This window comes from Hypanus sabinus, chromosome 18 (assembly GCF_030144855.1).
Source record: "Hypanus sabinus isolate sHypSab1 chromosome 18, sHypSab1.hap1, whole genome shotgun sequence".
Classification (NCBI taxonomy): Eukaryota; Metazoa; Chordata; class Chondrichthyes; order Myliobatiformes; family Dasyatidae; genus Hypanus; species Hypanus sabinus.
In genome coordinates, this window is record NC_082723.1 from 2,060,488 (window position 1) to 2,204,666 (window position 144,179).

General features: G+C 44.5%; 1 protein-coding gene, 3 non-coding genes and 2 pseudogenes across 4 annotated transcripts; 3 read left to right on the plus strand and 3 right to left on the minus strand.

The window, feature by feature from the left end:
- Positions 1 to 11,622: 11,622 nt before the first annotated feature.
- LOC132407280 (zinc finger protein 850-like) lies at positions 11,623 to 29,792 on the minus strand (annotated as a pseudogene).
- An 8,665-nt stretch (positions 29,793 to 38,457) lies between these two features.
- Positions 38,458 to 114,082, plus strand: LOC132407284 (zinc finger protein 850-like; annotated as a pseudogene).
- On the minus strand, positions 72,883 to 72,998 carry trnal-uaa (transfer RNA leucine (anticodon UAA)). The gene is made up of 2 exons: positions 72,961 to 72,998; positions 72,883 to 72,917 (listed from the first exon to the last, which is right to left on the minus strand). It is a non-coding gene; the product is annotated as a tRNA-Leu (tRNA).
- trnal-caa (transfer RNA leucine (anticodon CAA)) lies at positions 74,340 to 74,449 on the minus strand. The gene is made up of 2 exons: positions 74,412 to 74,449; positions 74,340 to 74,374 (listed from the first exon to the last, which is right to left on the minus strand). It is a non-coding gene; the product is annotated as a tRNA-Leu (tRNA).
- On the plus strand, positions 78,726 to 78,797 carry trnac-gca (transfer RNA cysteine (anticodon GCA)). Its single transcript has one exon. It is a non-coding gene; the product is annotated as a tRNA-Cys (tRNA).
- Positions 99,166 to 110,490, plus strand: LOC132407283 (zinc finger protein 227-like). Its single transcript, XM_059993560.1, has 2 exons — positions 99,166 to 99,221; positions 110,041 to 110,490. Exons 1-2 carry the CDS (start codon positions 99,174 to 99,176, stop codon positions 110,467 to 110,469), a joined length of 477 nt encoding a protein of 158 aa, XP_059849543.1. The 5' UTR covers positions 99,166 to 99,173; the 3' UTR covers positions 110,470 to 110,490.
- Positions 114,083 to 144,179: the final 30,097 nt, after the last annotated feature.

The following is a 144,179-nucleotide window of genomic DNA, read 5'->3' on the forward strand; positions in this document are numbered from 1 at the left end:
GCAATTCATATATTTCTTTCATCTTGCTTTAGTGCTTAATATTATAAGAAGCTCTATTTATATATAAATATGTCACACCCAATTTGTGTAACTGCTCATCACATGAATGGGGCGAGGAAGTTGCCCAGTACATGAAATGAGCAGGTACACAATTGGTTGTGACATAGGAGGGGCGATTGATAGGTTCGTGGCCTAAGCTGGAAGGAGTCAATTTTAGAAAACCTAGCAATATTGAATTATCTGAAACAGAAATACCGCAAAAGTTATTAACTTCAAACTTTCTGCATGATCACTCAAAGAGTTGAACTGCACGTACATGTACTGAGAGATGTATAACTTTAGGCCAGGGGTGGGCAAACTTTTTGACTTGTGGGCCAGAAAGGGTTCTAAAATTTGACAGGGGTGCTGGACCAGGAGCAGATGGACGGAGTGTTTCGGTAATACACCTCATAAGAGAAAATAAAATATCATGAGATATGTAGAAAACATGCGCTTTAATTTCAATTGAAAATGAACAAATGCATTACAACAAAATTTGTGTCTTTGAAGTCCCATGGTATTTAGCGATTTATTGAAATGACTTTTAAAACACTGAAAATTAAATGAATAAAATACAGCTTTTTTTAATAGTAACAGTTATTATTTTAAAGCACTGAAAATTCTGTTATCCTTCAAGATATTATCATCATCACTCTCCTCCTGACTGTCTTTATTTCAAAAACGGTAGGAGATGCAGGTCTACTTATTCAATTGTCCACTGTGCCAAAACTCAACAACGACCAGCACAAGGACTGAACAGTGACAGCGTGCCAGTATGCGGAGCGCGTTATTTGATTTGGAGCGCATTTTTTATTTTGAGAATGTACGTGCACCTGTGCACTACTCATGTCCATTACTTAACAGAAATGACATGTAACATGTAAGGCTTATTGAAAAAAATATTTTCAAATGCATTTTTTACATAACACAATGAAGAAACTTATTTTTAATTTCAGTGGGAACAGTGTTGTTGGACTCCCTTTTTAGCCTGCGCATCAAAGTCTGGATTTAGTTTTGTTGTGGCGATTCTCAGGATGGATCTGAGGTGTTGATCAGTTAACTTGGATCTGTGGCTGACTTTGTTGATGTTCATGACGCTGAACGCCCGTTCACACAAATAGGTCGAGCAGAACAAAGAGTAAAGCGCAAATGTGGAGTAATATGTTGCACCTCAATGTATATAGAGGGCGTAATCTGTTGGGAAAACGACAGAATTGCGTTAACAAACGTTAACAAGATTTATTAATATAATTTCATCAAGTTCTGCGGGCCGGATTAAAAAGCTTGACGGGCCGCATATGACCCCCGGGCCGTAGTTTGCCCATGCCTGCTTTAGGCCTTCTAACTCAGACCACGAACTTATCAATCACCGCTCGTACAGCTCCGGCACGTAAAAATGTTTGCACTGCACCCCTGCTCCAGCCGTCTGGAAAAGTGCGGGCCTGGCCTTTTCCCAATACAACCGGTCCCTGTGTAACGTTCTCCTTCGCGTGTAACTGATAACGCCGAATTCAACGTCGAGATAAACCACAGCCAATGAGAACCAGATCGCAGTAAGATTAACCATTTACTGTTCACTCTTCACATTAACATATGGTGAAAACTGTTGATAAAACAATACAAGATTGATACATTATTTGTTCCTTGCTTAATATCACATTTCAAGTGTAAATACTTGCAAAGGTGACTATAACTACATTACACTAAGGTGCAGTATACAGGGAGAGTTTACCTGCTCCATTGACTACTTTAAATACACTTCCATGCAAACTATCCGCGACTCTTTAACTAACGAAAGCATAAACATTATCTACCGTCGTTACTTCTAACAGGATCGGCATTAACATCTTAGTTCAATATATCGATTATCTATTAACTTACAGCGTTGCTCTCACTGTGATTTCTCATGCCTGCAAAACAACTTCTGCTCAGGTGAGCCTCGTGGTAAGCCCCCACCCTCGCGCTAATTTCAAACCGGTATTTTCCCACAAGACGCGGCGAAACCGGATGTGACGTCATCGCATGCCGATATATTTTACATGCAATGAATATACTTTAAACACTTCTAATTCTAACTAGAAAATACTATTGAATGAATTACTAAGCGAAAATATTATAAACTAAATAACTGTCGTAAAGACAGCACACCCTGATTTACACAAACCTACCCTGGGATCAGTCCCCCACTCACCCCTGCCCGAACACCAGCAACAGATGCAAACACACGGCACCGCGCATGCGTTTAGCAGAAGGTTCTCGGCAGCGCCACCCGCGCCCGGAGGTCTGCACATCGCCGCAGTGGGCTGGAGGTCCATACAGCGCCACCTATGCCGGAGGTCCATATAGCGTCATCAGGTTGTTGGGAGGCGACCCCGACTGAATATAAGGAGCTGATCCTGATCCCCGAGGGTGGCCTCATCTTGCCACCAGGAGGCAATGGATTGACACGTCGGATCGGGAATGGGAATCGGAATGAAAATGTTTGGATACCGGGAAGTCCCGCTGGGAGCGGACAGTTCAAAGGTCAGTTTACTATCACATCAGGTATCCATAAACAACTCTTGCGTTTTTCTTCTTCTCCAGAGAACTACAAAACAAAGAAAGAGCGTGAAAGCCGTTCAGAGAGAAAAATCAAACTCCCACCCCACACCCCGCATCAAAAAGAACGGCATCCCGATCATCAACCACCAAAACCCACCCAAACCGCACAAAAGGGAACAATAACATCGATCCGCCCCCCCAAAAAACACTCCTACACCGCACAACTGCGGAGGAGCTGGTGTAACCAGTGTAGAGGCGGCCGCATCGGGAGCAGCGGACACAATAGGCGACCCCGGAAGATTCACAGGTAAAGTGTCGCCTCACCTGTAAGGATGTTTGGACAACGGAGAGATTTCGACCGACCGGCCCTTTCACTGTGATACCCCGAACTCCTCATCAAATCTGTCCAAACGAATCTGGGTGAACTTTAATGACCAATAAATATAATCCCTCTCAGCGATCAGCTGACTGAATGGATAACTGACTTTAAAGAGGAAGGGGTGTCTATGGTCCACATTGTCAGGGTGTTGAGTTTACGAGGAGACAAAGACTGCAGGGACGAGAGGTTTTCTGTTGACTAATACACTGTATGTGGACCCCGCTGGCAATTCTGGTGTTGTGACCCGAATCGAGACAAACACCACGCTGCCCACTCCACCAACAACACGGCACAGCCGGACACATAACAGGGGACTTTATATCTCACAACACTGGATTCAGTGATGAAACCCGTGATTAATGTTGTTGTCCCACTGAAATCATCAGAAACGTCCATTCAGGTATTTTTAAATGCCAGCGCTCCGCCACAGGTGAAGTCACACAGCTCCGCCCCCCACGAGACTGACGTCACATATGGGCTCCCCATACCGGGATCTGCCCTCACGTGCGCGGTGGCTACGTCACCCACGCGCTGGAGAGCTCGAGCTTTATAGGTTTAACGGCTGAGCTGCCCGTCACGTGACCAGCCGTCCCCCACCGCAGAAAAACAAAGCTTCAAGAGCTTCGCTTTTTCCATTGGTGGGCAGGAATGTCAGTCACTGGTTACACCCAATAGCGAAAGCGGACAAGCCGAGAGGGCGTTACCTCGGTGAGTTCGTCTCTCGCTGCGGAACCGGACTCCCGTCAGGGCGGAACAAATCCAAAAGTAAATGTCCGCTTTCTGATTTATTTCCATTTCCATCCGAGGGAAGTCGGGGCGTTTGTGATGTATCACTGAGAGGAAGGAGGAGACCGCTCGGCCCGTCGGTTTGATGCCGGTTCCCGGGGGCGAGGGAGGGAGAGGGGGATTTTACTGAAAGGATGAAGATGGTGTGAGAGGGGGCGGACAGGATGTTTGTCCCGGTGGGGACAGGAGGGGCTCATCTGTGGAAATGTCTGAGCCCACGGTGGTGGCGAGCAGAGGGATTCACCACATTGGGGGGCAAACACCGGCAGACTGTTGCCCTGCAAGCCGGGCCAATGGTCCGGGCAAAATAACAATTATTCGGGTTTTGTTGAGACTGTACCTGGAATATGGTGTAAAATCCCGCTCTCCATACTAACGCGGGTTATACAGACCAAAGAACAAACTGCCAGAGGAATTCAGTGGGTCGGGCAGCATCTGTGGAGGGAAATGGACCGTCAACATTTCGGGCCAAGACCCTCCCTCTGGACTGAGAGTGGACGGGAAATAGTCAGAGAAAAGAGGTGAGGGGTGGGGATGGGGCAAGAGCTGGGGAATGAGAGGTGGATCCAGGTGAGGGTGAGGTGGGAAGGTGGAAATAGTGACAGGGGTGGGAGGGGAGTGGTTGGGGCAACACCGGGCTGCAGAAGATGGAAATTAATTCCATAGAGGATGAACAAAGAAGTTAGAGAGTATTTGTTATAGGGAGTGCAATGAAGATTCACGAGACTGATCCCTGAAGTGGTGGGTCATCATATCAAGAAAGATCAAATGTGATAACCCTTTCATTTAGAGAGCAGAGGACTGAGAGATGAACACATTGAAATGCACAACATCATTACCGGTTGAACCAGGGATCTCAGTCTCTTAAAAATGGGGCGCACTGTCCGGGACTGAGATGAGGGGAAATGTCTCCACTCTGAGGGTGGCGAAAGTCACTAAATCATCATCCTCAGTGATCGTCCTCACAGAAAACCGAAGCCAGCAGATGTGTGGAGACCAACGGGATCGAGGAAATGAGGATCGGGCAGAAACATGTGTCTGAGATGGGAGAGCAGACAACATCGCATTGATGGTTAGAGGGGCTGAATGGCCTCTTCTAGCTGTTTCTCATTTGATGTCTCAGTGTTCCTGTCTAGTGAGGCTGGAGGAATGTGAATAGACTGATTTAAATGAAACCTGCGCACTTCATGTTTGGGTCTGAGTTGTGTGTTGTACCGGGATGTGAATCGAGCCCGTGACTTTGTCCATGGAGGTGAAGGGAAAGGGACGGGGAAGACATGGAGGGAAAAACTAAACACGTATCTGGTGTAAACATGAAATAATGTGGGAAATGCGGCGGATGGGTCGGACAGCGTGTGAGGGTGAGGAGTAGAGTCAGCGGTTCAGTTGGGAGACCCTCCACCCATCACCTGATCCCGCTTCCTGTTTACGTTTCTCTGCAGATCTGCAGCGTCTGCGGGTCACTGCTCTAAGTCTACGTGCAGCTTTACCATTCACTCGTTCAGACAAGGCAGTGAGATCCGGATCTGTCACGTCCTCTCGTTGTGGGTGGACAATGTTCGTTTTCTGCAATACATTCAGCATGTTTCATTCCACTGTTTTACTGGCTGAAGTGCAGCCGATGTTTCTGGATGTGTGACCCATTTATGTGAGAATTTAGCCTTTTGATTTATCTGAGCTTCTCATAAATGTGTACAGTTCAGCTAAACTTCACTCCAGAATTTCCAAAGCAACAACCCAGTCAGTCAAATCGTTCCACACAATTAAAAGAGTTTATTACATTTTTATACTACTTATATAATTTAACTATTTAATATGTATATTCTTATTTTAAATCAAAATTATTAAAATCTATTGTTATGAGTTAGGTTCTACTGCTGCCGCAGATACAAAAAAATTCATGACATATGCCAGTGTTATTAAAACTGATTCTGATACTGATATGGGAGACCCAACACCGATCACGATCCCAGTTACCGCAGATCGTAATGCGAGATTGAAGACTTTTCTATTTATTTGCATTCCTCAGAAAAGGCAACAGTTAAGTTTCCTTCTGTGATACCAAAGCAGAAGCTCAGTCTGTCTAATATTTCCCACACAATTAAAATGGGGATATTGTTTATTATCATCATGTACTGAACTACAGTGAAAAATTTGCCTGACGTACCAGCCACACAGATCAATACATAACAACAGTACATTGAGTTGATATACGACAAGACAATAACTGTAACAAAGCATTATGACTGCAGAGAAAGTGCTGTGCAGATAGACATCTGGTGCAGGGTCATAACGAGTTACACTGTGAGGTCGATTACATTTTATCATTCATTTGGCTTATAACCACAGACAGGAAGCTGACCTTGAGCCTTCTGGTACGCGCTTTAAGGCTTTTGTATAGCTTCCTTGAAGGGAGAGCAGGTTTGCAGCAAGAATGTCCAGATTGTGAGGAGCTTTGAGTTCTTATCCTGCTTTTCCGAGGCTGGGGAAGTGTAGGAAGAGTCCATGGAAGGGTGGTTTGTTTCTCTGATGGTCTCTGCTCTCCAAAGCTCTCTGTAGTTACTTGCAATCATAGGCAGAGCAGTAGCCATACCAAGGCGTGAACTATCGACAAGAAGCTCAGAGACCTCGGCCTTCACCCTGCCTTGTGCAGCTGGATCCTGGACTTCCTGTCAGATCGCCGGCAGATGCTAAGAGTGGACTCCCTCACTTCTGTCTCTCTGACCCTCAGCACACATACCCCACAGGGTTGTCTCCCTGGCCCCCTCCTTTAGTCTCTGTGCACCCACGACTTGCGTTGCCACTCACAGCTCCAATCTGCAAATTAAAATTGTTGACGACACTACATTGATTGGCCTAATCTCAAATAATAATTTTCAATCAATCTTCTGACAACGCTCGGTCCAAACAAACTTGCCACCCTTCTTCAGGAGATCAGTCAGCGGAAGAACGATAGCAGCAAAGTTCTTACAGAACTTACGATAATATCCAACCATTCCCAGAAACCTTCCAAAAGCCTTGTTACCAGTCAGAATAGAAACTTCAGAAAATTGCCTGGACTTTTGCCTGACCAGGAGCCAATTTGCCTTGACCTACAACATTGCCAAAATAGGTCACAATGACATGTCCAAATTTCACTCTTAGGTGAGTTAACTGTAAGGCTGGCCGGGGAAAGCCTGTCAAAGAGCTTTTCTACTGCAGAGATGTGCTCTTCCCAAGTGTCACTACCTGTGACTACGTCATTAGTACAGGTATCTGTGTGTTCCAACCCTCGAATTACAGAAACAATCATTCTCTGGAATGTTCCTCGAGCATTTTTCATTCCAAACGGCAAAACATTGTATTCGTACAACCCAGAACGTGTCCGAAGCACAGACATTTCTCTACCTTTGTCCTTCAATGGAACACACCGATACCCTTTCAACAGATCAATCTTTGTAAGAAATGTAGCTTTTCCAGCCTTATTGATGTAATCATCCAACCCAGGGATAGGATATGCATCTGTTTTTGTTACTGCATTTACCTTTCCATAATCAGTGCAAAATCTAGCAGTGTTATGCATATAGAGGTGTAAATATATATTTCCCAAATTTAGCTGGTAAATGATACAGTCTTACACTGGCATGGTAAGAATATTCAGTTCAGTTCACGGGATTGAAGTGAGTGAGAGATTTGGCATCCAAACAGGTGTCATTGACCGTCTTCCGATGTCCTCGAGATCTTCCAAGTTAGCCAAACATGACCAACTTAAGAGCACCGTCTTCAAGTGACAATCTACCAACCCTGGCAAGGGTTTCTAGCAGATATCACAGGGTCGCTCTTACACGCACTAATAGTCACAGAATGATTCCTCTTAACTGATCCTCAACCCCCCCCCCCCCCCCCGTGGGCATTTAAAACTTCAGTGACAACTCTTCCCACTAGCCTTTGTGTGTCTGCCTGTCCTATGAAACAAACAGCAACACTCCTTTAAATACCATTGTGCTGAACACCAGCTGTCCATCATGCAGGCCCTCCGCTCTATCTGTCGCTGTAACAAGCCGCTTGGGCTCGTCTCTCTCGCTCTGTTTTACAGACATGGTTCTTCGAGGCACAGTCCATAATCACAGGCCTAATAATACTATTGTTCAGCATATATTCAATTTCTTGCTCAGCCAATTTACACTTTCTACCTTCGTGCAATATGGGTGTTGTTTAACCAGTTTGGCTGGACCGAAATCTACGTCGTGTACTGCGACCGTGGTTTGCTTGGGACCATTGGGAAATAAACCTTTAAACTTCAGAATTAATTTCTTCAGCTGTTGTTGTTGCTTTGGCTGCAGATGAGCCAACTTGTTATCAATGTTTTCTTGAACAACTGAGTTCATTAGCCTAACTGGGACCATGTTTGGCTTGTGAAAAGTCTCAGACGAGACAATTGTTTCATTCTCAGGGTTGCCAGATTCATATGTTTTGATAACACCCACAGATGGTGCCTGCTTGTCAAAATAAGTCTGTATCATATTTATGTGTACTACCTGTGTTGGTTTGCATCGGTCGGGTGTCTTAATAACATAATTCACATCATTAACTTGAGAGACTATTTCATACGGTCCGTTGAGTTTCGCCTTAAGTGGATTCATCCACATTGGAAATAAGGCAAGCACCTTACCCCCCACGGTATTTTCTTTCACAAGCCTGTTTATCAAACCAAAACTTCATTTTGCTTTGAGAAATCTATAAGTTTTGTCTTTTTAGGCTACAGGACTGGTGTAGTTTGTTTCTGAACTTCAAAACATAGTCTAACAAGTTAATATGTACATCCCATCAATCCACTGTTCCTTTAACATGGTCAAAGGTCCCTCACTCTCTGACCAAATACAAGTTCAAATGGACTAAAGCCCATTGATTCCTCTTACTGTGAACAAAAGCAATTATATTCCTTCATCCCATTATTTTCCATTTTCAACAAAGTATGTATTATTCATTGTTTTGAGGGTGGAATGAAATCTATCTAAAGCCCCTTGTGATTCCGGATGGTTCACCGATGATGTAATCCCTTTAGCTCCCAGTTCATAAACCACCTGCTGGAATTACTTCCTTGATCAGACTGGGTTGCTTTAGGCAAACCAAACAGAATAAAAAAAACTTGGTAAGAGCCTTCGTCACAGTTTGAGCTTTAATATTCCTGAGAGGTATTGCCTCTGGGAATCTGGATGAGGTACTCATAATAGTTAGCAAATACTGATGGCCAGCTTTAGTCTTTGGCAATGGGCCAACACAATCCACTATAACTGGAAAAGGGTTCACCGAATGCAGGTATAGGCTGGAGTGGGGCCATTGGTGTGACCTGATTAGGCTTATCCACAACTTCACAAGTGTGACAGGTTCTGCAAAAGGTCATAACATGCTTCCTCAAATTAGGCCGTAAAATTCCTTCATAATCCTGTTTACAGTTTTATTCACTCCAAAATGGCCACCTGAGGGCATACTGTGGGCCAAAGTTAACATTTTTATCCTATGAACTTTAGGAACTACAACTTGGTGAACAATTGCCCGTTCCTCACTCACAGGTATAGCAGGTGGCACCATTTCCTGATTAACACTCCATCCTTGAGATAATGCCCTACTTGCATTTTCTTATTATCATCATCTGAGAGAGCTGTTTCTTTTAAAACTTCAATCTCAGGGTCTCAGTTCTGTTCTGCTATAAACTCCTTCCTAGACAGGGATAAATCTTTCTCATCAGACTTACTACCTGAATCCTGTTGAAACAATGATGGCAGAAAAGTCCCTGACAGGTCAGCATTACCTGAATCCCGATTTTGGCTATCATGGGTATCAGAATCATGCTGCACAGAACCGTCTGCGTCAGCAGACTTTTTAGCCATACTTGGGAGTTACTGCGCAGGAAGGATAAATGTTAAAACCCATCTGTCCGTCATCAGTGGGTGGCTTAGTTGTCAACTGCACTGCAGGAACTAATTTACCATATGCCAGGTCATCCCTAACAGCAAACATCAAACATCATTCCCTAACATCTTCCACCGGTAATCTGGAGCATAATCCAATCTTAACAAGTCTGGAAACCAACCGTGACTGTAAAGTTACCTTGTGCAATGGCACAGAAGCCCCAGTGCCTTTAATAAAATGCCGCTCCCAATGCCTTTAATAAGATTTACCTCACCAGTGTTAGTCTCATCACCAAACTTTAGAACGCTGTCTAATATAAGTGACTGAGAAGCCCCAGTATCTTAAAGAATTTTCACTGGTACAGGGGTTGACCGTTCCTTTACTTCAGATACAAACCCATCTGACATAAAATGATTGAATCCCTTCTTAACTCGGTCAGACCTCTCAGTTCTTAACTGACCTTCAACAGAATGTTCAGAACCCTGTGGGTTTATAGGTGCTTCAACATATTGAACACAGGCATTTGGGACTGCCTCCTTTTTCTTTTTCTTATTCAGGATAGAACAGTTAGCCATCATATGAGCAGCTTCTTACAATAGTAACAAGTAAGACCAGAATATTTCTCCTTCAGCTGCTTCCCTTCATCCTTACTCGTGTCACTCGTCCCAGCTTTAATTTCTGGTTTACCCTGGTGATCCCTGCTACTCTTTTGGAATCTCTTATTCTGGGTAAATTTAACAGTATAAGCTAAAGCAAACTCATCTGCTAATCTAGCAGACTCCTGCAATGTAGCAGCATCCTTTTCATCTAAATATGTCTTTATGTCATCAGGGACACACCTTTTGAATTCTTCAATTACAACCAACTCTTTCAAGCAGTTAAAATCATCATTTATATTTTAATATGTGCACCAGCCAAAACACAAACTTCTCACAAGAATATTCCACATAAGTCTGGTTCACAGATTTCCTTGAATTTCTAAACTTCTGCCGGTATGATTCTGGTGCCAACTCGGAAGCTTTGAGCACAGCCTGTTTCACTATGTCATAATCAGCTGCTTCATCAACTGTCAAGGCAGAATAGGCTTGCTGAGCCTTCCCCTTAATTACACATTGTAAGAGAATAGGCCAACCCTTTTCTGGCCACTTTAAACTCTGAGCAACCTTCTCAAAATGCTGAAAGTATTTATCAAGCTCTGCCTCGTCAAGTGGAGGTACCAATTTAACTTCCCGACTGTCCTCAAACTTATCACCAGAGTCTAACACTAGACCCCTTTGCTGCAATCTCTCTATCTTTTCCAGCTCGAACAGCCTCTATCCTTCTGCTTCCTCCCTGTTTTTCTGCCTCTCTAGCCTCAAACTGCCTCTGCCTCTCCGCACTCCATCTTTAACTTTTCTAAGTTGTATTGGAGCTCAAGCTCACTCGGTTTACTTTCAGGAAACACCTCCAACTCCTCCACTTTAAACACACCTCAGATACATAATGTTCAGCTATAATCCTCTGCATCTGTGCCTTCCTCATTGTCAATTTCACCTTAGCAAGTTTAAACCTTTTCGCAATACACAACAACACAATCCTTTTGGTGTCCTCTAATGCCTCAGAAGTTGGTGCTTCCAGACATTTATCAACATCCATTGCTGCTGATTTTGCACACACAAATAAATCAAAAGGGATTTCCACAATGAAATCAATAATTAATTAATCAACACACCATCAAATTTGTTCATATCCCAGATGCAGGTCCCAATTTTGTTATGAACAAAAATTTAGAAACTAAAGCTTTAGAAATGAACCAGCAGCAATAGACTACTCCTGGGGTCTAGTTTTGATGTTAAAACCACTATCTTTATCAGTATCTACTTATAATAAAGTAAATTAAGCAAGATAAACAAAAGTTAAGTGTTATGTGTATTTCTGTGTGTAAATTGTTACGTACCCCATAACTGGGTCACTTACCAGCAAAGATAGTGAGGTCCGTTGAAGTCTGATGGTACTATTTTTAACAGTATTTAATGATAAGAATACACAAAAATATCAATGCAAACATAGATAATATACGTCGTCGATACTAAATCTAAAAATGCGGGTATAATAACAATCAATAAGAAATAACTCTATCATTGTCTAGGGGATAATGTATTGCCCGATGGAAATATAAAAGTCACTCAAGTTCATGCAGGCTGCAGCCTTTTGTTGGAGTCAAGAGAGACAGATGGTTTAAACTTGCCGGCTTTCCTTTTTATGATGTTGATCCTTCGAGAGTTCCGTTTTTGTAGTCGGTCCTTTAGCTAAGCCGTTCCGTGGAAAACTCGTCATCCGGGCAAGGATGGACACACACACACACACACACACGAGTCACCACCGGCTGTCACTATTAACTGCTGTCACAGGATTTCTATCGTTTCTCCTGGTGCGTCTAAAGAGGATGTTCCCCAGGCCCTCTTTTATTCTTACTCACGGGGTCTCAGATGTCAATCAGGTTGGGATGATGCAATCCCTCAGCCAACCCCCTCGGCTCATTCCCTGAGGGCTTCAAATAAATAGTACGGAACTCAATACACTATTCCATCTCCAAGTGACAATGGCCGTTTCCCGTGGATTTGTATCGCTGAGGGGGCGGGACATCCCAAAACCCATGTGGATTCTGCATGTCTTTCCCTCATTTCCTGGGTCTCCTGACCTGAATTAATAGCGATCTTGTGATTCTCAAAATGGAGGGGGCAATTTTGTACCCTTCAGCCCCTCAGAGTTGGGACACAGGCGTAACAAAATATAACTCCCAAACTATTGAGCTTGGGGGAAACAAGGCTTAGAGTCTTGAGATGGTAAAGTATGGAAGTTCAGTTCATCCATGGAATAGGTGATGAGAGAGAGATATTTGTAATGTCGAGAGAAGGCAATTATGTTGAATTCCAAAGGTTCCATTGTGGTGAAATGAGAGAACAGTTGCTGTAGATTTTATGCTTCATCGTTCTAAATCCACATACGAATTCTCACCGAAAGTGACTTGTCACAAGGGGTATCGCCTTCACGTGAATTACCAAACCACACCCAGCCATGCGTTAACACAAAAGTAGTCTTCACAGGATACCCCAAATCCGATCCACACCTATGGATCAAACGAGGTGACAACCACACATTCGATGTATGGTGAATCGATACTTAACCCACCCTTGTGGGCGTAGGAAAGCTCTAAACAGTGACCCTTGGCCACTAGTTCCCTGGTTTCGATCCTTCCATTTTTCCTCCTTCATCTCCGTCTGACCCTGAGTGTCTGAGTCCTCGATTAAAACTAAGCAAGCTGTAAGCGATGTAAACAAGCTGCAAGCCAGACTGATTTGCCTTCTTAATCACTCTCTCTCTTAAAATGAATGTCCTCAGCAACCAAAAGCAAGGAATTAATAAGAATGTGAACTGACTGGTGTGCCAGTGGTTGGGATGACTGAATGAATCCTTTCCAACATTCTGAGCAGGGGAATAGCTCAGAATGTGTGAACTGACTGGTGTTTCTGGAGGGTGGAGGACTGAGTGAATCCTTTCCCACAGACTGAGCAGGTGAACGGCTTCTTCCCAGTGTGAACTTTCTGGTGTACCTTCAGTTTAGATGATTCAGTGAATCCCTTCCCACAGACTGAGCAGGTGAATGGCCTCTCCCCAGTGTGAACCACCTGATGTACCTTCAGTTTAGATGGGAAAGTGAATCCCTTCCCACAGACTGAGCAGGTGAATGGTTTCTCCCCAGTGTGAACTGACTGATGACTCTGCAGGTTGGATGACGAAGTGAATTTCTTCCCATAGACTGAGCAGATGAATGGCTTCTTCCCAGTGTGAACTCGCTGATGACTCAGCAGGTGAAATGACCAAGTGAATCTCTTCCCACAGACTGAGCAGGTGAAAGGCTTCTCCCCAGTGTGAACTTGCTGGTGTCTCTGTAGGGTGGATGAATCAGTGAATCTCTTCCCACATTCTGAGCAGGTGAATGGCTTCTCCCCAGTGTGAACTCGCTGGTGTATCTGTAGTTTGGAAGATTGAGTAAATCCCTTCCCGCAGACTGAGCAGGTGAATGGCTTCTCTCCAGTGTGAACACGCTGGTGCCTCTGTAGGGTGGAAGAGTTGATGAATCTCTTCTCACAGACTGAGCAGGTGAATGGCTTCTCCCCAGTGTGAACTTGCTGGTGTCTCACTAGAATCGATGCCAAAGTGAATCCCATCCCACAGTCTGAACAGGTAAATGGCCGCTCCCCGGTGTGAACTCGCTGGTGAGCCATTAGGTCACATGGCCGAGAGAATCCCTTCCCACAGTCTGAGCAGATGAATGGCTTCTCCCCAGTGTGAACTGACTGATGACTCTGCAGGTTGGATAACCGAGTGAATCCCTTCCCACAGTCTGAGCAGATGAATGGCTTCTCCCCAGTGTGAATTCGCTGATGACTGTTCAGTTTACATGACTGAGTGAATCCCATCCCACAGACTGAGCAGGTGAACGGCCTCTCTCCAGTGTGAACTTGCTGGTGTCTCTGCAGGGAGGATGAATCAGTGAATCTCTTCCCACATTCTGAGCAGGTGAACGGCTTCTCCCCAGTGTGCTCGCTGGTGAGCCATTAGGTCAGATGACCGAGTGAATCCCTTCCCACAGTCTGAGCAGGTGAAAGGCTTCTCCCCAGTGTGAACTTTCTGGTGTCTCTGTAGGGTGGATGAATCAGCGAATCTTTTCCCACATTCTGAGCAGATGAATGGCTTCTCCCTGTGAACTTGCTGGTGTCTCAGTAGTTGGGATGACAGAGTGAATCTCTTCCCACAGTCTGAGCAGGTGAATGGCTTCTCCCCAGTGTGAACTCGTTGATGTCTCTGCAGGCTGCCTGACTGAATGAATCTCCTCCCACAGACTGAGCAGGTGTACGGCTTCTCCCCAGTGTGACCTCGCTGGTGTGTCAGTAGGTGAGATGACCGAGTGAATCCCTTCCCACAGTACGAGCAGGTGAACGGCCGCTCCCTGGTGTGAACTCGCTGGTGTGTCAGTAGGTCAGATGAGCGAATGAATCTCTTCCCACAGTCTGAGCAGGTGAATGGCTTCTCCCCAGTGTGAATTCGCAGATGTGTCTGCAAGCTGGCTGACGAAGTGAATCCCTTCCCACAGTCCGAGCAGGTGAATGGGCGCTCCTTGGTGTGAACTCGCTGGTGAGTCATTAGGTCAGATGACCCAGTGAATCCCTTCCCACAGTCCGAGCAGGTGAATGGCTTCTCCCCAGTGTGAACTCGCTGGTGACTCTGTAGGGTGGATGAGCGAATGAATCCCTTCCCACAGTCCGAGCAGGTGAATGGGCGCTCCTTGGTGTGAACTCGCTGGTGAGTCATTAGGTCAGATGACCGAGTGAATCCCTTCCCACAGTCCGAGCAGGTGAATGGCTTCTCCCCAGTGTGAACTCGCTGGTGACTCTGTAGGGTGGATGAGCGAATGAATCCCTTCCCACAGTCCGAGCAGGTGAATGGGCGCTCCTTGGTGTGAACTCGCTGGTGAGTCATTAGGTCAGATGACCGAGTGAATCCTTTCCCAGAAATTCAGCAGATGACCAGCTTCTGACTGGTGTGTCCACAGGTGGGATGACAGACTAAATGCTTTCTTAAACACAGAACAGGTGAATGGCCTTGCCCAGTGTGAACTTGTTGACGTACCTTCAGTTGAGATGACTGACTGAATCCATTCCCTCTGTCTGAGCAGAAGAATAGGCTGTCCCCTGTGTAAAATGACGGACATGCCAGTTGGTCAAATGACTGAGTGAATCCTGCCCCGTAGTCTGATCAGGTAGGATGGTCGATTGAATCCCTTGCTTCACTTCTTAAATATCTAGACAGAGGCAGCAAAACTGGTGTGCCATGTTTGAGCTTCCGGGAGACAAATTCCTTCTCGTTTTTAACCTGTAAAAAGATTTACAAAATCCATCAATGGGTGTACAACAACACTTCGGATGAGATTACTTGAGTTGCCAAGGTCTGATCCAGCATCATACTGTTACAGTGAGGTTCCACCCAAGTTGGACAGAGAAATCATCTTCTAACTGGGCACAGTGCTGGTATCTGGAATAACCATCAATTCCCTTATGCTCTTCTTGTTTCTATAGGAATGGGGCATTTCTGCCATCTCCAATCTGTGCCTTGGCTCAGTTTGACTCCCTCCATTGGTATTATTCCCTGTTCCTGCTGAATGGGTGCCTGGCCACACAGTAACTGAAACATTCTCACACAAATAGTCTTTCTTGACGTGCAGCTGGGATTTTCTTATATGTATTATTAACTTAAAGTGCCACAGTTTTAATGCCTTATAAAAATCTCTTACTGAGATGAATGGTTGATCCGCACAGCTGTTAAATTAACTTACAGTGATTTTTTTCTGTTATTTCAGGCTCTTACAGAAAAGTACCAACAAAGAAACAAGCCCTTTGGGCTATCTAACTTGTGCTAAACTATTTAAACTCCCCACTCCCACACCCCTACCATTCAGGTACCTACACAAAACTCCTTAAATGTTGAAATCCAGCTCGCATTCACCATTTGTGTTGACTGCTCATTCCACACCCAGATGACCATCAGTGTGAAGAAGTTTCCCCTCATGTTCCCCTTAACATTTCACCTGTCACCCTTAACCCATGGCCTCTGGTTGTAGTTCCACACCATCTCCGTGGTAAAAGCCAGCTTGCATTTAGTCTATCTATGCCCCTCTATCACAATCAAATCTCCCCTCAATCTTTTACATTCCAAGGAATAAAGTCCTAACCTGTTCAATCTTTCCTCGTAACCCAAGTCCTCCAGACCTGGCAAAATCCTTGTGAATTTTCTCTGAACTCTCGGAACCTCTTTTACAACTTTCATCTATCTACTGCTGTCAGTGCTTTGGTTCACGAAGGCCAATGGGCTGAAATCTTTCTTTCCATCTCTATCTAACTGTGACACCACTTTCAGTGAATTACGGACTTGTATTCCCAGGTCCCTTCCTTCTACAACACTCCTCAGTGCCCAACCAGTCACTGTGTAAGACCTACACTGGTAGGACCTACCAAATACAACAGCTCACACTTGTCTACATTAAATTTCATTTTCCATTTCACAAACCATTTTTCCAGCTGGTCCAGATCGCACTGTAAGCCATGATAGTCCTCCCCGCTGTCCACTACACCCCAATCTTGGTGTCATCCACAAATTTACTGATCCAGTTAACCACACTATCATCCAGATTACTGATATAGATGACAAACAACAACAGATCCATCACTGATCCCTCTGGCACACAACTAGTCACAGGCCTCCAGTCAGAGAGGCAACCATCTGCTACCACACTCTGGCTTCTCCCAAAGCCAGTGTCTCGTCCAATTTACTATCTCATCTTGAATGTTGAGTGACTGAACCTTCTTGACCAACCTCCCATATGAGACTTTGTCAAGTGCCTTGCCAAAGTCCATGTAGACAACATCCACTGCCTTGCCTTCATCCACTTTCCTGAAAACTTCCTCGAGAGACTCTATAAGATTGGTGAGCCATGACCTACCATGCACAAAACCATGTTCTCTATCCTTAATCAACTCACATCTATCCAAATACTTATATATCTGGTTCCTGCACATAAGTTCCAATAACTTTCCCTCTACTGATGTCAAGCACACCAATGTACAATTTCTTAGTTTATTTTTAGAGCCTTTCTTGAACAACGTTACAACATTGGCTGTCCTCCAATCCTCCAGTACCTCACCTGTCACTAAGGATAATTTAAATATCTGTGCTTGGGCCCTGACAACTTCCGCACTTGTCTTCCAAACGGTCCGAGGGTACAATTTGTCAAGCCCTGGGGATTTATCCATGGCAATTTTCCTTCAGACGACAAACACCTTCACCTCTGTAATCTGTCCAGGGTCAATGAAGTTGATGCTGCTTTGCCTCACTTCTACAGACTCTGTGTCCACCTCCTGAGTAAATACGAATGCAGAAAAAATCTCCCCCATCTATTTCATCTCCTCATATGGATTACCATTCTGATCCTGCAAAGGATTAATTTTTTCCCTTCTTGCATCAGTGTTCACTTGAATTTCCTGTATCTCATAAGTAGCCCATTTGTTCCTATCTGCCTGTATGCACCTCCTTTTTATTGATCTGGGAGATGAAAACCAAAGGGGTGATAGAGCTGCATGGTGGGGGGTGGGGGTAACGGGGGGGTAAACTAAAGTCTCAAGGGGAATGGATGCCTGAATAACAGAACAGATTGTGGAGGTGTTGTGGAGACAGGTGTTGTTCAGACTTCAGACAAAGTCAGGAATGAAAAACGTTGAGCATGATGCAGTGAATATGCTGAGCCCTGTATATCTCAATGCAAGGAGCATGATAGGAAAGGTGGATGTGTTCAGGGAATGGATCAACACCTGGAATTAAGATACTAGGATCTGGCAACTGTGGACTGGGACAGGCTGCTTTATGGCAAAGGTTTCCTTGGTCAGTGGGAGGCCTTCAAAGCGAAATTTTGAAAGTACAAAGCGGGTATGTGCTTGTCAGAATAAAAGGTAAAGATAGAAACTGCCGGGAACCTTGGATTTCAAGAAATATTGAGACCCTGGTGAAGCACAAAATGGAGTTTCATAACAGGGATAGGCAGGCAGGTTCTTATGAAGTATAAAAAGTACAAGAGAACACATTAGAGATAAATCAGGATGGCTAAAAGAAGGCATGAGGTTGCCATTGCAGAAAAGATTAATCATCAGGGATTCCAGAGATAGAGTAAGAGCAAAACGATTGTAAGGCACAAAGTTGGTTCTCTGTCAGACCAGAATGGCAATCCACGTATGGAACCAAAGCAGATGGGGGATATCTTAAATATGTTTTCATCCCTATTTACTCAGGAGATGGACAAAGGTTCTATTGGAGTGTGAAAAAAGCCACATTAAAATCGTGGACCCTGTACAGTTTAAAGAAGAGATGTAATTTCACTGTTCAACATAGAACACTGAGCATAGAAATCTACATCATATTCCAGGCCATTCAGCCTACAACATTGTGCCAACCACGTAACTTACTCTAGAAACTGCCTAGAATTTCCCTAGCACATAGCCCTCCATTTCTCCAAGCTCCATGTGCCTATCTAAGAGGCCGTTAAGAATCCCTATTGTATCTGCCTCAACCACCACTGCTGGCAGTGGGTTACACGCACACACTATTTTCTAGGTAAAAAACTTACCCTTGCCATCCCCTCGGTAGCTATTTCCAAGCACCTTAAAACTATGCCCCCTAGTGTTAGCCATTTCAACCCTGGGGGAAAAAACTCTGGCTATCTACACGACCACTTTATAAACCTAAAAAAGGCACTGAGCATCAGAATGTAAGTTTGCTTTGAGGATCTGTTAGAATTATGAGGGTATAGATAGGGTAAATGCAAACAGCTTTTTCCACTGAGGTTGGGTAGGATGACAACCAGAGGTCATGGGTAAGTGGGGAAGGTGAAAATTAAACGTGATCATTTGGGAAAGCTCTTTAATGAAATGGTCGTGAGACTGTGGAATGAGACGCCAGCAAAAGTGGTGAATATCAGTCCGGTTTCAACAATAAGAGAAGTTTGATAGGTACTTGGATGGTAGGGGCATGAAGGGTGACTGTCCCAGTGCAGGTAGTTGAATTAGACAGCTTAAATGTGTTCTCAGCATTGACTAGGTGGGCTAAATAGCCTGTTTCCGTACTGAACTTCTCCATGTTTCTGTGACAGAGAAGCTGGCCAAACTTGTCTGGAAGGGAAAGGTAGGAGTGACAACACAGCAATGGCTGGAGCAATTCGGGAGCTGAGTGATCGATACATCCCAAAGAAGTGGAAGCATTGGAAAGGCAGGATGACACAACCATGGCTAAAATGAGAAGCCAAAACCAACATAAAAACCAAGAGAGAGCAAACAAAAGAACAAAAATTATTGGGAAGCTTTTAGAAACCAACAGAAGATGACTAAAAAAAAAGTCAGATGAGCTCGCATGGATTTATGATTTGTAGTCATTAATGAGTCTTGGTAGCACCCAACAGTCTGAGGCATTCAGAAGAATAAAATATCCCGGGCCTCAATATCTCTTGAAAACCAAGGTTCCCTGCACCAGTTACCTTTCAACTTTTATTTTGACAGGCACATACAAACTCAACATCCTCAAAATTTCACTTCTGAAGGTCTCACACTTACCAAGTACTCCTTGGCCAGAAAACAGCCCGTCGCAAACCACACTTATCAGATCCTTTCTGATAACATCAAAATTGACCTTTCTCCAATTCAGAACCTCAATCCATGGTCCAGACCTCTCTTTTTCCATATTTACTTTTGATTCTCATGGCATTATGATCACTAATTTCTGTCATCAGCCCTGGATCATTTCCTAACAGCTTATTGCACACTTCTACGTCGGGAATTCTATGCACTGATTAAGGGCACATTTGACAAACTTTACCCCATCTAGTCCTTTACATTATGGGAGTCTAGTCAATATCTGGAAAGTTAAAATCACTTACTGCATCAACCTTTGTTTCTTGGCATGGTCTGTAATCTCTTTAAAAATTTGTTCCTCTAAATCCCTCAGACTATTGGGTGCGACGAAGTCCCAATCATGGCTACAATATCGTAATTCCCTGCCCTGAGGTCATCTGGCTTTCCTACCATGCTTCTTGCTTTGTAATATACACAGCTCAGCACATTCATCGCACCATGCTCAGCCATTTGATTGCTGACTCCATCTGAGGACTGAACAACTTCTGATCAAGCCTGTAAAGATGGGAATCCATCCCCCCAGTTTAACTCCCTACTGCTCCAATACTTACCAACTAAACTAGCCAACATGATTAAAACAAATAACATGGATGGCCTGACAATGACCAAAATAGAATGTGACAAGCTTTGACATATTGTTGGGACCTGACTTTCAAATCCCAATCAACCCTGAAGGGAACTAATATTAAAGGTGAAGATGTTCAGTGGGAAGAAGGACGCAAGAGGGCGATATCTGGGGATAAGAAATGGGAACAAAAACCTACCAAGAGACAGGTGGGGACAACAACCCATTTTCAAATGAACAAGCAAGGATGCTTCCTGCCATGAGTACCACCCCTCAGGAAGAGCCCAACGGAACATTGCAAGTTGCTGGAATTCAAATTCCGTTTATGATTGATATGCCGGCAACCACAACCACTCTCAATCAGGAAGTAATATCGGAAAATGGATTCCAGCTATCAAACACGACAATCACTCTGTCTGGGTTCGAAGGCACGGAACGCACGTATTCACATACACAGCCACTACAGGTGGAATTCCAGGGGGATTGAGAAAAGCCAGTATTATGCACCCCTCTAGGGACAAAGTTCCCAGTCACATTAGAGCGGTTAAAGGAAGAGAGAACAGTGCATTACTGGCCGAAGTTCCGGATTTCCTTTGGTGACAGACAGGATAGGTGGTTCCCCATACCACCGTGACGGTTTGCCTTGGGTTCAAGCCAAAGAGCCTAGGGTTCCTTGCCTCCAGCACCAAGGGAGGCTGGCCAGACTTGGCCGCATGCCAACTCTGATACTGGAAGGACTCAGGTAAAGACAGGACATCTGGTAAGACACTCTTTTAATATTGACCGAATCCAAGAGGCTGTACCCCATCTCTGGGCAATTTCAGGCCATGAAATTGGCCTTGCTTGTTAATTTCTAAAACTGCCCCCCATCTGGATCACCATGAAAAGAGGACAGACATTCCCATCCATTCTGCTATATCCCCTCAAGCCCGAGGCACTGTTTTATGAGAATGGAAGCCCGTTTGTGGATCCAGCAGGGAAACAATATTCTGGATATTGACGGACAGTGAAGTAATTGAGCAGGACTCTTTTGAAGCAGCCGTCTCGTCCAGAAGGCTGAGCTGTTTGCTCTGACTTGTGCCTGTATCCTAGCAACAGACTAAAGTGCGAAAAATTACACGGACTCCCGTTATGCATTTGGAGTTGTACATGACTACGGGGCTCTCTGGGTACATGGGGATTCCTGACTTCCTCTGGCCACGTTTGTAAACAACTTACTCACTGCTCCACAGCTACCTTGAGTTCTGGCTATTATTAATGTGCGGCCCACACCCGCATGTCCAAACAGGTCACTGAACTCAATGCTTTAGTAGATTAGACAGTGAAAAGTGCTGCACAATCCTCGATAGTTGTAGTCTCCTCGGGTTCCCATCAAGCAATCCTCCATAACTCAAGCAGAACGAGTTTGCCAGACATGTGGGAGGTGCGTACTTTTCAGGGGACGCCTCTGAGGAGGAGTGCAAGCTGTGGTTCCAGATGGGGTGCCAGAAAGACCCCGACCCAGGTTTTTGGATCACCCCAGCGGGACAGGTTTGTGTTCCTACACAGTTTTTACCAATATTGGTCAATTATGGACACACCTGGAAAAGGAGGGAATGGTTGTTAACCTGCACCCTGCACACTGGGTACCATTTTCGTGTCCCTTGACCATTTTCGTGTCTACAAGTTGATGTTACTGAATTGCCTAGAGTACATTGCTATAGATACTGCTTAGTTATTATAGATACATTTAATAGATGGATTGAAGCTATTCCAACTACCAATAATACTGTTATGACTGTTGTGAAGGTATTATTACGGGATATAATTCCCAGGTATGGCCTGCCAGAGATGCTGAGCTCTGACAATGGCCCACACTTTGTGGTGAAAGCAAGCGAAGGGGTGTGTAACAAACCAGCTATCAAGTAACAATTCCACTGTGTACACCACCCACAGGCCGCTGGCTTAGTGTCAATGGCACTCTGAAGAGTAAGTTGGCCAAACTAACAGCGGAGACTGGACTCACTTGGTTGAAGGTTCTACTGTTAGACCTATTCCACATGAGGGTCACCCCACAGGGGAAATCAGAGTTGTCACCAGCTGAAATCATTTATGGACGGCCCATGAGGACACCCTGTGGACCAAGACCTTGTGCACCATTGTTCCCAGAAAGTCTACCAGGTAAATTGGATATGCATACCCTCGGGGAAGAGATGGGAAATACATATGCCAACTAAACAAAATTTTCCAAGCATTACATTCACAGGTATGACGGGCTTACAAGGAAGAGAACTACCGCGCAGAGAGGAGTGACTATCCCACCCAAGAACCTGGGAATTTTGTCCTGACCAAGAACTGGGATTGAGGGAAACTCAGACCTCGGTGGAGAGGACCATATTAGGTGTTACTGACCACTCCACGGCTCAGAGACTGAAGGGGCAATCTCGGTGGATACATCGAACAGACTACAAACGTGCTACTGAAGGAACTGAGTAGAAGGGCTCTCTCGGACTAAAGGAAAAAGTATTGGTTGATAGTGGTGTGACGATCCTCTAGGTTTCTTGCCGTGGACTGTCATTTTAAGAGAGTGCCGAGTGACTTCAGCCGCCGGCTTTATCGGCTCCTGTTTCTTACTGAGAGAGAGGGAGGGGTGGAACTATTTGACTCTGCAGCGTGTTTACACTTGCTCACAGCTTGTGTTTACATAGCTCGCAGTTTGCTTTATTTAAGCAAGGACAGTCAGAGACAGACAGTCAGACGGAGAGAAAGAAAGAAGATGGAAGGTTTGAAACAAAGGACCTAGAGGCTGAAGTTCGGTGTTTGAACTCTCCTGTGCCCACAAGGGTGGGTTGATTATTGATCCAGCAAATTCTGAATGTGTGATTGTCACTTTGTTTGATCCACTGGAGTGGATCTTTAGGTTTGGCAGTGTCCTGTGAAGATCACTTGTGCTAACCCTTGCCTGGGGGTGGTAATTCACTTGTACAGGGTACCCCGTGACAAATCACTGTTGGTGGTAATTCGTATAATCCATATGGGGATTTTGATGGAGTATCCTGTGGCTACCGCTTTTGTTAACCCTGAACTGGATTTGGGTGCGTTATGTGGTAACCACTTGTGAGAAAGGTATTCTGTGGAAATCACTGTTGGTAATACTTTGTGTGTTGGATCTGGATTGGGAGACCTTGTGGAATCTACTTGTGTGTTAACCCTTGCCTGGGTGGTAGTTCCCTTTGAAGACGGTACCCCTGTTATCAGCTAGTTTTGGTGATAATTCATATGTGGATTTGGAACGAAGACGGATAAGATCTTCGGCGACTGTTACTCTGTTTTACCACTGTGGAACTTGTGGAATTGGAAGCAATTGCCTACTCTCGACATTCACCTTGGATTACAAATATCTCTCTCGTCATTTATTCCGTGGATGAGCTGAACTTTCATACTTTACCATCTTCAGACTCTAAGCTTGGTATTCCCTGAGCTCAATGGTTTGGGAGTTATATTTACACATATGTATACACATAACCATAGAACACTACAGCACAGTACAGGCTCTTCAGCCCTCCATGTTGTGCCGACCCTTATAACCCTTAAAAAAAATGTACTAAATCCACACTACCACATAACCCTCTATTTTTCTTTCATCTATGTGCCTGTCCAAGAGGCTCTAAAACAGCCCTAATGTTATAGCCTCCACCACCATCCCTGGCAAGTCATTCCAGGCACCCTCAAAAAACTTAACACTGATGTCTCCCCGAAACTTCCCTCCCTTAATTTTGTACATATGCCCTCTGGTAATTGCTATTGCTGCCCTGGGAAACAGATACTGACTATCCACCCTGTCTATGCTTCTCATAATCTTGTGGACCTCTATCAAGTCCCCTCTCAATCTTCTACTCTCCAAAGAGAAAAGTCCCAGCTCTGCTAACCTTGATTCATATGACATGTTCTCCAAACCAGGCAACATCCTGGTAAATCTCCTCTGCACTCTCTCCATAGCGTCCACATCCTTCCTAAATGAGGTGACCAGAATTGAACATAATACTCTAAGTGCAGTCTCACCAGAGATTTGTAGAGTTGCAACATGACCTCTCTACTCTTGAACTCAATCCGCCTGTTAATGAAGCCTAGCATACCATAGGCCTTCTTAACCACCCTATCAACCTGTGCAGCAACCTTGAGGGATGTATGGATTTGAACCCCAAGGTCCCTTTTGATTGTTTTGCTTAAGTTGTTATAAGTAGATACAAATAAAGATAGTGGTGTTAACATCAAAACCAGGCTCCATGTGTGGTATATTGCTGCTGGTTCATTTAAATTGTTACAGGTATGTAACAGTGGTGTTTGTGTTTATGTCTTTGAGAGGGATCACGCCAGCATCCGGGGTCCCCATGTTAACAGATTTCTGTGTCTCTGTCACACCGATGCCAAACAGGTAGAACTAGGGGCCTGTATGACAGTAATCCAATGTCCAATGACAGTAATCCTGCTCAATCAGAGTGAGGAACTCTCTGCCTGGGCTTTCACAAATAATGCCAGGGGAAGAGAGATGAGGAATTAGGGTCCAGTCAGAGATGACTGTGGCTGTCAGTGTTTTGAGGGATGGTATCTCAGGCTCCCACCGAACACACCTTCCTAGACTGGGAAACATGCATCCTGGCCATACTTGCAGGTGCCCGGCAGCGGAGAGTAAAAACTGAGACTGAGCGATTTTGGATGATCACTTTTCTCTCCTACGGAGTAGCCAGGAATTTACGAGATATAATCAATTTGGCTACAGCGCTTGAGGAGCTGGCCACAATACTGCAGGGACCCTGACAGAAACGCAGGCCCAAGTAACAGAAATATCCACTGAAATGATTGTAATCTGGCAAACAGTCCTACAGAATCATATGGCTTTAGATTTTATCCTAGCTGAGAAAGGGGGAACCTGTGCTATTATTGACACAGGATGCTGCACATATATCTCTGATGAGTCTACCAACATTACTCCCTCTCTGAGCACACTGCCAAGGAGATTGACAGCATCAAGAAAGTAGGGCAGGATTTACACGGGTTCACCGAAGGTTCGAAATGGTGGTCTTTGACAGCCTGTTTGTTAATATGTGGGGCATGATATTGCATTATGTCCTAATAGTTGTGCATATCATTGTTATAATTACTGTTGAATGCTGTTTTTACTCACTGATAAGTCAATGTTGTACTCAGTTGCTTTCTCTCTGTAAAAAACTACTGCTTTGTTGATCATGTAATGATCAAAAGGAGGGAGTGATAAAGTATGCAAAAGGGTTAACACTTGGTTAAACAATAGCAGCCTGTTTTTCTGAAAGAAACTGCTGATGAGCACCAGATGTGTTAAGCCAAGCTGAGCCATATTTCTTCTTGAGAGAAGCTAGCTCGGGTTCCAGGATGCTCATCTCCTTGTTTACTCACGCGTAGAGATAGGGCAGCTTCAGTCTGTTCTAAGGCATTATGACTATTTTGTAATTTGTCTTTAGGGGCTGTCATGTAGTAAATAACGTTGGCTCCAGCCTGTCTTGTGTGGGGGGTATCTGGACAGATATATCTGTGGTATAACGCAAATTGTTAGTCAGTTAGTGGACTGGGCGGGAACAGTCATAGACTCTTCCTATTTGAGTGACTAACTGAGTAAGCCCCAGGTGCTTGGAATAAACAGTTTGTGCTTATACGGTCCCTGAGTGAATTTATCGGGATTAGACTTTGATAGAATGGGATAGCTTTTAAAGGGCTGGGCTACTGGAAGGACATTACCAGACCTGAAGTGATTCCAACTGGGTCTGTCAGAGGCATAACTGGTTCTTCTGGGCACATTCAGTCTCACTCCCAACTATTTCCTACCTTCCTTTGTACAGGTATGTAATGTCTAAAGGACCAGAGTTTGAGTAAATGAGACTCACCAAACTTTTTCCTGACTGAATCACTGGATTCTCTGAGTCAGATAGGTTCTCTCCAGTTGATGCTCTCAGTCCTCGGGCAGGTTCACTTGTTGCTGTTCCCTCGTCTACAGTCGTGGTTTCCTTCCAGTTGGGGTTTTTCTTCCAACAAATCTCTCACCGCAGGTCTAACTTTAACGTGAAAGATAATGAAGCACATTAACAATAAAAAGGAGAACCAAACATTTCTGCTATATGTTACTAAGAACAAAACTCACTGAAACTTAAATGTTGAAGGCAAATATAATGATCTCAGTGAACAAATCTGTAACACATCACAAAACCTGATGTGGGATAGGAAGGAGTCATCGTTCTGTCATGGTAAGATGTAAGACGCAGGAAGATAATTAGGTGATTCGATCCATCAAGTCTGCTCCACCACTCAACCGTGGCTGAGATTTATCCCAATACCATATCCCTGCCTTCCTGCTGTAACCCTGAAGCTACTTAGCAATCATGAGTATATTAATCTCTGCCATAAATATACCCAAATGGCAGCCTCAACCACCATCTGTGGCAACAAATTCCACAGATCAGACATCTTTTGGATGAAGAAATTTTTGTCAACTCAATTTTAAAGGTAAGCATCTTTATTCTGACACTGTGCTGTCGGATCACAGACTCTCCATCTTATGGAAACATCCTCTCCATGTCCACTGTATCCAGGCTTTTCAGCATTCAGTAGGTTTACTTTGCCATACATCTCCCCCACCAACCCCACAGTCCCTCTGAACTCCACTGAGCACAGGTCCAGAACCACCAAATGCTCCTCATACATAAAGCCAATCTTTCCTGTGATTATTCTTGTAAATCTTGTCAGCAACAACTGTACTGAACACAAACAGGTACCAGGATAATTTACAGAGAAAAGTTGTGCTTTCTTCACTGCTCTACGATCACAGAATGACCCATTTCCATTTCCAGGTTAAAACAGGTCCATTTCAGGAAATATAAACCATTCCAGGGTGAATGTAATAAACAGAAACTGGAATTACCAGAAACACTCAGCAGGTAAGGACCAGCTGTGTTGAGAGGAACAAACTTTTCAATTCAGGTTAATATATTTCATCAGAATGACTTCAAACATTTTCAGTTTTTAGTGCAGATCTCCAGAAACTTGAGATTGTGCATGATTTCTGCCGAGTAACAGACAGGTGACAGTCGGTGTGGGGGGGGGGGGGGGGGGGTGATTTCCAAACACAGTTCAACACCAAACTCAAGGGTCTATTTCTACTGTTGTAAACACGGAACTGCCCATTTACTCATAGCCTCTCCCTGTGAGGGATGGAATGGGAAATCATCCTCTCCTCAGATTAGCAGTCATTGCTTCCAAAGGAACTCCAGAAACAAACTGCTGATCCCAGACCAGAAATACTCACTCAACACCTTATAAGCCCAAGCAGCTCGATCCCCGGGTCCATTTTACCTGGATCAAGAACTGTGAATAGTTAAGTGAGTAGAAGATGAACTGAACTCCAAAAGTTAAAGTTAAAGATGAAACACCCGATTCAACATTTTAAGCAACATTTTTGTTTTGTGTAATTTTAGAGTGAAAAAAATAAAGGAACAGCATGCAAAAGTTTGGGGACCCTAAGAGATTTAAGCTCTCAGACGACTTTTACCAATGTCTCAGACCTTTATGAGATTGTTAGTGCTATGGCTTGTTCATAATCTTTGTCAGGAAAGTCCAGGTGATGCAAATTTCAAAGCTTTATAAATACCCTGACTCCTCAAACCTTCTCCCAGCAATCAGCAGCCATGGGCTCCTCTAAGGAGCTGCCTAGCACTCTGAAAATTAAAATAATTGATGGCTACAAAGCAAAGGGAGGCTATAAGAAGATTGCAAAGCATTTTCATGTAGCCGCTTCCTCAGTTCGTAACATCATTAAGAAATGGCAGTTAACAGGAATGGCGGAAGTCGTCCAAGAAATCTTTTGCACAGAACTGCTCATAGGATTGCTCGAAAGGCAAATCAAAACCCCCGCTTGACTGCAAAAGACCTGGAAATAAACATCACATCATCTGTACAAAAAGCTAAAGGTATAACGGGATGGCTTCTACAACAGGATAATGATCCTAAACACACCTCAAAGTTCACAATGGACTACCTCAAGGTACAAGCTGAAGGTTTTGCCATGGCCCTCACATTCCCCCGATCTAAACATCATCGAAAATCTATGGATAGACCTCAGAAGAGCAGTGCATGCAAGACGGCTCAAGAATCTCACAGAACCGGAAGCCTCTTGCAAGGAAGAATGGGCAACAATCCCCAAACAAGAATTGAAAGGTTCTTAGCTGGCTACAGAAAGCATTTACAAGCTGTGATACTTGCCAAAGGGTTGTTACTAAGTACTGACCATGCAAGGTGCCCAAACTTTTGCTTCAGACCCTTCTCCGTTTTTGTTATTTTGAAACTGTAAAAGATGGAAAAGAAAAAGTAATCGAGCTTAAAATATTAAAAAATGTGTCATCTTTAACTTTATGCCTTTTGGAACTCAGGTCATCTTTTATTCACTATATTGCTATTCACAGCAACAGAAATTTTGACCAGGGATGACCAAACTTTTGCATGTCACTGTATGTGATTTTCCTGCTAAATGATACTTTAAAAAGTCAGATTTCCAAATATCACTCCCCACTTGCAAATTATCGAGCAACTACTGCGTTGCCACAATACACACTGGTAACACCAGTTTCTGTATTGTACATAAATATTTCCCCTGAACACCCACCCCCCTCCAGGTGACTGACAGGGGTGAACTCGGTGATGGCAATGCCAAGGAATATGAAGGGAAGGGCAGTAGTCTGTCTCACTGGAGTCTGGCACATTTGTGATGTGAAAGCTACTTGTTGCCCAGGGCAAAGGTGTTTGATATCAGTAAGTACGCAGACAGAATGGGTCAAAGCATGTCCTCGCCGGTAGAAAACGCCAGAACAAGCAACAAACACAAAATGCCGGAGGAACTCAGCAGGCCTGGCAGCATCGATAGAAAAGAGTACTAAAGCTGAGTTCCTCCGGCATTTTGCGTGTGTTGCTTGGATTGCCGGCAGCTCCGGTTGGAGGCAGAACTAAGGTGATTGTCTCAACAGCTGATGGAAAGACTTTGTTCCCTTTCTCCGAGTTCCTGATCCCTGCATTTAGTTTTCTGGAGCTCGGCTCTGTCTGTGAGATCTATTTGCTCCCATTCCCTGATTAACCGGAAGCTCCCCGGGGCTCGTGTATGGATCGTGGGGCTGAGAGAGAGGAAAAAGACCTGTCCTGTGCCGAGTTTGCGAGCCACGGGTGTTTAGTGTTCACAACAATTGTCACTCAATTAAAGCCCACCCAGCACCCGCTCTTACCTCCACCGGTCCTCCCGACATTTTGTGTACTGCGCGCATGCGGAGTTATCCAAGACAGGGGCAAGCTTGACGCCTGCGCATTTGATCGGTGCTTCAAGCGACGGCGATATTTTAAACGCATGGCATTATGGGTACGCACGGTGCCATTAACGGTTTCTGCAAGCACCGGTTTCATGCCCATACTTCAGTTTGTTTTCTGTGTAGAAAAATCAGCAGTTTTGTTTTTTTTTTACCCAGAAAGCAGCTTCCATAAACGATACACTCCATATCAACAGGCATTTCGTTTATTTAATGCCAAAGTACAATCGTCTTACAAATACAGATATGAAACACAAGAGATTCTGCAGTTGCTGGAAAACAGCGACGCACACACACACAATGCTGAAGGAGCTCTGCAGTTCAGGCAGCAACTAAGCAGAGGAGTACACAGTCCAGACATGCTGAAAGGGCTCGGTCTAAATGCTGTCCATTTATTCCTCTCCACATTTACTGCCTGATCTGTTGATTACCTGCAATGTTTTGTAGACATTAACCATTTTGTTTTTCAATTGATCAGTTTCCAAATGTTACTCATCATTCATTCATAGCCACACCCTGCTGGTCTGGTATCTCTTCCTCCTCCTCCTTGTAACCTCCAGACCCCGTCTCTTTCTGGAGACCTAGAACCTTGATTGGTGCTGGCAACTCTTTGGATTCTGACTTTACTCCACCGAAGATTCACTCGCTAGTCTGCTGTCAGGCTTTAAAGGCGCATTGCAACAACCCAGCTGTCTGAGGCACAGTCCTTTGAAATTAGTGATTTGTGAGTGTGGTAGAGACAGGTGATTTGATACAGAACTGACTTATCGTTCACGGATCCACAGTAATAAACATCAGTCTAGTTTAAGGCTTACATCAGCAGAACAGACTCCTCCAATGCCCAATGACCAGGGTTCAGTCCTGGGTGCGATGAGCAGCCACAAAAGCTGTAGAATCTGACAGTAACAGTCCCTCGTGAACCTGCAGCGGCCTTCAGTCACCGTAGTGGTTGAACATTTAACACGGAGCTGATGTGAACTTACACACTGACGTGAAGTTGCTGTTGCTGCAGCAGCTGGGATGATCGAGTAAAACTCTTTGCTCACTCCGGACAGAATGTGGCCTCTGTTTATTATAAAGTCACCGGAGCATCACAAGGTGGGTTAAGTGAATGAGTCTCTTCACATACACGGAGCAGGTGAACGGCCGCTTCCGACTGCGAAGCTGTTGGTGTATCTGCGATGGCTGACTGAATCCCTTCCAAAACGAGAGCCAGTGAATGACGTCACACTGCTGTCAACTTCATGGCAATGTATCCAATCAGATCACAGACATGGACACGTGTTCGGTCTCTCCTGGCAGCGAGTGGGGCGTTGTCTTCTCCAGCATCTCGGCCTCTACATTCACGGATCAGTGGCATTCAAACGCTGGTGAACTGACAGAAACAGCGGAGCTATCGTTCTGTTGTGTTTGTGATTCCCACACAGAGATCTTTTGACATTTCTACACTGTTAAAAGTTTACAGATCACGTCAGTGGGTGAGGGACAACATTTCAACTCAGGTAATTTTAATCTCCATGGTGCCTTCAGAAAAAAACACTGTCACAGCTCAAAACAATTTGGAGGAACAAGACTTCATCTTCTAACTGGATACAGTTCCGGCATCAGACACAATATCAAACTCTCTGCATCCCTCTCTGTATCAAAATGGATAATTCCTCCCCTTCATCAGTCTGGAACTTTGCTCAGTTTGTCTGTCTCCTTCGCATTCTGAGCATGCGCCACACACCCACTGAGATCACATTTTATTTACACGGACGCGACGAGAGACTTTCTGATTATTATGTCCCTCATGGCATCTGTCGGTGGTAAACTCAGAGTCAGCAATGCAATTGATCCTCAGGAGTAGGTGATTAGGCTTTTTCGTTGGAGATCGATAAACTGCAGGTAGTGTGTGGCTGGATGAGTGGTTCATTTTCAGACTGGAAGGAGGAAGCGTTTCGAGTACCCCAGAGATCAGTTCCTGACCACAGTTGTTCACAGTTTAATGTCCTGGCGGAGGCAGCGAGATGTGAGATGTCCCAGACTGCCGGTGACGCAGAAAGAGTGGAGTTGGGGTAGGGGAGGCTATTCACATGAAATTTCGTAGCTTTGCAATCAGTACATAGTGCACTGTGGGGCTGCAGTGGCGGGTTCCATTGCTGGGATCAGTGCACAGTCACTGTGGGCGATGAGGATTTTGTGAATAAATCGCCATTCTCCAATTAAGAATCTCCAGCCGCGGAGCAAGCCTATGGTTTGTAGATTTAAGTTGTATGTATGGCATTGTGGTAACCGGATACTATAGCCCTCCACGAGCTCTTTATCCAGTCCTTTCAATATCCGACTTCATCCGTAAATTTGACCACAGGGCCATCAATACTGTTATCCGATGCATTGCCATAGAACACAAAAAGAAATGTTGCTAACCAGACCCCTGTAGACCTCTGGGGTAATAATCTCAGAATTGGTGCCTGTGCTCCTGCTCGCGATGAAAGAATATCATTGTCAGGCCTATTAATGTGTGGCTGAGAGACTTGTCTATGGGGCAGGGCTTCAGATTCCCGGATCATTGGGGCCTCTTCCGGGGGAGGTACGACCAGTACGAAAAGGACAGGTTGCACCTGAACCCAAAGGGGTCCAATATCCTCGCGGGCATAGATGAAAAGGAAAAGAGGAATTATGGGAGGAAGCTGGCAACTAATATCAAAGAAGGTATTAAAAGCTTTTTTGTTAAGAATATTAAGTGTAAATTAGAGACAAGTGTAGGTATAGAACCAATGCAAATTAATGCTGTAGATATTGTAATGAGAGATGCAGAGAGGGCAGTGGAACTGAATGAGTGGAAGACGTCTGCAGTATATCAGACATTCAAGAGTGTCACGGAAGTGAAGTTTGTGCAGTGAAAATTATGACTGAAAAGTTGCTCAGGAAGCTCAATGGTCTGAGGTTGGATAAATCTCATGGACCTTAAGGAATGCTTCCTTGTATTCTGAAGGGAGCAGTTGGAGAGATTGCAGAGGCATTAACGATGATCTTTCAAGAATTATTAGATTCTGGCATTGCACCAGATGACTGGAAAATTGGAAATGTTACCCCGCTATTTAAGAAGCAGCAGAAAGGAAACTATAGACGTGTTAGCCTGGCATCAGTGGTTTGGGAAGGTGTTGGAATCGATTGTTAGGTATGAGATCACGGAGCACCTGAGACACATGACAAGAGATGCCAAAGCCAGCATGGATTCCTGAAAGGAAAATCCTGCCTGAGAAACCCACTGCGAATCTTTGAGGAAATTATCAGCAGGGTACACAAAGGAGATGCAGTAGATATAGTGTACTTGGATCTTCAGAAGTCCTTTGACAAGATGCTGCACATGATGCTGCTTAGCAGGATAATAGGCCATGGAATTACAGGGAAGTTACTAGCATGGGTGGAGCATTGGCTGGTCAGCAGAAAGCAGAGTGGGAATAAAGCGGTCCTATTCTGGCTGGCTGCCGGTTATGAGTTCCACAGGGGTCAGTGTTGGGACCGCTGCTTTTTACGATGTATGTCAGTGATAAGGACAATAGTATTAATGGATTTGTGGCTAAGTTTGCCGATGATACAAAGATAGGTGGAGGAGCGGGTAGTGTTGAGGAAACAGAGACCCGACAGAGAGACTTAGATAGTTTATGGGAAAGGGCAAAGAGGTGGCAAATGAAGTACCAAGTTGGAAAGTGTATGATCATGCACTTCGGTGGAAGAAATATACGGGCAGACAATTATTTAGATGGGAAGAGAATTCAAAATGCAGAGATGCAAGTGGTCTTGGGAGTCCTTGTGCAGGATACCCGAAATATTAACTTCCAGGTTGAGTCGGTGATGAAGAAGGCAAATGCAAAGTTGGCATTCATTTTTAGAGGTACAGAATACAAGAGCAGGGACATGATGGTGAGGCTGTCGGGGGACCACACTTTGAGTATTGTGTGCAGTTTGGGCTTATTTTAGAAAGGATATACTGATGTAGGAGAGGGTGCAGAGAAGATTCATGAGAATGATTCCAGGAATGAAAGATTTACCGTATGAGGAACGTCCAGCAGCGCCTGGGCTGGATTCCCTGGAGTTCATAGAAACATTCAGAATTGAAGGACGTCTGTTTAGAACTGAGGTGAGGAGAAATTACTTCAGTCAGAGGGCATGAAAGGGTATGGTGTGAAACCAGGGGAGTGGGGATGACAGGAAGAATCGGATCAGCCCATGATTTACTGGTGGATCAAAATCAATGGGTTGAATGACCTATCTCTATTCCTGTATCTGATGGTCTTATAGATTTACTCGTCCGTGTGTCTTCATCCATTTCAGATTTTCAGAAAGTATGTACTTTTCAATATCTTAAACATATGGATTTCTGCAGATGCTGGAAATTCAAAGCACCACACACAAAATGCTGGAGGAACTCAGCAGGTCAGGCAGCATTTCTGACATGAATCAACAGTCTACGATTCAGGCCGAGACCTTCCTTCAGTTCTGGAAAGTTAGGAGGAAGACTCCAGGCTAAAATATCGTGGTTAAGGGAAAGTGACAGGTGAAGCCAGGTAAGTATGAAAGGTAAGGGGCTGGAGAGGAAGAAATCTGGTAAGAGGGGACAGTGGAGCACAGGGAGAAGGGAAGCAGGTCAAGACGCCATGTGAAGTGATAGGCGGGTGAACATAGGCATGGGGCCAGAGAGGTGAATAGAAGGAAAAGGGAGGGGTGAGGGATTATTTTTTACCGATATTCATGACATTAGGTTGGAGGCAAACTCGACGGAAAGTAAGTTGTTGCTCTTGCACCGTGACCGAAGAGGAAGCAACCGAGCCAAAATGGGAATGAAAATCAGAAAGAAGATGTTTGGACGCCGGAAAGCTGAGCTTGTGACCGATGGAGTGGTGGTGCTCAATGAAAACAACCCCAGTTCATCACGGATCTCCCCAATGTACAGAAGCCCGCATCGGGAGCAGGAAACACAACAGACTTCCACAACAGTTTGGCAGCTGAAGTGGTGCCTCACCTGGGAGAAATGACTGGGCCCCTGACGAGAGCTGAGTGGACAGGTGGAGTACTTTGTCCATTTGCAGGGAAAAGTGCCGGTGGAAGATCAGCAGTGAGGGAAAGATGAAAAGAGGAATCACGGAGGGAGTGTTCCCTGCGGAGTGATGGGTATGTGAGGCAGTGATATGTTTGTTTGTAGCGTCCATTTAAAATGGACACAGCCCAGCCACGCTCACCTGATCTTCTGGCTGCCCTGATAGTGATAGAGTTCCTCTTGCACTGCCTACCACACACTGCCCCTCTGCAATCAACATATTCTGCTCATGCAAGCAGGCAGTTCGCTCCACCTCGTCCATGGAGTTTCACAGCATCGATGTGTGTAGTGAGGTCTACAAAGTCCATGCTGGTGTTTCTGCCCACGCCAATCTCTTTAATTCTCTCATGTTGCAGTAATGAATTTTCCTGTGATGGGGAAATATCTCTGTCTATCTGTGCTTCTGTCCATCTATCTATTTTTCTATCTTCCATTTAAGTTTCTGTTCAGTACTCCCTCACAAAATACACACACACACACACACACACACACAGACACACAAACACACTCACAGAGACACACACACACACACAGACACACACACACACAGAGACACAGACACACAGAGACACACACACACACACACACACACAGACACACAAACACACACACAGAGACACACACACAGAGACACAGACACACAGAGACACACACACACACACAGACACACGCTCACACAGAGACACACACTCACACACATACATACACACACACACACACACACACACACACACACACACACACACACACGCACACACAACTAGAGTTTCAATTTCACGGAATTTCAATTTCTTTGCCCCAATGGAACTTCATTTTTTCGGTCTTTTTTATATATTCTGCGCTTATCTGTTCACTGTTCACTGAACTTAAGGTACTCGGGAGTATTTATTATATATTATATTAGCTCTTATAGATAGCGGGGTCAAGGGATATGGGGAGAGGGCAGGAACGGGGTACTGATTGTGTATGATCAACCATGATCACAGTGAATGGCTGTACCGGCTAGAAGGACCGAATGGCCTACTCCCGCACCTATTGTCTGCTGTCTATTGAAATTCATGCAGAAGCGCCAAATGGATTTTAGTGAGAATTTTGATAATGTTCCCCAGATTAGGCCGGGTCAGGGTGGCAGGAAGCAGAGGTCCAGGGGAACTTGGCTTTGTGGATACTGAGATGACCTGACCACAGAGGCAGAGGGTGCTGGTAGAGTGAGAAGTGTATTCTCTCTGGAAGCCGGTACCCAGGACTGTTCTGAACCGATTTGTTCCGACAACCGTGTTTGTTGTGATGTTTACTTCACTCGGAAGGTGACGCGAACGTGGATGCGGGTTCAATTGCAGCATTGAAGAGAAGTTTGTCTGGGTACATGGATGAGGGAGGTATTGACATCTAGAGTCTGGGTGCACGTGGATGGGTCCAGGCAGAGAATTGCACAGACTAGATGGGCCGAAAGCCCTGTTTCTGTGCTGCAAGAGAATGAATTACATTGTGCGTCCTGCACAAGCCAATTTCCCAGGAGACTTAAATCATTCTAACGAAATGTCCTAAAAATCTGCAAAAACAAGAAACACTCAATGGATGAAGAATATCTGTGGAGAGGAACAAAGACAGGCAGACAGACAGACATACTTTATCGATCCCGAGGGCAACTTGGTTTCGTTACAGCCGCGACGACCAAGAATATTGAAGAAATATAGCAATAGAAAACCATGAATAATTAAATAATAATAAGTTAATCATGCCAAGTGGAAATAAGTCCAAGACCAGCCTATTGACTCAGGGTGTCTGACACTCCGAGGGAGGAGTTGTAAAGTTTGATGGCCACAGGTAGGAATAACTTCCTATGACGCTCAGTGTTACATCTCGGTGGAATGAATCTCTGGCTGAATGTACTCCTGTGTCTAACCAGTACATTATGGAGAGGATGGGAGTCATTGTCCAAGATGGCATGCAACTTGGCAGCATCCTCTTTTCAGACACCATCGTCAGAGAGTCCAGTTCCACCCCCACAACCTCACTAGCCTTACGAACGATTTTGTTGATTCTGTTGGTGTCTGCTACCTCAGCCTGCTGCCCCGGCACACAACAGCAAACACAATAGCACTGGCCACCACAGACTTGTAGAAAAGTTAATGTTTCAGCTCAAACACCCTGTGTCGGAATGGCTTCAAACAATTTCTGATGTGATTTCAGGTCTCCAGCATCTTGAGTGTTTATTTAATTTCCAGCTGCTCAGACAGACGACAGTGAGTGGGAATTCCCAAACACGGTGAGGATACTGAACCCGAGGTAGGTAACCAACGATGCAAACACTGAACAGCTCATTCCAGGTACTCACTGCCTCTGAGTATTGAGATTACCTCGCAGGTCAATTCCATCTCTCCGATCTTTTCGATCTGTGGCCATTCAGCCCCTCTAACCATCAACAAGATGGCAGCTTCCATTTCATTGCAATCTCTATAACAAATACTCGCTAACCACTTTGTTATCCTTCTATTGAATTAATTTCCATCTTCTGCAGCCCGGTGTTACCCCAAACACTCACCTCCCACCCCCGTCACTATCTCCACCTTCCCATCTACCCCCTCACCTGGATGCACCTCTCACTCCCCAGCTCTTGCCCCATCCCCACCCCTCACCTCTTTTCTCTGACTATTTCCCGTCCACTCTCAATCCAGAGGGAGGATCTCGGCCCGAAATGTTGACGGTCCATTTCCCTCCACAGATGCTGCCCGACCCACTGAGTTCCTCTGGCAGTTTGTTATTTGGTCTGTCTAACCCGTGTTGGTATGGGGAGCGGGATTTTACACCATATTCCAGGTACAATCTCAACAAATCCCAAATAATTGTCACTTTGTCCGGACCATTGACCCCGTTTGCAGGTCAACAGTCTGGCGGTGTTTGCCCCCCCCCCCCCCCCCCAATGTGGTGAATGTCTCTGCTCGCCTCCACCGTGGGCTCAGACATTTCCACAGATGAGCCCCTCCTGTCCCCACCGGGACAAACATCCTGTCCGCCTCCTCTCTCACCATCTTCATCCTTTCAGTAAAATCCACTCTCCCTCACTCCCCGGGGAACCGGCATCAAACCGATGGGCCGAGCGGTCTCCTCCTACCTCTCAGCGATACATCAGACTCGGACCGCAGGAGACGCTTCACAAGCGCCTCAACTTCCCTCGGAGGGAAATGGAAATAAATCAGAAAGCGGACATTTACTTTGGGATTTGTTCCGCCCTGACGGCAGATCGACACTTGAGCGGGAAACGCCCACTCCGCGGGTCCGCTTCTACTACTGGCTGTAACCCGTGATGAACATTCCTGCGCACCAATGGGAATAGCGCAGCTCTTACTTTGGTTTTCAGCGGTGGGGGAGGGGTGGTCACGTGATTGGTAGCTCAGCCGTTAAACCGATAAAGCTCGAGCTCTCCAGCGCGTTGGTGACGTACACACCGCGCACGCGAGGGCAGGTCCCGGTGTGGGGAGCCCATGTGTGACGTCAGTCGCGTGGGGGGGCGGAGCTGTGTGACGACACCCGTGGCGGAGCGCTGGCATTTAAAAATGGACGTTTCTGATGATTTCAGTGGGACAACAACATTAATCGCGGGTTTCATCACTGAATCCAGTGTTGTGAGATGTAAAGTCCCCTGTTATGTGTCCGGCTGTGCCGTGTTGTTGGTGGAGTGGGCAGCGTGGTGTTTGTCTCGATTCCGGTCACAACACCAGAATGGCCAGCGGGGTCCACACACAGTGTATTAGTCAACAGAACACCTCTCGTCCCTGCAGTCTTTGTCTCCTCGTAAACTCAACACCCTGACACTGTGGACCATAGACACCCCTTCCTCTTTAAAGCCAGTTATTCATTCAGACAGCTGATCGCTGAGAGGAATTATATTTATTGGTCATTAAAGTTCGCCCAGATTCGTTTGGACAGATTTGATGTGGAGTTCGGAGTTCGGACGGCCGAACTCTCCCCGTTGTCCAAACATCCTTCCAGGTGAGGCGACACTTTACCTGTGCATCTTCCGGGGTCGCCCGTTGTATCCGCTGCTCCCGATGCGGCCGCCTCTGCACTGGTGACACCAGTTCCTCCGCAGTTGTGCGGGGCAGGGTTGTCTTTTGGGGGGCGGATCGATGTTAATGTTCCCTTTTGTACGGTGGGTTTTGGGGGTTGATGATCGGGATGCCGTTCTTTTTGATGCGGGGGGTGGGGTGGGAGTTAGATTTTTTTTGTCTGAACGACTTTCATGCTCTTTCTTTGGTTTGTGGTTCTCTGAAAGAAAAACGTAAGAGTAGTTTTTGGATACCTGCTTTGTTAATAAACTGACTTTTGAACTATCTGCTCCCAGCAGGACCTCCCGGTGTCCAAACATTTTCATTCCCATTCCCGTTCCGACGTGTCAACCCATCGCCTCCTCTTCTGCCGATTTAAGGCCAGGGTCCAGGATCTGCACCTTATATTCCTTCTGGGTTGCTCCTCCCCCCAACCTGATGGCATGAGTATCGATTTCTCCTTCCGGTGAACAGATCGCCCTCCCTCCCACTCCCCCACTTCCTCTCCGACTTTTCACGTCCTTTCACGTCTCTCTGGGTCCACTGCTCCGATTCTCCACTCCCTTCTCCTATTAGATTCTATTTTCTTTTCTTCTTGAGCTTTCCCACCAACCTGGCTTCAACCTGTCACCTTCTAGCCAACCAATTTCTCGGCCGCCCCGATTTTATTTAGCTAGTTCCCCCATTCCATCTCAATCTTGAAGGAAGGTTCAGCCGGAAACGTCGGCTGTCGACTCTTTTCGATAGATGCTGCCGGGCCTGCTGAGTTCCGCCAGCATTTTGTTTGCGTTGAGCTGGATTTCCTGCATTTGCAGATTTTGTGATTTACCTCCCTGTTGTTCCTCCCGCCTCCGGGCACTGGGGGCGCTGTATGGACCTCCGGCCACTGGTGGCCATGTGTACCTCCGACCGCTGGTGGTGCTGTGGAGAACATCCTGATAAACGCATGCGCACTGCCGAATGCAGCTCTCGTTGGCGGTTCACCGACTCGAGCGGGGTGAGTTGGGGGCAGATCCCGGCGGGTTTGTGTAAATCTGGGCCGGTTGCATTGGGAAAGGGCCGGGCCCGAGCTCTGTCGGACGGCTGCAGCGGGGTGCAGTGCCAATCTTTTAGCTGCCGGAGCTGTACGAGGGGTGATTGATAAGTTCGCGGCCTAATGTTTTACAGCTCTCGGTACTTGCACGTGCTGTTCAACTCTGAGTGATTATACAGAAAGTTTGAAGTTAATCAGTTTTGTGCTGTTTGTGTTATAGATAATTGAAAATTGCTAGGTTTTGTAAAATTAACTCCTTTCACCTTAGGCCGCGAATGTATCAATCACCCCTGGTATGTCACACCCAATTTGTGTATTTGTGTACATGCTCCTTTCACGTACCGGGCAACCTCCTTGTCCCTTTGATGTCATGAGCAGGTACACAAATTGGGGGGGGGGGGAGGGGGAGGGCGTGTGCGTGTGTGTGTAGAGTTTTTTATAATGCCAAGCACTAAACCAAGATGAAAGAAATATATATGATTTCCAGAGCTCCACAGAAATCCAGTGATGAATAAGGCATTAACAAGATTACAGGCAATCACTGCATTTCGGTATATAACTGGTACAATAAAACATATAATACTTAATTTAATAATATGACAGAGTATTGCATGGTTGCATTCACTAATTATCATAAAATATAATGATCAACCAAGTGAAATAACGTTGTTTGCTTAGAAGCCATAAGGTTGTTAGTGAGAAAAATTTATTTTTGTATTAGCGAGTAATCCACGGACCACCACAGTCACAGCTCCAGGATTTCACCAAAAAAACTATCGAATATCTTATCCTAATGTTATTGGTAGTATTTTCCTCACCAGCCACCATCTCCTCTCCCTAACCCCAGTTTCCTTAAAATTCCCTCTATTTAATATGCGGCCGCTGTTAAATTCCCTGCTTGTTTATTTTGACTTATTTTCTAACAGAAGTGCTGGAGTGGTGCTCCGGTGAACTCCGGCAGCACTGCACCACTGTTTAGATCCAAGTAAAATAGACCTGGGGATCAAGCTGCCCTGGTTTATGAGGTGTTGAGTGAGTATTTCTTGTCTGGGATCAACTGTTTGCTTCTGGAGTTCCTTTGGAAGCAATGACTGAGGAGAGAATGAGTTTGTATTCCATCCCTCACAAGGAGAGGCTGTGAGTAATTGGGCTGTTCTGTGTTTGAACCAGTAGAAATAGACCTGGGGGGTTCAGTGTTCGAACTGTGTTTGGAAATTCCTCCTCGCTGTCACCTGTCTGTCAGACAGTGGAAATCAAACAGAAACTCAAGTTGCTGGAAATCTGCACGAAAAATGAAAAGTTCTGAATCCATTCTGACAAAAGATTGTGAACCTGAATCGTTACATTTGTTGCTCTCCCCACAGCAGTTCCTTACCTTTTGAGCGATTCTGGTGAATGCAGTTTCTTTTTATTGCATTCACTCTGGAATGGTTTAAATTTCATGATTGTCTGTTATACTTGGGAATGTGTTCAGTGCAGTTGTTACTAACAAGTTTCACCTGAATAATCTCAGGGATGATGGGCTTTATGTACGAGGAGCATTTGATGGTTCTGGACCTGTGCTCAATGGAGTTCAGAGGGACGGTGGGGGTGGTGGAGGGATGTATGGTTAAGTAAACCTACCAAATGCTGAAAAGCCTGGATACAGTGGACATGGAGAGGATGTTTCCATAAGATGGAGAGTCTGTGATCTGACAGCATAGGCTCAGAATAAAGATGCTTACCTTTAAAATTGAGTTGACAAAAATTTCTTCATCCAAAAGATGTCTGATCTATGGAATTTGTTGACACAGAGGATGGTTGAGGCTGCCATTTGGGTATATTTATGGCAGAGATTAATATACTCATGATTGCTAAGTAGCTTCAGGGTTACAGGAGGAAGGCAGGGATATGGTATTGGGATAAATCTCAGCCACGGTTGAGTGGTGGAGCAGACTTGATGGATCGAATCGCCTAATTATCTTCCTGCATCTTACATCTTACCATGACAGAACAATGACTCCTTCCTATCCCACATCAAGTTTTGTGACGTGTCAGGGACAATTACAGATTTGTTCACTGAGATCATTATATTTGTCTTCAATATTTAGATTTCAGTGAGCAGAAATATTTTGTTCTCCTTTGTATTGTTAACGTGCTTCATTATCTTTCATGTTAAAGTTAGACCTGTGGTGAGAGATTTATTGGAAGAAAAACCCACAACTGGAAGCAAACCACCACTGAAGATGAGGGAACAGCAGCGAGTGAACCAGCCCGAGGACTGAGAGCACTGACTAGAGAGAAACCCATCTGACTCAGGGTTTCCATTGATTCAGTCAGGAGAAAGTTTGGTGAGTCTCATTTACTCAAACACTGGTCCTTTAGACATTACATACCTATAAAAGGAAGGTCGGGAATAGTTGGAGTGAGCTGAATGTGACCAGAAATACCAGTTATGCCTCTATCAGACCCAGTTGCAATCATTCCAGGTCTGGTAATGTGCTGTCAGTATCCCAGCTCTATAAAGTCTCTCACATTCCCTCAGTGTTTGCTCATTTGAAGAACTTTTATCTTCTGAAGTAGCTTTTGGTCGGTTCTGAGTGTGGAGAGGGAAAGAGGGGTGTTTGTATTTACTATCTTGCAAAAAGAAGTAATTGTTTGCAATTACTTGCTGCAGACTCACTACCCATACCCTGTACATTCTCAACCAGATTATTGACATTCATGACAAGTAGCAATGGGTGTTACCCTGGGGAGCTCCAGGAGGCACGGGCCTTGACTCCAATAAACAACCTGCCATCGTCACCATCTGCTTCCTACCATCGAGCTGTTCCCAGACTCTGGGCTCTGTGACAAACACAATGGTAGCAGCAAGATTAGACAGTGAGTAATATAAAGAGATATTTGTTGCTTCCTGAAAGCTGTCTGATGCAATGGACCTGATCCTCCCTTGCTCACAACATGATCTGCCCTAGTACTCTTCCTTCCGGGTCACACAGTGTCCGATAACCCACATCCCCAACCTCCCTCCACCCCGCCAGTAACCCCACAACTTTCCCACCATTTACCCCACACCCGTACACGTAAACAGATCCTGGTTACCGACATCCACTCTCACTGCTTGGGGAACCAGAACCAACTGATCCTACATTCCTGGCCCAGACTGTCCAGCCGTCTGGTTGGTTCCCGGCCCTTTCCCACTGCAATCGCCTTTCGATTTATACAAACTTGAGATCAGATCCTTCCTCATCGCTGCCCAACCAGGCTCAGAACTTGTTAAGGAGCCTCATTTGTAGCACCTTGTCAAAGGTCTGAAAATCCAAGTACACAACATCAACTAATTCTCCTTTGTCTACTCTGCTTATTATTTCTCAAAGCATTCCAACAAATTCATCAGGCAAGATTTTCCCTTGCAGAAACAATGCTGAGTCCAGCCTATTTTATCTTGTGCCTCCAAGTGTCCCGAACTCACATCCTTAACAATCAACTCCAACATCTTTCAAACCACTGTCAGACTAAGTAGCCTATAGTTTCCTTTCTTCTGCCTCTCTCCCTTCTTGAAGAGTGGAGTGACATTTCTGAAATCTTTATGGGTTGAGCTAAGAAATCACAGGGGTAAAAGGACCCTGATGGCAGTTATCTACAGGCCTCTAAACAGCTACAGTGATGTGGACTACAAATTACAACAGGAAATCGCTGTACCGGAATGGGTATTGTGTAATGAACCAGAGGTGATTCGAGAGATGGAAGTGAAGGAAGCCTTTGGAGGCAGTGATCACAACATGATTGAGTTCACTGTGAAATTTGAGAAAGAGAAGCCAAAATCCGATGTGTCGGTATTTCAGTGGAGTAAAGGAAATTACAGTGGTGTTAGACAGGAACTGGCCAAGGTTGACTGGAAAGAGACACTAGCAGGAATGACGGCAGAGCAGCAGTGGCTGGAGTTTATGCAAGTGAGGAAGGTGCAAGACAGATATTTTCCAAAGAAGAAGACATTTTTGAATGCGGCCGTGGCTGACAAGAGAAGTCAAAGCCAAAGTAAAAAGCAAAGCAGAGGGCATATGTTATGGGGTTCTGCTTCTACAACATTATACAAAACATGGCCAAGGGCACTGCAGGACACAGACAAAAATCAAAATTAATACAAACAGACTTCCGAAATGCAAAAACAACCTCCAGAAGTCCCCAAATACATTGAAGGGCCAGGGCCACCCCCCTACCTTACTGGTCCCAAAATTGTGTAGCTTACTGCCAACATCTTGAATTTTCTGAATCTCTTGGTTTATGCGTTTAGACAAGTCAGTAATATTGGAAGATTCGTCAGGGATTTAAGTACAGCATTCGTTACCTATGATAGCACAGGTTCCTCCTTTTTCTGCTAATATAAAGTCATGGACCACCCGATTCCATCGCACCGTTTGGCGAATTTGGGTGTGGTTCCATGCTGATTGGGTTTGGTTCCATGCTGATTGGGTGTGGTTCCATGCTGATTGGGTGTGGTTCCATGCTGATTGGGTGTGGTTCCATGCTGATTGGGTGTGGTTCCATGCTGATTGGGTGTGGTTCCATGCTGATTGGGTGTGGTTCCATGCTGATTGGGTGTGGTTCCATGCTGATTGGGTGTGGTTCCATGCTGATTGGGTGTGGTTCCATGCTGATTGGGTGTGGTTCCATGCTGATTGGGTGTGGTTCCATGCTGATTGGGTGTGGTTCCATGCTGATTGGGTGTGGTTCCATGCTGATTGGGTGTGGTTCCATGCTGATTGGGTTTGGTTCCATGCCGCTGCCCTGTTCTTTCTCCCGGCAGCCAGGGATCGGCCCTATTTCCACAAACCCAATGAGTTCCATTTAGTGGTTCAGGGGTATCATTAGTTTGACTCTTGGTACAGTTACTACTTCCCACTTGATAGGGTGCACTCTCGTTCTGGTTACACCAGCAAGTAGTCCTAGTGTTACGTATTCAGGCAACCATAAATATATGAGTTCGGCAAGGGTTTCTTATAACAAACAACACGTTTATTAAACACGGAAAACAAACCCCCCCAAAAGTAAACAAACACTAACTTAACCGGAAACAGCTGCTGTGTGGCAGCCCAAACAGTTCTTAAAGCGATATTGCAAAAACAGTTCTTTAAAGTGGTATTGCCAAAAGTTCGATATGCTCACAGTCCATTTAAAAGGAGAGACTTTATAAGACGATTTAAATTCTCTTTCATGTCGCTTGGCTTCGATCCCCGACGTCCAACTTCCCACGAAGAATTTACGAAACGCAACGGCTTAAAGGCACTGACCTTTCCTTCCTCAGTACCTTCAGTCCTTTCTGGTAAAACCCAGAGATTAACATGAAGATAGTCAATGAAATCCTTCCGTATAAGCATCAAACAAAGGTGGAAACCCGTTTCACCGTAGAAAGCGATTCTCCTTGACCTTTAACTCTCGAACTTCGATCTTCACTTTCCACTGTCTCGAACTAGCAGATTCGTAAAGAACCTGCTGGCAATGACCTTTTAAACTTTAGGCATTAGATAAAAACTTCATCCTTCAGCTAAGCTGCGTCATCACCTAAAACAGGCAGTGGCATGGAGTCAACTTGGCAAATCCAGCCACGAACTGCCCCTTCTCACAAGGTGGGATCTACCTTTTATAACCTGTAAAAAAAAACCTGTCACATGATCTCTACTGGCGGGAAAATGATGTCACTCCACCATCACAAGACCATACCTCAAGTCCAGTATAGCTTCAACCCCAGTCACGTGACAAGGGTACCACTGTCACGTGTCACAAGTACGTAACACTAGCCACTGCTGGAGATGTAACTCTTATCCCCGGCCATAGCTTGGAGGGGTCTTGTGGAGGAGATCTACGACTCCAACACTCAAAGCAACACCATCCCCAGTCTTATCTTCCAGACCTGGATATGGTGCAATTGACAATGCTACCATTACGGCTATCAGAAAACACCAGAACTGAATTTACTGCGCTAGTATTCAGGGGCACCACTGACATAGTCTTACCCTGTTGGAGAGTTTGGGCACATACCCAACATGCTCCCCGCTCAACTTGCTTAGCATAGGTGTGGCAGAGGGACAGGAAAGTGTTAAACTGGGGGCCTCCCGAGACAGGAGCATGTTCCCTTAGGGTCATTAAAATCAGCATTAACCAGTACATTTTCCAGTCCTTATCAGTTCTGCCAGTAACGTGTTTACAGTCCGTTCGATGTATCCGCCGGAGCTGCCCTTCCACCATCACTGCAGGAGGTGTTGTCAGTAGCACTTGGTACAGTCCTCTCCAGCTCGGTCCCAATTTCTTATCATCCCAATTCTTAAGCAGGACAATTCTCTAGGATGGATGGTGAAGTAGTCACCTCTAGTTTGGGTTTTGTCCTCACGATAGGCCTGTCGTACCTGTGAATGCAAGCTTTGGAGAGATTTAGTTAATTTGCATAAGTATTTTCCCACCTCCTCCCCGAAGGTATGCATATCCAATGTTGCAGGTAAGCTCTCAGGGTGGAGTGGCAGACAAGGTCGGGGTTCTCATTGGCTTCCTGTAGATAATTTCTGCAGGTGATAGCCCCGTCTAACTTGATGGCATGATTCTCATCTGGAATAGGACTAAGGGTAAAACCTTCAACCAGGTCAATCCAGTTTCTTGTGTAAGTTTTGCCAACTTATCTTTTAAAGTACCATTGGCTCGTTCCACTATGTCACTGCGTTCAGATGCTGGGTGCAGTGGAACTGCTGTTTTATAGCAAGTTCTTTACAGATTTCCTCATTTATTTTGGCCCATTGTCCCAGCTTATCATTTCTGGAAGTCCATAGTGTTACGTATTCAGGCAACAATAAATATGAGTTCGGCAAGGGGTTATATAACAAACAACACTTTTATTAAACACTGAAAACAAACCCCCCAAAAGTAAACAAACACTAACTTAACTGGACTCAGCTCCTAATTTATAAACTCTCTGTTGAAACAATACAGACATTAAATTACTGCCTTGATCAGTTTGTATCTCCTTAGGTAATCCAAAATAAGTGAAGAATTTTATAAGAGCCTTTGTCACAGTTTTAGCTTTTATATTCCTAAGTGCTACTGCCTCTGGAAACCTAGACGAAGTACACATAATAGTCAACAAATACTGATAACCAGTTTTTGTCTTTGGTAATGGACCAACACAACCTATAATAACTTAAGAAAATGGTTCACCAAATGCTGGAAGAGGTTGTAATGGAGCTATTGGTGTAACCTGTTTTGGTTTACCCACAATTTGACAAGAATGGCACGTTTTACAAAACATCGCCACATCTTTTCTTAGACCAGGCCAGTAAAAATGTTTTAAAATCTTGTCCACAGTTTTCCTTACTCCTTGATGTCCACCTAAAGGCACACTATGAGCTAAAGTCAAAATCTCATTTCGATAAGCTTTTGGAACAACTACCTGGTAAACAACATTCCAATCCTCACTTGCAGGAATTGTAGGCGATCTCCACTTCCTCATCAAACCCCCTTTTTCCAAGTAATATCCTAATGGCACCTTCTCAATTTCACTACCTAGTAAAGCCTGCTCTCTTAATTTTATAATATCAGAGTCTCTATTCTGCTCTGCTAACATCTCCTTCCGAGCCAGAGATAAATCTTCATAGTCAGACTTCCTCCAATAATCTTGATCAAACAACAAAGATAAAGTCCCTGACACATCCTCAAAACTCTAATCCTGAGTTGAACAGTCCTGAGTAACAACCTCATTCTGCACATCAATCTTTTTAGCCATAGCTCTGGTCATAACACAGGAAGAATCTGTGTTGGAATTCAACTCTGGTTCCTCTGACTCCATTGTCAAATGCACTTCAGGAAAAACTTGTCCACCTGCCAAGTCATTACCTAACAATAAAGAAATACCCTTCACAGGTAAGCTATGCTGTAATCCTACTTTAACAAATCCTGTAACAAACCCTGACTTTAAATTTACTTTATGTAAATATACAGGCATAAAATCACTTCCAACACTTCTTATCTAATTTACCTCACCAGTATCAGACTCTTTAAACTTAAACACACTGTCTGATATCAGTGATTGAGAAGCTCCAGTATCCCTAAGGATTCTTATTGGCACCAGAGTAGATCCTTCTTTCAAAGATACAAAAGCTTCAGTTATAAAATGATCATATCCCTTCCTAACTTGGTCAGACTGTAACAAAACCTCATTTGTGTTTATTAAACCCTGTAACTTTACAGGTGCTTCAGTATGTTGCACACAAGCATCTGGAACTGCTTCCTTCTCTTTCTTTTTCAAGCTGAAACAGTTAGCTATTACATGGCCAGGCTTCTTACACTATTTACAAATAAAACCAAACTGACTTTCCTTCACAGGTTTTCCTTCCTCCTTACCTTTCTCATTAACTTCTGATTTAATTTCTGATTTACCTTGAGTCTCCATGTTATTTTTCCTCTTAAAAATTCTGCCCTGAGGAAATTTATTCTTATGGATTAAAACATACTCATCAGCTAATCTAGCACAGTCTTGCAATTTATCAGTATCCCTCTCATTTAAGTAGGTCCTTACTTCAACAGGAATGCTTCTTTTAAATTCCTCCATTAAAATCAGCTCTCTCAATTTATCATAGTCCCCATTTACGCTTATAGAAGAAACCCATCTCTCAAAACACATAGCTTTATCGTAGGCAAATTCCACATAGGTTTTATCTCCAGACTTTTTCAAAGTTCTGAATCTTTCCCTATAAGCTTCTGGGACTAATTCATATGCTTTTAGAATATGCATTTTCACAATATCATAATCAAGTGCTTGCGCAGCAGTTAAAGCTGTGTAAACTTGTTGTGCTTTGCCTTTAATTACACTCTGTAACAACACTGACCATTTATCTTTCGGCCACTCTGACATCTGAGCAATAGTTTCAAAATGTTGAAAATATCTTTCCACTTCTGTTTCACTAAATGGAGAGACCAATTTAATTTCTTGACTAGCAACAAACGGTTTTCTAGAACCAGAAGACTGTTTCCCAGACCTTAATTCCTCCATTGCATATGCAAATTCTCTCTGCTTTTGTTCAGCCTCTAATTTACAACGCTCTAACATCATTTGTTTGATTTGTAACTGCATCTCCAGAGCACTTATTGGAAACGACTCTAAAATCGATACATCAAAAACACCCGAATCCACATAGTGTGACACGATTTTTCTCTGTATGACAGCCATAGATGTAGTCATCAAAATACCTTTAAGTTGCAATCTACGAGCTATCTCCGAGACCTCAGTTTTTTTTTGCCTTCACTAAGAACCCCGCGACTGGCGAAACCAGAAACTCATCAATATTCATTGTTGCCGAATACCACTCACAAGCCAATCAAACAAAAGAATCGAGTATTCTCCTTTTCCAAAACACCGATTCAAAAGTCAGCAAGCATCTAAACTCAAATGATCCAATTCGGACACAGCTCCCATATTTATGTTACATAATCAGGCAACAATAAATATATGAGTTCAGCAAGGGATTATATAACAAACAACACTTTTATTAAACACTGAAAACAAAAACAAACACTAACGTAACCGGAAACAGCTGCTGTGCGGCAGCTTAAACAGTTCTTAAAGCGATGTTGCAAAAACAGTTCTTTAAAGTAGTATTGCCAAAAGTTCAGAAATGCTCACAGTCCATTTAAAAGGAGAGACTTTATAAGACGATTTAAATTCTCTTTCACGTTGTTTTGCTTCGATCCCCGACGTCGAACTTTTCCCACAAAGAATTTACGAAATGAAACGGCTTAAAGGCACTGACCTTTCCTTTATCACACTGTCCTCAATCTTCTGCTATCCCGCAGAGATTAACATGAGAACAGTCAACGAATTCTTTCCAAATAAGGATTAAATAAGGTCGAAAATAAGGATTAAATAAGGTTGAACCTGTTTCACCGTTGAAATAGATTCTCCTCGATCTTTAACTCCTGAACTCCGATCTTCACTCTCCACTGATTCTCAACTAATAGTATTGTAAAGAAACAGCTGGCAATGACCTTTTAAACTTTAGGCATTAGATAAAAACTTCATCCTTCAACTAAACTGTGTCATCACATTAAATCACTCAGTGGCATGAAGACAATTTGGCAAATCCAGCCACAAACTGCCCCTCCTCACAGGGTGGGGTCTTCCTTTTATAACCTGTTAATAAAAAAAAACTGTCACATGATCTCTACTGGCGGGAAAATGACATCACTCCACCATCACAAGACCATTTCCTCAAGGCCAGTATAGCTTCAACCCCAGTCACGTGACAAGGGTACCACTGTCATGACACAAGTACATAACAATAACGAGGAGTTATTTCTTTTAGCAATATGTTCACAACAGTCATAGTGGTATCATTAATTGTAGGAACAGCTTCAATCTATCTGCTAGATACATCTACTATCACTGAGCAATACCTATAACAATGTCCTCTAGGTGATTCTATAAACTCAAGTCTGGCATACCCGTGCTTAGATTTTGTCTAATAGGAGCTTGATGGGTTCCCCAGTGGAGTAAAAGTGTGAGACTCAAGGCTGTCTGTTTGGCCGCTGCATCAGCCCTAACATTACCCTGGAACATCTCATCACACTCCCCAGTATGGGCTGCACATTTAATAATAGTGAAAACTCGAGGTAGCTGTAGAGCGGTGAGTAAGTTGTCTACAAAGGTAGCATTACTAATGGGGTGGCCAGAGGAAGTCAGGAATCCCCAAAGCCCTGTAGTCAGTTCATAATGGGAGTTCATGTAAAAGTCAGCACTTTAGTCTGTTGCTAGGATACAAGCAGGAGTCAAAGCAAACAGCTCAGCCTTCTGGGTGGAGACAGCCGCTTCAAAAGAGGCCTGCTCAATTACAATGACATGCAGAAGTTTGGGTACCCCTGGTCAAAATTTCTGTTACTGTTAAACGAGTAAAAGTTGAACTGATTTCCAAAAGACATAAGTTAAAGATCACACATTTCTGTAATATTTTAAGCAAGGAAACTTTTTTTCTAATTTCCATCTTTTACAGTTCCAAAATAACAAAAAAGGCAAAGGGCCTGAAGCAAAAGTTTGGGCACCCTGCATGGTCAGTACTTAGTAACACCCCCTTTGGCAAGTATCACAGCTTGTAAATGCTTTTTGTAGCCAGCTAAGGGTCTTTCAATTCTTGTTTGGGGGTTTTTCGCCCATTCTTCCTTGTAAAAGGCTTCTAGTTCTGTGAGACTCTTGATCCATCTTGCATGCACTGCTCTTCTGAGGTCTATCCACAGATTCTCAATGATGTTTAGGTTGGGGGACTGAGGGCTATGGCAAAACCTTCAGCTTGCACCTCTTGAGGTAGTCCATTGTGGATTTTGAGTTATGTGTAGGATCATTATCCTGTTGTGGAAGCAATCCTCTTTTCATCTTTGGCTTTTTTACAGACAGTGTGATGTTTGCTTCCAGAATTTGCTGGTATTTAATTGAATTAATTCTTTCCTCTACCAGGAAATGTTCCCTGTGCCACTGGCTGCAACACAAGCCAAAAGCATGATCGATCCACCCCCGTGCTTAACAGATGGAGAGGGGTTCTTCTCAGGAAATTCTGCACCCTTTTTCCTCCAAACATACCTTTGCTCATTGCCATCAAAGAGTTCTATTTTAACTTCATCAGTCCACAGGACTTGTTTCCAAAATGCATCAGGCTTGTTTAGATGTTCCTTTGAACCTTCTGAATTGAACTCTGGGCTCTTTGGCTTTTACCCAGGGCAAACCCACACAGTGATATAGGGAAGCATCAGTTCTGTCTGTCGCCAAAGAAAATCCAGAACTATCGGGAGAAATGCGCTGACCTCTTTTCCTTTAACCTCTCCAATCACCGTGACTGGGAACTTCTGTCCCTCGAGGGGTGCATAATACTGGCTTTCCTCAGTTGAGCACCCAGGAGGGTCATAGATTCTCCAGGCTTAGGTTTGCTTTGACGTACTTTAGTGATGTATGCAGGTTGCTGGAGAGCCCTTTCCAAGGCTTGAATAATCCAGTCTGTCTGTTCATTCTCATTATGGATTCCTGCCTGTAACTCTAGATAGGTTCGATATCTCAGTTCTGCCTTCCGTTTCCGCCCCTCATCAGCTGAGGTAATCATGCAGCAGAGCGAATGAATCTTGCGGAGTTGCATTATGCACTCAGCATCAAAGTCACTGTCGTCAAACAGGGTCGGTATGCCAGTCATAGGTTCGGGATCCCTTTTTTCACTTATCAGTTAGAACTTCAGACTGATGTAGGCCTATGTAGGCCGGCTTTGATTTGCTTATGTTGTTTTCCCTGCTCTCGTTTTCGGTGCCCATCCACCCATTCATGCTCCGCTTTCAGCCTCTCCCAACCTTTGGCGTTCCTTCTGCAGTGCATACCTCTCTCCCTTTGTCACATGCATTATTCTTCCAACTTGCTAATACTGTGCTGTTCCACTTTGCATCTGCCTTATCGTTCCATTCCTTTTTCAGTAATTTCCACTTCTTTCCACAGTTCTTTTTCCATATCAAATTTACTGCTTGTTCTCATGAGGTAATATCCCAGGCTCCCCCCTAGTGGCCAGATTTTGTTCCCCAATTTCTTATTCAGTGCTGCACTCAACATTCGCAAATCTTTTCCCTTGTCTGGAAAACTCTCACACATATTGTGTTGGGCTGCTGTTGTCCCACTCATATCACTCGACTGCAATTAACCCATGTTCATTACCCGGCACAAAGCCTTCTGCTCAATTAACAATCAGATAAATTTACACAGCTGGCACCTCCTGTTAAATTGATAAATTTACCTGGGACCACCTCCTGCCCACTTACTAAAATTTACCCGGCCCAGCTGCCTCCTCAGTAAAATTTTGCCCACCTTATACAAGTCTCCCAACAGATTCTTTCCCGATCCCGTCAATGTATGCGATCAGCTTGGGCGAGGGACCGTACCTCAAAAGGAACTAACAGAGAATGACAAAATACCTATTGGGCGCTCGGTCGGTCTCTGCAGTCCCCAGAGTGGTCCAGCCACTTACTCAGCCCGTCTGCTTGGCACTCCCGATATTGGGATCCTGTTTGTGACACCAAATGTTAAAGTTGAATCTGAATAAAACACGAGAGACTAGCTATCGTCGCCACAGTTTATTGCACATTCTCCTGTAGGAGTTTGAGACCCAGTTGTCAAAGGGAAGGCACGTAAGCAGTCAGGTTACAGTCGTGTATTTATACATACTAAGCCCCATATATTACTATTTGCAAGATGTTATTTGGACTGGTATGCTCACCAAGTCTGTTGGTGCAAAACATAATTACTTAGATAAGAGAGTTCATTAAATGAAGGTTTTAATTGCAGATGCATGTACTGTTCTGTCCTTATCAGTTATTCCCTTTGCAAGGCCCTGACTTTGTTACAGACAGATGTTCATTCCTGTCCTTTTCAGTGAGTCCTCCTCCCTTTACTCAAATAAGGGTACAATGTATAATGTTATCAACTAACGAGGTTATAATGTATAATGTAATCAATTAATAAGGTTACAATGTATAATGTTATCAGCTCTCAGTGTGTCTCTCTGCAAGCCAGAGAGAAAATGGAAATGTGCCTGTCTTAGTTAACCACTGAAGACAGAGTTTACTTAAGTTCAAAAATTCCTATTCAGTCCCAATTATTCTTTTAGCCAGAGGTTACAAAGGTTCAAAATGATTTTGTTATCTATCCTCAATTCCTCCGGAGAGCTCAGGGGAAATACTCATGTTACCTCTAGTTATTGTGGCGATGCAGAAGTTGCTGGAGAATTTACAAGTGCGATGAAGTGGAGTGATATTTGGAAATCTGACATTTTAAAGTGTAATTTAGCAAGCAAATTGCATATGGACAAAGTGCAAAAGCTCTGGTGAGAAAAGTTTTCATTACCCGTTACAAGCCTGCTACATAGGTTGTGTGAGAGTGCAGATGAACTTTATCTAACTCAGAAATCAAAGATTTTATGGACAATGCTTTGCTAGCTGTTAAAATGAATACCTCTCTATATAAAATACACTGTGCACATGTTGTCACTGGGTAAAAAAATGCACATTACGAGATTTATGTGCCCACTGGTCATTACAAGTTAGAGGGGACATTGGTGGGAAGGTGGGGAGACCTCCAGTGTCCTTGATGCCCTCACCTACAAGATGTGCATCCAGCTGCAGCTTGTAACCCTGCATTTTAAGGAGTTGGAACTTGAAATGGATGAATTCTGAATCATCCAGGAGTTGGAGGGGATGATAGATGTGACATGAAGTGAGGTGAGTTACACCCAAGGTACAGGACACAGGAAACTGGGTGAAAGTGAGGAAAGGGATGAGGTTAAACATCCTTCACAAAATACTCTTGTGACCATCCCACACAACAACAGGTGGACCACTTTAGAAACTGTTGGGGATTATTAGCAGAGGAAAGTCAAAGGGGTGATAGGGGATTCGTTAGTTAGGGGAACAGAACAAGAAGGAATGAATATCCTCGTGGTAAGGCTTTCTAATGCTAGTGTGGGGGGAGGGGTGATGTGATTAAAGTAAGTTGTAGGGGGAACGGTAACCAGAATGACAGAACAGATAGTGGAGAGGGTGAATTGTATTGAATTTATTACATACATTCTGCATCTACATGAGTAGTAGAAATCTTCATGTTACGTCTCTGTCCAAATGTGTAATTTATAGTAATTTATAACAAATGGTATGTAGATAGGGCATTCATTATGACATAGAAATCAATTAATCAGTCTGATGGCCTGGTGGAAGATGTTCTCCCGGAGCCCGTTGGTCCTTTTGCTGTGGTACCATTTCCTGGATGGTAGCAGCAGGATCAGTTTGTGGTTGTGGTGAATTGGGTCCTCAATATCCTTCGGGCCCTTTTATCACACCTGCCTCTGCAAATGTCCTGAATAGTGGGACGTTCACATCTAGAGATGTGTTGGGCTGTGCGCACCCCTCTCTGTAGGTTCTTGCAATTAAGGAAAGTGCAGTTTACCAGGCAGTCATTCAGCCAGTCAGGATGCTCTCATTTGTGTTCCTGTAGAAAGTCCTTAGGATTTGGGTCCCCATCCCAAATTTCTACCATCTGAGGTGAAAGAGGTGCTGTTGTGTTTTTATCACAACACAGCTAGTATATACAGACCATGTCAGATCCTTGGTGACCCTCTCAATCCCAGATCCATTGATGCCAATAGGGGTTAGCCTGTCTCCATTCCTTTTGTCGTCCACGATTAGCTCCTTTGGGTTTGTGACAATGATTGAGAGGTTGTTTTCTTGACACCAGCCAGATGTTGTTCAGACCAAAGACAGAGTCAGCAGTCAAATGGCTGAGCATGGTGCAATGAATGTGCTGAGCTGTGTTTATCACAAAGAAAGAAGCATCGTAGGAAAGCCAGATGAGCTCAGGCCAGGGAATTATGATATTGTAGCCATTACTGGGACTTGGTTGCACCCAACAGTCTGAGAGATTTAGAGCAACAAATTTGTAGAGAGATCACAGACCATGCCAAGAAACAAAGGTTGATTCAATTGGTGATTTTAACTTCCCAGATATTGACTGGGATTCCCATACTGTGAAAGGACTAGATGGGGCAGAGTTTGTCAAATGTGCCCTTAATCAGGACGTAGAATCCCCAACGTAAAGCGTGCAATAAGCTGTTAGGAAATGATCCAGGGCTGTTGACAGAAATTAGTGATCATAATGCCATGAAATTGAAAGTAAATATGGAAAAAGCGGTCTGGACCACGGGTTGAGATTCTAAACTGGGGAAAGGTCAATTTTGATGGTATCAGAAAGGATCTGACAAGTGTGGTTTTGGTCAGGCTGTTTTCTGGCAAAGGAGTACTTGTAAGTGGGAGGCCTTCAGAAGTGAAATTTTGAGGGTGTGGAGTTTGTCTGTGTCTGTCAAAATAAGAGTTGAAATGTAACTGGTGCAGGGAACCTTGGTTCTCAAGATATATTGAGGCCCCGGATATTTTGTTCCTCTAAATGCCTCAGACTGTTGGGTGCTGCCAAGATTCATTAACGACTGACTCATTAATCATTATTCCAATTCCTGAGCTCATCTGACTTTTTTTTTGTCGTCTTCTGTTGGTGCCTAAAAGCTTCCCAATAATTTTTGCTCTTTTGTTTGCCCTTTGTTTGGCTTCTCATTTCAGCCATGGTTGTGTCCTCCTGCCTTTCCAATACTTCCACTTCTTTCGTAAGTATCGATCACTCAACTCCCGAGTTTCTGCCAGAAACTTCAGCCATTGCTGTTCCATTGTCACTCCTACTTGTTTTTCCTTTGAAGCAAGTTAGACCTGCTTCTCCATCATGGAGAAGTTCAACACAGAAACAGGCTATTTGGCCCATATAGTCAATGCCAAAAAAACATTTAAGCTGTCTAATACATCTACCTGCACTGGGACCATCACCCTCCATAACCCTACCAGCCAGACTCCCATCCAAACTTCTTTTAAATGGTGAAACCGAGCTCACATTCATCACATGTACTGGCATCTCATTCCACACTCTCGCGACCATTTCAGTGAAGGGCTTTTCCACATGTTCCTGTTAAATTTTCACCTTCCCCACTGACCCACGACCTCTGGTTGTCATCCCACCCAACCTCAGTGGAAAGAGCTGCTGGCATTTAACCTATCGTTTTCCTCATGGTTTTGTAGACTTCTAATGAATCCTGAAACAATGTATAATTTCCTTGTTTATGTTTAGAGCCGTTTTTTAGGTGGATAAGATGATGAGGGGCATTGATCGTGTGGATAGTCAGAGGTTTCTTTCCCAGGGCTGAAATGGCTAACACAACGGGGCAGAGTTTTAAGGTGCTTTGAAATAGATTCCGAGGGGATGTCAGGGGTAAGTTTTTTTACACAGAGAGTGGTGGGTGCGTAGAGAGTGTTTCAGTTCCTGTGGGAACAGGCACCCATGCAGCTCATTGGGAACAGGGAATAAAACCAATGGAGAGAGACAACTGAGCCAGATTCAGGAAGAGCATCAGAGAGTTTGATGGTCATTCCAGATACCAGCACTGTTCCCAGTTAGAAGATGATTTCTCTTTCCAACTTGGATTGAACTTTACTGTAACAGTGTGATGTCAGCTCACACCTTGCCAACTCAAGTGATCTCATCTGAAATGTTGTTCCACACCCATTGATCTATTTTGTAAATCTTTTTACAGGTTAAATATGACAAGGAATTTTTCTCTGGAAATCTCGAACACAACACGTCAGTTTTGCTGTCTCTGCCCAGATATTTAAGAAGAGGAGCAAGGGATTCACTCGATCATCAGAACGTCATTTTACACGGGGGTGGGGGGGGGGGAACGCATTCATCTGCTCAGACAGTGGGAATGGATTCACTCAGTCATTTCAACTGAAGGTACATCAGCAAGTTCACACCGGACAAGGCCATTCAGCTGTTGTAAGTGTGAGTAGGGATCTACTCGGTTATCCCACTTGTGGACACACCCGTCAGTTCACACTGGGCAGAGGCTGGTCATTTGCTGAATTTGTGGGGAATGAATCACTCGATCATCTAACCGAATGGCACACCAGCAAGTTCACACTGGAGAGAGGCTGTTCACCTGCTCGGACTGTGGGAAGGGGTTCACTAAATCATCTAAACTACTGAGACACCAGTCAGTTCACACTGGCGAGCGGCCATTCACCTGCTCAGACTGTGGGAAGGGATTCAGTTGCTCATCTAAACTGAAGGAACATCAGAGAGTTCACACTGGGGAGTGGCCGTTCACCTGCTCAGATTGTGGAAAGGAATTCACTTGCTCGTCTAACCTGAAGGGACATCAGAGAACTCACAGTGGAGAGAGGCCGTTCACCTGCTCAGTCTGTGGGAAGGGATTCACTCAGTCATCCACCCTAATGGTACATCAGCGAGTTCACACTGGGGAGCGGCCGTATACCTGCTCAGTCTGTGGGAAGGGATTCACTCGGTCATCCACCCTAATAGTACATCAGCGCGTTCACACTGGAGAGAGGCCGTTCACCTGCTCAGAGTGTGGGAAGGGATTCAGTAAATCATCTGACCTACTGAGCCACCAATCAGTCCACACAGGGGAGCGGCCGTTCACCTGCTCAGACTGTGGGAAGGGATTCCCTTGCTCATCTCAACTGAAGGTACATCACCGAGCTCACACTGGGGAGAGGCCGTTCACCTGCTCAGTCTGTGGGAAGGGATTCACTCGACCATACCACCTACAGATGCACAGGTCTGTTCACACTGGGGATTGGCCATTCACCTGCTCAGACTGTGGGAAGGGATTCACTTGCTCATCTAAACTGAAGGAACACCAGCGAGTTCACACTGGGGAGAGGCCATTCACCTGCTCAGACTGTGGGAAGGGATTCACTTCTTTGACGCAACTGAAGATACATCAGCGTGTTCACACTGGAGAGAGGCCATTCACCTGCTCAGTGTGTGGGAAGGGATTCACAAAATCATCCTACCTGCTGAGCCACCAGTCAGTTCACACTGGCGAGTGGCCGTTCACCTGCTCAGACTGTGGGAAGGGATTCACTTTCTCATCTAAACTGAAGGAACATCAGAGAGTTCACACTGGGGAGTGGCCATTCACCTGCTCAGAATGTGGGAAGGGATTCACTTGCTCATCTAAACTGAAGGTACATCAGCGAGTTCACACTGGAGAGAGGCCATTCACCTGCTCAGTGTGTGGGAAGGGATTCACTAAATCATCTCACCTACTAAGACACCAGCGAGTTCACACTGGCGACCGGCCGTTCACCTGCTCAGACTGTGGGAAGGGATTCACTTGCTTATCCGAAGTAAAGGTACATCAGCGAGTTCACACTGGGGAGAGGCCGTTCACGTGTTCAGAGTGTGGGAAGGGATTCATTAAATCATCTTACCTACTGAGACACCAGTCAGTTCACACTGGCGACCGGCCGTTCACCTGCTCAGACTGTGGGAAGGGATTCAGTTGGTCATCCCAGCTGAAGGTACATCAGCGAGTTCACACTGGGAGAGGCCGTTCACCTACTCAGACTGTGGGAAGGGATTCAGTTGGTCATCCCAGCTGAAGGTACATCAGCAAGTTCACACTGGGAGAGGCCGTTCACCTACTCAGTGTGTGGGAAGGGATTGACTCAGTAATCTCATCTACATACACACAAGTGAGTTTACACAGTAGAGAGGCCGATCAGCTGCTGAGACTTTGGGAAGTAATTCTGTCAGCAAAATCAACCAAATGTGCATCGTTGAGTTCACAGTGGGGAGAGGCCGTTTACCTGCTGTGAATGTGGGGAGCAATTCACTCAGGTCACTTAACCTTATGTAACTCTTGCTTCAGCTAGCAACTTAATATAGGGGGTGATAGCCCCTGAGCTTGGCCAAACCTAAGAAATCTCTTTTGTGTGAATGCTGCATGATGTGCCCCTGTTACAAATCAGTACCCCAAAAATAACAAATGGTACACAGTATGCGATTAAACAATTAAGCTATTTAATTCTTACTTTGACTATAGGATTAGTAAAGGAAACAAATAAAAGTAAAAGGGCCCTTTCTCTCCATTTGTGTCTTCTCATCTCTCCCTGGCAAAAGGCCTTGAAAATCTATCTACCTTCCAGACTCACAGGAAAGAACAATATCTCTCTCTCATTGGATAGCTAGGCACTCCAAAACCCTGTTATTTCTAGTCATAAGCTAAACATTGCTGCTGCAGAGAAACCATTAGCTCAACAGTGAAATATAACAGAGAGTCCATTACATTAGCAGTGAAATCTCATAGCATGTTACATTTGTGACACACTACCGGGTTCACACAGCGGAATAAGTTTCAATAAGTTGCATGCTGGATATTTGTCCATCACTGTTGCTAAAGCTATTTTGAGAGTGACTATCGGTGCTGAACTCTACAATTATTGCTGCTGCTCACCACATCCAGTTCTGGGCATGGGAGGAGTTTCTTCTACTGCATATTCACCTTCAATGGGACTGTAGTTTAATATTGACGGGGGGGGGGGGGGGAGGGTGGAGTGTGGCCAGTGAAGAAGTGGAGCTTTTGACGCTTTGGCTCAAGTAGTTTTGGCAGATGGATTGTGCAATCAAGTCAATCCAGATTTGAATACCTCCTGGAGGCTGTGCCTGTCTGAATGGAATAACATCAGTTTCTGAGCTGCTCCTAGTTTTGTCCCTTTCCCCCGAGTTTAAACCGAATTTAATATCTTCAGTTGCTGGTTCTTGAAGGGGAACAATATGTCTTTGAGGAGTGGGAAGTACTTGTCTGAACCTAGTGATAAAGGCAACGGGAAAGGAAAGATGCAAAAGGAAGGATCTGATGAAATGCCATTGTGGGCTGAAGATATGGCTTGGACACAGTTCATTTAAAGACTAACTTGAAAAGAATATTAATGAAATGATGTCATTTCTGGGAAAACTTAAGGATCTGGAAGCTCAAGTCACTGCACACAATGAGGAATTGAAGATAATAGCAAAAATTGCTTGAAAGTAAAATAAAGTGAAATTTGTTTTGAAAGATATCGAAATAAGATTATAGACCTTGAAACTAGGTCTCGACAATGGAATATACAAATTGTTGGGCTGCAGGAAGGAGTTGAAAATGGAGATTTAACTGCTTACATTGGTAAGCTTTTTCATACCTTATTTCCTTCTATATTATCACAGCCGCCTACTATAGAAAGAGCACACAGAACTTTTACTTCAAGATTTCAAGATCCAAATAAACCCAGGGCTGTTCTGGTTTGTTTTCATTATTTTAAGATTAAAGGTCAAATAATGCGTCAGGCAAGAAAACAAGAGTTTTTAGATTTGAGACATCAGCTCGGTTTTTATGAAGATTATTCGAAGGAGTTAATGGAACAAAGATCAAAATTTGCTCTGGTAATGAAACAGGCATATGATAAGAAATTGTTTCCTTCCTTGTGTCACCCAACAAGAATTAAAGTTTTTCCTCCTGATTCTCCTCCTCGTACATTTTGTGATCCTAAAGTTGCACTGGCGTTTGATTAAACTATACCTGCTGCGACTGCTGATCGAAATGGCTGGCATATTATCTGCATAATAGCATTTCGGAAAGAAGATTTATGAAGGCTACTTGGACATTTCATTGAGAGACTATTAAAGGAACATTAGGGGATTTGTTTATTATTGCATATCATTGTTTTTTTGGTAAGAAGATTTATGGTTCAAGTATGACTGTTTAAATGGTTATTTGGACATTCGATGGAGAAAAAGAACATTAAAGGACTTATTCCTTTAACCTAATATCTGTTTTGTTATTTTTTGTGTTTTTTTTATTTAATTAACTAACTGGTAGTTTTTCCTACTAATGGGGCTATTTCCTTCTCTTACATATACTTCGCGGAGGTTTCAATTATTTGCATAATTTTATTAGTTTTAAAGATTGTGTTGATTTATTATTAAACACTATGCTTGGTGTCTCTAGGTAATATGTTTTAGAATTTAATAACTGCTTATTTTTTAATTCTTTTCAACATATTAGTATGTTTTTTATATAAGGAGTATTGCATCTTATAACTGAATTTAAAGCTTTTTAGGGGATTTAATGTTAAGTTTAAGATGGAGCTGTTTTTTTCTTTTTAAGAGATAACAATTTTTTGGTTTCCTCTTTGTTAAAAAAAATCTAAATATAAACATGGGATAGTTTGTAGATGCTGGAATTTTCCTTTGATGATAATTTGTCGTTCCTCTTACAAGGTCAGTGGGTTTCATTTTTTAACTGGGGGAGGGTAGAGAACCTTTTTTAATCTTTTTTTTGGACAGACAGAACAGTCTTGGTTGTGTTTTCTATCATAGTGTGCCTGCTTTTTCTAGGCTGTGGGGGGAGTGGGATGGGGTTAGAATTAGGGTTTTTTCCCATTGGGTGGTTCCGGAGCATGTGTGTTTTCTGTGTGGTTGTACTGTCCATCACTGCCATTTTTGATCATCCCATATTGGCATGTGCTCGGCACATGTGTAAAGTAGAAAAAATTATAGTATGGAATCAAAACAGATTAATGTAATAAGTTAGAATGTATGTGGTTGGAATTATCCTATCAAATAAAAAAAAGACTTTTAAAATCATCAATCGATTTCAACCTGATACAACTTTTGCCCAGGAGATGCATATCAAGGCGGGAGATCAAAATAGATTTTTTGGATCGTGGAAGAGTTTGCTATTTCACTCCACTTCTCAAAGTAAAACTAAGGGAGTGTCTATTTTTATTAAATCCAATATTTCGTTCATTCAAGAGGACATTAAGTCAGATTTTTTGTCGATTTTTAATTGTTAAAGGAGTAATTTGTAACAGAAAAACAGTTTTGGTCAATTTATATGGTCCTAAGTTGATCTTTTTTTAAAAAATGTATTTGCTTTACTGCCTCATTTCAATGAATATATGTTGATAATGGGCGGGGATTTTAACTGTTGTTTAAATCCTTTGACAAGAGCTCAACCATCCACAACTTCCAAATCACTCCGCATTACTTATTAATTCCTTTTTGACAGATTTTTGGATTGATTGATTTATGTAGATATTTACACCCTGATGATAGAGAATATTCTTTTTTGTCACATGTTTATAGAAAATATTCAAGGATCGATTATATTATTGTTGACCCTTCTTGCCTACTGTTAAGAATTGTGAATATGACACTATCGCTGTATCTGCTCATGCAGCTTTCAGTTTGTCTTTCGAATTCGATGATGCCATCCTTGCCCACCCACCTTGGCGCCTGTCTCAGACATCATTGCAGAATTCAGACTTTGTTAGCTTCATTGAAAAACAGGTAAAATAATTTTTTTTTCTTTTTGATGTTATAGGGGGTACATCTAAATTAATCATATGGGATACATTTAGAGCATTTTAAGGTGGTCAGATCATTTCTTATTCTGCTAACCTGAAAAAACAGACTAAAGTAGAATTAGATAAGATTACAAAACAAGTTAAAGGCTTTGATAATATTTATGCGATTTCCCCTAATATTGACTTATTTAAACAAAGGATGGAACTTCAATCACAATATAATTTATTATTAACTCATCCTATTGAAGGCTATTTGCTTAAGCTAAAAAGTCAATATTATATGTTTTGAGATAAAAATAACAAACTGCATCTCAATTAAAAACGGCCAGAGCCAAAAGGCAAATTTTGAAAATCTATAGGAAAGATGTTTCCCTGGCTTGGGAATATGAAGACATTAATAAGATTTTTATACTGAGCTTTATAAATCTAAATTTCCAGTAGATTCTTCTAAAATGAATTTTTTTTAATGAAAGATTGTTTTTCCTATAATTTCCGTTGAAGATCAAAAACATCTTGATGTCCAAATTACCGAAGCCAAAATTCATAAAGCTATTTTTTCAAAGCCATCTGGTAAGGCCCCTGGACTTGATGGGTACCCTGTAGAATTTTATTAAAAAAATGGAAAATTGCTCTCTCCGTATAAGTAGGAAATGTTTAAGGACTATTTTGTGAAAGGTGATTTACACTTTGATTTTTATGACACTTCTATTGCTTTAATTCTTAGAAAGGATAAAGGTCCTTCTGATTGTGCCTCATATAGACCTATTTCATTATTGAATGTTGATGCTCAGATCCTGTCAAAGACTATGGCCAATTGGTTGAAAAATTTTTGGGTAAAGCTATTTTTAAAGATCAAACAGGCTTTATAAACGGCCGTTATTCCTTTTCAAATGTTTGGAGAATATTTAACATTATATACCCATCTTATTTTAAAACTCTATAATGTGTCATCTCTTTCAATGCTGAAAAAGTGTTCGATCGAGTTGCATGGAAATATTTATTTAATGTTTTCGAGAAATTTGGTTTTGGTGTTAATTTAAATAATTTGATTAGTATGATATATTAAACTCTTATTGCCTCTGCTATTACTAATAATTGTAGATCTCTTTTTTCAGGTTTCACAGAGGACAAGACAAAGTTGTCTATTAAGTCCTTTGTTATTTAACTTAAAATTAGAATCCCTTGGTATCACTCTTCGTGAAGCTAAAGATATTCATGGGATTCTTGTGAATGAGATTTTTCTTTACGCTGACGATTTTCCGGTTTATGTATCTAATCCCAAGGAATTTCCCTACCTTGCTAAATTTATTTCATGAATTTGGTAATTTTTCAGGATATAAAATAAATTTCAATAAAAATTAACCATTTCCTTTAAATGAATCTGTTTCTATATATGGTAATACTCCTTTCAACATTATGAACTTTTTTTAGATATTTATGTATTATAATCTCTAAAAAAAAAATAAGGATCTTTACAAAGCTAATTTTGTTCCCTGAGTAGATTCTTCGAAGTATTTATTTAGTGGATGGAACCCACTTACATTTTCACTTGTTGGTCACATTCATATAGTCAAAATGCTGATTTTACCAAAATTGTTATATTTTCAGAATATCCCTGTTTTTTTGACGATGTGTTTTTGATCGGATTGATTCTATTATCTCATCTTTTATATGGAATGATAAGAGAACAGGAATTAGTAAATGTTACTTACAGAAATTGAAAAAGGACGGAGTTCTTACTTCACCTAATTTAAGAATGTATTACTGGGCTGTTAATGTGCAATATATGTCCTTTTGGTTACACTGGGTTGATAAGAACGAACGGCCAATTTGGGTCGATTTGGAATTGAAAGCTGTGAAACAGTTTTATTTAACTGCTGTATTGGGAGCTGCTTTACAATTGGCTAAATTTGCTGATTTAAATGTATACCCTGTGATTAAGTATTCTTTACAAATTTGGCTCCAGTTCTGCAATTTTTTAATCTTATAAAATTTAATAATTGTAGTTTAATTTATTATCATTTTTTAAAGAATTCTTTGAGTGAACCAATTTTTTTACTTTGGAAAAGAACGGTATTAATTCTTTTTTGGATCTATTTAAAGATGCCTTTTGAACAATTAGTTGATAAATATTCTCTTTCGTACTCACACTTTTTACAATAACTTCAAGTTAGACGTTTCTTACAAAAACATATAACAAATTTTCCTTACATATTGAATGCTGGCTTGTTAGGTACTATTACGAGTATGAACCCTTTGATGAAGGGTTCCATTGGAAGAATTTATAAATTACTATCACAATGGGGTAAGAGTCCTTTATTTAAGATTAAACAAGATTGGAGCTTAATTTGACTTTTATGATGGAGGACTGGACACGGATTCTGAAGTTGGTTAACTCTTTTTCGATTTGTGCTAGTAATACACTGATTCAATTTAAAGTTGTACATCATTACTATTTGATGAAGGAGAGATTGTTTGAAATGTTTCCTGATGTTGATAGTTATTGTGATAGATGTAAAACTGAGACAGCTACACTGACACACATGTGTCAGTCTTGTTCTACACTGGAACAGCTCTGGAAGTCAGTTTTTTTCTACAATTTCTAAAGCACTTAAAATTAATTTACAACCTAACAAATTAACTGCACTTTTTGGAATAATTCCTCAAAATATCCAAGCTATTTCTTTGTCTGACCAACATGTTATTGTGTTTGTTACATTGATAGTTAGGAGGGCCATTCTGTTGAAGTGGGAAGACACGTCGGCTCCCACTCTGTTACAGTGGTTCTTCCAAGTGATGCTATGTCTTAGTTTGGAGAAAATTAGAAGTTGAACATTTGAACCTGTGTTTGATTTTGAGAAAAGGAGTTCATTTTCTCGTTATTACCATTTGAGTTAATTGATAATTTTCTCCATGATCTAATTGTATTTTTTTTTCTTGCTGGCGGTTTGATGGTTATCTTCAGAAGCTGTCTGTATGACGCATGGCTCCGGGGTTGAGTTCTTAGTGTTTTTTTTTTCCTCACTTTTCTTTGCTTTAGTGTTTTTTTTTTCTATTTTTTTGTGTCACCATATTTTTCAATCTTTAAAACAATCGTTTTTTTTTCCTTGACGCATTGTAAGTGTTATTTACTTCGATGTACTCTTGTTATTTTGGGCAATAATAATGAAAAGATTTGAATAGTTCAGACTCAGCAGAAAGCAGCTGATTGGGCTATCCAGGTCAGGTGAGCAAGCATTCTGGTTCGGTAATCGTAAATTGAACAGCTCAACAAACAAATAAAAAGAGGGGTAGCTCAATCGGAGCAGCCAGTGAGTGAGTGGGGCCAGAGCAGCAGTGGAGCTTTGAGGCTTTCATTTGAGAGGTTTTGGCGAGCAGAGGCGGAGGACGAACTTGCTCCCAGTGGGTAAGGCCGGGTAAGGTTCTTTAATTAATTTAATTAAGTTAGGAGTTTTTTATGGAGGCAGTAGATAGGGCAGTCCAGTGCTCCGATTGTAGGATGTAGGAGTCAGGGACAGCACAATTGCCTCTGATGACTACACCAGCAAGAGAAGCATCCAGCTTAATCTCTTGTCAAACAGAGTTAGGGAACTGGAGCTGGATGAACTTCGGATCATTTGGGAGGCAGAGGCAGTAATAGATCGAATTTTCAGGGAGGCAGTCTCCCCTAAAAGTCAGGAGACAGGTAACTAACTGGGTGACTGTCCGGAGTGGTCGTGTCTCTGGCACAGTGACTGGCCCCTTTGCTGAGAAAGGAAGGAGGGAAAAGAGGAGAGCAGTAGTGATTGGGGATTCGATAGGGGGACAGATAAGAGGTTTTGTGGGAAAGATCGAGAATCCTGGATGGTGTGTTGCCTCACTGGTGCCAGGGTCCGTGATATCTTGGATCGAGTTCTCGGTAGTCTCAGGAAAGAGGGTGACCAGTCAGCTGTGGTCCAAGTGGGGACCAATGACATAGATAGGAATAGGGATGAGGTCCTGGAGAAGGAATATAGAGAGTTAATATAAAAGTTAAAAAGCAAGGGTGGTAATCTCAGGATTGCTGCCTGTGCCACGAGGCAGAGAGGGTAGGAACTGGAAGTCATGGCAGTTGAATGGGTGGCTGAAGAGTTGGTGCAGGGGACAGGGGTTCAGATTTCTGGAACATTGGGATCTCTTCTGGGAAATGTCTGACCTGCACAAAGTGGACCAGCTGCCCAGGAAAAGGAAAGGGACCAATATCCTGGCGGCCAGGTATGATAGAGCTGTTGGAGAGGGTTTAAACTAGTTTGGCAGGTGGTGGGAATCAGAATGTGAGTGCAGAGATTGGGTACAAGGACAAAGGCATGATGCTATGTGTTCTGAGTTGGTGAGGAAGGACAGGCAGGCGATAAAACATAAATGTAGCCACAGAAGGGTTGAAATGTGTCTATTTCAATGCTAAGAGTATTGGGAATAAAGTGGATGAATTTAGAGCATGGATCAGTATGTGGAGTTCTGACACTGGCCGTTACTGAAACCTGGTTGGAGGAAGGACAGCATTGGCTGATGGAGGTACTGAGGTTGAGGTGATTTAAAAGGAATAAGATGGGAGGTAGAAAGGGCGTGGGGGGGGGAGTAGCAGTACTGGTCAGGGATAGTTTCACGTCTATAGGAAAGGGAGGACGCTGCAGAGGGAGTGTCCACTGAGTCGGTGTGGGTGGCAGTCAGAAATAGGAAGGGAACAATCACGTGTGCTGGGAGTAGTCAATATGCCCCCAAATAGCCCTCGGGACCCCGACGAGCAGATAAGCAGGCAGATTTTAGAATGGTGCAGGAAATACAGGGTTGTAGTTATGGGTGATTTGAACTTCCCTCATATTGACTGACACCACCTGACTGCAAGGGGATAGATGGGGCTGAATTTGTCAGGTGTGTTCAAGAACGATTCCTGATACAGTATATGTACCGGCTGATGAGAGGAGAAGCCATATTGGATCCAGTTCTAGTTAATGAACCTGATCAGGTGGCAGAGCATTTTGGTGAGAGTGACCTCAAGTCCCTTAGCTTCAGCATTGCTATGGAAAAGGATAAACAGGCAATGGGAAAGTGCTTAACTGGGGAATGGCTAACTGAAGGGATGAGGCAGGAACTAGTGGGAGTAAATTGGAAACAGATGTTCAAAGGTGAAAGCACAGAAGTAATGTGAAGGAAGTTGGGAACACTTCTGCTGGGTTCAGGATAGGTTTGTCCCACTGAGGCAAGGAAAAAGTGGTAGGAAAAGGGAACTGTGGCTGACAAAACATGTGAGGCAACTCGTCAAGAAAAAGAAGAAAGCATATGTTAGATATAAGAAGCAGGAAGCAGGAGAGGTTCATGAGAAATATAGGATAGCCAGGAAGGAGCTTAAGAAAGGATTTAGGAGAGCTTGAAGGGGGCATAAGAAGGCCTTGGCTTCTAGGATTAAGGAAAACCCCAAGATGTTCTATGCGTATGTGAAGAGCAACGATGACAAGAATGAAGATGGGGCCGCAAAAGGATAAAGAGGTCAACATGTGCCTGGAGGCGCAGGAGGTTGGAGTGTTACTAAATGGATACTTTGCTTCAGTATTCATAAGTGAAAAGGATCTTGATCAGGGTGAGGTCGAAATAGAACAGGCCTGTGTGCTGGAGAATGTGGAGATTAAGGAAGAAGAAGTGTTGGATCTTTTTAAAAAAACACAAATCCCCAGGTCCGGACGAGATATACCCCAGGTTGCTGTGGCATTGAGGGAAGAGATCGCTGGAGCATAGAGAGCTATGATCTTTGAATCCCCTTTGGCTGCAGGGGAGGTGTCGGAGGATTGCAAAACGGCTAATGTAGTTTCCTTGTTAAAAAAGGTAACAGAGAAACCTGGTGAGACCTGGTATAGACCGATGAGTCTTACGTCGGTGGTCTGCAAACCATTGGAAAGGATACTTAAGGATAGGATCTACGAGCATTTGGAGAAGTACAGACTACTCAAGGATAGTCAACGTGGCTTTGTGAAGGGAAGATCGTGCCTCACGGGCCCAATTGAGTTTTTTGAAGAGGAAACAAAATAAATTGATGAGGGTAGGGCGGTAGACGTCATCTACATCGATTTTAACAAGGCATTTGATAAGGTCCCCCGCGAGAGACTCATCCAGAAAGTCATGAGGCATGGGATCAGTGAATCCTTGCTGTTTGGATAAAAAAAAAATGGTTACTGGAGGAAAGCAGGGGTTAATTGTGGAAGGAAGGTATTCCGCCTGGAGGTCGGTGACTAGTGGGGGCTGCAAAGATCTGTCCTGGGACCCCTGCTCTTTGTGATGTTTATAAATGACCTGGATGAAGACGCAGGAGGATCGGTGAGTAAGTTTGGGAATAACACGAAGATTGGAGGAGTTATGGATGGAGCTGTAGGTTGTCGAAGGTTACAAGAGTATATGTACGGGATGCAGAGTTGGCCAGAGCAGTGGCAGATGGAGTTCAATCCGATTAAGTGTGCGGTGATGCATTTTAGAAGGACAGACCAGAAGGCTGAGTACAGGGTTAATGGTCGGTTACTTAAGTGTGTGTATGAACAGAGGGACATTGGGGTTCAAATCCATTCATCCCTCACGGTCGCTGCACAGATTAATAGAATAGTTAAGAAGGCCCATGGGATGCTAGACTTCTTTAATAGGGGGATTGAGTTCAAGAGTAGGGAGGTCATGTTGCAACCCTACTAATCTTTGGTGAGACTTGTTTTCCATTCTGGTCACCTCATTATAGGAAGGATGTGGAAGCTATGGAGTGGGAGCAGAGGAGATTTACAGGGAAATTGCCTGGATTGGAAAACAAGTGTTATGAGGCATGGTTAGCAGAGCTGGAACTTTTTTCTTTGGAGCATAGAAGGATGAGAGGGGTCTTTATAGAGGTCTGCATGATTATGAGAGGCATAGATAAGGTGCTAGCCTGTACCTGTTTCCCAGGGCACGAATAGCAAACACCAGAGTGCATACATACACATTTAAGTTAAGGGAGAGAAGTTTATGGGAGACATCAGGGGTATTTTCTTTTTACACAGAGGGTTGTGAGTGCCTGGAATGACTTGCCAGGGAATGTGGTGGAGGCTAAAACATTAGGGGTATTTAAGAGCCTCTTGCACAAGCAAATGGATGAAATAAGTATATGGTTTGACTCAAAATCGAGCGCCGAAGGGTCTGTATTCTGCTGTCATATCCTGGGGTCTAGTGTCTTCTACTGTCATTTACAATCGGTGTCCACGTACTTGCCATTGGTGCCTGTTAGTGCCCTTGGAATTCCGGGGCTTAGTACTGATAAGTACCCATACAATGGCTACTTTTCGTTGAAGCTGGCATTTATGGAAGCAGATGTTGGAGTAACAGAGACTATTGAAACGGATGGAACTTTTTTATTCTTGTGAGAAGGTTCCAAGGAGCAAGCAAAGGGAGAAGTAGAGAGAACTTTTTGAGCACCTTGTCCATTCACCATGTGTTCAGAGCTGCTTTTAAGGAGGTGCAAGTTCCTGCTAAGTAGGATTATGAGGGTAAAGGAAGAACTGTGAGGTGCATCCCGTCTAAACCTGTCATGTTACATTCTGGGAGCAGCTAGAGCCACCGGAAACTCTACATTTGCTGAAAAGGTCGAGGAATGGAAATGGAGATCAACTGATAACGTGTTGGAACGTGAAGACGCCTTTTCCACTGGCAGTCCTGAGTTTGATTTCTCCAAAGGTACTTGCCACAGTATTAAAGCAACCGAAGGCACCCCTTTCCGAGAGAGGTCTCGCTGATTGGTTCCAGCGGGGTTCCTGACATTCATCCGCAGCTGACGAAACATAGGGAAGCTAAGTTTAGTCATGGAGCACGAGCGCCTAAGCCGCCGGGAGACACAAGTTATAGACACTGGGAGAGACGGTCCAGTAGTCAGCTGGGAGACACGAGTGATAGACACGGGGAGAGACGGTTCAGTGGTCAGCCGGGAGACACGAGTGATAGACATGGGGAGAGACGGTCCAGTAGTCAGCTGGGAGACACGAGTGATAGACATGGGGAGAGACGATTCAGTGGTCAGCCGGGAGACACGAGTGATAGACATGGGGAGAGACGGTCCAGTGGTCAGCTGGGTGACACGAGTAATAGACACGGGGAGAGACGGTCCAGTAGTTAGCTGGGTGACACGAGTAATAGTCACGGAGAGAGGCGGTCCAGTAGTCAGCTGGGTGACACGAGTAATAGACACGGGGAGAGACGGTCCAGTAGTCAGCTGGGTGACACGAGTGATAGACACTGGGAGAGACGGTCCAGTAGTCAGGTGGGTGACACGAGTAATAGACACGGGGAGAGACGGTCCAGTAGTCAGCTGGATGACACGAGTGATAGACATGGGGAGAGACGGTCCAGTAGTCAGCTGGGTGACACGAGTAATAGACACGGGGAGAGACGGTCCAGTAGTCAGCTGGATGACACGAGTGATAGACACGGGGAGAGATGGTCCAATAGTCAGCTGGGTGACACGAGTGATAGAGACTGTCCAAGGGGTGATTTGATGCGCGAAACACTCACTCTCCTGAATTCCCCTGAGTAGAGACCCAGAACCAGCACATTCTTCTCGCATGACAAAGCTTCCAATAATTTTCTAAACCACCTCTGAACCGTCTCCAGTGACAGCACAATCTGTCTCAGACAAGGGGCTCCAAACTGCTCACAATTCTCGAGGTAAGGCCTCAACAGTGCATTTTAAAACTTGGAAATTCCATCGCTGCATCCATACCCCATTCCTCTGGAAATGATCGCGAACATCGCATTGGCCTTCCTCACCAGTTTTGCAACATGCATATTCACCTTCAGGGACTGTTGGACGAACAACGTTGAGTCCTTTTGCACCTCAGATTTTCCAATTTTCTCTGCGATTAGAAAATAGCCTTCCATTTTATTTCTTCTGCTCAAGTGCAGCACCATACATTTCGTGGCAGTGTTTTATGTCTGTCACTTCTTTGCCCATTCTCCTCATCTTCCTCTGTCCTTTTGTAGACTTACTACTTCCTCCAGATTTCCTTCACCTCCACCTATCTTCATCTAGACCACAAACCTGTCCGTATGATCATCAATTCCAGCATCCAAGTCATTAACATATAAAATAAGAGTACTCATCCATCAGTTGTACTGTATCCTGTAGTTCCGTTATATATTATGCTACCTCAATTGCAACTCTCTTTAATCGAATACGCTTATTTTGTCCAGATTTGAATTTTATTACTTTTGAAATCATATTTACTATCTGTATTGTGTTTCAGCTTTACGAGAATAATTTCAAATCATGCATATTCGATCCTCTGTCAATGTGTAAATCATCTGCTTGTCTCTGAGGGAGGTTAAATCTGAACAAACTCCAGTGAGCTTCATAGTCGCCCTGGATTATTGCATAAAATAACAATTAATATTGCTATTACCATTAATCTTTCACTTGACTTTGCATAGATTGCTGTGTTGTCCACATTGAGTGTTTTGACCGTGCTGTTAGTGCGGTCCTTCATGGATTTTATTGTGTTTCTTGGATGCCCGCAGGAATGACAATCTCATTGCTGCAAAAGGTGATAGATGTATATAGATATGCTGTGATACAAAATTTACTTTCTGCTTTGAACTTTGAACCAATTGGACCGAAATCTATTTTCCATGCTGTACGACTTAAAATATCTGCATTGCAAAACAAGGAAGAGTGGCCTGTTAAACAACGGAAAGTGAATATAATCCAGTCCGGAATGATCAATCCGATATTCCCAAATCCAGAAAGGTGTTAAACTCACGCTACGGAGCTCCGCGGCAGATGTACACTTAAGAACGACTATGTAAATTGTCGTTTCAATGTAGAGACCAACAACATGTTTGAATGACCCCAATGTCATTCTGTCCAAACAACAGCCACGGTTAAGAATGTGACACAGATACTCTTCAACGAGGCCTCTTTCTCATCAAACTCTGCAGCTTGAATCCCATGTAACCCGTTGTTCTGCTCTCTGTTGTGACTAAAACAAAAGCTTTATCATAATTGCATCTTTCTCGTCCTCCCAAACAGACCACGCTTTGATCGCTGCAGTAAAATTACAGTGATTGCATTATAAAAACAGCACGTGAAAAACAGAGTATTCTGTCAGGAGTGGGGTTCGAACCCACGCCTCCAGGTTTAGACCAGAACACTCGCGTTTACTAGGAAGCAACGTTCTCGCCTTAAGTCAGGCGCCTTAGACCACTCGGCCACCCTAACTGCCCCTGTAGTACTCTCTCCACATGCCAGATAAACAGCTGAATTTCGGAATAGTCTGAATGACTGCTTTGATGAGAGGGTATACATACAAACACACACTATATCCTGGGATTTTAAATGAACATGGACGTGATGCATTTTCTCAGGTTGCGAACATGTGCGGAATCAGAGCGTCCAGCATCACAGCACTGGAATTGAGCTGCACCCCGTTCAGGCCATCCTCCAGAGAGAGGATGACGAGGATTCGGAGAGTGTGCAGAAGAGCATCACCGAGATGCTACCTGAACTAGACTGTTTGTGTAATAACGAGAGTTTGGGCAAACTTGTTCTATTTCTCTGGAGCATCGGAGGTGAGGCGGAATCTGACAGACGTTTCTTAGATTTTCAGGCATAGATATTGGTAGAGCATGCAAAAGTCATTTCCATTCCAGGGTTTACATGTCTTTAAACGATATCCTCTTAGGGCATACATTTCAACTCAGGAGGGATCGTTTTAAACAGGATATGCCAACACCATATCACGTTATGTCGGCAAGACCAAGGACTGATTGTTGTCTTCAGCAGATGGTAAACCTAAGGTTTTTGAGCTAGTTCTCCGTGGAGGATCAGAGGCGGGGCGCGTCTGTAACTTTAAGTTGTTAGTATGACTCTTTCCTCTGCTTTCTGAGGAGACTGCGGTGATTCAGCAAGACATCAAAAGCCTTGATGAGCTTCTATAGATGTGTCGTAAAGAGTATATTGTCTCTCTGCATCAAGACATGGTACGGAAATACCGTACCTTTGAAGGAAAATCTTAAAAAAGTTAGTGAATTCGGCCCAGTCCATCACGGGAAAACACTCCCAAACATTAAGCACATCGACATAAAACGATGTCATCTGGAAACAGCATCCACCGTCAGAAGTCGTTACCATCCTGCCATGTTCTTCTGCGCTGCTGCCATCGGGTAGATGGTACAAGAGCCTCAGCAATCAGACCTTTGATCAACAGGTGATAATGTACGCTCAAATGCCCATCCATTAAATAATCTGACAACCAATGATTTCAATTCAGAAACTTTTCTATATTGAATAGCTGAGTATGCCAGGAGGAGCTCAGCAGACCAGGCAACATCTGTGGAAAAGCGTAAGCAGTCGGCGTTTCGGGCCGAGATGCTTAACCGTGAATTTTTTTCTGAATAAATCACTTACTCAGAATTCGGTGTACGCTGATCTGTTGTAATACAATGAACAGTGTCAAAAACATAATATTATCCTCCCAACAGTTTTTCTATTCCACCTGAACAACCCAGGTTTTGTTTACGGAAATAACGTCACCTCGATTGAATGCCTAAAGACAAATTTTGTCAGGAGTGGGATTCGAACCCACGGCCCCAGATGGAGAACAGAACCCTCCCGTTTGACGGAAGGACATTCCTTGAGTCTGGCGCCTTAGACCACTCGGCCATCCTGACAACTTTTGATGTGCGTTTGAGAAGTGAATAAATGTCTGATTTGTAAGAAAAGTCATATACGCACAAACACGCATATCGTCCTGCCAATCGGAAATGAAGCAAGAGTGTTACAGTTTGCTCAGGTTAGGCAACTTCTGTAGAAAGTGATGCTGTAAAAAAAAAAATTACACATCGAAGACTTGTGAGACCCGTCTCGGCAAAAACCTGGGAAGGACGTTTGTTCAGATGGATGAGAACGCTTGGAAGACTCATTGTTTTCACATTTAGGGAAGCGGAGAAATAAACGTCAATAGACAGGATTGAATCTAAAAACAATATTTGGGAGTTGATCGCAACAACGTCAGCAGAAACTGAATGCAGGAGGTTCAATTGTACCCGGCAGCGCTGCTTTACAGATGGATGTTGGTAAGTAGACTATAATGCCCAATAATGAGATGATTTTGGAACAAAGCAAAGATGTGACAAGTTTCACAGGAAAATGAGACATCGTGCGGAAAACTGTTCGGTCTACTGTGTCTGTTTCATCATTCCATCATGGATGAGTTATGACAATCAGAATGTTTTTCATGCTTGTAGGTCAATGTTTAATCTGAGAGAGGAGACGGAAACAGGGTGTTTTGGACGTTAGAACAGCAGCCTTTCTGAGAGATGAGACGCTTAACAGAACGTAATCCGCTCAGGTTCTCTGATCCAGTATTAAAGGCACAGAACACAGTAAAGTAAGACAGGGACAAGCGGGCGGCCACCGTCTAAGTTGAAGGCTCCTCGCGGGATGTGGAAGGCGGGGATACCTCTGGAGTTCCTGATGACGACAACTGCGAGAATTGCACACTTGTAACAATCCGCCCGTGATGGACATACAGAGTGGTAGATACACCCACGGTGCAGGACACAGGGAACTGTGGAACAGTCAGGAAGAGGAAAGGATTTAAAGAGGCAGTGTAGACTATCCCTATGGCCATCACCATCAGAAACATCTGGATGCGGTTTGTGGTTAGATGACCTGGTAGGGAAAAGCCACAGCAGTCGGACCTCTGGCACTGAGTCTGGTTTTGTGACTCAAAAGGGAAGGGGAAGACAGATTCCTGGATGGTATGTTACCTCCCTGGTTCCGGGGTCCGGGAAAACGTGGATCAAATACTGAATATTTTCAGGAGGAGCGTGAGCAGGCAGCGGTTGTGGTCCACTTATGTACTAATGATATCGGAGTGACAATTTTATGCAATGGAAGTTCAGAAAGTTAGGTGGAGGGCAGGAGTTGTGACAGCGACACGTGTCGCGTCCTGATGAGGCGAGAAATGGAAATATGATACAAATTAACACGTGGCTAAGGGTTTGGTATAGGAGACAGGTCATACGATTGTTCGATCACTGATCTCTCTTCCAGGGAAGCTGAGACCTGTGGATAAAGACGGTTTGTGCGCGAACTGGAAGTGTAGTAATACCTTGTCGGAAGGTTAGCTAGCGCTGCATGATGAAGCGTAAACTACATTTACAGGGCAATTGGAACCAGGGTGCCAGAACAGATGGTGCAGAAATTGTGCAGACATGTTGATAAAATCTCACACAACGTCAGGAGTGCAATCATTGAGCAAAGTCCGACTAGTGGCCTGAGGTGCGTATATTTCAGTGGTAGAACTATCTGAGAATAAGCCGATGAACTCAGGGCTTGGATAAAACCTGAAATCATGGTATCTTAGCCGATAATGACACTGGGTAGTAGGAGAGTCTGGTCTGGCAGTTCAGTATTTAGTATTTCCTTTGCTTTAAAAGTGACGGAGCGGGATGGACTAAAGGAGGAGAGTAGAGTTAATAGGCAGGGAAAAGGTCTCGGCTGTCTTCCGTCAGGACAGACTGCCGAATTCGACTAATCCAGGTCACTCTCCTCCGCGGGGTCGTTTAACGCGCTCAAAGGCCCGGACAGACACGCAATGGGTGAAACCGTAAACAAGGAAAGGTATGATCACGTTAATGGGGATACATTACTGACCACCCAATGGTTAAGAGTATTTAGACGGCCAACTTTGTGGAGATAACTCTGTGTATTGCAGGAGCATTACGGTTGTGAGAGTAGGTGTTTAACATTCCGCACGTTAATTGTTAATTCCACACTTGTAAAGGACAAGATGGGTAAGTGATCGGTCAGGATATTTTTTTTTCTTTTGTGTGTTGACGAACCAACGAGAGCCTGCGCGATACGTGATCTGCTATGATGAAATAAATGAGACAGGACAAGAGATAGAAGCTTGATTGAACGAACACTTTGTAACTCGTGATCACAATGCCATTGGTTTCAATATACATATGGAAAAAATCGTTCTAGTCCGTGCGTTGAGATTTTTTATTGGGGAAGTTCAATATGGACGGTATTTAAAAACATTTTGCTATTGTCGATTGGGGCAGGATGTTTTCCGGTAATTGGGACGCGTTCAGAAATGAAAATTGGAGCGCAGAAAGCTCGCATGGGCCTGTCAGAAATAAAGATAGAGACAACAAGAGTGAATAACCTTGGTTGTCAAGAGTAATGGTGTTTTGGCACCTCGCTGCCGATGCCGGCGGAGACCGACGAGGTCCCTCACTATGATTTTGCTGCTGTTTTCACTAAAGACACTTAGACCTCAGCGGGAGAGTTTGTGGTGTCGAGGACACTAAATGAGCCTAATTTGGCCGGATTGTTATGTCTTAAAATCATTCCACCAGATTTTTGAGGCCATATTTTCCCTTGACGGAACCATGCTGTCTCTGGTCTACATAATCATGTGTCTCCAAGTCCCCTGAGACTTCATCCTTAATGATTGACTCCAACATCTTCTCAAACGCTGCGGTCAGACTGAGCGGCGTAGATTTCTCCTGTCTTCTGACTCTCCATGCTTGAAGTGTGAGGTGATATTTGCAATTCTCCAGTCTTCGGAAAAAATTCTAGAACCGAGTGGTTGTTGCATGGTCATCACTAATACCCCCACCATGTCTTCAGCCTGCGCTTTTTAAACTCTGGGGTGTACAGCATCTGGTCCCTCCAGTCTATCTTCAGGCTTTTAAGTTAGTCACTTAACTTCTCTCCGGGCATGGTAATTTCACACACTTCATACCCCTGACCCCTGGAACTTCCAACACTCGGCTGGTGTTTCCAGACTGAAGACTGATGCAATATACTATTTAGTTCGTCCGCTATTTCAAGGTCCCACAGTGCTACACCTCCAGCATCGCTGTCAGCGATTCGATGCTCGATCTCGCTACTTTTCTTACCTTATGTATCGGAAGAAAATTTTGGTAACTTTGCTATTATTAGTCAGTTTACTTTCGTACTCTATCTTTACCTTCATATTGCCTTTCCAGTACTCTTACTTCCAACTAATTTTGCTCAATTGTACTTTTTATTACTCAATTGCTCTTTTGCTTTTTATGTTGGTTTTGAAATCTCGTATTAAGACCTTAAGATATAGGGAAGAAGTAAGCAATACGGCCTATTCAGTCTGCTTCGCCAGTCAATCATGGACTGATCCCAAACTTCCATCATTCTCACGATCCTGTCTCTTCACCCCATAACCTTTGAGGCCCTGACTAATCAACAACCGTCTATCCCTGACATGAATACTACGAGTGGCCTGGCCTCCACAGCCGCTCGTGGTAACAAATCCCACAGATTTACCACCTCCGACTAAACAAATTTCTCCTCATCTCAGTTCTAAATGGACGTCCTTCAATCCTGAAGTCCTGCCCTCTTTTGCTAGAATCTCCTACGATGGGAGATAACTTCGCCATCTCTGATCTGTTTAGCCAATTTAACATTCGGAATGTTTATATGATATCCGGCTCATTCTCCTGAACTCCATTGAATACAACCCAAGAGCTGCCTAAAGTTCCTCATACGGTAACCCTTTCATTTCTCGAATCATTAAGGTGAATCTTCACAGAAACATCTCCGATAGCAGTATACCTTTTCTAAAATAGGAGCTGCAATAAGACACTTCCCTCTCCTCACTTTTGCTGCACCGGTGAAACACCACTGGTAACTGGCGCCCAAAACAGTCGCGCAGGAGTTTCCTTTCAGGAAACTATACAGGCTTTGTCCTGTTTTGTCATGTGCCTGCAGATACCACGTAATCTCATCCCTGACATCGATTCCGACAACTTCCCAACCACTGATAACTGGCTAACAGGACTTCTTAAATAGTGAAAAAACGTTTGAAATTTTCCTGTCATCCGGTACGACAAAATCTATCGATTCTTGAAAGATTATTGTTAATGCCTCCACAATCTGTAGTACTAAAAACGTGGGTGTATAGCTCAGTGGTAGAGCATTTGACTGCAGATCAAGATGTCCCTAGTTCAAATCCAGGTGCCCCCTTCAAAAAAAAACTGACCATAGCGATGTTATAGAATGTAATTTCATTGATTGGAGTTTAATGGTGATGTGTGAGGTGATAAATTTTGCTAGGACTGATCAAAATAGGCCATACATGGTAAATGATAGGGCTTTTAGGAATGCACTAGAACAAAGCGATCAAGGAATAATGATGCATAGTTCCCTGAAGGTGGAATCTCATTTGGATAGGCTGGTGAAGAAAGCTTTTGGTATGCTGGCCTTTATAAATTAGAAAATTGAGTATATTGAGAATTGGGATGTAATGTTAAAATTGTACAAGGCATTGGTGAGGCCAAAATTGGACTGTTGTGTACAGTTAAGGTCAACGAGTTATAGGAAAGATGTCAACAAAATAGAGAGAGTACAGAGGAGATTTACCAGAATGTTACCTGGGTTTGAGCACCTTAGTTACAGGGAAAGGGTGAACAAGTTAGGTATTTATTGTTTGGAGCATAGAAGGTTGAGGCGGGGCTTTATAGAGGTATTTAAAATTATGAGGGGGATAAATAGAGTTGACGTGGATAGGCTTTTTCCATTAAGAGTGGGGGAGATTCAACAAAGAGGACTGAATTGAGAGTTAAGGGGCAAAAGCTTAGAAGTAACACGAGGGGCATCTTCTTTACTCAGAGAGTGGCAAGTATGTGGATCGAGCTTCCAGTAGAAGTGGTAGAGGCAGGTTCGATATTGTCCTTTAAAAATGGATAGTTATATGGACAAGAAAGAAATGGAGGTTTATTGGCTGAGTGCAGGTCGTGGGACTAAGCGAGAGTAACCGTTCGGCACGGACTAGAAAGGTGAACAGACAGATGTGTCTTGCCCCGGGTTCTTTTGCATTCCTGGTGCAAGAGTGAGATCCGGAACATAATAAGAAACCCAGGCCACGCATCTTGACGCTTCAGGTATTAAGGCATGTCTGTGTCTCCTCGGGGAACGCACTGGGGAAGATGAAGGTCACAGGCCAGTTTTGTCTGACCACATGGGTTGTCAGTGCTGGAGCGGTGCACACACTGGGCAGAATGGGCAGCGGATGTTCGATGTGATCTACGCCTGTCTCGATGGAACTACAATAATTCTCCTGTGCTCTGATGATGGGAAAGGGTTAAAGTTTTCTGGTGTTCACATTCTCTGGTATCGGTACTGACCATACACTGATCCCGCTGATCGCAGCCCCGCCGTAGTCCACCCGTTACTCCATCCTGCTGCATGACTCAATAAAGCTGATGCAGTTTACGTTAGACTGGTCTCCGTCTCTTGACAGAAACCCGCTGCCTTCGGTACCGGCGAACATTTGGGACGGTCTGTGGAGCCCCACTGGGCGCATAGAGTAGGCTGCTCCCAAAGCAGAGAATGCAGTGGCCTGATACAGCCCATCCCGCTTCCCTGCCAACACCTAGTCACTCTGAGGCAGCTACCAAATCCTATGTCAGGAATTTGTTGTTCTACAGCAGCAGCACAGTGAAATAAACACTGAATTGTGCTCTTGAGATAAGTGTTTTAAGATAAATATGTAAATCTTAAGCAAAGGGTAAATAGTGATAGCGTTCATTAGCCAGTATGAAACCTACTGCTGGAGAGAAATAAACTGTCCCTGAAACTGGGAATGTTGTGTCAAGTCCTCATTGATAGTGTAAATGAGAAGAGGGTATGTCCAGGATTGAATATCCTTATTGATGGATGCCCCATTTCTCATCATCCCTCTTTGACCCCTGAGAGGCTGGTTGCCGTGATGCACTTAGTTGAGGTTTCTGCAGCTTCTTTTTTAAAATTTTTTGTGGAAGTTCGGCCGGGTGATCATTGCCGGTTCAGGGCGGAGTTGCGCTTTTGGGAGATTCAGTGCTCACTCTGCCCATTAACGCAGTGAGGGTCGTGGAGGAAACCGGCAGCTTGTGATCCAAAGTACCCTGTCACCGCGTCCCTGCACGGTTCTCCCAAATATTACAGTAGATCACAGCCGAGCATGCCACTCGAACACTGAACGCTGCCCGGCAGTTCTCTAGGACGATGGATAATCAAACCTGATTAACGCTATTGTATATTCCAGGACCCTATTGGCATCAGTTCCAAGATTATTTAAATATTCAGTTGTTTGCACCTTAACACTTCCCGATGGACCGTGCCGATTGCCACCACCTCCAGTAGCTCGGGGGTTCGAAGATTCCGCAGATAAGATCATAATATAGAAGAGTAGAACTAAGCCAATTGAGCCAGCGTATCTGCTTCGCCTTTTCATCATGGCGAGTTCATTTTCCCTTCCAACAGCAGTCTACCGTCGCCCGTTTCCCTTCACGTCGTACAATGTATCAAAGTCAGACTTAAATATTCTCAATTAACTGGCCTGCACTGTTGACTAGGACAATTAATTCCACAATTTCACCAAGTTCTGGCTAAAGAAAATCCTTCTCCTCTCTATCCCTCTATTTTGTGTATGCATCCTCCCAAGAAGAGATCTCACTGTCCAATAAATCTGAAAGCCTGTCTCCTGCAGCAGTTCCTCAGTCACATTCATCTGCCGAATTGTCCTTTTCCTATGCTCTCTACCGTGTGACACAGAAAGGGCTCCAAAGATAACTACCGTGGATGTCCTGTTTTTCCGCTTCATTAGAAACATGCATATTAACATGGAGACATAGAAAACCTGCAGCACAATACAGGTCCCCAGGCCGACAAAGTTCTGCCGAACATGTCCCGAACTTAGAAATTGCTAGGCTTACCCATGGCCCTCTATTTCTCTAAGCTCCATGTACCTGTCCAAAAGTCTTTTAAAATACCCTATCAAATCCGCCTACACCACCGTCGCCGGCAGGCCATTCCATGCACTCACCATTCTCTGAGTAAAATACCTACCCCTGACATCTTCTCTGTACCTACTCCCCAGCGCCTTAAAGCTGTGTCCTCTTGTGGCAACCATTTCAGCCCTGGGTAAAAAAGAAAAAAATGACGATACATGCGGTCAATGCTTCTAGCAACCTAAAATCTCTCTTCAGTAGCTTTTAATCTTTTTCTGTTGATGCTGTTCGTTCTGATAGGTAACAAGACATCCGGCTGCCGACACTTCCACTTCAGAACGCCATGGATCCGATCTGAGGCAGCTCTAATCCTGGCAGCTGAGAGGCAACATACCATCCGGGAATCTCTATCTCGCCTACAGAATCTCCACACCGCTCCTCGGACGTTTTAATCTCCTTTCAACTCTGTAGTCCCTTTCAATACTCTTCATTTCTGGGCGGCAGCAACAGATTTAGTGCCAGAAACCCAGTCACTGCGACCCCCGTCCCTCCCCTGTAGGCAGACATCAACGGTATGTACAGTGTATTATCTCAGAGGGGAACGGGCACAGATTACTCTGCTCCCATTTCCTTCCCTTCTGACAATAACCCAGCGACCTCCCTCGTGCAATATATAGACGCCTACATCCCCGTAGCTCCTACCTATCACCATTCCCTTTTGTGAGCCAAAATTCATCGAGCTACAGCGCAAGTTGTTTAATCTGTTTTCAGGAGAGCTACAGCTCGATGCTTTTGATGCTAATGTGCTTATCTGGGAGACCACATCTGACGCACGGAACAAAGCACTGCCACCGGAGACATTCTCTCTGCACTACTGTGCGTTCATGGGCGAGGAATGAAGAATTAAGAAGAAAAATAGAAACACACCTGAAACTTAGCTCACCTAAACCTGATACCGCCGAAGCATGATGATCCAACAAAACTCACAACAATGCCCTTACCCAGAATGGCCGCCCCGCAGCGTTAACGCTAATTTTACTCAACCTTTCTAATGAATCCCGCTCAGTTATTGGCCGCAGTCCAGCTAAAAAAAAACTCTGTCTCTTAAAACTTGAGAGCGGACCTGAAGGTCGCAGTCTAAATCTGAAATCCTCCCCCGAATTTTCGCCTTTTAAATCTTGAATGGGGATCTGATTGTAACGGGAAACTAAAGGTTTTCACATTGTTTCCTAAAATCATCAGGCTCAGCTTCTCCACGGCCACATTACTTTCGTTTCTACAACAGTCAGGGTCGGGAGGGGCTGTTCCGCACAGTATGTCTGGATAGGCAGATAGATAGATAAATAGATAGATAGATGGATAGATAGATCGATCGACAGATACGTACTTAAGCCGAATGGACCGCAGTTAGGTACTGGGATATTGCGTGCAAAGAGAGGCATCAGGAAGGGAAAGTCTGGCACCTCAATGTTCCTGGATGCCACACGACCATAACGCGATGCTATATTGAAGCAGAATCTGGCCATTCGGCCTACCGAATCTGTTTCGCCATTTATTCATGGATGATTCATTACCTCAAGCCTCAGGCTCGTGCCTTCTTCCTATAATTCTTTACACGTCTGTAAACCCATGTCTCGAATATTCTCGATTTACATATTCTCAGCAGCCTGTAGAAACGCGTTCTACAGATTCACGTCTCGGCCTACATTTATTCCTCCTCTTCACCATTCCAAATGTTTGGAGCAATACGGTGAGACAGTGCCCTCTGGTCCGAGATCCCCCACCATAGCATCGTCCTCTCCAGGTCGAGTCCTTTTAGCATTCGACAGGACCAATGGTTCCATTTACTCTCAAGGAAATATTTACTCTTCACATACATCCTCGAAACCGTAGAATACCCTGGGAAATGGCAGAAATCCGAAAAAATTACTCCCTCCTCCTCTCCCACCAACCCGTCACTTGCTCTTTCAAGAAGCATCAGAGTTAACCGCCAACAGACATGTAACAGCAAACCCCAGGAAGTGTGACCAAGTACTGCAGGTCAACAAATCTATTATTAACCCGATAATTTCGACATGCCTCGTGCTCTCACTCTTACTAACAGGGAGCGAGAGATTTCCCGGCTTCCACAGGGAGAGGGGAGGAAAACACTGGTCATCTATAATGATGTTTCCAGAAACTGAGTGAGAGAAACTGAGCCAGAGTTAGTGAGAAGGATTCGATAGATTTAGTCTCAACCAAACTGAGATTTTCCTTCATCGAGAAAGGTGACGAACAACATTCAGGAGACCCGCGGATGGGTACATGGATGGGAAGGGGATGGAAGGCGACGCTTCTGGTGTAGGTCGATTGCACTAGACCAGTCCATAGGCCGTCACCCATCCGAAGAGCCAGGCGCTCTTCTTATGTGTGTGGTGTTCGATAGCTCTGCATCCTATCCCTAAGCGTCCTCTCAAGTAACTTTTCAAACTCTGACGTGAGATTCAACAGTCTATATTTTCTTGCATTATATATTCCACGTCTTAAATAATAGAAAGACATTTGGCTCAGCTTTTCTGGGATCTTATGTGTGGCTGCGTGAACACTGGTCAAGACGGAGCAATCTCAACTCCTGCCTCTCTCTGAATAAAATGCGATATACGCTGTGGGCCTTGGGGAATTACCCAGCTCACTGACCTTTTACACTATCTTTTTAGTGATCTCGTACTTACAAAAAGAAAATCGGTTTTGATAAGTAAAGCATAGGAAACGTTTCTTCACAGAGTCTTCCAGCACGGAAAAGACCCACCAGCGCATGCGCCCATGCGATTTAGGGGTACATTCTAAGTCGTTCAAGTCCCAGAAGAGATGGGTCAAAGGCAGCCAGATGTGACTAATTTAAATATACAGCTTTACAGTATCGAACGGACGGACCGAACGGCCTGTGTCACCACTGTAAGGAAGAATTTCATCGGAAACGTGACTCTATTCCTGTCGATAGGTCCTGGCTGACCTGCTAAGTTCCTTGAACAGTTGCATTAAATCCGACTTAGTATTCGATACAAAGGATCTTTTTTTTGTGCTTGAAGGCTGCAGAGAAGAGTCATCATGATTGCAGGGGCTTGTTCCATAATAACATAAGACCATAAGGCTTGGGGGCAGAATTATGCCATTCAGCCCATTTAGTCTGTCCCGCCGATCCGACATCCCTCACTGAATCCATTGCACATCGCCATATGTTTTGATGACCTGAACAATCATGTAATGATCAACTCCCTGAATATACATATAAATACGCATAAAAATGTTGCCTCCGACGAAGTCTATGTGAAAGCATTCCACAGATACATTACCCTCCGTCTAACAAAATTTTTCCTTCCCTCTCACAAACAACACACAATCTGCAGATGATAGAAATCCAAGCAACAAATGCTGTTCGATCTCAGAATTGGAAAAGCAATTGACTTCTCGGGCCGAGACCAGTTTGCAGAACTTTAGAATAAAAAAAGATGAGGTGTAGATTTATAAAGAGTAACATAAAGAGATAGGAGAAACCAGGAGGGGAAGGGGTGAAATAAATAGCTGCTGAAGCTGATTGTTGGAAGAGATACTGAGCTGGAGAAGTGGGAGTCTAATAGGTGAGGACATAAACCATTCAAGAAAGAAAAACAAGTCGACGCCACAAAGTGAAGCGATTGGCGGGCAAGGAGATAAGGAGGGAGACGGAAAAGAGGATGGGACTGGTGAAGGAGGGAGGGGGTACTACTACAGGAAGTTTAAGAAATCGTCATCAAGCAGTCAACTTCGAGGCTACCCCGACGGAATGTGAGGTGCCGTTCCTCCAACCTGAATATGGCCTCATCGCGACAGTCGAGGAAGCCAGGAATTGACATATTGGAATGGAAAGTGGCATTAAACTGGGTGGCCAATGGCAGATATCTGTTCTTTTAGGTGCTCTGCGAAATGGTCTCCCAACCTGCGTTGTGTCTCACCAACATACGGGACGCCATACTGATGTCGATGTATACTCCATCAATTGCCCTAACTTCATCAATGAGTTTTGTTTCATTGTCAGATAATTCTATCAGATTCGTAATGCACGACCTGTCCTTGACAAAGCCATGCTGACTACCACTAATCGGATTATGCCTCACCATAGGCTCACTAATCCTGAATCCCAGGATCTTCTCCAACATCCTGCCCACGTCACTAGGCAGTAATATCATGCAAATTGAGAAGGACATGGATATGTTCCCTGCCATATTTCTGCAGTGCATTTCCCTGAGGAAGTCCGTTCCCAATTTGTGCTCCAAGGTCCTACCTATTAGCATAGTAAATGTCACAAATTGTTCATGATAGTAATGCTACACTGTTTTTTCTATCCCCATGAGTTTATTTGATTTTAGGTTACCCACTGTGATAAATCCTAAGGATTCCTTTAGGCCTAAGAGTCTGGTGGTTCATCAATATATTAAGGAAAATTAGTATGCTATATCAACTACATTTTACAGGTGGGTAAAACGATAATTTAGCTAGCATTGTCGGTGTGCTATTTGTACCTGAGTTACAGGTATGATACAGCAACAACTTAACAACCATTTATCAGTATATGCTGTAGTAATGGTTTCCGTTATGTTAGCCTGACAGTAGGTGGGGGTAATTTGTACATGTGGAGTTGTAATTTGTTCAGATTACTTTTCGGATTGGATGAGTCATAAAACAGGCCTTTGTTGCTGGACGTCAGATTTACTGTTATAAAATCATCAAATGAAATTCCATTTACAACGTATCGATTTACATGTCACCTTCTTAAGGATCGTTGCACACAGAGGTCTTGGGGGGAAGGAGCGAGTTGACTGTTTAACTGAAAAAACAGTTCAAATTCAACTCTGTATATGGACCTTTGACTTAGAAATTAGAAGTTAAGGATTTGTGGGGGTAACAATTATGGGTTTTTGCCATGACTTTTGGCATAATGGGTACAAGTGGTCTTAACAAATGGTTAACATAACATACTAAATTACTTAATGCATTACAGAATACGCAAAAGTGTTAATTTGATGGGAAAAGGCGATTAAACAGGAAGGAAAGGAATTTTATGGACACGACTTAGAATTGGTCGTACTTTGCTTAATTATTCCTTATGTCATGTTGGAAAACAACATGCTGGGTCGTGTAGATTTTGTCATTAAGAAAAAGTCCCACACATGCTATTTCACAGTGAAGAATATCAAACAGAATGAAATCAAATTCCCGACTCAATACAATTTTAATGTTAAGAGTTAAAATTTTTTTTCTTAAGTTATGGAAGGGATATTAATTTAATTCACAGCATATTGTTCCATTGAGTATAATCTATAGGACGTTTTGATTAATTTATTATTCATCAGAAAAGAAAATAAGCAGCGAAGGTTTTATTTACAAATTCCCCGAAACGTATAGCAGTCCTGCTGGCTGCAGGATTGCGCCTTGGGGATAGAGTCTGCACTGCCATTTATTCAAATCACGCCCTGTTTTCTTTTACGTTAACCACTCATTCAACGGGAAGGCCGAAGCAAGTATGATTGATACTCGATAAGGAAAAGGTACCTGAATAGTGCAAAAAGGTTGGACCCAGATTGATAGGCGTGAATGGGAAAAGATTGGCATATTCACATACCAATGGATGGACGGAATTCCTGAGTAGTTCTTTGACTGACATCTGGTTGGGCCACGGGGGTACGGTATCACAGGACGGTGGTTTGCCGCCAACACCTAAGCACCACAATCCCCCCCCCCCACCAACCACAGACAGAGTACACTAATGTCACGGAGATGTCCATCGTTGAGACAACCCGCCCGGGAATTATAACTGATGGTGAAATTGATATGTTGGAGCCCCGAATGGAGACGCTTTGGCAGCCTCTGGATTGTGCTCAGAACCTGGCTTTGTTAATGAACGGAAGTACCGAAGTGACCGGATAATTTACGGCACTGAATTTCCCTGCTCCCTGAATTTCGACTGTGTGACCATGGTGTTGGTGCAGCAGCTGAGATCCCTCAGGAAACCCCTGTTGTATTGAAAGATCCATTCAGAATCATTGAAATTTAATCCTTTTCCTGAAACCTGATAATATATGACATTTACAGTGTGCGTCATCCACAGGAGGATGAAGCTGCCGGAGATGGTGAAGAGTAAAACTACAGACCTCCTCCTGCTCTCCAATTCCGGGTCATTGCGGTTCTCCCCCTTCCTCTGGCCCTTCAGTCCCTTCCGGACCCGGCTGCCCATTAAAATGAGTCTGACCGTCAGAGTGTTGAGCAGGAGGATCCCAACAATAGGTAGTAATGGGGTTAAAAACGTATCAAGCCAGTCGTATCCTACCCACCCGGGGTCAGTGAAGTATTTCTCCAAGATTACACAGAACCAGGGTATATTGTCGATGATCACCCAGTGCTCCCACGTGAAATATCGCGGAAGGTTTTTCAGACAGAACGGTACGCTGATTGCTAGAACCACAGCCGCAGTTTTTCCGGTGCAACATTTCGTTTTCAGCTTCGTGCAGCAAATAATGGCAAACCGATCAAAGGTGAAAGTGACGGTGAACCAGACAGACCAGTCAGTGGCTGTGAACCTCAGTACATTGATAACACTGCACACAGCGGTGATGTCCAGAAAGTTCCACGGGTAGTAATGCACATTCATTTGAATCAAAATCACCTCGATGACGATGGTCCCTAGATCCGCCGCTGCCATGGCTACCAGGTAGCGAGTGGGGCAGGTAGAGATGCCGCACTTTCCGCGGGAAAGGATTACAATTGTCAGAAAATTCACCGGAGAGAGAGAGAGGGTGAGAGAAGGAAGAGAACATCACCCAGAACACATTCTCCGGGAAGCAACACGGGATCGAGATTCAGCTAAAGATCCGAGGCGAGAGTCTTTAAAAGCTGGAAATCAAACAAGGGTTACCGTGTCTCTGACCAGCCTTCTTCAATGTGGAGATAGACGAGCTGAGGAATCGGCGGCGAGAAAACCGAGCGTCATGAACAGCAATGATCTGTGGTATCCCGAATCCAGTCGGTGATGGGGCCGATTTCACTGATTTAACCGTTACTGACCAGGCCTCTGGAAACTCTGCATCTGATGGGGCCGATAAAGGATACGCAGGGGAGCAACACACACAAACTACTAGAGGAGCTGGCACGTCAGGCAGCATGCATGAAATTGAACAAATTCCCGTTTCTAGCCGAGACCGTCTTCAGGACGAAGCCGTGCACCAATTCACGATGCGTCTCAGCAACTGCAAGTTCGTGACCAGGAACTGAGTGGCTGCGTCAATGGATTAATTCTGGACACGGATTCAGGTAATTAGACCCAATCATTGACCAACAAGCTGTAGAGCCCGTCTCAAAATACCCCACAGGGAGACGTGAAACACGGGAGCAGTGTTCACCCTGATCAGTAACTCAGAAACAGTAACTTAACAATATTATCTCTCCCAGTCTCCCTTGCTGGAGAGGTCCCTGACACCATCATTATGGTAAATTTAGACAGAGTCCCTTTAGAAGCCGCCCTGTCTCACCTTCCCGGACAGCAACACTGGGACAACTCTGGATATGGTGTCATTAAAGGCCGGGACAACGTCCGAGTCCGTTCCATGTTCCCGTGCGTCAGAGGAGAGACAGAGTTTCAGTTTTGCTCTGTCCTTAAATATGTAAATTCAGAAAGTTGAACTGACAGGAATGAATTCACTGATGGGTATTTGTACAATGTTCAGAAATTTAGCAGCGTGTAAAATGGTCATGAACAGATTCACAGGGGCTAGTACACAGAAATGCCGAACGTGAATTGCTTTGCTGACTCACCAGGATCGCGAAACATGGCAATGAGCGGGTAGAATATTTTCTCCACACTCAAGTACGTATCTAACACTGTAGATATTTTCTCTGTATAGTCATTTATTCCCCTGTGCAAAAGACGATCTCTCGGAATGACATGTTGAGGCAGCGAATGCCTGAAGTTTTTAATAACATTCATCGACTCCACAGGGACAAATTTCAACACATTTGGAAACAGAGAGTTTTACATTATTTACACACTAATTACGTCAGTCGAGTGCAGTCCCCACGGTGACTGACTGTAAGTAATTGCGTGAATTAATTTTAGAACATTTGTGAGGCTTAATTTGTCCTCATTGAGGAGACCGAACATTCGAGGTGACCTACCGATTAAATGTGTCTCTAAATGCAGTTCAAAGGAACCTTTGCCGGGTGTGTAGTGTGTGTGTGTGTGTGTGTGTGTGTGTGTGTGTGTGTGTGTGTGTGTGTGTGTGTGTGTGTGTGTGTGTGTGTGTGTGTGTGTGTGTGTGAAGGATTGCCTAACATCCAAATATTAAACAGAAATATTAATATTAGCAAGAGAGTGTGATTTCTTATGTCTAATCATTACTAACATATATCCTCCTTTCCTGGAGACGCCCGACTTGCATTAATAATAGCCCACTTAAATTCCCACATAGACAACTTAACATCACTGATACTAGCATTGCTATACCTGACTATCAACACATCAGTATACTCACTGAGAACCTTATCCCTACATTTCAACCTCTTCGATTAAATTACCTTGTTTATGAATCGCGGCAAATGACTCATACAATGACTCAACCTTCTCTATTTGACTAACAATCATTTCACCCTCATCAATCCGGACTGAAATATCAGGATCATTATGAACCATAACCCTTATTTCCTTTAATCATTACCTGAACTTCGCTAAGTTTAATATCCCTTCGAGAATAACCTCAATATGCCCTCCAGAAAACGCTTTTCGCAATCTTCAAAATTTTCCACACCACAGCCTGTAGCCTTTTTTTATTTTTGATAAGGTCACTCGGAGACTGATACTTCTCAACTTGCCTAAACTCTTTAATTCTGTCCCTAATTGATTCTATGCATTCTTCAGTCCACCATGGTGCAGCCTCTCACCCGTGAATTCCCTTTTAATAGGAATCACTTGCAATACTGTTGGAAGAATAATGTGACATTACATCTCATTGCAAAAATTGACATCAAACTCAACATTTATCCCTGACAGGTGTTCACCACATAATAACTTAAACACCTCCCAATTTGCTTCAACAAAAAAAAACACGTCCTCATATAAATATAATTTAAGTATTGAACATTGGAAATCAGGCCTCGCATTCCACTGCAATATTTTAATCTCATAATGTCGACTGGGATTCAGACACTGCACGCTTCAGAGCTTCATTTACAGCTTCCCAAGTAGCATTAGTTATAACACGATACTTTTCCGCAGGTTTCAAAATACTTTCAATTTCCACAGTTTGATGTGACGACTGAGCAGCAGAATTCACCAGGTCGGTTCTAAACATCACAAACTTTATTTTATCCAGCTGTAAAGCAACATTAGTAAGAGAACTGTCATGCCGACATATATCCAATGATTTTATAGTCCCTTCTCTGACTTGGAAGAAAAAAGACTATCATCGTTTTGAATAACTGTGTACAGGATCACTCTCCCTGACTGGCGGTCATATGAACTAACCGTCGTATGAATTCATATTTGACGACAGAAATCTCAGCCAGTGACTAATGGGGAAAAATGAATCTGCGCTACGACAGGCCGCGTGCAAATCTGCCCCAATTTCATCCCAACCACTTCAGCTCCTTCGGCATTTTGGAGTTAATCGATCTGCCGCAGTCGGTGGTCGCCAGCCCGCGGTTTGTCTCTTCGAGCGGTGTTTGTTGTGGATAAGGAACAGTGTTGAGAAGCGAACTAGAAGCAAAAGCAATATGACTACAACTCCCAGACGGCTACGCGCCTACCTGGTCCACAACCGCAGTTCAACAGCTGTCGAGGAGAAAATCCAAAGACTGCCCGATTTCTCGTTAACTCGGCAATATCCTTGTATACCACCATCCAAAACCTCCACAACTTATTTTTTCTATAATTTAGTTGCAACACTTCGGGTGCGATTAAACTAGAGATTCATGAAAATGCAGAGTAATTACCTCACAATGGAAATCAGTGCCTCGACTACAAGTGACCTCTACCCATCAACCTGTGCAGTAACTTTCATGAGTTATGAACTCCTATCCGAGTTTATATCTGTAGATTAACGCTGTAAAACACTCTGACAATTCTCGCAAGACCTCACAATACTGGAAATCTCATCTGCAAACTTCTAGCACAAAATATTCATTTTATATGATGAACTGAATGCAGGATTTCAATAAACTATTCAAGGAAGTCAGCATCTATAGAAAGGAAGAGAGTTGACATTTTAGTCAAGACCCTTCCCTTTCCGCATTGGCACTTGCTCTTCAGCCCATCCTTTGCATGACGACCAGTTGCCCTGTAAAATAGTCCGACTCGCCTGCATTTCGCCCACCGCCTCTTGGGCAAGAATTTGCTTGAATATGCATCTCAGTCACGCTGGCACAGAGTTGATGGTTCTTTGCCCTGCGTTAAATGTTTTTGACTAACCCTTTCCTATCCTGAACTTATCCATTAAATAGACAATAGACAATAGGTGCAGAAGTAGACCATTCGGCGCCTCGAGTCTGCACCGCCATTCTGAGATCATGGCTCATCATTCACTATCAATACCCAGTCCCTGCCTTGTCCCCATATCCCTTGATTCCCCTATCCATCAGATATCTATCTAGCTCCTTCTTGAAAGCATCCAGAGAATTGGCCTCCACCGTCTTCCGAGGCAGTGCATTCCACACCTCCACAACTCTCTGGGAGAAGAAGTTTTTCCTCAACTCTGTTTTAAATAACTGACCTCTTATTCTCAATCCATGCCCTCTGGTACTGGACTCTCCCAACATCTGGAACATATTTCCTGCCTCAATCTTTTCAAATCCTTTAATTATCTTAAACGTTTCAATCAGATCCCCTCTCAAACTCCTCAATTCCAGTGTGTACAAGCCCAATCTCTCCAATCTCTCTGCGTAAGACAGCCCTGCCATCCAAGGAATCAACCTAGTGAATCTATGCTGCACTTCCTCAATTGCCAGAATGTCCTTCCTTCAACCTGGAGACCAAAACTGTACACAATATTCCAGGTGTGGTCTCACCAGGGCCCTGTACAAATGCAAAAGGACATACTTGCTCTTGTACTCAATTCCCCTTGTAACAAAGGCCAACATTCCATTTGCCCTCTTCACTGCCTGTTGCACTTGCTCATTCACCTTCATTGACTGGTGAACTAGGACTCCTAGGTCTCTTTGCATGTCTCCCTTACCTAACTCTACATCGTTCAGACAATACTCTGCCCTCTTGTTCCTGCTTCCAAAGTGGATAACTTCACATTTATTCACATTGAATGACATCTACCAAGTATCTGCCCACTCTCTCAGCCTATCCAAGTCTCCCTGTATTCTCCTAACGTCCTTTTCGCATGTCACACTGCCACCCAGTTTAGTATCGTCAGCAAACTTGCTGATATAGTTTTCAATGCCCTCATCTAAATCGCAGACATAAATCGTAAAGAGCTGTGGTCCCAATACAGAGCCCTGTGGTACCCCACTAGTCACCTCCAGCCAGTCCGAGAAACACCCATTCAATGCTACCCTTTGCTTTCTATCTGCCAAACAGTTTTCCATCAATGTTGAAACACTGCCCCCATTGCCATGAGCTCTGATTTTACTCACCAATCTCCTATGTGGCACCTTATCGAATGCCTTCTGAAAATCTAGGTACACTACATCCACTGGCTTACCCTCGTCTAACATCCTTGTTACACCCTCAGAAAACTCCAACAGATTCGTCAAGCATGATGTGCCCTCGGCAAATCCATGCTGGCTCGGCCTAATCCTATTACTGCCATCAAGATATGCCACTATTTCGTCCTTAATAATGGACTCAAGCATCTTCCCCACGACTGACGTTAGGCTAACAGGGCGATAGTTCTCCGTTTTCTCCTTCCCTCCCTTCTTGAAAAGTGGGATAACATTAGCCACTCTCCAATCTTCAGGACCCGATCCTTAATCTAAGGAACATTGGAAAATGATTACCAATGCATCCGCAATTACCTGAGCCACCTCTTTTAGAATTCTCGGATGCAGACCATCTGGACCCGGGGATTTATTAGCCTTCAGTCCTATCAGTCTACTCATCACAGTTTCTTTCCTAATGTCAATCTGTCTCAATTCCTCTGATATCTTATGGCCCTGGCCCATACATACATCTGAAGATTGCTTGTGTCCTCCCTAGTGAAGACAGATCTAAAGTACGCATTAAATTCTGTTGCCATTTCCCTGTTTCCCATAACAATTTCTCCCAATTCATTCTTCAAGGGGCCAACATTGTTCTTAACTATCTTCTTTCTCTTCACATAGCTAAAAAAGCTTTTGCTATCCCCTTTTATATTCCTGGCTAGACTGAGCTCATACCTGATTTTTTTTTCTCTCCGTATTGCTTTTTTTAGTTAAGATCTGCTGTTCCTTAAAACTTCCCCAATCATCTGTATTCCCTCTCATCTTAGCCCTGTCATACTTCTTTTTCTTTAATGCTATACAATCTCTGACTTCCTTTGTCAACCACTGTGGCCCCTTTCCCCTCTTTGAATCCTTCCTTCTCATTGGAATGAACTGCTTTTGCATGTTTTGTATTATCCCCAAGAATATCTGTCACTGCTGATCCACTGTCTTTCCTGCAAGGGCATCCGCCCATTTAACGTTGGCCAGCTCTTCCCTCATGGCTCCGTAGTCTCCTTTATTTAATTGCAACACTGACATCTCTGATCTGCCCTTATCCCTCTCAAACTGTAGATAAAAACTTATCATGTTATGATCACTACTTCCTAATCGCTCATTTCCTTCAAGATCACTTATCAATTCCTGTTCATTACACATCAGCAAGTCCAAAATAGCCTCGTTCCTGGTTGGCTCAAGCACAAGCTGTTCCAAAAATACATCCCTTAGACACTCCACAAACTCCCTATCCTGGGGTCCAGAAAAGACGTAGAGTTTGGTCTCTTAAAGAGCTGTATGTGGTTATTCCCAGGAGCTTGGCGGGATGTATCGCAGATTATTGAGAGAGGCAAGAGGTGAGATTACTTGGACGATCGATATATTTGTGTTCTCTCCAGCTCCGAAGAACATCTCAGATAAGCAATGATGAATGATATTCTATTATGTAAGAAAGTGAATGGATAATCCTGTCTAAGTTAGACTCCAGTCAAAGATAGGAAAGCTACTGCAGACGGTTCTTACGGATAGGATGCAGATTTATTGAACACCACACACATCAGCAGAATACCTGATTCTTCGAAAATTTGACCACCTGTTTTCCGGCCTAGCCTCAGTGAGCCGTACCAGGAATATCGCATATCATACTCCTCCCATTTGTGAACATGTCCAAGTCTCTGCTCAATATTGCAATTGAACCTGCATTCACCACTTCCTCCGGCAACTCATTCCACACTCACAGTGCCCTAGGATTGAATAAGATCTCCCGCATGGACCCCGTAAACATTAAACTTTTTACCCTTAAAACATGACCTCTTGTTCTAATTTCACCCAACGTGAGGGGGAAAAGCCTCAGTTTTGGTTAGCCAAAAGCTGTTGATCCTTTCCTTCTATCACCAGTCCTCAACTCCTAGGAACACCATTATTAATTTTCGCTTCTTGATATCTTCCCCGTCGTCAGGTGTTACAGGCTGCACGCATTGCTCCAAAATTGTCCACACTGACGTCCTCTGCAACTTCGACATAACCATAACATGACAGGCATTGATCGTGTGAGTAGTCAGAGGTTATTTTTTTTCCCCCGCGGTGATATGTCTGGCACGAGAGGACACAGGTTTAAGGAGCTTTGCGGTAGGTACAGAGGAGATGTCAGGGGTAAGGTTTTAGCACAGAGAGTGGTGAGTGCATGGAAAGGGCTGCAGGCGGATACGATTCGGTCTTTAAAGACAAGCAGATGAAGCTCAGGATCAGGGTAACCCAAGGTATTTTCTCATGTAAGGACATGTTCGGCACAGCTTTGTGTATTGTGCTGTTGGTTTTCTAAGTTTTGTTCGAAATCGTGTACGCTGTACTTTGTTTAATGAAGGACACTATGGTAGAAGTTTTCTTTATTACCCAGCTGTGGAATAATGGAACTGTACACCCGTGTCCCGCTTGTCTCTGCAGAACACAATTACCTATCATTCCCGGTGTAAGACCTAGCCTGGTCCTTCCTGGGAAGGTGCAACACCTCACAACTGTCTGCAGGACAATCCATCGGGCACGTGTCCAACCCACATATCCAGCTGCTCCACTCACGACGCATGTTCTGATGACCTACCTCGCTGTCCGATCACACTCTGAAACATGGTGTCATCTGCAAACCCAGTTTGAAATATTGCCATTGAAATAGAAATACTAATGTATCCTGTCCTTTAGAATGTCTTCCAATAAGTTAACAACGACAGACGTCAGGCTCACCTGCCTCCTCGAATTCCCCGGCTTATCGTCAGAGACTTTCTTCAAATATGGAAGCTAACCGCTGCCACCTCAGCTGTGGCTCAGATATATTAATACGTCTGCCAAGGCGCCTGCAATGTCCGAATTAACTTCCCGAAAGGGTGAAGGAGATATCTTATTTGAAAGCGAATTTACAGTATTGGACCATAAGATATGAAGGCAGAATCTGGCCGATTGCCCAACCGATTCTCCACCGCCATTTCATCGTGGCTGATATTTTTACTCTAAATCCCTCACCTCCATCCTTCCCTCTATATCTTTTCATGCCCTGACTAATCAAGAACCTTAGCCTTTACGTTAATGATTGGGCCACTGCTGTTGCTTGTGAGGCCACTCAATTGCGTTATAAAGTCTCAAAATTACATTCTTGCATTTTTTACGTTGTTGTCTCCTTGTAATGAATGCAAACTTCGCTTTCGACTTGCTCAACAGATATGAACTGCAAATAAAACTTCCGGGAATCCTGCACAAGGACACACAAGTCCCTTTTCGCCTCGATTTTTCTACTGATCTACATTTAGAAAATACTCAACGAAGAGCATGGCCACCATCTTGAAAAGGGAGCTTTAGCATCCAGATGTCCCTAGCACCCTGCGGAAGACAATTGCAGAGATTGTTGGGACACAAGCAAAGATATTTAAATTATTCTCAGTGACAGGTGAGGTTCTGGATGTTTGGAGGACTTCCAATGTTATTCCGCTGTTCAAGAAAGGCTCTAAAATTAAACTAAGAAATTTTACATTGGTGAGCTTGACATCAGCAGGAGGAAATTTACTGGAACGTATGCGCAGGATACTATTGTTTAACTATTTGTGTAAATGTAGTCAGATTAAGGATAGTCAGCATGGCTTTGTGCATGGTAGGTCATGTCTAACCAATCTTGTATATGGACAGTAAAGGAATGGGAGGTCATGGGCTGTGTGCAGGTCGGTGAGGCTAGGTGAGAGTAAGCGTTTAGCACGGACTAGAAGGACCGAGATGGCCTGTTTCCGTTCCGTAATTGTTATATATTGTTATATTGTTATGGTTATTAACTTTACCGTATCTAATCTGTTCAGGACCTTTAACATTGGGAATGTTTCTATGAGATCCTCCTCATTCTCTTGAACTCCAGAGAACACAGCCCAAGAGCTGTCAGATGCTCCTCATACGGTAACCCTTTCATTCCTGGAATCATTCTCATGAATCTTTTCTGAACCCTCTCCAATATCAGTATATCGTGTCTAAAATAAGGATCACAAAACTGCACACAATTCTCCAAGTGTGGTCTCCCGAATGTCTTGTAGAGCCTCAACATCACATCCTTGCTCTTATATCCTGGACGTCGGGTAATGAATGCCAACATTGCATTTGCCGCCTTCACCACCGACTCAACCTGGAAATTTACTTTAAGGGTATCCTGTACAAGGACTCCCAAGTCCATTTGCCTCTCTGTATTTTGAAGGATCTCCCCATCTAACTAACTCTCTGCCCGTTTATTTCTTCCACCAGAGTGCATGACCATCCATTTTCAACTTTATATTTCAATTGCCATTTCTTTGCCCGTTCCGCTAATCTATCTGAGTCTCTCTGCAGTCTTTCTGTTTCGTCAACACTACCCGCTCCTCCACTATCTTTGTGTCATCTGCAATTTTAGCCACAAATCCATTAGTACTGTAGTCCAAATCATAGACATTCATCCCAAAAGTGACCCCTGTGGAATTCCACTGGTAACTGGCAGCCAGCCCGAATACGATACATTTATTCCGACTCTTCTGCTGACCTAGCAATGTTCAACCACGCCAGTAACTTCCATGACCTCCTATTGCTAAGCAGTCTCATGTGCGGCACCTTGTCAAAGGATTTCTGAAAATCCAAGTACACTACATCTATTTCATGTTCTTTGTCTACCTGGCTTGTAATTTCCTTGAAAAATTGCTGTAGGTTTCTCAGGCAGGGTTTTCCTTCAGTTACTTCCTTCAGAACCCGAGGGTCGATTCCATCAGGTCCAGGACTCAGACCATTATCTGCCCAAGCACCTCCTTGGTCGTAATTGTCACTGCACAGACTTCACTTCCCTGATACGCTTGAATAGACATATTCCACTGTGAAGACTGATGCAAACTACTCATTCCGTTCCACTGCCATCTCTGCATTTCTCATCACAATATCTCCAGCATCATTCTGTATCTTCCCTTGACTCTCTTTTACCTTTTATATACTTAAGGAAGCTTTTAGTATCCTCTTTGATATTAGTCGCGTGCTTCCTCGCATCATTCATCAGTTCCTTCTGAATGACCTTCCTAGATTTCTTCTGCAAGTTTTTAAAAACCTCCAATCCTCTATCTTCCCACTAGCTCTGGCTTCATGTACACTGTCTTTTGCTTTTACTTTGGCTCTGACTTCACTTGTCAGCCTTGCTCTTTTCAGTGGTTGGGTGATTTTCACTAATTTCAGAGGACTGGGCCTCAGACAGCTGGGTTGTTGCAATTCACCCCTCAAGTCTGACAGCAGAGTAAGGAGTGAATCTTCGATGGAGCAGAGTCAGAAACCAAAGAGTTGCCAGCCTGAGTCAGGGCTTTCTGGATCAAGAAAGAGATGGGGCCTGGAGTTTACAAAGAGGAGGAAGACGAGCAATCAGACGAACAGGATGTGGCTACAAATGAAAGATCATAAACATTTGGAAACTGGTTGATCGAAAGAAAAGGTGGTTTATTTCTGCAAAATACTGGTGGAATTCAACAAATCAGGAAGCAAATGTGGAGAGTCCACAATAGAATTCGTTTAGGCAGAGTCTCTTGAGCATGCCTGGACTGTGTACTCCTCTGCTTAGCTGCTGCATGAATTACATATTTCCTCCTACAATTTATGTGTAGGTGTCTACATTTCCAGCAACAGCAGAATCTTTTGTGTTTCATATCTGTATTTTTAAGAAGGTTCTACTTTGGCATTCAACACGCGGAAAGTTTGCGGATATTAATTGTATTCATTATGGGGTCTGCTTTCTGTGTTAAAAGAGCTGCTGAGTTTTCTATTCACGAAAAAAGTGATACGGACATGTAACTGGTGCCTGCAGAAACTTTTAATGGCACCGTGATTACCCAGAAAGCGCTGCGTTGAAAAATTCGGCATCTTTGACGCCTGCGCTGAAGTCCTGATTGAATGCGCAGGCGTCAGATGCCGATGGTCCCGAATGTTGCGCATGCGCAGTTCGCAAAAGGCCTCGAAAACTCGGCTGCAGGTAAGAAAGATTCTCCGGTTCAGACTTTATAAAACCGACTGAGGGTCGATTGCAGTGAGTCCAGTCTCTCTGACCCTCAATCCCGGCACAGTCCTGCTCTCGTCCCTCTTTCTCAGCCCCACGATCCGTACTCGGGGCCCCGGGGAGCTTCCGGCTGGTGAGGGAATGGGAACCGATGTGTCTCTCAGACAGAGCTGAGCTTCGGCTATCTAAATGCAAGGATTGGGAACTCAGAGATAGGACACAACAATCTTTTACATCAGCTGTTGAGAAAATCACATCCGTTTTACCTCCAATCCCAAAAAGGAGAAAATCTGCAGATGCTGGGAATCCAAGCAACACACACAAAATGCCGGAGGAACTCAGCATTAGTACTCTTTTCCATAGATACTGTCTGGTCTGCTGAGTTCCTACAGCATTTTGTGTGTGTTGCTTTGTTCCACCTCCTCCTGGTCTGAACTTTTCTACCCGTGAGAACATGTTTTGACTCCTTCTCTCTGGCAAGGTAATTATATCAAACAGCTTTTTGCCCTGGACAACAATTAGCTTTCACATCAGAAATGTGCCAGATGTCTCCAGCGAGAGAGACTACTACCCTCCCCTTCAGATTCACTTGCATTGCCATCAATGAGTTCACCTCGGGGAGGGTTCGGGAAAATATTTATGTACAATACAGAAACTGGTATTATCTGTATCTATTGCGGAGATGCAGAAATTGCTGGAGAATTTACAAGTGGGAAAAAGTGCAGTGATACTTGGAAATGTGACTTTTTGAAGTGTAATTTAGCAAGCAAACCACATATAGACAAAGTGCAAAAGCTCTGGTGAGAAAATCCTTCATTACCCGTTACAGGCCTGTTACACAGGTTGTGTGACAGTGCAGGTGAACTTGATTAGACCCAGAGGAGATCAAAGTTCTTTTCGACAGTGATTTGCTAGCTGTTAAAATGAATACCTCTCTATATAAAATTCACTCTGCACACGTTGACACTGGATTAAAAAAAATTGGACAATACAGGTTTCATGTGCACACTTGTCATTACAAATTAGAGGATACATTGGTGGGAAGGTGGGGAGACCTCCAGAGTCCCTGACCCCCTCACCTACAAGATGTGCATCCAGCTGCAGCTTGTAACCCTGCACTTAAGGAGTTGGAGCTGGAAATGGATGAATTCCAGATCATCCAGGAGTTGGAGGAGGTGACAAAATATGACATGAAGAAAGGTGTTACACCCAAGGTGCAGGACACAGGAAACTGGGTGAGAGTCAGGAAGGGGAATGAGGTTAAACAGCCCTCAAAGAGTACTCTTGTGGTCAATCCCACAACAACAGGTAGTCCACTTTAGAAACTGTTGGGGGGGTTGGTGGTGGATTACCTGCCAGAGGGAATTCAAAGGGTTGATAGAGGATTCGTTAGTTCGGGGAACAGAACAAGAAGGGGACTAATATCCTTGTGGTCAGGCTTACTACAGCTAGTGTCGGGGGGTGGGGATGATGTGGTTAAAATAAGTTGTAGGGGGAATGAGAGCCAGAATGAGAGAGCAGGTAGTGGAAAGGGTGAATTGAATTGATTGTATTACATACATCCTTCATATACATGAGGAGTAGAAATCTTTTGGTTATGTCTCCATCTAAATGTGCAATGTGTAATTTATAGGAATTCATAATAAATAGTTTGCAATTAGGACAGTCTATATAACACAGAAATCAATTAATCAGTCTGATGGCCTGGTGGAAGATGATGTCCCGGAGCCTGCTGATCCTTTTGCTGTGGGACCGTTCCCCTGATGGTTGCAGCAGGAACAGTTTGCGGTTCTGCTGAATTGGGTCCTGAATATCCTTTGGGCCCTTCTTCCTCGGTACAGCTGTTCACACTCTGAACAGCACAGGGGTTTACCCTGTCTCCATTCCTTCTGTAATCCACAACCAGCTCTTGAGTTTTTGTGACTGTTACGTATTCAGGCAACAATAAATATATGAGTTAGGCAAGGGTTTATATAACAGATAACACGTTTATTAAACACTGAAAACAAACCCCCCAAAAGTAAGCAAACACTAACGTAACCGGAAATCAGCTGCTGTGCGGCAGCTTAAACAGTTCTTAAAGCGATGCAGCTCAAACTGTTCTTCAAGCGATGTTGCAAAAACAGTTCTTTAAAGTAGTATTGCCAAAAGTTCGAAATGCTCACAATCCATTTAAGGGAGAGACTTTTTAAGACAATTTAAATTCTCCATTCCATCTGTAATCCACAACCAGCTCTTTAGTTTTTGCGACATTGAGGGAGAGTTTGTTTTCTTGACACCAGACAGATGTTGTTCAGACCTGTTAGTTTGTAAAAGCGTCCCAATATTTTTCGCTCTATTATTTACCCTCTCTTTGGCTTTTATGTTGGCGTTGGCTTCTCATTTCAACCATTGTTGTGTCCTCCTGCCATTTTAATGCTTCATTGGGATGTATCTACCATGCACCTCCCGAATTGTTCCCGGAAACTCCAGCCATTGCTGCTCCATTGTCATTCCTACCAGTTTCCACTTCCAATCAATTTTGTCCAGCTTCTCTGTCATAGAAACCTGGAGAAGTTCAGTGCAGAAACAGACCGTATGTCCCATCTAGACAATGCTGAAAACATTTAAGCTGTCTGATGCAATGACCTGCACTGGGACGATAGCCCTCCATACCCCTACCATCCAGGTGCCTATCCAAACTTCTCTTAAATGGTGAAATCGAGCTCACATGCACCACTGTGCTGGGATCTCATTCCACACTCTCACAATCGATTCAGTGAAGAGCTTTTCCACAAGTTCCCATTAAATTTTCACCTTCTTCACTTACCCATGACCTCTAGTTGTCGTCCCACGCAACCTCAATGGAAAAAACCTTCTTGCATTTACCCTATCTGTACCCTCATAATTTTGCATACTTCCAACAAATCCTCAAAACAATGTTGTAGCGGTGTGCTACACGCAGCGCTAAAATTACGACACGGAGTCGGTAACTGCAGTCGAAGGAAAAAACTTTATTCGAAAACTTCAGCCTCACTTTTAAGCCTCTGTCAACCGGCCCCCCATGGCGAAGAGGCTCCAAAGCTCTGTGCTCGCAAACCCCCGTAGGCTATCTAATTGTGAGTCGGTTCGCATACGCTAGGAAATGAGCCGCCACATAACCCCCCCCCCAGAACCGGCGATACACCCCCCAATGTCCACAGCCTGGGCCAGAACCTGCTTGGGAGGTCGGCCTCTGCGCCGAGGCGCCGGAAACTCGGCCGGTTGCGCCAGGTCTACATGGGCCGGCTTGAGGCGGTCCACCGTGAAAACCTCCTCCTTCCCCCCAACGTCCAGCACGAACGTGGACCCGTTGTTCCGGAGCACCGTAAACGGCCCCTCGTATGGCCGCTGCAGCGGTGGCCGATGCCCGCCCCTTCGTACAAACACAAACTTACAGTTCCGTAGGTCTTTGGGTACGCAGGTCGGGTGCCGCCCATGCTGTGAAGTGGGTATGGGGGCCAGGTTACCGAGCTTCTCGCGAAGTCTGCCCAGGACTGCAGCGGGTTCTTCCTCTTGCCGCCTCGGGGCTGGTAGGAACTCCCCGGGGATGGCCAGGGGCGCGCCGTATACCAACTCGGCCGACGAGGCATGCAGGTCGTCCTTGGGCGCTGTGCGGATGCCGAGAAGGACCCAGGGAAGCTCGTCCGCCCAGTTGGCTCCTCGCAGGCGGGCCATGAGGGCCGACTTCAGGTGACGGTGGAAACGCTCCACTAGCCCGTTCGACTGTGGGTGGTAGGCAGTGGTGTGGTGCAGCTGAGTCCCCAAAAGGCTGGCCATAGCTGACCACAGGCTGGAGGTGAATTGGGCGCCTCTGTCGGAGGTAATGTGGGCTGGTACACCAAAGCGGGATATCCAGGTGGCGATCAGGGCTCGGGCGCAAGATTCGGAGGTGGTGTCGGTGAGCGGGACCGCCTTTGGCCATCTTGTGAACCGGTCCACGATAGTCAGGAGGTAACGCGCTCCGCGCGACACTGGCAGGGGGCCCACGATATCCACATGAATGTGGTCGAAACGCCGGTGGGCGGGATGGAACTGCTGCGGTGGGGCTTTGGTGTGCCGCTGAACCTTGGCCGTCTGACAGTGCATGCACGTCCTGGCCCATTCACTGACCTGTTTGCGGAGTCCGTGCCAAACGAACCTGCTGGAAGCCATCCGGACAGTTGTCCGGATGGAGGGATGCGCCAAGTTATGAATGGAGTCGAAAACACGTCGCCGCCAGGCTGCGGGGACGACCGGACGGGGCTGGCTGGTGGCGACGTCACAGAGTAGGGTCCTCTCACCTGGGCCCACGGGGAGGTCCTGGAGCTGCAAACCAGAGACTGCAGTCCTGTAACTCGGAATCTCCTCATCTACCTGCTGTGCCTCTGCCAGTGCCTCAAAGTCTACCCCTTGGGAAAGGGCATGAACGGTAGGGCGAGAGAGCGCATCCGCCACGACATTGTCCTTACCCGAGACGTGCCGGACATCCGTTGTGTATTCAGAGATGTAGGACAGGTGGCGTTGCTGGCGGGATGACCAGGGGTCGGATGCTTTCGTAAACGCAAAGGTAAGCGGTTTGTGGTCCGTGAACGCGGTGAAGGGCCGACCTTCTAGGAAGTACCTGAAATGCCGGATTGCCAGGTAGAGCGCCAACAGTTCCCGGTCAAAAGCACTGTACTTGAGCTCGGGTGGCCGCAGGTGTTTGCTGAAAAACGCCAGGGGTTGCCAGCGACCTGCGATGAGCTGCTCCAGCACCCCACCGACTGCCGTGTTTGATGCGTCCACTGTGAGGGCGGTAGGGGTGTCCATTCTGGGATGTACTAGCATTGCGGCGTCAGCCAAAGCTTCCTTCGTTTGAACGAAAGCGGCGGCGGACTCCTCGTCCCAGGTAATGTCCTTGCTCGGACCCGACATCAGGGCGAACAGGGGGCGCATGATCCGGGCAGCTGAAGGGAGGAAGCGGCGGTAGAAATTGACCATACCTACGAATTCCTGAAGGCCTTTGATCGTGGTGGGTCGGGGGAAGTGGCGGACCGCATCTACCTTAGCGGGCAGAGGGGTTGCCCCGTCTTTAGTAATCCTGTGGCCCAGGAAGTCAATGGTATCAAGTCCGAACTGGCATTTGGCAGGGTTGATTGTAAGACCGTACTCACTCAGTCGGGCGCAGAGTTGACGGAGGTGGGACAGATGCTCCTGACGACTGCCGCTGGCTATGAGGATGTCATCCAAATAGATGAACGCGAAGTCCAGGTCCCGTCCCACCGCGTCCATTAACCGCTGGAACGTCTGTGCGGCATTCTTCAGGCCGAACGGCATGCGGAGGAACTCGAAGAGGCCAAACGGGGTGATGAGAGCCGTTTTGGGGACGTCGTCAGGATGCATCGGGATTTGATGGTACCCTCGGACAAGGTTGACCTTGGAGAAGATCCGGGCGCCGTGCAGGTTTGCCGCAAAGTCCTGAATGTGCGGCACAGGGTAGCGGTCCGGTGTGGTAGCCTCGTTCAGCCTGCGGTAGTCGCCGCACGGTCTCCAGCCCCCCGTCGCTTTGGGCACCATGTGCAGGGGGGAAGCCCAGGGGCTGTCGGACCGCCGGATGATCCCCAATTCCTCCATTCTCTGGAACTCCTCCTTCGCCAGTCGGAGCTTGTCCGGGGGAAGCCGCCGAGCACGGGCATGGAGGGGTGGTCCCTGTGTCGGGATGTGGTGCTGTACGCCGTGCCTGGGCATGGCTGCTGTGAACTGCGGTGCCAGAACCGATGGGAACTCCGCCAGGACCCTGGTGAAGTCGTTGTCGGACAGCGTGATGGAGCCGAGGTGAGGGGCTGGCAACTGGGCCGCGCCCAGGGAGAACGTCTGAAAGGTCTCGGCGTGTACCAGTCTCTTCCTGGGCAGGTCAACCAGCAGGCTGTGAGCTCGCAAAAAATCCGCACCCAGAAGCGGTTGGGCTACGGCGGCCAGTGTGAAGTCCCACGTGAACTGGCTGGGGCCGAACAGTAGCTGCACCTGACGGGTGCCATAGGTCCTTACAGTGCTGCCATTCACGGCCCTCAGGGGGGGACCCGGTGCCCTGCTGCGGGTGTCGTAACTCGTCGGAGGTAAAACGCTGATCTCAGCCCCAGTATCGACCAAAAACCGGCGTCCCGACCTTCTATCCCACACATACAGGAGGCTATCCCGATGGCCAGCCGCCGTAGCCATCAGCGGCGGCTGGCCCTGGCGTTTCCCGGGAACTTGCAGGGCGGGCGGCAACGGCGGGCTTCATTGGGCCGGGGGTTAGTGGGCTCTGCGGCCGGGCCTGGACTGGTTTGCTGCCGGGAGCGTGGCTGGGAGATCTGTGCGATGGACGCCCCGCTCACCTTTTTGGCGTTCCACAGCAAGTCCGCCCGGGCTGCCACCTTCCGGGGGTCACTGAAATCCGCGTCGGACAGCAGCAGGTGTATGTCCTCGGGCAGCTGCTCCAGGAATGCCTGCTCAAACATGAGGCCTGTGTGTCCCTCGGCCAGAGACAACATCTCATTCATTAAAGCCGATGGAGGTCTGTCGCCCAAGCCATCCAGGTGCAGTAAACGGGCAGCCCGCTCGCGCCGTGAGAGTCCGAAAGTCTTGAGGAGCAGGGCTTTGAATTCCGTGTACTTGCCGTCTGCCGGGGGCGACTGTACGAACTCCGCGACCTGGGCAGCTGTGTCCTGGTCGAGGGAGCCCACCACGTAGTAGTAGCGGGTGTCTTCTGAGGTGATCCGGCGAACGTGGAATTGGGCTTCGGCTTGCTGGAACCATAGGTCCGGGCGCTGTGTCCAGAAACCCGGCAGTTTCAACGAAACCGCATGAACAGAGGCGGCGTCGGTCATTTCTGGTCCAAAAATCGTTTGGACCGTCGGGGTCACCAATTGTAGCGGTGTGCTACACGCAGCGCTAAAATTACGACACGGAGTCGGTAACTGCAGTCGAAGGAAAAAACTTTATTCGAAAACTTCAGCCTCACTTTTAAGCCTCTGTCAACCGGCCCCCCATGGCGAAGAGGCTCCAAAGCTCTGTGCTCGCAAACCCCCGTAGGCTATCTAATTGTGAGTCGATTCGCATACGCTAGGAAATGAGCCGCCACAATGTATAGTTTCCTTGTTTATGCTTAGAGCCTTGTTTAGGTGGATAAGATGATGAGGGGCATTGATCGTGTGGATAGTCAGAGGCTTTTCCCAGGGCTGAAATGGCTAACAGGAGAGGGCATAGTTTTAAGGCGCTTGGAAATAGATACCGAGGGAAAGTCAGGGGTAAGTTTTTACACAGAGAGCGGTGGGTGGGTGGAATGCACTGCCAGTAGTGATGGTCGAGGCAGGTACAATAGGGTCTTTTAACAGCCTCTTAGACAGGTACATGGAGCTAAGAAAATAGAGGGCTATGCGCTAGGAAAATTCTAGGCAGTTTCTAGAGTAAGTTGCATGGTTGGCACAACATTGTGGGCTGAATGGCGTGGAATATGCTGTGGATTTCAATGTTTTAGGTTGGACAGTGAAATAACTTTGGCTATCCTACACTCCCCCAGTGCCCACTCCCCTCCTGTTCACTAAGGATGATTTGGTTATCTCTGCTAGGGGCCCGACAATTTGTGCACTTGCCTCCTGTAGGGAGCACCATGTCATGTCCTTTTCCACACTCCCATAGACCCTGTGTCCATCTCCTGAGTAAATAGAGATGAAAAATATTTAAGATCTCCCCCATCTTCTTTGGTTCCACATGTGGATTGCCATTCCGGTCTTCCAGAGGATCAACTTTGTGCCTTGCAATCTTTTTGCTCTTCATCTGTCTCAGGAATACCAGAGGATAATCCTTCATCTTTTCTGCAAAAGCAACCTCATGCCTTCTTTTAGCCATCTCGATTTATATCTTATTTGTTCTCTGGCATTTCTTATACTCCATAAGAACCTACCTGCCTATTCCTGTTATACAACTCCATTTTGTGCTTCACCAGGGTCTCAATATTTCTTGAAATCCAAGGTTCCCTTCAGTTTCTATCTGTACCTTTTATTCTGACAAGCACATACCCACTTTGTACTTTCAAAATTTCACTTTGAGGGCCTGCCATTTACCAAGCACACCTTTGCCATAAAGCAGCCTGTCCCAGTCCACAGCTGCCAGATCCCAGTGTCATAATTGCAGGTGCTGATCCATGCTCTGAACACATCCACCTTTCCTACGATGCTCCTTGTATTGAAATATACAGGGCTCAGCATATTCACTGCATCATGCTCAACGTTTTTCATTCCTGATCTTGTCTGATGTCTGAACAACACCTGCACAACCCCACCACTATTTTCTGTTACTCCCCCTGCAACTTTAGTTTACCTCCCCCCCCCCATGCCCCACCTCCCACCATGCAGCTCTATCACCCCTTTGGCATCCATCTCACTGATCAATAAAAAGGCGGTGCACACCAGGTACAGGCAGATAGGAACAAATGGGGTACTTATGAAGTACAGGAAAATCAAGTGAACACTTGTGAAAGAAGGCATGAGGTTGTCCCCGCAGACAAGGTGAAGGAGAATCCTCAGGGATTCTGCAGATACGTTAAGTGCAAAAAGATTGCAAGGAAAAGAAAATAATCCTCTGCAGGATCAGAATGGTAATCCATATGAGGAGACAAAATAGATGGGGGAGATTTTTTCTGCATTTGTATTTACTCAGGAGATGGACAGAGTCTGTTGAAGTGAGGCAAAGCAGCATCAACTTCATGGACCCTGTACAGATTACAGAGGTGGAGGTGTTTGCTCTCTTCAGGCAAATTACCATTGGTAAATCCCCAGGGTCTGACAAGTTGTTCCCCGGGAATCTGCGGAAGACAAGTGCAGAAATTGTTGGGGCCCAAGCACAGATTTTGAAATCGTCCTTAGTAACCGATGAGGCAGTGGAGGATTGGAGGACAGCCAATATTGTACCACTGTTCAAGAAAGGCTCTGAAAATAAACTAGGAAATTGTTCATTGGTGTGCTTGACATCAGTAGGGGGAAAGTTATTGGAACATATGTGCAGGAACCGGATATATAAGTATTTGGATAGATGTGGACTGATTAAGGACAGAGAGCATGTCTTTGTGCATGGTAGGTCATGTCTAACCAATAATAGAGTTTCTCGAGGAAGTTATCAGGAAAGTGGATGAAGGCAAGGCAATGGATGTTGTCTACATGGACTTTAGCAAGGCACTTGACAAAATCTCACTTTGGAGGTTGGTCAAGAAGTTTCAGACATACAGCATTCAAGATGTGATAGTAAAATGGATGAGACACTGTCGTTGGGAGAAGCCAGAGTGTGGTAGCAGATGGTTGCCTCTCTGACCGGAGGCCTGTGACGAGTGATGTGCCACAGGGATCAATGATGGATCTGTTGTTGTTTGTCATCTGTATCAGTAATCTGGATGATAGTGTGGTTAACTGGATCAGTAAATTTGTGGTTGAAACCAAGACTGGGGATTCAGCGGACTGCGAGGAAGACTATCGTGGCTTGCAGTGCAAACTGGACCAGGTGGAAAGATGGTTTGAGAAATGAAAAATGGAATTTAATGCAGACAAGTGTGAGGTGTTGCACTTTGGTATGACCTACCAGGGTGGGTCTTACACAGTAACTGGTCGGGCACGGAGGAGTGTTGTAGAGGAACGGGAGCTGGGAACACAGGACTATATCTCACTGAAAGTGGTGTCACAGTTCGATAGGGACGGAATGAAAGATTTCGTCACATTGGCCTTCATAAACCAAAGTACTGAGTACAGCAGATGGATGTCATGTTGACTTTGTACAAGAAATTGGTGAGGCCTAATTTGGAGTATTGTGTGCAGTTTTGTTCACCTACCTACAGGAAAGTTGTAAAAGAGGTTGAAAGAGTTCAGAGAAAATTCACAAGGATGTTGCCAGGTCTGGAGGACTTGAGTTGTAACGAGAGATTGAACAGGTCAGTACTTTATTCCTTGGAATGTAGAAGATTAAGGGGAGATTTGATGGAGGTATACCACAATTATGAGGGTTAAAGACAGGGTAAATTCAAGCTGGCTTTTTCCACTGAGATAGGGTGGGACTAAAACCAGAGGCCATGGGTTAAGGGTGAAAGGTGAAACATTAATGGGGACATGAGGAGAAACTTCTTCATGCAGACTGTCATCCAGGTAAGGAATGAACAGACAGCCCAACAGGTGCATGCGAACTCATTTTCAACATCTAAGAGGTTTGTGTAGGTACCTGGATGGTAGGTGTACAGGAGTAAAGTTTAAATAGTTCAACACAAACTAGATGGGCCAAAGGGCCTGTTTCGGTGTTGTACTTTGACATAAATAATAATAATATTCACTCGGATTCCTTTTAACAGCTGTGCAGACCAACCATACATCTGAGAAGGAGATATTTACATGGTGTTAAAACTGTGGCACTTTAAGTTAACAGTACATAAAAGACAATCCCAGCTGTACGTTAACAAAGGCTATTTGCGTGAGAGTATTTCAGTTACTGTGGGGCCAGGTACCCATACAGCTCAGTGGGAACAGGGAATAATAATAATAATAATACCAGTGGAGAGAGTCAACAGAGCCAGATCACAGATTGGAGATGGCAGAAATGCCCCATTCTTAGAGACAGGAAGAGCATCAGGGAATTTGATGGTGATTCCAGATACCAGCACCGTGTCCAGTCAGAAGATGATTTCTCTCTCCAACTTGGGTTGCACCTCACTGTAACAGATCACATATGAGCTACTGAAGTGATCTCAATAGTAATATTGTCTTTCATCCATTGATGGTTTTTGTAAATCTTTTTACAGGTTAGAAATTTGAAGGAATTTGTCTACGGGAATCTTAAACACAACACGCCAGTTTTGCTGTCTCTGTCCAGATATTTAAGAAGTGGAGCAAGGGATTCACTTGAACATCCTTCCCGCTCAGACAGTAGGGAGGGATTCACTCAATTATCTGACCAACAGGCACGTCCTTGCTGCTCAGACTGTGGGCAGGGATTCACTCTGTCATCTGACCGACTGGCATGCATGCCATTTTACACAGGGGAGAGGCCGTTCTCCTGCTCAGACAGTAGGAAGGGATTCACTCGGTCATCTCAACTGAAGGTACATCAGCAAGTTCACACTGGGGCAAGGCCATTCACCTGTTCTGTGGGTGAGAAGGGATTCAGTTGGTCTTCCCACCTGTGGACACACCAGTCAGTTCACACTGGGCACAGGCTGGTCATCTGCTGAATTTGTAGGGAAGGATCATCTGACCTAATGGCTCACCAGCGAGTTCACACCGGGGAGTGGCCATTCACCTGCTCAGACTGTGGGAAGGGATTCACTTTCTCATCTAAACTGAAGATACATCAGCGAGTTCACACTGGGGAGAGGCCGTTCACCTGCTCAGACTGTGGGAAGGGATTCACTCAGTCATCTAGACTAGTGGTACACCTGCGAGTTCACACTGGGGAGAGACCGTTCACCTGCTCCGACTGTGGGAAGAGATTTACTCGGTCATTTGATCTGCAGGTACACCAGCGAGTTCACACGGGGGAGAAACCGTTCACCTGTTCTGACTGTGGGAAGGGATTCCATGGATCATCCGACCTTCATAGACACCAGCGATTTCACACTGGGGAGAAGCCAATCACTTGCCAAGTCTGTGGGAAAGGTTTCACTTTATTATCTGGCCTACGGAGACACCAATCAGTTCACACTGGGGAGAGGCCATTCACCTGCTCAGTCTGTGGGAAGTCATTCAGTCAGTCATCCGACTTACAAAGTCACAAACGAGTTCACACTGGGGAGAAGCCATTCACCTGCTCAGACTGTGGGAAGACATTCACTCAGTCATCCCACCTACAGAGACACCAACGAGTTCACACTGGAGAGAAGCCGTTCACCTGCTCAGACTGTGGGAAGGGATTCACTCAATCATCCCACCTACAGAGTCACCAGAGAGTTCACACTGGGGAGAGGCCATTCACCTGTAGTAAATGTGGGAAGGGATTCACTCAGTTATCTAACCTTGTGACACACTACCGGGTTCACACCAGGAGAAACTTTCAATAAGCTGCATGCTGGATATTTGTCCATCACCGTTTGCTGAATGCAATTTCGAGAGTGTCTGTCGGTGCTGAACTCTGCAATTATTGCTGCTGCTCACCACACCCAGTTCTGCACCCTGGTCACTGGGCATGGGAGGAGTTTCTTCTGCTGCACATTCACCTTTAATGGGATTGCAGTTTAATATTCTGGATCGGAGACATATAAATCAGTTCTATTTTGAACTTTGTCATCGGTACTTAGTGAATTTATAACACACCGAGTGTACAGTACAGAGTTAACTCAGGCCAGCTGATCCTGCCAATGATTCAGTTGCATGATGGTCCTTGTAAATCCTCCCCTGTTGTTCCCCTCTCGATTTCTCTGTGGTGATGCGTTCCAAACAGTCACTGCTCTGTGGGTGAAGAGGTTTCCCTTGAATTTCCTGCAGACTGAAGGAAGTCGAGCTAATCGCAGTTCTGTCTGAGATGATCTTCACCCCTCAAATCTCTGGGCTGATGGAGAATGACATCGGTAGTTAATCTCCTTATTCATGGCTCATTTCCACATAATGGATCAATTTCCCTGCTTCTAAAGGGTTGCTAGAAAACACACTGTCCTCTAAAGGCCAAAAACTGAATGGGAAACCATTTGCTGGATGTGCAGCATAGCAGAGTTAGAAACCAGAGGCAGGTCTGCACAGGGCAGAGTTTGGGGCTCTGGACAATGGTCGGGGTAAGAACATATGATGAGGAGAAAAGAATCAGCAGTGGGACGTGGCTGCAACAGAGTGGAAACATTTGGAAGCTGATTGACAGAGAAAATCTTTTGTTTGTCTGACTGATGACACAAGCAATACCTGTGGTGAGGTGCTCCATTGGTTCAGGAACTTGAATGTTGGGAATGGTTTTATCAATTGAAGGAGCTGTTCCTGCTTGTTTTTACCTGTAATATTTTATCCAGCTGGTTATTATGGATTGTCCTATCTGAAATAATGTTTTGATTATCGTATAATTTGTAAAATTTTGACTCTAAAACTGGATCAGGCTTGAATTTATGATGTCTTTATGAAGTGATGGAGACTCTTAAAGCAAGATTTTGTTGAATGTTATTTGCCAAGATTGAGTTAAACTGCTACAGGATGCTGGAATGTCTTGGATTGTGTCTGGATTCTCTTGACATTTTCTGCACTTACTACCTTGTTTGTGTTTTATGTATTGTTGATTTTTTTTAATGTCAACCAGCTTTTCCTGTAATTCCTTCGGATTCTGGGTAGTGGTCTGTAACTCTGAGTTGGGCACTCGATGTTTCTTTGTCAACACCTTGTCTGCTCGGATCACTGGGATGGCTTCCATGAGGGACATACTGATCACACTGGTTAACGTTTTTCCCCAGAGTGATAATTCATTTTTCTGAGATGGCCTCTCATTTAAGTTTGCTGCTCTGTACTTCATATCATAATTACGTATAATACCATAATGACCAAAAGAATAATGCAGAATTGGGTCCTCTGTCCGATTGAGTCTGCTCGGCCATTCAATTATGGCTGATCATTTTTTGTCTTCTCCTCAACCCCAGTTCCCAGCCATCTCCCAGTAATCTTTGATGCCATGTCAAGAATCTAACAATCTGCCTTAAATATATCCAATGACGTGGCCTCTGCAGCTGCATGAGGCAACACATTCCACCAATTTACCACACTCTGGCTAAAGAAATTTCTCTGCATCACTGTTTTGAATGGACTCCCCTCTATCCTGATGCTGTGCCCTCTTCCTAACTGGAAGACCATAATTTGTGTGGATTGGTGAGAATATCTCCTCGCTGGCGATCAACACTGGCACTCCTCAGGGGTGTGCGTTTAGCTCACTGCACTATTCTCTGTATGCACATGACTGTGTGGCTAGGCATAGCTCAAACAACATCTACAAATATTCTGACAATATAACCATTGTTGGTAGAATCTCAGGTGGTGATGCGAGGGCGTACAGGAGTGAGATATGCCAACTAGTGGAGTGGTCTCACAGTCAAAACCTAGCACTCAACATCAATAAGACACAAGAGCAGATTGTGAACTTGAGGAAGGGTAAGATGAAGAAACACATACCAATCCTTGCAGAGAGATCAGAAGTGGAGAGAGTTAGCAATTAATTTTTCCCTCGAATGATAACCTCTACATGTGAAACTCATGCTGATTTGCTCATCATTCACTGTTATTGTTGCAAAATATTTCCCCACACTCCAGCTGGACAATTGGCTGAAATTTCTAATTGTGGAAAACACTCCCTCGTATTCCAGGTATCACTCTAGAAATGATTTGCTTTCTAAATGGGCCATCCGCATTGAGTGCAACGGTACCCTCAACAGTGGCGGGATGAGAACCATCCACCATGTGGGAATCTGATCCAAGTTCTCAGCAGCACGGGAATGAATGAGAAAGATTCAAATGTGTTGGCAATTCAACATAACACATTTTTGTTTCCGGTTCGGTGAGGTTTTATTACTGTCCTGGTCAAAGCCCGAGTAAAATGTTTTATAATCACAGCCATTTTATTGGCACAGGTGCTGTAGGCCTTTGATCTTGTCTTCATCTGTTTGCATTTGGATCTGATGCTCCTGCTCTTTGAAACAGTGATTATAACTTTCTATACATTTACTGATATTTTATTAACATTCTGGAAGCTGAAATGGTCTGAATTGGTAAAGTATGACAGCTTCTGCATTATTTTGAAGTGCACCACCGTTGTGAAGTGATGTGTTATTACAGTGTGTTTCTCGTTCGTATAAAATCCACCCCTATTAGGAGCAGAAAATCAGACGTGATACTTGTTTGTGTTTATTTTGGGGTGAATTAGAATTTCTGATTAGAGTTGATTTGCTTCCTTTCACATTTTCTCCGACAATGGAATCTCTGAAAACACGAACGGTGTGAATTATGTCTGAATGATTCATCCGTCCGTGCATCTCCATCCATTTCAAATTTTCAAATATATATTTTAAACATAACTAATTCAGCAGATGCTGGAAACCAAACGCAACAGAGAGAGAGAGACACACACACACAACACTGGAGGAAGTCAGCAGGGCGGGCAGCATTTATGGAAATGGATAAACGGTTGACGTATTGGGCTGAGACCTTTTTCAGGTCTGGAGAGTAATGGGGGAGATGCCAGAATAAATTGGCGTGAGGAGGGGAAAGGTGATAGAGGAAACCAGGTGAAAGGTGAAGGGCTGGAGCAGAAGGAATTTGTTAAGAGAGGACAGTGGAGTACAGGAAAAACAGAAGCAGTTAGGAAGTGATAGGTGAAAATAGGCATGAACCCAAAGAGGTGAACAGAAGATTGGAGAGGGAGGGGTAATTTTTGATTGTCATTCATAACACCAGGTTGGAGACTACCTTGATGGAAATTATGTTGTCGCTCCCCCGTCTTGAGGCAAGCCTCACCACGGCACGAGAGGAACCAATAAACTAAAAATGTCGGATCGGAAATGGGAATCAGAATTAAAATGTTGGGACGCTGGGAAGCGCCGCTTTTCACGCTGCAGCGTTGGTGCTCGACGAAATGAGGTCCAGTTTATCACTGGTCTCACCGATGTAGAGAAGGCCGCACCAAGGGCACCAGACACAACAGACGACCACAGCAGATTCACAGGTGAAATGTTGCTTACCTGGAGGGAACGCGTTTGGGCCTGGACTAATGGTGAGAGAGGAGATGAATGAGTGGTTGTAGCACTTTGGGGGCTTGCAGGGATAAGCGCCGTGAGGGTGTTAGGGGTGGCGGGCTGAATGAAACGAGATTATGGAGGCAGTGACCCCTGCGGAAAGTGGAGAGATGGGTTGGGAGTTAGTGATATCGTTGTTGGTAGCATCGCTTTAAAAGTGGGATCAGCCTGTCTGCGCTCACCAGGTCTTCCACCACCTTAACAGTGATGGAGTTGCTCTTATCTACCACGCCCTGACATTCCGCACCCAAAAATCATAATTTGTAAATTCAGCCATTTCCAAAGTGATCGTAGAAACAAATTTATCTTTACCTCCCCATCACCGCCACGCAACCGCTCTCCACTTCCCACAGGGGTCACTTCCTCCGTTATTCCGTTTCCACTCCGAACCTCACTACTCATCTCCCTCCCCGCGCTTATCCCTGCAAGAGGCCCATCCACCTCCTACCTCAGCACCAGTCTTTGTCCCCAAACAGCCCTTCCAGGTGAGGCAAAAATCTTCCTACGAATCCACTGGGGTAGTCTGTGTGGCCAGTGTCCCGAGGCAGCCTTCTCTACATTGGCGAGACCCATCGTTCATCGGGGGCCTTTTCGTCCAGCAGCTCAGCTCCAGCGACCAAAAACAGATCTTCCCCCAGGCAAAACCTCCGATTCCGATTGCTATTCCTGTTCCGCAGCTTTCTCTTCTTGCACGATGAGACAATCCCCAGGATGGAGCAGCAACCACTTACAGTCTATGTTGTCTGGGTAGCCTCAATCCTGATGGCATGAATATCGATTCTCCTTCCCGTGGAAAGAATGATCACCCTTCCCCTTTTTATTCTATTCCTCAATCTGGCCTTTTACCTCTTCTCACCTGCCTATCCTCATCGGTTCTCTCCAGCTTCCCTTTCTCCTGTGGTCCATTCTCCAGTCCAATCAGGTTGCTTCCTCTCCATCCCCTTAGTTTTCCCGTCCACCAGGCTTGACCTATCACCGTCCGGCTTCCCTTCTCCTCCTCCGTTACCCTTTTATTGTGGCGTCTCACCACTTCGTTTCCGGTCCTGAAGAAGGGTCTCGGCCCGGCACTTCGGCTGTTTATTCATTCCCATAGATGCCGCCTGACCTGCGGAGTTCCTCAGGCAGTTGGTTTGTGTCGCTTTTAGTACTTTTGTTGTGAGTTATCGTGACGGAGAGTGCGAGTCAAATGTGTTATTTCCATGTTTTTGAGCCATTGATGCCTCACTGCCTTTCAATAAAGAAGTTGAGTTAAAAACAGTGTGACCCATAATGTTCAGGTTATTAATGACTCTGAAAACCTGTACTCCGATAAGGTGCTTTGACGGCCAGGAATTTTCCATCCTTTCGGCTACAAGCATGTGGAGCGAGTTACTCTCAGAAACATCAAGCTGTCACTGCTCTCACGACGTGATCTTTCAGATGGTCATTAGCCTGATGATACTTAAGTCGATTTTTAAGTCTACTTAAAATGTTTTTGTCAGTTTCATGGACCCGATTTGTGACTATCCCATTGACAGGTTGTATGTTATTCGTACTTTTATTAGGTTGTCGTGCGTTATAACATTGAAACTTCCAATGTGTTTGAACAGCAGCATTTTTTGTTATTCAGTGTGTTCTATACTTGCTTTGTTGTCTGGTGCAACCCTCTTACGTTTCTGGGGCTAACATTTGGGATTATGTTTGTGGTTGTAGCCTGCTCTATATGATGCATCCGAGTGGTTACCGAGTGTTTAATCCTCCTTAACGAACTGAACAAAGCTGTAGAGGCAATGGATGAGGTTGGTAAGGATCCTCAGGGAAGGGTGAGGGACATGAAGGGTTGAAACAACAGAGTTGTGTCCGTCCATTCAGGGCGAACCTCGAGCAACACCGATAATCAATGGACAACATTCCGACTGCCTTCCTGAAAACAGAAGAGAAGGACGCTGGTTTCATAGACCATCAGTGTCGATCTCTTTTCAAAATGAGCGACAGAGGAGAACGTAGCATCTCCTTCAGCTGTTCACTGAGCTCAGTCTGACTAACGAGGTAACGAGCTCAGATGTTGCAGCATGCAGCACAGTTCATTGAAAAATGAAGGAATATGCAAACAGCGTGAGACGTCCACTGTATGAACCATCCTGTTCCCCATAGCCATCACCCCATACCACGCCCATACAGGATGAAATCTGCCCAGCAGTAAAACCAAGCATTTTCACAGGTTTTCGGGGTCGCTGTAATTTTGACTACTACTTGGAGCCCGGAGTCTGCCGTGGGCTCTACTGACCACTAAATGGTTCGTGAAGGTGAAAGCTTTGAGCAGGACAACAACAAGGAATGGGGTCACAGTTGAAAAGTCAGAACGAAGAACACACATTACTGCCCAAAATAGTGACACAAGTAATTCTCAACTCTGCATGCAAAGGCATGTTAAAGATATATATATTGGACCATGAAGAACTTTAAGCAACTCAGTGAAGGTGCAAAGGTCAGAATCACATCCGCCGTTCTCCCAGTGCAATACTTAGCGTTTAGATCCTGGAAGCAAATGGCCACAAATCGTTCAAAGGTGAAGGCGACCGTGAACCAAACAGAGCAGTCTGTGGCGGCCTGCAATAAGAAGACGTGGGTTCTGCACACGCGGACGTAAAACAGGAAGGAAAAGTCATTCGGAAAAGCCTTCGGAATTTTCATCATTATAACGTCCAGGAAAACGACCGCTAGGTCAGCCGCTGACATGGCAGCAGATAGCGGGTGACTGTTTTAGAGAGTCCGCACTTTCCCCGTGACAGTATGACAATCGTCAGCACGTTCACTGTGAAAAGCAGAAATACGGAAATTATATATCAACTGCGAGCCTGTATGTGCCAATGTCTTTTTTAACGGCACAATATATCAGCCTCTATCATGATGTTTGGGAGCGCTTTCTCTGCACCTGCCTCTCCTTGTATAGAAAACCTATAACCAACCTCCCGCCGTATTTTCCCACACCTTTTCCTCATTTCCATCCTGGGAAAAAGACACAAGCGGTTGAGTCTGTCTCTGCCTCTTACGATCGCGCATAAGTCTATCAACTCACCTCTCATCCTCCAAAGGGCTGAGCCCAGGCTCGCTCCCGAGCTTTCCAATCCAGAACGAATACATTTCTGGTTCGCAGCAGCAACGTACCTAACCAGATCCACATCTCTTTTTTCCGCCACTGTGTCAACGAATAAACTATTTTAAGAATTTAAACTTTCTTTCAAATACCCATGCAGTGCCCATGAAAAGTATTCGCCCCCTTGAATGTTTTCGTTTTATTGTGCAGCATTGTATCACAGTGGATTTAATTTGGATTTTATTTTTAACACTGATAAACCGAAAAATGTCAACGTGAAAACAAATCTCTAAAACATGATCTAAATTAATTACAGACATAGAACGTGAGCGTGACTGGGGTAGAAGAAAGAGATTGTGGTAAGGCGAGATTGGGGTGAAAGATGAGAGGGGGAGAGAGAGATAGAGATCGGTCGAGAGTGACAGAGGGAAAGAGGGAGACAGAGAGAGGGAGACTGGGTAGAAAGCGAGTGTGGAGAGAGGGAGATTTGGGGTTAGAAAGAATGGAGATAGAAAGAACCTTGGAGTGAGGTACGAGAGTGCAATGTGGAGGGAGAGAGAGGGGGCAGTGGATAATAGAGGCAAGAGAGAGAGACAATGTGTAGAGATAGAGGCAGGGTGATGAGAGAGATTTCGAATGACTGAAAAGATCGGAAGCTGGGGGAGACCGAGAGGAATGGGGTAGAGAAAGAGACCGGGCCTGGGCAGAGAGACGTGGGAGAGAAAGTCTGCGCGGACGTGGTAAATCTTGGATGAGGGTGTGTAGGGAAGAGTGAGTTAAAACCGTGAAAAATGTACCGTGAGGGTCCGGAGGGCTTTCCGTCACGCACAGCATTCTGGGACAGCAGTACCAATATTGTAAAGTGCTGCGAATCATCCAACCTGCCTGGGTGACTCCTTCCCCTGACCCAACTCCTGCCAAATCGCATCGGCGTTCTCCCTCCCTCGTAACTTTCTTCGCCACCTCCCTGTCTCTCTCTGATCACCAACCTCCCTCCTGTCGACGACATTTCCGAATATAACGTTTCCAGTGCTGTATGTTGCTTCAGTTTTGTGAAATTGCAGACCTCTGCGTTTTCCACTTGAGAATAGCGTCTTCTCACCAATACTCCTTGGAACGATAACCCGGCTGCACAAGTCAGATGGGTGTAAACGGATGACCCACAAATCAAGAAAACAACATTATGACCTAATCCTATTGTTCTACGGTTTCGCACGCATCCCTGCTAATGGATCTAAAGGCAAGCCTTTTACTTGTACCTCAGAGTTCCACACTGCATGATAGAAAAGATTCGCCATTTAAACTCTGGTACCGCACTTCATTTTGAGATATCTGTGACAAATGTCTGTAGTCCAGCAGGATACCGACAAAACGGGATTAAAACGATGGAGTAACTATGTCTCAGAGGCACATTCGAGTTCGCCACCCGTTGGGTGTTCCGCTTTGTGCCTCCTGATCCTGGCCCATCACCGGGCAGAAAGGATGGGATCGGGATGGGCAGAAAGGATGGGATGTAACCAAGTAGGAGAGACAGCAGTATTACCTGAAGTATTGTGTGAAATAAGGAAATCCGGATCCGGATCCGAGTCGCACCCAAGATGTTATCCGGTAAGTAACCAAAACCAATAGATAGAAATCAGACTGCAAGAAGTGAACAGAACGAAATTTCGTTCGTGCTTCTGCTTGCGACTGACTGTCTTTCCTTTGCAGGACCAGGTCAGTAGATTAAAGAAGGATGGGAAGTAGCAACAGTGACGTTTATCAGGAATGCGGGGAGAGTCTTCTGTGTGAAGGTAAAGTAGAAAACGAGAAAGAAGCACCCGAAGGTTGAACGAGTAACAAAATCCCTGGAAGTTCCACTGGTGCCGCTAATCTTCCTCCTGATAATGTCTGGTTGGAAAGTGGATATACTGTACTAGATATGTGATTCCTTTTACTAGTGGCTTGTGTGGTTGGACACAAGGACGGTGGTCCTATTGGGGTCCTTTTAGTTAAAGAAAATCAAATAATTTAAACAAGAAACTGGTAGTGGAGACGGAGATCCTACGTGGGATTATGATTTTATAATGTAATAATGTGTTTTGATTTATGCACTTTGTTTGTTTGTGCGTAGTTCACCAGAGGATGTTCTTGCTTTCATAAGTGCTTGTCTGTTGCGTGTGCTGCTGTACCCGACACTCTGGGTCGAAGAATCGTTGTCTCGTTTGAGGGTGTGCATGTGTGTAGTTAAACGACAGTAAACGTGACTTGAGTTGAATAAGTGCTGAAGATATAAGTGTCACCAACCTCCGGAACAACAACAACAACAAAAATAGACTGACTGACCAAACAATGTCCAAACAAAAGAAGGGGGAGGCGTCTCAATCCTCACCTAGACAGCCTGAGCTCAGGCCCGAATCAGGTCTGGACAAAGTCTTAATGTTAGCAGAAGCTATACGACAAAATGAAACATCCCGACCCCGCCTGATGACGCTCAGGCAAACGAAGCAGAGGGGCAGGAGGGTGACAAATGGCAAGTCAAAGAACTATCCAAGGAAAGATGAGGCCATTTTTAGGGCCGTTTCTGAACCATCGAGGGGTCTCACAAAGGTACACGACTTTAATTTGCGTATTAGAACAGGAAACGGGGAGAAATAAAGAGAAGTGAATTCAGAAGTCGATCTTGTTGCGTTATATCAAAACATATATATATGATTGGCATCACCACGGTAATTGGACTATAGATCCCGTGTGAAGGTCGGGCTATGGGACAAATTTGTGAAATTTATAAGCCCTTGACTGGCAATGTTCGGATGCTCTGAAATGTGGTCCGTGGAACCCACTTCGCCTGCAGTACAAAGCGCGGTTCAATTTTGCAGAGGAATAGAGGTGAAAACGATAATAATGGATATAACGCTACCACGGGCACGTGGTTAAAGGGACAAGCTCGGCTGCCGTTGTGGGCTAGTTCGTCAGCATATTGATTTTGGAGAGGGAACCAGGTGCAGGCAGATAGCAGGAGACAATATAACTGACGTTATTTCCCGTTTCCCTGACGCATGATGGAATAGACTTACCGAGCAACTCTGCGCTGCCATACACGGAATTGAAAATACACCTGGACTAAGATGTTAACCAACGATAGCTTATCCTGATATGCAAACCTCTGATGTATTGACATTGCACCTTAAGTATAATCCTTAAGTTTCACTAGAAACATTGTCTATAATAAAACGTCGAGTTAGTAGTAACGTGCATAAATCTATTGTGCGTTCGAAACGATATCGGTCGACTCAACTCTTACTTCTGTCAACTCCGGGCGAGGAGAATCACCAGTGTTGTGTACCGCTGATCGGTACAGATAGACAGACAGCAGTGAGACGGAACTGGAAATGCAACAGAGTGAGTAATGTTCCGTCAGAAAGCGGTGCAACATCATTTAAAGCAATTTTAATTCGGATTTCCAGTATCATTCTTTTATTTTTCAGACATCGGTAAACCTTCCAGATAGAACTCAGTTCGTTCGAGAGAGAAACAAAACAAATAACTTTTTCCAGTTGCTCTGGAAGTTCATTAAATTTCAGCGTGCACTTATCATCAATAGAAATATATATTCCCGAATGAGGCTTATCTTGTTCTGTAGGGGACCGGACGTGTGGTCAGTGAGAAACAGAGTATAGATGGCGAGGGAAAGAAACAGATTGTCACGAGGCCTTGGGATGTGAACAGAGATAAAAGCGTGGGAGATATTCAGGGACAACGAGGGAGCAGGTCGGAGATGGAGTAAAAAAAAACAATATACGCTCTCTTTCAGCCCGATCATCTTCCCTCACGATGAAACTCACTAGTCTGCAATGAAATTAAATTTTGATCAGAACTGGACGTGGGGGAAGGAGTGAGCGACGACAACGTGAGTGATATTGGGAGAAAAACACTGTGAGCATCATTAAAAAGAATGAATCAGAAACAACGGAGAAAATGGAGAAAGGGAGAGGTTTCTTCCTAAATAGACCAACCCGGAGTAAAACGCTGTCAGATGTAATGGATATTATTAAAATAAAATGGGAGTGACCTGACTATAGACCCGAGAAACAGTTAGTTTCTGAAATATTGTGGAGTTTAATTAGCTGTAGGAATACAATTGAGAGATAAGGCTACCAATCGCTGCTCTGTGGTTTACGAGCGCAAACACCAACACGTTTGTCTCCAGGTAATAATGGCATGATTTAACAGAATATATTCTGCCATGTACAGAATCCGATCCGTATACTGACGTTTTCAACTCCTGCTTTGTCCTTAAGATATCCGTGTCGTTAGCATTCCCCTCGCAGTGTCCTGGTAGTACTGGGTTAGATAATTGTTCCTAACCTCAACCATCTCTTGCAGACTCTCTGGTGTTTATTCTTCTCGTAGCATGATTTCCCTGCTAACATGGATTTAAAATCGCGCCCACTTTGCATCACTTCTACCTTAATGTCAGCTGCAGTCAGCTGATCACCGTTCGGTCAGATCAAGTGCAGTCCTGTATTTTGTACATTATTGTTTTTAGTATTTTTTTTTGTCGGCGTGAATTGTCACCAGATGCTACTGTCCTGCCGAAGACATAACTGTATGGCATGGATTAAAATCAATGCATATTTATGAAATAGTCTTACTCTAGAAAGGGGCACGAAACAGGGTTGTGCCACTACTCTTCGCATTGTGTCTGGAATCATTAGCTCAGTACATCAGACAAAATGAAGATACCAGGGGAATTACTACTAAAGGTACAGAGCATAATTTGGCTTGTTACGCTGAAGACATTTTGATCTATCTAGGGCAACCAACATACTCTTTACCTAAATTGATGCAATCCTTTGAACAATATGGTAAACTATCAGGGTACAAGATCAACATTGATAAAACCCAATTACTTTCATATAACTATAGCCCACCAAGGGAAATAGAAAGTTGATAACCCGGTCATGGCAAACAGAATCTTTCAAATATTTGGGCATTATTGTGCCAAAAGATTTGGCAAAATTATCAGAATGTGATTATCAGTCTTTATATAAAACAGATTAAGGAAGCTATGGCAAGATGGAACCTGATTTCTGTTTTTCTTAGTCTCAGTTCAAGGATTGAGTTTATGAAAATGAATATATTGCTCAGCCTGTTATATCTCTTTCATACGCTACCAATAGAGATTAATCAAAAACAATTCAATGAATGGAACAAGATGTTATCAAGGAATATTTGGCAGGGTAAAAGGCCTAGAGGTCGCCTGAAAACTTTTCAATTAACAAAGGAAAACGGGATGGAGCCTACCTTCTCTTAGAGATTATTATTTTGCAGCACAGCTGAGAGCTGTGAAATGTTGATGCAACCCATCATATGACGCTCAATGGTAAAACTTTGAGGAGCGGGTACTTCCCATCCCCATACAAGCAAGTTTGGCTGCTAACAACCTGCAAAGGTACATAAATACTATTGATAACAAATGGGTGAAATTGACTCTTTCAATATGGAATACTACTATAAAAGAATATAATCTAGAGGGAGATAGTGCAATTATTCAAAGATGTGCATATGACTCGGATTTTACACCGAATAAACTGGGTGCTCGGTTTAAGAACTGGGCAGCTAAAGGAATAAGAGTTCCTTGCAACATAATGAAAGAAGGGACATAATGAAAGAAGAATGTTCAATTTTGAAATGCTTACAGAGAAGCACTTATTAGAAAAAAAATATTTTTAACAGTATTTACATATGCCACAATATGTTAATAAGACGCTCAAAAACGTAACCAAGGCACGTACATGTTTGATAGAACATATAATTCAGATAACGGTAGTAGCATCATTTCAAGCGTGTATAAGGGTTTGTCAAATCTTATAACACTTTCGACTTCATACATTAAAACAGAATGGGAGAATGAAGGAGGGATAATTATATCTGAGGAAGAATGGAAAATAATATGGAGGTATTATATATTATTATTATATAATATGGAAGAGTACCAGTTCACAGAAATGGAGGGAGTTCGGATGGAAATAACTTGATAAGATATTTTATTACACCCTCTTAGAAATCCCATTATGATAGTAACCTCCATGTTCGCTGGAGAAATTGTGGAAATCAAAATGCAAATCATTATCATATTTTTGGGACTGTCCTGTTATCAAAGACTATTGGAGGGGGATACACAATGCCCTACAAGACATCTTTAAATGTGAAATACCCTTAGAGAGTAAGTCCATAAATTTTGTGTATCTACCTCAAGAATGGTGTAAAATGGATGAATATTTAATGAATATACTGTTGGTGGCGGGTAAAAAGACTTTTACTAGGAAATGGTTATTACAGGAGAGCCAACATTTAAATTCATCGATGGAAATGACAATGGACATTTTCAAAATGGCGAAGATAACAGCATATTTTAATCATTAGCTGGAAGAATTTGATTCATTCTGGTAAAATGGGTTGACTACATAATGCCTCATAGGCCTGATTTTATTCTCACATATCAATGAATATGTTGTTAAAAATATCACTCTGTACTTGTACATATTTTTTTTTTCATTTTGCTTGTTTTATTTTCTTTCCACAGTTTTCTACAAGTGTTTACCTCAGAGATTTGTGACATATACGATTATACGATATATATGTACAATGTCTGTAATACATCTTATGGAAATGTCAGTTCAATGATGAACTTCAATAAAAAATAAATTAAAAAAAAAAGAAAAATGAACAAAGTGGGAATCAGGTGATGAAATCGTTATGTTCCGCACATTTATTGGGCAACTAAGGCAGACTGTGCAAGCTCGGTGTAATGCTCATATAACGCGGGGTTGATTTCAAGATAAACCGTGAGCTCGCACAGAGCTAACATTTGCTTTGAGAGATATGGACCGAGATATCATACAATTCATATAAAATAAAATGAATATGAAGGCAACAATGGATCTAGGCGACGGGTCATGACGGGCATTTCAATGCGGAATTCCTGGAATAGATTTAAAACTTTCTGATTGTTTACTTTGCTAGACAGTGTTAAGGACTGAGCTTTAAGTATTCCCTGTGGTGCCGAGAGAAAACAGAATTAGAAACGGCGTGTTGTTTGTTCACTGACTATAAGAAACTTGAGTCATTGTGCAACCTTTGTGCCTGTCGTTTTATTTTTATCGGGGCATAGGTTAATATATAAAAGGGCAGCGAGATCAGAACGCAAGCGAGTGGCGCTTACTGCAAGGAGTGCGGTACCATTTTGTACAATACCCGAAAAATGGCTCTACCAACAATCCGAAATGTAAGGATTGTTTTTTACCCTATTCTCGCAGCCTTCGGTGTTCCGGGTAAGTCGACACATTAAAATTACTCTCTGTCTGAAACGCTCGGACACTCTTCGATTAACAGTCGTTTCACTGGGTGTCTTGTACCGGGGAAAACAACCCAGCGCGGAGACACGGCAGTCTACTGCTGCAGGGATGATCCTCTCCGGTGGATCACGTTCACTGCCGCCCCCTCCCCCCTCCAAAGGTCACCCCTGACGATGCTGCTCAAATTCAGAGAAATCAATCTTCCCTGCTGGCAGATGTAAATTGGCATTCACGCATTGTTACGGATTGAAATAAATCTTGTGATATAACTTATTTTTGAAGAAGAGTACGAATCGTGGTATCATTGTGAAGTGTGCCAACTGCCGCTGAACACAGCACCCTCCACTCTGTCATAACTGGACAGACAGTGGAGTTTCAGGATAAATTCTGCTTTACTTTCTCTCTCTCTCTCTCTCTCTCTCTCTCTCTCTCTCTCTCTCTCTCTCTCTCTCTCTCTCTCTCTCTCTCTCTCTCTCTCTCTCTCTCTCTCTCTCTCCCTCCCTCCCTCCCTCCCTCCCTCCCTCTCCCTCTCCCTCTCCCTCCCTCCCTCTCTCCCTCTCTCTCTCTCTCTCTCTCCCTCTCCCTCTCCCTCTCCCTCTCCCTCTCTCCCCCACCACTCTCCCGCGCCCCGCCACTTTAGTCTTTTCGATCAAACCTTTAATAATATGTCTTACCCGTACCAGTAGGGAATTATATTAAATATACCTATCACAAGCATGTCCAGCTAGGGATCTGAAATAATTTCTCCCTATTGATCGGCATTTCTGAATCTGTTGATTTTCAGATAGTTTGTGTGCAAGCGACACTGTACGAGGCAGTGAAGTCCGTTTCTGTTCAACGGGCCCCGTGCTTAATCATTGATTAAACGGAGGGAACGAGTGCATCAGTTTCACCCTGGGCCTGGTGACCGAGGGCAGCACGACCCCACTTAGTCCGGGGCAGTACTGGCTCAATAATCATGAGAGCTCCATTGAGTGGAATCTGTCGAGTTCACATCAGCCGACCCTCCTACAACTGCTGGGTTCGGCTCTGTCCCGGCTCTCATTCCCGAGAGCTGATGCCTGAATGGGGTTTCGAGGGTAACAGACATTGAAATGACGATCCCACGGGTAGGGATTGTAGGGCGCTAGGGAGGTTTGGGAGAATATGGTGATCTCTGTGTTTCCGGGTTGTGATGGCGAACGAGCAGAGGTGCTGCCCCTCTCGGTTACATCGCCAAGGTGAAATCGAGAGCATGTCATCAGCAACTTAACCAGGAGCAAATGCGTAGTTCGGCTGCAAACTTTTTTACTTCACTGAATGAGGAGTTTTCAGTCACTCTTGAAATATTTTTAAAATATTGTCGCTTGGAACATATTTCGCCAGTAAATTTACCGATCACTTTCGGAAAGGTATATTCACATTGGACTTTGCAAACACTTCTCCTCGCCCTGTTTGTAACTCTCACTTTGTGTCTCTTCCCCTAGCGAACCTATTGACCATGGTGGTCCTCTTCCGAGGGAATTGCGGCCTTTCCAAAGGTATATCCCACTACATGGTTGCCATGGCAATGGCAGATCTCCTGGTGATGATATTCTGTGTAATCGGCTATCATATCGTCATGTAGCAGTTTCCATTCTCCTTCCTGTCCTACACATCCGCTTGTAAGGTCGTCCTGTACTTCACGTCGACCAGCCTGCAAATCTCGGTCTGGTACACTGTCCTGTTCACAGTCGATCGGTTTGTAGCGATCTGTTGTCAGAAGCTCAAAGCGAAATATTGCACAGTGAGGACAGCTGTTGCCGGCATTATAACCGTGCTGGTTCTGTTGCATTTACAGAGCGTCCCGTATCTATTTCAGTATAAACCTCTGTATGTAGTTAACGGTGTTCAATGGGGCTGTCAGCCGAGCTCATGGTTCATGACGACCCTTATGGGAGTCACATTCTCCTTTCTGCAGAGTACTTTAACGGTTATAATACCTTTTTCTCTGATAACCCTGTTAAACTGTCTGACAGTGAGGCGCATATTATTAGCCAGCAAAGTGCGCCGCGGACTGCGCGGTCACAGCAGTCAAACACAGAAGGATCCCAAGATGGAAAGCCGCTTGAAATCCATCATTTTGCTCTTTAGTGTGTCGGGCAGTTTCATTCTGTTGTGGCTGACGGCCGCCGTGAGCTTTCTGACCACCCAGGAACCGTGCATTACGACGGCAATTACACCAACTCTGCCTACGTCGCCACTGAAGCCGGCTACATGCTCATGTACCTGAGTTCCTGCACGAACACCTGCATTTATACAGCGACCCAGGCTAAGTTTAGAGAAGAAATGCGGCGGGTGTTAAAATCTCCTTGGAATTTGTTTTTAATATTGATTAAAAAACACAGTTAAAGCAAAGTACACGTTCCTAAAGATCAAAAGTTCATTAACAACTAATTCTCCGCTTTGAGCATTCGTCATTGGGTCGCGATGTGCATCTTGGTTTTATGTGGTTAAGTATAATGGGTCTCGCTATTAAATTGACTTGGAATAAAATGACACAACTCCATTTCCGTGCAGGAGCGTCCTTGCTAGCCTTGACGTCATCAGCAATCCCGGTATCCGATCACACAGTTGATTTCATTCACTCCTTCCGTTTCGCAGCTGCGTTGACACTCAGGGATCATTTGGCCGCAGGGTAACTCGGGTAAGACTGGAGCCATCGCAATAACTTTTATACTGACAGTGGAGATTCGCTGCGGTCAGCGCTGTGACCGAGCAACCATCTTGTAGATTGCAGCGGGGGATCGATATTGCACAGGTTCTGCCCCAGCTCGACTATGGCGAACTAAGTTAATCCCCGGAGCCATAACGCAGCCGGTTTCCCTCGCTACTTTCGTAAACCAAAGGCTATCCATACACTTTTCCATTATTTTATTATCACCGGCATCCTGCACGTCTGCTGTAGACATAACCACGCAGCACGAGGCGAATCCAGCATGTCTTCAGGCCTGTGTCTGCATGTGCCTGTAGTTTTATCCACTGCTGACGTAGGGAAAGAAAAAGTTGTTGGCTATCTTTACAATATACACCTCCTCCTAATTGTATAAACTTCTACAAGGACCCTTCAATTTATTTTCTGTATCAATCAATCAAACTTCTCCTTATAGTTTATTCCCTTCCCCACAGTCCAGAAACAATCTGGTGAATTTTGATCTACCATCGCTCGAAGCCTTGTTGGTCAATGCGAGTATACCAAAAACCCCTTGTACTGTCCACTTATCTCACTGCATTCAGAGAGGTATGACCGAGCATTGCAAGGTTACAACGAAAAGGAACCCGACAAAGGTCTTTATGTCCTGCCAGAATTTTATTTCACGAAGTGCATTAAGTCAGAAATTGTTTCACATACTGTTTTGCAAACAATAAGGGATCCAGCAGCAAATCTGCACTCGCCGCTTATTGCCGGCGTCCGGGAAGGGAGAAACACACGCACACTATCATTTGCATCCATTTACCGAGTTAGTATTGTAACTAGTTTACCAACTCATCTCGACGTCCTTGTATCTGCCATGGGAGCATTCTTAGAAACATTACGGAAGCCCATCCAAACTCCCTCTACCTTCCTGCTTCGTTAAATTGCCGAGATTATTCCTTTAAAATCACAGTCATACTTCTGAGACATGACGTCCCCGTCACAAAACACCACTAACTAATTATTCGCTTAGATGAACTACCTTCCGGGCTGTATATACATCAATTTTGTTATCCAGAATTTCCCCCATAACATCCCCACGCCGATATGAAGAGAACTGATCTCAATATTCAAGAAATGAAGTGATAAGGGGAACTCTGTGGAATCCGTGAAGACGGGAGAAAAATACATTTATGAGCCACAAATTGTAAACGGAGTTTAGGGGATAAATTGAAGACAGATGTTTGCATGACTAACAGCACAGCTTAATCGAGAAGCTGGGTTTATAATTTTACGCACTTGTATTGAAATCACTCCAAAGTCCCGTCCAAATCAGTCCCATGACCCAGAGTTCAGCGCTTTTTCAGTCATTTCTGCTTGGCCCTCCCTCCACCGTGGACGTCCATCCTTCAGCTACCTGAGGCGAAAATTCCGCAGTAACAGCCGTCCGCTCAGTAGCCTGTCTTTTCCTTCCATTATTGCGCATTGTCTCAGTGGAAAACTGGGCGAGATACGCTTCCCGACAAAAACTCACCACCGAAATTCTCCAAGCCATATGATAAAGGACACGTAACTGAAAGTGTTCCAGGAAAACGAAACGGGGCAAATAGAGCATAGCCTCCTGGGTAATAACTGAGAAAACACTGTGAACATTAGGGGAAATCCGGCTAGACATATGAAATACAAGCAGAAGCTATTCCTTAATGAGATTATTATGGCTAATATTTTCCCACGAAGTTTTTCCTTTTTCCATATATATATATATATATATATATAAAGAGAATATTATGAAATATTTCAAAGACTGAGCCTCCGCGGAACCTCGGGTGAAATGTTGCAAACTTACACTACATTTGCTGAAGGGTATTCTCCCCGTCACAGTTCCAACTTATCCCGTTTGTTATCTCCTCACTTCCGGAAAATTCCCTCTGTGTACTTTCTTGTGTATCCTGTCTTCAGTGTGGAAAAGGTTGACTCAGTTCATTTCTGAGTCTCCATGGTTCTCCTCAGCCCCGCCCTCCTGCATTCATTTCACACCGTCATACTTCGCTTTTGAAGCTATATTCCATTCTTACAGTCTCCATGCCTCTGCTGTACTTTTCCAATATTGGAAGTTACTCCACACGGGCTTCTCTGAAGTTCCGTCCCTCTGCTAATGAAGAGAAATTCCTTTTTTTCATTTCAATTCGAATTCAGTACGATGAGATTGATCTGGTCTTCATGCTGTTCAATTTCTCTTCAGGTTGGAACTAATGTGGAACTTCTCTGTCACTCAGGCACTGGGTCCTCGGTCAACGTGAAAGCTCACCCCACCTTCTGAACGTCGCTCGCAACCCATTTCGAACAAACGGCTCTCCCATCAGATCCTATGCTTCGACCGGTTCTCTGCAGCGTCATCTCTCCCCATCCCCCGCAGAACAAAACCCAAGCCCAACCTTAGCGTCCGTCACCAGAGAAACATCCCCTTAATTCAACCATCCGAATTGGATGGCGCACATGTCTCCTCATCTCTTATGTTCAACCACAAGCCAAACGAGCTGAAAACAAGCTGAAAACAGAACTGCCAATATTAAACACATGCAGCATAACGGTAAAACTAGAAACCAGAGTATTACACTCTCCACACAACAAAATAGTCATTTCCTCATGACTTCGAAATAATTTGTCATTTCAGATGAATAACACCGCTTTCAGTGGAATTTCGTGACGTCAGTAATGCCAATCCATTTGTAAAGTGTAGTGACATATCTCCCGAGTGGGATATTCGTAACACTCTGTTCTCCTGGTGCTTCATAGGCAGGCATACCTGGGGGTCTCCTGATTCTTTGAGACCTCCTTGACCCATCAACTATTCCCTCAGTTTCAGACACTCTTTGGGACACCTCTAGTGTACATGACGAGGATTCCTCCGGTCTATCCCTCGTGCCTTCCTGCAAACCGGATCCCTCTTCTCAGCTTCATGCACAGTTACAGTGGAGCCTACAACCCCTTTTTGTTCCAGCTGCAAGCCTGCCTGAGCACTGCTAATACCCCCCACCCCACCACACCCAGGATACCTGCCTCAGTGTGGGAAATGTTGGGAATCTCTTCCTCACATTTTGGAGAGTTGGCGAAAGGCAGCATATCTCACAACCCCTTTTCCTCATCCTCCGAGTCCTTTTGTCTCTCCATGGCGCCGCAGAGTCCTCTTACTAGGTGCAGGGACCAGGTCAACCTTTGGGTTAACATGCACCTCTTGCTCCAGAGGTACAGGGTGCTTCTGATGCAGAATCATAATAGTGCGTAACTTCCAGCTGTTCCAACGTATGCTTCGCAGGTAGCCCCAGATTCTTTAGGAGTACTCGGTCTCCAGACATGTGTTAGGAGATCCTTACTTCTTGATCATACCTCCTCTTATTTCTTTGATTCTGCTTGGTAGCCGAGACCTCAGCTAATTCATAAGACTTTTTCAGCTCCCTTCTCATATCGGACACCTACTTCAGATAAGTCTTCTGAGGGAGATCTTCCTTGCCAATCTCAAAACAGAGGTTAACGGGCAAACTGTTCTCGCGCCCGTACCCTACCATAACTTTCCTGTCTCACCGGAAAGTACCGAAGGAGAACTCCACAACTAACAAACTCTAATCCATCTACACCATTTGTTCCAAGGAGATGCCAATTGATATTTGTGAAATTAAAATTTCCCACCATGAAAACTGGTATTTTCGTACCTTCCACGATCTGTTTCCCTATCTGCTCCTCGATATCCTGGGCTGCCTATAAAAAACAACCAGTACAGTTATTGAGCCCTTCCTGTTCCTAACGTCCACCGCCGAGTCTCCGTAGACAATCTCTCCATGACGCTCACCTTTTCTGCAGCCTTGACACTATTTCTGGTCAACAGCGCCACGCCCCCCCTCCTTTTTGCCTCCCTCCCTGTCCTTTACCCGGCACTTTCCTGTCCTTGAGCCATCCAACTCTCTGTAATGACCACTACATCGCAGCTCCAAGTTCTGATCCATGCCCTAAGCTCAACCGCTTCGTTCACAATACTTCATGCGTTAAAACAGACACATCTCAAACCTTTGGTATGAGCGCGTCCGTTCTCTATCACCTGCCTATCCTCCCTCCAAGCTTCCTCTATTTGTGAACCACCCGCCTCTTCCTTAGTTACCACCCCACAAAAATTCCAGTTTAAACTCTCCCCAGCAGCGTTAGCAGGTATCCAAAACAGGATATTGGTCCCCTCGGGATTCAAGTGCAAACCATCCGTTTTGTACAGATCACACCTGCCCCAGATGATCCAGACATCTGAATCCCTGCCCCCTGATCCAGTCCTTCAGCCACGCGTTTATCCTCCATCTAATTCCATTTCTATACTAACTGTCACGTGGCACAGGCAGTAATACCAAAATTACTATATTTGCGCCCTGCTTCTCAGCCTCCTTCCCAATTACCTGTAGTTTGTTTTCAGGATCTCTTCCATTTTCCTACCTACATCATTGGTACCAATATGTACCACAACCTCTTTGGCTGTTCTCCCTGTTGTCGCAGAATATCGTGGACGCAATCAGAAACATCCCGGAGTCTGACACCTGGGAAGCAATTACAATCCAATTTTCTTTCCTGCGTCCACAGAATCGCATATTTGACCCCCTAACTAGCGAGGCCCCAACCACTACTGCCTTCCTCTTCCCTTCCCTACCCTTCTGAGCTACAGGACTGGAATCTGCGCCAGAGGCACGGACACAGTTGCTTCCCCCAGGTAGACGGCCCCCACCACACCAGTACACAAATAGGAGTACTTATTGTTCAGAGGAACAGCTAGCGGTACTCTCTAGACCTTGATTCTTCCCCTTCCCTCTCCTGTTACCAATTTGTCTGTCTCCCGTGGCCCCGGTGTGAACAATTTCCTTTATCTCCTTTCTATCATCTCCACACTCTGCCTTACAAGACGAACGTCATCGAGCTGCAACTCCAGTTCTCTAACGCCGTCCATTACGAGCTGCAACTCCTCGCACCGGTGCAGATATGGCCGTCTGGGAGGCTGGGAGACTGACATGATCCCTACAATGCACAGGGATCTGGCCTGAACCAGACTGCCTATACTTGGATAAGTCTACTCATATTTCCTGGCCATGCCCGTAATTTCCATTGCCAAAGGAACAGATCTAACAGCACTATTCATTACTCTACCTCGAACAGTCTGCCACCGATGTCCAGTGGGTTTGTAGGTAAGGACAAGGGGACTCTGGCAATGTTATGTGGACGGTAAGATGGGATGAAGGCGCATTTCAGGAAACAGAACCGATTGGACTGAAATCAGCACCAATGATGGAGGAAGGGAAACACTTTCTATGAAGGAGGAGACCATCTCTGGTGTCCCGGAAAGGAAAACCCCAACCTATGAACAGAGATGGCGGGGACAAAGGAACCGGGAAAAGGGAGTGAATAAGCGAAGAAGTTTAGTCAAAATACCCATGCAAATCGGTAGGTTTACAATCAGAAAGTGTGAGTGTGTTTTATGAACCCTGCCATATGGCACAGGCTGTATTTTCCTCGTGTCAGCTATCATCTAAATGTACCACGGCGGATGGTAGGCGATTTTGCAGAGATGGCGAGTGCTGTCGGGGTCGGAGGAGTTTACAGAAGTGGGGAGTGATGTAGGTGTAGGAAGGTGCAACGTTATGCCGAAGAAACCTGACTACCTGACAGCAGACCACTGTCGCTACACAGTATTTCATCTGACACTTTATTGCCTCTTCTCCAAACCTGTCTGAGTCCCTCTCCAGATAACCACTTTACTCTAAGCTACCTGCCCGGTACCTACCGTCAGATCAACTGCTAAGTTGGTAACCAAGCCATCAATTCCCTCGTCCAATCATCGATATCTAACATGAAAAGAATCGGTCTCAATACCGACCCCAGCAGAACGCCATTATTTACCGGCAGCAAACGTAACAGGTATGCGTTGGTCTGTCTCTTTGCCTCCCGCCAGTAAACCAATCTGCAATTCGTGCCAGTACCTTTCTGTAATACCCTAAGCTGCGATCTGAAATTCAAACAAACAATATCCACTGCCTCTCCTTTGTCTGTCCTGCGTATTATTTCTCAGGTAAGATTTCCCCTGAGGAAAATCATGCTGACGTTGGCCTACTTTATTATGCGCTTCCAAGTACCTCGAAAAATCATCGTTAATGTACTCCAAGATCATCCCAACCACCAAGGTCAAACTATGATTCCCTTTCTTCTGCCTCCTTCGCTTCTTAAAGAATGGAGTGATATTTGCAACTTGTAGTTCTCCAGACCCTTTCCCAAATCTAATGATTCTTGAAAGGTCATTACTCATTCTTTAAGAGAAAAATGAGGGGAGACATCTGCACTCAGAGGCGGTGAGATTGTGGAATGGGCTCCCAGAGCAGGTTGCAGGTACTATTTCAACATTTAATTTAAGTTTGGATGGGTTCATGGATGGGAGGGGTATGGGGGAATACGGTCCCGTTGGAGGTTGCTGGAACACGGCACAACCTAGATTGGCCGAATGAAGTTATTCTGTGCTGTAGTTATCTCTGACTCGAATGTCTGCACAAACTCTTCAGTTATCTCTTTCTGAAGCATGGGTTGTTACCATCAATGGTCTCCCTGTCCGGCAGACTTATCTACACTCAGACCTTTCCGTTTGCAATGCACAATTTCATTTTCTCCTTAGTAATAGCGTCTACAGTATACTCACTTTTGGCATTTTCTGTGGAAAAAAAATGGAATAAGCAAACCCTTCCCTCCACTTTGAGTGGAAACTTTGCCTCCTCTCCTTGTTACAAGCTGCATTGCTTCCTCTAAGTAGGGATGCACGTGCTCTGATAATGTTCTGCGCAGTTAGGGTAAGGAATGTAAGGGGGGTGGGGGACAGCGCAGGATGTACAAGATGGTAGATCATGGCTGAAAATGGAGATGGGAAGGGGTGAAGTATAATATCTCTTCTGTTTATGTCTTCTGCATGGAAACCAGGATTCAGCACTCCATGCCGGCATGTGTAACACTAATAAAAGGTACACACCTCTAAAGTTAATTGAAAACACAATCCAGAAATAAAAGAAGTGGTCACTATGGAAGTTTACGTGCACGACTCATGTGCCTCCTGCCACAACAGCGCACAGGTTTAAGGTGCTTGTGAGTAGGTACAGAGGAGATGTAAGGGGTAAGCTTTTTTACGCAGTGTGGTGAGTGTGTGGAATGGGATGCAGGTAATAATGGTGGAGGCCGATACGATACGGGATTTTAAGAGACTTTTGCATCGGTTCATGGAGCTTAGTGCAATAGAGGGCTATGGGTAACCCTGGTAATTTATAAGTTAGTGACATGTTCGGCTCATATTTGTGGGCCAAAGGGCTTTTGTTGTGCTGTAGGCTTTCTGTTACTATGTTAGCCATTTAGAAGCAGGGTAAGTGACCCATTATGTGGAAATGAGCCCCGAATAAGGAGGTTAACTCACAAAGTCATTCGTTCTCAGCCTAGAGATTTGAGGGGCAAAGAACATGTCAGCTGGAACTGCAGACTCCTTTACTTCTTCAGTCTGCAGAAAATTTAAGGGAAGCCTCTTCACTCACGGAGAAGTGACTGTTTGGAATCCATCAGCACCGGGAGAACGAGAGATGAACAACAGGTGTGTAATAAATTCACTGAGTACCGGAGACAAAGTTCAAAAATAGAACTGATTTATTTGTCTCAGATCCAGAATATTAAACTCCAGTCCCATTAAAGGTGAATGTGCAGCATAAGAAACTCCTCCCATGCCCAGTGACCAGGGTGAAGAACTGATTGTGGTGAGCAGCAGCAATAACTGCAGAGCTCAGCACCGACAGCCACTCTCGGAATAGCATTCAGCAACGGTGATGGACAAGTATCCAGCATGCAGCTTATTGAAACTTTCCGCCCAGTGTGAACCCGCAGATGTGTCACAAGGTTAGATTATAGACTGAATTCCTTCCCACATTCACAGCAGGTGAACAGCCTCTCCACAGTGTGAACTCAATGATGCACATTTGGTTGATTTTGCTGAGAGAATCTATTTCCAATGTCTGAGCAGGCGAACGGCCTCTACCCAGTGTGAACTCGTTGGTGACTCCGTAGGTGGGATGACCGAGTGAATCACTTCCCTCATTATGAGCAGGTGAACAGCCTCTCCGCAATGTGAACTGACTGGTGTGCCCGCACATCAGATGACTGAGTGAATCCTCTCCCGCATTCTGAGCAGCTGAATGGCTTCTCCCGAGTGTGAACTTGTTGACTTAGGTGGGATAACTGAGTGAATCACTTTCCACAGACTGAGCAGGTGAACGGCTTCTCCCCAGAGTGAACTTGTTGGTGACCCTGTAGGTTGGATAACTGGGTGAATCCATTTCCACTGTCTGAGCAGGTGAACGGCCTCTCTCCAGTGTGAACACGCTGATGTACCTTCAGTTTAGATGAGCGAGTGAATCCTTTCCCGCAGTCTGAGCAGGAGAATGATCGCTCCACGGTGAGAACTCGCTGGTGTGTCATTAGGTCAGATGACCAAATGGCTCCTTCCCCACAAATTCAGCAGATGACCAGCCTCTGCGAATTGTGAACTGACAGGTGTGTCCACGGTGGGAAGTCTGACTGAATCATTTCTCACCCACAGAACAGATGAATGGCCTTGCCCAGTGAGAACTTGCTAATGTACCTTCAGTTGAGATGACCGACTGAATCCATTCCCACAATCTGAGCAATGAATGGGTTACCCCCTGTGTAAAATGACGGGCGTGCCAGTTGGTCAGATGATCGAGTGAATCCTTCCCCACAGTCTGAGCAGGAAGGATGATTTATTGAACCCCTTGCTCCACTTCTTAAATATCTGGACAGAGACAGCAAAACTGGTGTGTTGTGCTATAGATTCCCGTAGAAAAATTCCTTGTCGTTTTTAACCTGTGAAAAGATTTACAAAATTCATCAATGGGTGTAGGACAACATTTCAGATGAGATTACTTGAGTTGCTCAGGTGTGATCTGACATCACACTGTTACAGTGAAGTTCAACCCAAGTTAGACAAAGCAATCATCTTCCAACTGGGCACAGTGCTGCTATCTGGAATGACCCTCAAATTCTCTGATGCTCTTCCTATCTCAACAATAATGGTCCATATCTGCCATTTCGAATCTGTGACCTGGCTCAGTCTGACTCTGTCCAGTGGTATTATTCTCTGTTTCCACTGAGCTGCATGGGTGCTTGGCCTCACAGTATTTGAAACACTCTCACACACATAGCCTCGTTGACGTGCAGCTGGGGTTATCTTTTATGTACTGTAAATTAAAAGTGAATGCCACGTCTCCTGACCTGGCAGATGACGTAGTGGCGTCACTGCCGGACCTCCGGAGGAAATGTTGCGAGTTCGAATCCAGGCTCCCCTGCACGCTTTCAATTAAAGGAAGTGTTACGATTGAATCCCAGTTCCTACCCGGCAGAAATTACAATATTAATCCAAGTTACATTGCTGTAACTTGTCTCTTGCCTCTTACGTGGAGGGACATCGTCTGCTAAACGGATAAAAACAGATGTATGTTTAAAGGAATTCGAATGAATGTTATTAATATTTAAGTTTCTTGGACAACACAGAAAAGTACAACACAGAAACAGGCCCATCTAGTTGGTTGAAGTAAACTGTAAATTTAAACTGTTTTTTTTACTGTCAATTTAAATTGTCAATTTAAACTTAACTGTCAATTTGAATTTAAACTTTAATTAAAACTTTAACTAAAATTTAAACTGTCCCCTACTTCCGGACTCCTACTATCCAGGTAGCTATACGAACCTCTTAACTGTTGAAATTAAGCCCGCATGCAACACTTGTGCTGGCTGCTCATTACACACCTGGATGACCATTTATGTGAAGAAGCTTCACCTCATGTTCCCCTTAATGTTTCACCTTTCATACTTAACCCATGGCCCATCATGGTTTTAGTCCCACCAAATCTCAGTGGTAAAAGGCAGCTTGCATTTACTTTATCTATAACCCTCATAGGCATCATTTTGTTACATCTCCGTCAAATCTCCCCTCAATCTTCTACATTCCAAGGAATAAAGCCCAGACGTATTCAGTCTCTCCTTGTAGCCCAAGTCCTCCAGACCTGGCAACATCCTTATGAATTTTCTCTGAACTCTTTCAACCGCTTTTACATCTTTCCTGTAGGTTGGTGACCTACCTACAGGAAAACACAGTACTCCAAATTAAGCATCACCGATTTCTTGTACAAAGTCAACAAACCATCCAACTCCTGTAAACTTTGGTTTATAAACTTCATAAACTTTGTTTTATGTAGGCCAATGTGACAAAATCTTTCTTTCCATCCCTATCTACCTGTTACAACACTTTCAGTGAAATATAGACCCTAATTCCCAGATCCCGTTCTTCAACTACAGTCCACCATGCCTGACCTGTCATTGTGTAAGACCTACCCTGGTAGGTCCTACCAAAGTGAAGCAGCTCTCACTTATCTGCATTGAATTCCATTTTCCATTTCTCAACACTATTCTCTAGCTGCTCCAGTTTACACTGCAAGCAATGATAGTCTTCTGGCAGTCTGCTGAATGCCCAGTCTTTGTTTCATCCACAAATTTGCTGATCAAGCTAACCATGTTATCATCCAGATTACTGATACAGATGACGAACAACAACAGATCCAGCACTGATCCCAGTGGCACACCTCGAGTCACAGGACTCCAGTCAGAGAGGCAACCATCTGCTACCACACTCTGGCCTCTCCCAAAGACAGTGTCTCATCCAATTTACTATCTCATCTTGAATGCTGAGTAACTGAACCTTCTTGACTCACCTCCCATGTGAGGCTTTGTCAAGTGCCGTGCTAAAGTGCATGTAGACAACATCCAGTGCCTTGCCTTCATCTACTTTCCAGATAACTTCCTCGAGAGGTTCTGCAAGACTGGTTAGACATGAACTACCCTGCGCAAAGCCATGCTGCCTATCCTTAATCGGTCCACATCTATCCAATACTTATATATCCGGTTCCTGCACACACGGTCCAAAAACTTTTTCCCTCCTGATCTCAACCTCACCAACGTACAATTTCTTAGTTTATTTTTAGGGCTTTTTTTTGAACAGCCGAACAACATTGGTTGTCCTCCAATCCTCAAGTACCGCAACTGTCACCGAGGATGATTTAAATATCTGTGCTTGTGTCCGGATAATTTCTACACTTGTCATCTGCAGGGTCCTAGGGAGCATCTTGTCAGGTCCTGGGGATTTATTCACGCTAATTTGCCTTGAGACAGCAAACACCTCTACCTCTGTAATCTGCACAGGGTCTATGAAGTTGATGCTGCTTTGCTTCACCTCTATATACTCTTTGTCCGTCTCCTGTGGAAATACGGATGCAAAAATATCTTCCTGATCTACAAACCACATTCCCAGAAGAGTTGGGATATTTTCCGAAATGAAATAAAAACAAAAATCTGTGGTATGTTAATTCTCGTGAATCTTTATTTAACTGACAAAAGTGCAAAGAAAAGGTTTTCAATAGTTTTACTGACCAACTTAATTGTATTTTGCAAGTATACACAAATTTAGAATTTGATGGCTGCAACACACTCAACAAAAGTTGGGACAGAGGCATGTTTACCATTGTGTTACATCTCCTTACCTTTTAATAACACTTTTTATACGTTTTGGAACTGAGGATTCGAATTGTAGTAGATATGCAATTGGAAAACTCGTCCATTCTTGCTTGATATAAGACTTCAGCTGCTCAATAGTCCGTGGTTTCCGTTGTCTGATTCCATCTTCAAGGAACTATGCATCATTATTCCTAGATCACTTTGTTCTGCTGCATTCCTCAGTGCCCTACGATTTACCATGTGTGGTCTATTTTGATAAGTCCTAGCAAGATTTAGCACCTCAAACCTAGCGCAATTAAACTTCAATAAATGAAATTACATTCCATATCATCGCTGTGTTCACTTTTTTTATTTTTGAAGGGGGAACCTGGATTTGAATTAGGGACCTCTTGATCTGCAGTCAAATGCTCTACCACTGAGCTATACACCCACGTATTTAATGCTACAGATTGGGAGGCATTAACAATATTTTTTCAAGAATCCATAGATTCTGGTGTACCGGATAACAGAAAAATTGCAAACGTTATTTCACTATTCAAGGCCTGTTAGGCAATTATCAGTGGTTGGAATGTTGTCGGAATCGATTGTTAGGGATGAGATTACGGAATACCTGAAGGCACATGACAAGACAGGACAAAGCCAGTATAGTTTTCTGAAAGGAAACTCCTGCGCGACTGGACTGGGTGCCATTTACCAGTGGTGTTTCACCGGTGCAGCACAAGTGTGGAGCGGGAAGTGTCGACGAAACAGAGAGCTTGCAGAGCGACGTAGGTAGTTTAGGGGAATTGCCAAACGAGTGGAAAATGAAATACAATGTTGGAAATTGTATGGCCATGAATTTTGAAGGAAAAAATAACCTTGCATACAATTATTTGGATGGAGAGAGAATTCAAAATACAGAGATCAAAGGGAATGGGGAGTTCTTGGGAAAGATACCCTAAAGTTTAGCCTCCAAGTTGAAACACTTCTGAAGAAGTCGAATGCACTGTTGGCATCAATTTCTCGATGTATAGTATATAAGAGCAGGGATGTGATGTTGAGACTCTATAAGGCACTCGTGAGAACACATTGGATTATTGTGAGCAATTTGAGGCTCTTATTTTAGAAAAGGTATACTGCTATTGGAGATGGTTCAGTGAAGATTCACCTTAATGATTCGAGAAATTAAAGGGTTACCGTATGAGGAACTTTTGGCAGCTCTTGTGTTGTATTCAATGGAGTTCAGGAGAATGAGCCGGATATCATATAAACATTCCAAATGTAACAAAGTCTAATCAGATCAGATGTAGCGAAGCTATTTCCCATTGCAGAGGATTCTAGGACAAGAGGGCACGACTTCAGGATTGAAGGACGTCTATTTAGAACTCAGATGAGGAGAAATTTGTTTAGTCAGAGGGTGGTAGAACTGTGGGATTTGTTACCACGAGCGGCTATGGAGGCCAGGCCACTCGGTGTATTCATGTCAGGGATAGACGGTTGTTGATTAGCCAGGGCCTCAAAGGTTATGGGGTGAAGAGACAGTGTCTTGAGAATGATGGATGTTTGGGATCAGTCCATGATTGACTGGCGAAGCAGACTGAATAGGCTGCATGGCCTCCTTCTTTCCTATATCTTAAGGTCTTAATACGAGATTTCAAAACCAACATAAAAAGCAAAAGAGCAATTGAGTAATAAAAAGTACAATTGAGCAATATTAGTTGGAAGTTGGAGTACTGGAAAATTATTATGAAGGTAAAGATGGAGTACGAAAGTAAGCTGACTAATAATATTAACAACTTTACCAAATTTTTCTTCTGATACATAAAGTAAGTAAAGTAGGGAGATTGAACATCGGATCGCTGACAGCAATGCTGGAGATATAGCACTGTGGGACCCTGAAATACCGGACGAACTAAACAGTATATTGCATCAGTCTTCAGTCTGGAAAACACCGGCCGAGCGATGGAAGTTCCAGGTGTCAGGTGTATGAAGTGTATGAAGTTACCATGACCGGACAAAGCGAGTAACTCAAGTGACTGAAAATGGACCGGAGAGACCAGATGGTTAAAATCCCTGAGTTGAAAAAGCGCTGGCTGAAGACATGGTGAGGGTATTAGTGATGATCTTGCAACAAACGCTCGGTTTTAGATTTTTCCCGAGACGGTAAGATTGCAAATATCACTTCACTCTTCAAGCATGGAGAATCAGAAGAAAGGAAAAATCTAAGCCGCTCAATCTGACCACAGCGGTTGAGAAGATGCTGGATTCTATCATTAAGGATGAAGTCTCAGGGGACTTGGAGACACATGATAAAGTAGACCCGAGACAGCATGGTTCCGTCAAAGGAAAATTTGGCCTCAACAATCTGTTGGAATGATCTGAGGACATAACAATCCGTCAAAATTAGGCTCGTTTAGTGTCCTCTACACCACCAACTCTCCGCCACAGGTCTACGTGCCTTTAGTGAAAACAGCAGCCAAATCATAGTGAGGGACCTCGTCCGTCTCCGCCGGCATCGGGGGCGAGGTGCCAAAACATCACTACTCTTGAACACAAAGGTTACTTACTCTTGTTGTCTCTGTCTTTATTTCTGACAGACCCACACGAGCTTTCTATGCTCTGATATTCATTTCTGAACGCGACCCTCTTACCAGAAAACATCCTGCCCCAATCGACAATCGCTAAATGTTTTTCAATACCGTCCAAATTGACCGTCCCCAATGAAATATCTCAACGCACGGACTAGACCGATCTTTTTCCATATTTATATTAAAACCAAAGGCATTGTGATCACGAGTTACAAAGTGTTCGTTAAATCAAGGTTCTATCTCTTGTCCTGTCTCATTTATTTCATCATAGCAGATCACGCATCGCGCACGCTCTCGTTGGTTCGTCAACGCACAAAAGAAGAAAAAATATCCTGAATGATCACCGACCCATCTTGTCCTTTACAAGTGTGCAATTAACAATTACCGTGCGGAATATTAAACACCTACTCTCACAACGGTAATGCTCCTGCAATACACAGCGATATCTCTACAAAGTTGGCTGTATAAATACTCTTGACCATTGGGTGGTCAGTAATCTATCCCCATTAACGTGATCATACCTTTGTGGATTCACCCATTGCGCGTCTGTCCGTGTCTTTGAGCGCTTTAAACGACCCCGCGGAGGAGAGGAACATGGATTAGCCGAATTCTGCCTCTGCCCTGACGGAACACAGCCGAGAATTTTCCCTGACTGTTAACTCTACTCTCCTCCTTTAGTCCATCCCACTCTATCACTTCTGAAGCAAAGGAACTCCGAAATACTGAACTGCCAGACCAGACACTCTTGCAACTCAGTCTCATTATCAACTAAGATACCATGATTTCAGGTTTTGATCCCAGCACTCAGTTCATTAGCTTATTCTCAGATACTTCAATCACTAGTCCCAGCTTGCTCAATTATTGCATTCCTGAAGTTGTGTGAGATCTTATCAACATGTCTGCACAAATTCTGCACCAGCTGTTCTGGCACCCTGTTTGCAATTCTCCTCTAAATGTAGTTTAAGCTTCATCATGCAGCGCTGGGTAAACTTCCCACAAGATATTACTGCACTTCCAGTTCACGCACAAACCGTCTTTATCCACAGGCCTCAGATTTCATGGAAGAGAGATCAGTGATCGAAAAATCATATGGCCGGTCTCCTATACCAAACCCTTAGCCACGAGTTAGTCTGTATCATATTTTCATTTCTAGCCTCATTAGGATGCGACACGTGTCTCTGTCACAACCCCGAAGATCCTGCTCTCGACCTCAGTACCTAACTCTCTGAATTTCCATTGCAGAAATTCGTCACTCCGATGTCACTGGTACCTAAACGGACCAGAACCACTGCCTGCTCAGGCTCCTGCAGAAAAATGTTCAAGATTTGATCCAACTTGTCCCAGACCCTGGCGCCGGGAGGTAACATACCATCCAGGAACCTGTCTTCCTCTTCCCTTTTGAGTCAGAAAACCAGACTCAGTGCCAGAGGTCCGACCGCTGTGGCTTTTCTCTACCATGGTCATCCAACCACAAACCGCATCCAGATGTTTCTGATGGTGATGGCCAGAGGGAAATTCCGCACTGCCTCTTTAAGTCCTTTCCTCTTCCTGACTGTCCCACAGTTCTCTGTGTCCTGAACCGTGGGTGTATCGACCATTCTATATGCCCATTACGCCAACAGGGCGGATTGTTACAAGATGCAGCTGTGCGCACATCTCGCAGTTGTCGTCATCAGGAACTCCGGAGGTATCCCCGCCTTCCACATTCCGCGATAAGCCTTTTACTTAGACGCTGGCCGATCGCTTGTCCCTGTCTTACTTTAATGTGTTCTGTGCCTTTAACACTGGATCAGAGAACCTGAGCGAATTACGTTCTGTTAAGCATTTCATCTCTCAGAAAGGCCGCTGCTCTAATGGCCAAAAGACCCTGGTTCCGACTCCTCTCTCAGATTAAACATTGACCTACAAGCCTGATAAAAATTCTGACT

Excerpts from the sequence above, each read along its gene's own strand:
- LOC132407283 (XM_059993560.1), top strand. The coding sequence starts at position 99,174 with ATGTTGCGCATGCGCAGTTCGCAAAAGGCCTCGAAAACTCGGCTGCAG. Across the intron at positions 99,222-110,040 it reads CCTCGAAAACTCGGCTGCAG|GTTAGAAATTTGAAGGAATT; the intron begins GTAAGAAAGATT and ends ATCTTTTTACAG.